Source organism: Rhineura floridana, chromosome 15 (genome assembly GCF_030035675.1).
Source record: "Rhineura floridana isolate rRhiFlo1 chromosome 15, rRhiFlo1.hap2, whole genome shotgun sequence".
NCBI lineage: Eukaryota > Metazoa > Chordata > Lepidosauria > Squamata > Rhineuridae > Rhineura > Rhineura floridana.
Genome location: NC_084494.1, coordinates 5,916,110 through 6,060,288, shown reverse-complemented (window position 1 = coordinate 6,060,288; position 144,179 = coordinate 5,916,110). Strand labels below are relative to the sequence as shown.

General features: G+C 45.0%; 2 protein-coding genes across 2 annotated transcripts; both read right to left on the bottom strand.

Moving 5' to 3' along the window:
- Positions 1-65,762: 65,762 nt before the first annotated feature.
- On the bottom strand, positions 65,763-120,535 carry SPOCD1 (SPOC domain containing 1). The gene is made up of 13 exons (XM_061597335.1): positions 120,509-120,535; positions 114,918-115,022; positions 111,869-111,989; positions 94,435-94,564; positions 93,891-94,050; positions 92,948-93,064; positions 92,144-92,269; positions 91,131-91,248; positions 90,343-90,484; positions 72,337-72,490; positions 70,938-71,027; positions 69,183-69,369; positions 65,763-67,721 (listed from the first exon to the last, which is right to left on the bottom strand). Exons 2-13 carry the CDS (start codon positions 114,966-114,968, stop codon positions 66,943-66,945), a joined length of 2,175 nt encoding a protein of 724 aa, XP_061453319.1. The 5' UTR covers positions 114,969-115,022; positions 120,509-120,535; the 3' UTR covers positions 65,763-66,942.
- Positions 120,536-124,013: 3,478 nt separating this feature from the next.
- LOC133370684 (uncharacterized) lies at positions 124,014-140,264 on the bottom strand. Its single transcript, XM_061597334.1, has 4 exons — positions 140,099-140,264; positions 137,759-138,428; positions 126,692-128,333; positions 124,014-125,784 (listed from the first exon to the last, which is right to left on the bottom strand). Exons 2-4 carry the CDS (start codon positions 138,259-138,261, stop codon positions 125,650-125,652), a joined length of 2,280 nt encoding a protein of 759 aa, XP_061453318.1. The 5' UTR covers positions 138,262-138,428; positions 140,099-140,264; the 3' UTR covers positions 124,014-125,649.
- Positions 140,265-144,179: the final 3,915 nt, after the last annotated feature.

Below are 144,179 nucleotides of genomic sequence, written 5' to 3'. Positions count from 1 at the left end.
AGGGAAAAAAGATGTTTTAGATTTTTGGACTCCATCCCAGCTCAAACCTAAGCAGCAATCACGGCAACTTTTCTCCCTCCCACCAAAGTAATGGCCCTACTCAAACCCGACAGGGGAATGAACAGGTGGATTTTGGAGATCCCATCCATAATCAGCTTTGGTCCATGCTTAGAAATTTGGGAGAAAATATGGATCAATTTCACAAGCAGCCCAGTGAGGTTTTGGAAGAGGCCTTACACAGGAGATTGAAGGTGCAGGCTCCTAATATGGCCCCCTCCACCTCTGCTTCTGTTTCCACCCCCACTGCTCCTATCCAGCTCCGCTCAGAAGAGCAGAGGCAGGCCATATAAGATGTTCACTATCGAACGCAGGGCTCCCCAGTTCCTGCTGCTCCAGTCACAACTGTGTCAATGTGAGCGCCAGCTTTGTGGGGCAAAATGAATGTGGAGGCCACCACTTGGGAACTGGGAACAGTGGCCAGAAAACCAGGCTTGGGTTTTTCAGATGAATCCAGCCTGCAAAAACCAGAGGTCTCTAGTGCAAATTCTATAGCTATGGGGAGAGGCGATTCTCTCCTAACACAGGGTGTCATGGATTACAGTGTAAACCCTTCTTTGGCACAATAGGAAAAGGTTTCTTTAACCAAAGAAGTTAAAACTCCAGAAACGGTTGGAACCAGAAGGACTCCTGTCTTTGAACAAAGTCCTATTAATGTCCTTAAAGAGGAACATACAAAAACATCTTCTGAAAGTGCAGACCCTCGCTTAAATGCTTCAGAGTTGCTTGAAAACACAAGAGATGTGCCCACTTCCATGGAAAGAAATACGGATTTGAATGTTTCCCTTGGGTCTACGACACCACAGTCTCTTGCTAATGAACATCCTTTTCCTAATGAACAATCTCTTGCTGGCAAACAGCCTTTGGATCAAAACAAGACTCAAAGGATAGAGCTTCTAGCTTCAGGAAGAGTCTATCTGGAAGCACAATTGTGTTTGGAATGTTATATGCTGGAGCTACTAACTGTGCTTTGTTTTGCATCTGCAGCAAGAGAAAATGAATTACCCCCTTCCGGGTTCAGTTCCTGCAGTCCTGCTTTGAAAGCGATGCTTGTCGGAGCTCCGATGACCCTTTGCCCCCCATTCCTCCTTCACTAGATTCAAGCCTCGTTTTTAAAAGGGAACTTTTTCTCTCTCCCCCTCCTGCCAAGGAGAGGTCTGGGCATCTGCTAATTTTGTATGTGTGTGTATCTGCATGTGAGTTTCTTGCTGACCCTCCTTCTAATATTTAGAACAATAGGAGGATTCTGCTGTGCGGGAGGACTGCCAAAGAAGAAGATAATATTCCTGGCTATGACACAGAAGCTAAACGTAAACATTTATCCACATTGCCTGCAGGGACGTCCAGCCTGAGCATGTAGACTGGACACAAAAAAGAGACTGAACCCCTTGTTGATTACTATCATAGACTTTGTAAAATTTTGAAGTGTTGTGCTTGCCTTACACCTGATGATCCTACTCTAGCTGGACTAAGCATTTACAGACTGCAGCCCTGCACTGGGGCATCTGAACCACAAAATTGTTAACATGTGAGAGCAATTTTTTCCTCAACAGAAAGCTGATAAGGCATCCCAGACAACGCAGAAGAACAAGTTAAATATTGATCTAATGCTTATGCAAACTAAATCCATGAACATCATTCAAAGTCACCCTATTATTCTGTTGGTACCACTTCTGTCCCGACAACGCTGTGCCTTGCTGAACCTTGCTTCTCTTTTGCCACTGCTTATAGATTGCTTGCTTGCAGTTGAATATTCTTCTAAAGTCTGGGTATGCTGTTTGTTCCCCCTCTGAGGTTCTTGAAGCCTGTTCTCTTCCTTTCTGCTCTGCTCAATCTGCTGAATTTTTCGCCCTGATGCGAGCCTGTCTTTTTGCAATAGGCTGCTCTGTTAATATTTATACTGGTTCCTCTTGTGCCTTTAAAACTGATCACTTTGCTGGTACTGTTTGGAGCCACCGTGCCTATCGCACCAGTGCTGGCACGGCGGTTTCTCATTTCCCTTTGATTCAGTCTTATCTTGCTGCCCTTCTCTCTTCCTCCCCTTCCCTCTCCGACCTCGCTGTTGCTCAGTTTACTGCGCCTGAAGCTGAGCATAATGCATGGCACTCTTCTGGCTGCTTTCTTTTGATAATATGTGGCGTTCCTCTGATGGACGCCCTTTGTTTTTCTCTCTTGCACAGGCTACCCACTCTGTGGAGGGATACAGTTGGAATTGGAAAAAGTATATTTTGCACCCAAAATTACACCTCTTTTGGCTCAGGTGGCAGCCGCCTGATTTTATAAATTTGCCTCACAAACAACACTGTTATCATATCCTGGTTATAATCTGCCACTTTTCAGGATGGATTGAGGCTTACTATACACATAAGGCAGAAGCCATTACAGTAGCAAAGGCGCTGATATAGCATGTCTTACCTTGTTTTGGCTTTCCTATGGAAATAGATTCTGATCAGGGGCCGCACTTTTGTGGCCCAAATAATTCAAAAACTAAGCCAGATGTTGGGCATAGATTGGAAATTACTTACCCCTTATCATGATTCTGGCCTTCCCTGGCCAGAAGTACTGCCTATAGCTCTCATGAATCTTTGATCCTCTCCAAATCGAAAGCATGGTCGAACCCCCTATGAAATACTATTTGGCCACCCCATGAAGATACACCGAATATCTGACCCCTTCGGTTTGGAGTCAGTGGCCGAAGGACAGGAGGATTGGTTAAAATATTTTGTAATTTTGTCTGTTTCTCTTAAGGCTTAAAAGCAAGTGGAAGCTGCCCAGAAGGACCCTGGAGAGGAGCCTAAACACAATCTACAACCGGGGGAGTGGATCCTGATTTGTGAGTTTTGGAGGAAACATTGCCTAGCGCCTCGTTGGAATGGGCCTTTCCAGACACTCCTAGTGACCACAACGGCAATCTGAGTTGCTGAGAAGAAGACGTGGATCCACGCCTCCCACTGCAAATGTGCAGGACCCCCGTCAAGCTCCAGACTGTATGAGTTCCCCAGGTTTACCATTCCACAGCTTCATCTTCGTAAGGACCCCGTGACAGGTCATTGGGAGAAGATTGACAATAAAACCAAAGACTGAGGAAGCCAAATAGACTCCCAAATGTAAGGACGCTCAGGTGTGGTGTCGCTCTTTCGGGCAACCTAAGGCACTGACCTTGGAGCTTGCTGAACGGGCTCAGGTATCTGAACACCCCCTGGAGACATTTGGTCCTTCAGAAACTGCGCTATGGGTACTAGGATTAAATTCCATAGCCCCACAATCATTGAGATATGGATATAGTTGGTTACTTCTCTGTCACACACCCTCAGAAAATTTGGGAGGCAAATTGGGAATCCCATCCCCTGACTATATGCCAACATTTGCATCATAAGCAACAAGGGCTCCTGGATTTCTATGGTATCCCAGCACCCTTTGAGATTTGGAAAACAGGGAATGTTACCAGAATGGTATCCAATGTAATCTCTGCTTAAACAAAGGGAGGAAACCGATGGATAGACCTTGGGGGAACTTCGGCCCCTCATGGGGCTGGCCAATCAAGATACACCCTGAGGATGAGTTTCCCATAGGAGTCACACTAAATGGCGCTAAATAGCTAGGCCAGATTCAGAATCTGAGCTTCAACTTAACTGATGGCCTCCTGAATTATAAGGGTAAAAATAAGGCTATTGGAAATATCACCTCTTGCTCAACGGATACCAAAGCTGTTATATGGACTCATGTGGTTAGCCTTAATGCTAATCAAACTATATATTTCAAAGCTAAGGCAGATACGCTGAACAGTTCCTTTACTAACCTCACCTGTAATCTTACCCAAAGGCAGGTGGTTCCTGATACTATCCTTTCTGCCATGCATCTCAGCTGGCTGTGCCAAAACTCTGAAATTTGGGGCCCCAGTCAAGCCAACATGACCTGGTATTCTGAGGTGAAGGCCAATTGTAAACATTTTACTGTCAATTATACTCAGCTTTATGAAAACCATTTCAAAACCTATGGATTACCACACTTCTCCGATGGATGCAGATACAAAGGTTTTGGAATCCTGCCTTAATTACTGAAGGGATGTATTGGTTGTGTGGAGAGAAAGCCTACAAGGTCCTGCTCCTCGATGCTGGAGGAACTTGTTCAATAGGATGGAGGATGCCTACCCTTCAGGTCATCACAAATATCTGATTGCATCATGCCTCCCAAAATCTAGGGCTCCACCATTACTTTATGTGAGAGACCCATGACACAATAATCAGCACTGAAAATGACACATGGTGGAGAACAGAGCTTGGAAAAGTTACTTTTTTGAACTACAACTCCCATCAGCCCAATCCAGTGGCCATGCTAGCTGGGGCTGATAGGAGCTGTAGTTTAAAAAAGTAACTTTTCCAAGCTCTGGTGGAGAAAGGCCATCTGTGCAATTATTCCTGGAATTGGGATGGGGCATCTTGAGAAGGTTAAAAAAAAAACCACATATTTGCTGTAGTTGAGCAAATTGAAAATGCCACCATATCGGTCTTATTGAATCTCCAGGTGGAAGTAAATTCCCTGGCTCAGGTGGTGGCCCAGAACCGTATAGTTTTGGCCAATTGCCATTTTTCCAAAGAGAAGTCTGTGCCCTTGTTAACACCAGCTGGTACGCCTATATAAATAAATCAGGGCAAGTGGAATTAAACCGGAGCACAATTTGTCAGCAAGTTCAACATCTGCCCAGCATCAGCAGTGATCCAAGTGACATAGACATTTGGGGCTGGCTTTCAGATGTCAACAGTTGGTTAAGAGGATTACTTAAAGGTGTTGGAATTTTAGGGTGTATTGCTTTAATTGCTGGTTTGTTATTGTTGTATAATGAATTGTTTGCCAATTATTTTTGGGACAGTAGGACAAATATTGCAGAAAGGAACTGAGCGAATGGCAAAGGCAGAAGTGAGGAAAATGTATCTGGAGATGGAACAAGCTAAGGCGGATACTGAAAGCACCATCATGGGACTGATGCAGGTGGACGTTTTTTGACGCGTCCAAAGGAGGGACTGAAGTGGAATTTTTCACTTTACTGTCATGATGGGAGTGTGTACTAGCACATAGAGATAAAAGTGGTATGTGGGAAGAGTTATGAACTGTTTCAAATGTCCCGCCTGTATCTAACTGTCTGCAGGGAATTACTGCGCATCCTTTGCAGAGCACGTCACAGCTAAGAATTCTCCTGTTTGCTGTATGGGATCACATGTCATTAAAAGTTACTAGGGTATATAAGACTGTGCTGATGTCTGTCCTGGCAGACATGCTTGTGTGATCGCTGTCTCCTTACATAAGTAATAAAAGCTAGCTTTCTGTCTGGAAGTCTCGTGTGCGCTAATTTCCTCGGAAAGAATCATCTTAAAGGTGATGTTACAAATTTCCACCACAGACCCAGTCTGGTCTGGACTAAAGATCCAAATCGGAATCAGAACATCCACCCAATGACCACCTACCCAATCCAATCCAGAATGTGTCATAAGCAGGAAGGTTGGTTGGTTGGTTGGTTGTACTGCCTTCAAGTCGATCCCGACTTATGGCGACCCTACAAATAGGGTTTTCATGGTAAGCGGTATTCAGAGGGGGTTTACCATTGCCTCCCTCTGAGGCTGAGAGGCAGTGACTGGCCCAAGGACACCCAGTGAGCTTCATGGCTGTGTGGGGATTCGAACCCTGGTCTCCCAGGTCGTAGACCTCATTTAATAGCCCAAGATTATTCAACCTAGGATGCTGCCTTATCCCTAGTGAGACCAGCTATGTATCTAGCTCAGTATTGTCTGACGGGCAGCAACTCTAGGATTTCAGGTAGGGGACCTTCCCAGCCAAGCCCTACCTGGAGATGCTGCCGGGGGTTGAACCTGGGACCTTTGGCATGCCAAGCAGATACTCTGACACTGAGCTATGGCCTTTCCACTTCTCTGCAGGGGAAGGTAACCTTCTCCACCCCAAAAACTGCTAAAGCTATTAGCCAGGCTGAGCTGCTGGAAGATCCTTTGCAGAGCCCAAATACTGCCAGCCTGTGAGTGTGCGAGCAACCCATTTGCCAAGTCTTCTCCTTTTCCCCCCTGATCCTTCTCTCTGTGGGCTTTTCCTGCTGACATGTTGCCAAGTCTGTAAAAAGGAGACGTGAAGTTTCTGGAAGGGATCTGCTTGAGCTGCACCACCACTTCGTCTCTCTGCACCATCCATCTTGACGTCAGTGGGGGGAAATTCTTCTGCCTCCCCCCTCCACCTCCGCCAATGGAAGGGAGGCCTAGACGGAAATGCCAACGCACGCGCCCTGCGCCCCATGCCAGAGTACTTCCTTCCCCCTGCTGATGGCTCAATTATCAGCATTCAGCTGCTGTTTGCCCGCAGATCCCAAAATCAACATCTGCGTGTGTATCCTGGCAAATTAATCATAATTGCTGAAAGCAAGACACATCACACTTGTAACTTTGGTCCTTTAATTAGGATCCCGTAATTGCATACAGCACTCCCTGTAAATCCAATTACTTGAGATTAGACAAGCAACAGCCAGTAGAATAGAAGCCGCCGGAGGATGGGCAAATTGCTGGGTTGGAGGGCTCAGGAGGGCCATTTGGAACCCAAGAGCCCCTCATCAGCATGGGGCCGTGGGCAGCCAGACCCAGACGTGGAGCAGGTCACCTAAACTCAAAGGGCCCTAAAGCCAGGAGATGGAAGCTAGTTAAAGCTTGAGGTCTAGCAGCTTCTCCAGGGCTGAACCAGATGGGCTTTCATGGATTAAGAGCCCTCTTCATCAGATGCATGAAGAGTTTCTACCTCAGGTTGTACAAAAGCTAGAAACTTTTTCAAAATGAAAGCTGGGAATCTGGGGGTTATTATTCATTAGGGAGGTCCCCTTGCAGGTGCCCATGTTCCCAGGTCCAACTTCTGTTAAATGAGGCTTGCTCAGTCCCTCTCCATCGCCTGCTGTTTGAAGTAGTCATCATTCCATATCATGCAACAACATTCTCTCCCCTTGGGGCTATAAAAATTAAATGGCGGGTTTTTCTAAACCTACGTGTTGTTGTTTTGCCACACTGAACAGTCTTTTTTTAATATCCAAGGATGAAAACTGTAATTGTTTTAAATGAGCGCTAGGTAAATTGGAGTACGTTATATGGGAGTTTGGACTATAAAGTCCTCCTGCTGAAATCTCTTGGCAGCATGTTCAAAAGGCTGGTGTGGAGGGTTTGTTTTTATTTAAAGTTATGTTGGGAAATGTGGAATGCTTGCGCTCTTAATTTATGCCATCCGGAGGGTTTATTTTCCGCACTCTCAATTACTTCCCACTAATTTAAACAGAGCAGAGAGATGGAGGCAACTGAACGCTGCACTGAAACATTTTCCTCAGGATTTTCTCTTCAAGACAGTGGCTTGCATCCCAGAATCATGCAGCCATTGAAAAATGTTAAACTGACCTCTTCTGGAGGTTAGATTATTGATACAATTGTTTGGCTGCCCTCCTGATGTTGTCACTTGTTTTCATTTCCGCTCCACTTTCTGTTCTTCACGGAAACAATCAGATTAGCAGTTAGTTCAGGGTGGACAAAGTCTTGCAAGATCTGCACCAGGAGATCTGAGCTGCTGGATCAAAGTGGAGCAATTAGAGGAGCTCTGCAAGATAAATGAGATAAGCTTTGCAAAAGGTGAGCAGCACAGTTCAGATTACAATCCTCAACCAAGCATTTTAATTTAGACTGCATACACACTAACCCCCTTGTAGTGGATAAATGTAGCTTTTCTCAATCCAGAATCATTATGCTTGTCCTTAACATTCTATTTTCAATCTAGGATGATTCTACATCCTGCCATCCACAAGGGTGGGTGTGGTTACTTGAAAACACATTTGAAACCCCTCCCCTTGTTTAGATTAGTCACCCCTTTTCCTGCCTGCACGTGCCCCAGGTGAATGAAGAAGGAAGTGATGGTTGCAATCTTGGGATACACCCACCTACAAAATCACTGGGTGTCCTGGCTCTCAACAAGAGGAGCAGACTCAGGACTTGAAGACTGGGTTTTGCATAAGACTTTATTCCAGAAGTCTGCACAGGGATGAAGCATCAATACATATGAGGCATATCAAGATACAGAACAGATCAGGCATATCAGGCATATCAGAATAGTTTGCATCTAGGCATGGAAACAGCAACCAAGAGATGTTGCAATGACTTTATTTATGCCCAGACCCTCGAAATAAAAAAGAGATGGGCAGGCACTTCACCCTAGAATCATAGAGTTGGAAGGGGCCTATAAGGCCATCAAGTCCAACCCCTTGCTCAATGCAGGAATCCAAGTTAAAGCATACCCGACAGGTGGCTGCCCAGCTGCCTCTTGAATGCCTCCAGGGTTGGAGAGCCCATCACCTCCCTAGGTAATGTTGGCATGTATGAGATTCAACTCCAACTTGGTGGGTTGAGGCCGCATGGGGTTAAAAAGGGTAGCTAGGGAAGAGACCTCTTGGTTGCTAGGCTATACCTGTCCTTTGATCCTTGCCGTCTCTCCCTTTCCTGCTAGACTGATATGCAAAGGATGTTGATCACAGTTCCTTCCCGGTTTCTTCTTCTCTCTCGAGAGGAGAGCAGACATCTTTTCTTTGTCTCTCCCTCTCAACCAGGATGAGGGCAAGTACTGGGACCAGTGCTCGTTGCTCCAGCATAGCTAGTTAGCTAGATATAGAACTCTTTCCTATCAAGCATGTATTTCCAGAATAAAGTAGTTCTTTCTTATTTTAAAGCTTAAAGTCTCTGTCTGACTAATTTGCAGGGAAGGTAGAATCTTAGCAAAGATTCCAACACACACACATAAGCTCGCTCAAAACTCTCCGCTCTTCTACGCAACTCAATAGAATTTTGACAGGTTACGGGCACCAGCCATGCAAAAGGAGATTTGAGCAATTAAAGGAGCTATTGTGTTTGAATCAAGGAAGCTAAATAGAGACCTTCGGAGTTTCATCAGTGAAAAGAGTTAAGTCTTTACTTAGGGATGGCTACCGTGATGGAGCGGCTAGGACTCCACAAACTAGTCCCCGGAGAATGGAACCTGTGGGAATTCCATATGAGGAATCACCTGAGGCAACAGAAGCTGTTGGACAGGATTGGAACCAGGAGAAGGGGCTTCTTGGAAAGTGCAAACAGTTTGGAAGGAGAAAAATGAAATAGTACAGGATCTTATCACTAAATCTGTGAATAATTCGCAGATTCCTTTGATCATGAAATGTAAAACCGCCAAAGAGATGTGGTCTGTGCTGGAATCTAGCCTTCAGCCCAAAGGCCAGGCACATCTGATTGCAATGTTAAGAAGTCTTATTAATTTGCAAATGGGGGTGATTCTTTTGAGGAACATCTTACAAAATTCATGCTGTTAGTCCAAGGGATAGAAGAGGCGGGGACGCAGCTGGACCAAAATGTACAGATCACTTTATTCCTAAACTCCCTTCCAAAGTACATGGAAACTTTTGTACTTGTTTTACAACAGAAAAAGACTCTAAACAAGATTATTTCAGAAGTGAGAGAGCAGTTCTCTCAGAAAGCAGCTACGGAAAAAGATAGTGTCTCCTCTTTCCTAAGTAAACAAACTGGCCAGGCTGCTGACCGACTCCCAGTCAAATGCAGATTTGGGGAACAAAGGTGGCAATCACCAAATTGTAAAGCCAAGCATTGCTTTCTATGCAATTCGGAAAAACACCTTAAAAGTCAATGTGACAAGAGAGAAGGAAAGTTTGAAAAACAAGATAGAGGATTTAAAGGGACAGAAAAGAAAAATGCAAAAGACTTTCAAGTATCCCATGTTGAAAAATGTTATAATGATGCAAATTTCTATGTGGATTCAGGGGCCAGTGCTCATCTAATAAATGAAAATGTAATGTTTTTATTTCATTTCTAGGCCGCCTTTTGGCCAAACAGGCCCCGAGGCGGCTTACACACAAATAAAAATACAAATACAAAATACAAATAAAAACAATACAATTTACCAAAAAAAAAATCAAACTAACACAGTCCTAACATCTCTAAAAAAAACAGGAACAGCAAACCAAAAGCATTCATCTTCCTGGTAAAGGGCAGTCCCCAGAAAAATGTCACTAAGAGCAGGGGTGGGGGGCAAGGCAGGTGGAAATGCTTGCTCCTTGATGGTCCCAGCACAGTCTCATCCCTGCAGCAGCACGACTCAGCCTGCAGCTCCTCCTGATAAGACCCAGGCAGAGGGGTGGGGCAAGGCTTTGTCTGAAGATTTAACCCCATATGAAGGAACAGTTAAACTGGCGGACTCGAGAGTCCTGCCCATAAGAGGGCGGGGAGATGCTAAGCTGATTTGCCAGACTCCAAACGGCACTGAGGAAATTTATCTCAGGAATGCGCTGTGGACCCCAGGGATTTCTAACAACTTAGTGTCTGTTAATGAAGCTACAAACAATGGGTGCTCAGTGTTATTTGAACAAGATTGCTGCACAATTTCTAAAGATGGTGAAATTTTATGCACAGCTACTAAGCGAAAGGGAATGTATGAAGTGGATCAAAACCCACAAGCTAATGTTGTGAAAGAATGCTGTAACAAGTCATGTTTACATATGTGGCATAGAAGATAAGGACATAGAGACATTGCAAAAATAAATACCCTTCAAAAAAATAATTTAGTAAGAGGCATGCAAATTGAACCCTGCCAAGAAAAGGGGAAATGTACTTGCTACAGGGACCAGACCAAGTTTTCCCAAGCACAGTGAAAGGAAGATTAAGCGCCCCCTAGAGTTGATTCACAGCAACATTTGTGAAATGTCAATTCCTTCACATGGTGGAAATTGGTATATTCTTAGTTTTATTGATGATTTTTCAAGATTCACTGTAATATATATGTTGAAGGAGAAGGGGCAAATGCTTCAGAAATTCAAAGAATATATTGCAATGGTGACCACTAAATTTCAGAGAAAACCACAAATTCTACGTTCTGACAACAGGGGGGGAAGTACATGTCACGTGCTACCCAGCAGTTTTTGCTTGAAAATGGGATTGAGCATCAAACCACTGTACCCCACAACCCAGAACAGAACGGAGTCTCGGAGAGAAAATTCAGAACCCTAATTGAGATGGTGAGATCCATGCTGGAAGATGCCAATCTCCCACAGAAACATTGGGGAGAGGCAGTGTATACTGCCACCTATCTACAAAATGGTTTGCCAACAAAGGTGAATGGCAACAAGACTCCATTCGAATTATGGTATGGGCGCATACCCAGTGTGGCTCATTTAAAGGTGTTTGAATCAAAAGTGTATGGTCACATTCCACACCAGAAGAGAACCAAATTGGACAACACTACAAAGGAAGGAATCTTCGTTGGATATTCTTCAAAACAAAAGGGATACAGAATCCTAAATCCCCAAACAGAAAGGATTGAAATCCAAAGAGCTGTCTACTTTGATGAAGGTCAAGGTGCATTCCAACCAGAAGGGGCACCATCCCAAGACCACAACAGTGAAGAAGATAAAGTAGAAATACCATACAGCACTACAGATTACAGCGACATGCCAGCACTGGAGGACAGTGAGGAATCAGAGCAAGAAGGGGAACCTGCACAGCCAGAAGGGGCAGCAGAGAGTCCTGCACCAAGACGCTCTAACCGCACCAACAGAGGTGTACTTCCACTGAGACTGTCCTACCTGGCAAGAGCTGATGAACTTCCAGAGCCTGAGACCTGGAAAGATATTGAAGCTGAAGCTGAGAGGTGGAGGCAGGCAGCCAAGGAAGAACTGGAAGCTCTACACAAGAACAAAACTTGGACACTTACCAAGCTTCCTCAAGGAAGGAAAGCTGTAGGTTGCAAGTGGGTATTCAAGAAAAAGCCAAATGCTGAAGGGAATATTGAGAGATACAAGGCAGACTAGTGGCCAAAGGATACTCTCAAAAGTATGGACAAGACTACTATGAAACCTTTGCTCCTGTAGTCAAACATACAACAATCAGAACTCTACTAAGTGTTGTTGCTAACAAGAAAATGCAGGTGGAACACATGGATATAAAAACAGCGTTCTTGCATGGGGAAATAGAAGAGGAAATTTACATGCAACAACCACCAGGTTTTGAAATACCAGGAAAGGAAACCCTAGTATGCAAACTGCAAAAGAGCATCTATGGACTGAAACAAGCTGCAAGAGCATGGAATGACAAACTGAACCAAATGCTCTTGAAACAAGGCTGTAAAAGAGGCAAAGCAGACCAATGCCTATATAGCAGATTCAAGAACAACAAATGGACATATTTTGATTTATGTAGATGATTTACTACTGGCTTATGAGAATCCACAAGACAAGCAAGAGTTAGTAAATAATCTAAGCAAGGAAGCTGAAGTGAAATGTCTAGGCGACATCACATACTACCTTGGAATACAAATTGAAAGAGAGGACAATGGATCCTTTCTTCTAAACCAAAAACAAAAGATTCAAGACCTACTTGAGAGTCTAGGACTGAAGGATGCACATCCAGCGCCTACACCAATGGAAGTAGGATACTTGAAACCAGACCAGAACAATCAACCCTGGGAAGACAACAAAAGGTGCAGACAAGCTACAGGGAAACTCCTATACATCAGCACAATAACCAGACCAGATGTGGTGGTAGTAGTGGGATACCTTTGCAGAAAAACAAGCTTGCCAACCAAGAAAGACGGAAGCAGTCAAGAGAGTGGCAAGATATCTGAAAGGCACTGCAGACTTGAAACTAAAGCTAACAGCTACTCGAGATCCTAAACTTCTAGGATATGCTGATGCTGACTGGGCTGGAGACACCAAAGATCGTAAGTCAACCAGTGGAAGCTTGTTCTACTATGGGCAGTCACTTATCTGCTGGACAAGTCGAAAGCAAGAGACTGTAGCACATTCATCTACTGAGGCTGAGTACGTATCAGCTGATGAGGCATGCAAGGAAATGCTGTGGCTACTCAAGCTTCTAGGAAACTTGGGCATATCTGAACCAGAGCCTATCAGAATGCTTGAGGACAATCAAGCCTGCATAAGGGGTGCATCATTCTGACCTGCCATTCACCATAAGGCCCCATAGCAGGTTACAATGATGTAAGACACCTCCTTCAAGGCAGATAGTATTTTCTCCTTCTTCCACTGAAGTGTCAATTACTCCCTGGACACACCCAGTCAACCCCCTACAGCTAGCTCTAAGAAGCCAAGATGACAAGGCTCAAGGGGGCAGGTGGTCGACCGCACTTCTTGAAGCAGCTTGTCCACATCTTCAGGTTGCAATAATGGAAACTGATCCAGTACAGGTGGAGCAGACAGTGCACTGGATGCCTCCATTGGACTTCCTCTAATTGTGGCCTTCAACTCTCTCCAAATCTGAGCATTTTGTCCCTACAGTGCCTCCCAAAGTTGTTATAGCAGTGTCGAGACTTTGCATCCTGAAGACGATGTTGGAGAGAGTGGGGAGGGGGATTTGGAGTTCCAGGAGTTGCAGCTGGGGAGCAAAGAGGAGGAGGGTGAGAGAGAGATGTCTACAGTAAGAGACCTTGGGATTCCAACGGCTGGGGACTCATCCCTACCAGTTCTCACGCCTCCCCTCGAGCCGCGGGGAGGGGAGATGGAGGAGTCGGAGGGAAGAGGATACGTAACCCCTCCTCAGCCCAGCAGCCCCAGGAAGAAGCCGGTGTCCAGTTTCCACTCCCCCGGCCCCCCCGCATGGGATAGAGATGTCAGTACTTCGGAAGGAGAGGGACCCAAGGATCCCCCCTCCCCTCGAGCTCGAAGACAGCAGAGGAGAGAGGAGCAGAAAAAGGCGGAGGGAGGGGGATCTCTCCAAAGAAGCGCGAGGCTGCGCGCCCGCCTCCCTCCTTCATAAGTGGTGGGAAGGCGGGAAAACTTTGCTCTGTCAACTTTCTTTCAACGCTGCAGGATTAGATAGTTAGGGAATCTAGTGAGTTAGACTAGAGGTTTGCATGAAGCGCAGTAAATTCAATGTTGAAATTTCCTTAATAAAGAAAGAATTAATCACACCCACGAGTTCGGTTATTGCCTCCCATCCTGGGCACGACAGCTTAACAGAGCCTTCTTCTGGTCCCTCAAGTCCCCAGCAACTTGCCGAGTACAAGATGAATCTGGGAGCTGCAGGAGGGGTCACCCTCGAGTCGCTGCAAGCGGATTTACAGACGCTGCAGATGAACTTCCTAGCTCTGCAAACCGAGAATCAGAACCTGCGGGCCACGACACAGACCCTGCAGGCTGACAACCAAGCCCTGAGGGCGGCGGTCGCCCAGCTCCAGGCAGCGCCTCCCGGTGCTGCTGCAGCTCCAGTCAAGACTCCTGTAGGATTGCCCGCGAGGTATGCAGGGCAGAGTGATCAGTTTGCCACGTTCCTGGCCCAGTGTGAACTTTACATGCAGGTTCGCCGGACGGACTTTCCGACGGACGATGCAAAGGTGGCCTTCGTCATCAGCCTCTTGGAAGGAGAAGCCGCGAAGTGGGCAACCCCCTACCTGATCCGGGCTGACCCGGTACTGGGGGTGTACGCCGGTTTCAAGACCGCCATGGGAGAGATGTTCCAAGACCCCCAGAGGAAGGAGACAGCGGCGAGAAAACTAGGCGCGCTTCGACAGGGGAGAGGATCAGTGGCGAGCTACACCAATGCGTTCAAACTCCTGGCCCAAGAGACTGACTATAATGATCCCACGCACATGTATTTGTACCAAAGTGGATTGAGTCCAGAGATCCTAGATGAACTGGCCCGAATGTCACCCCCAGGCAATCTGAGAGACTTGATCCGTGTGTGCCTGCAGATAGACCACCTGGAGAAAAGACATGAGGCGCCCCGATACCCTGTTCCCATACCAGCGCCCCGAAGCCACATCCCACCAAGCTCGACACCCCCATCCACCAGCGGCGAGGAACCCATGCAGCTGGGGGGGGTTCGACCGCACCTGATGGATGAGGAGAAGGAGAGGCGGAGGCGAGAGAATCTCTGTCTGTATTGCGCTAAACCTGGTCATCTAGCGCGGAATTGTGGGGCGAAGATGGGGAAGCCCGAGCCGTCGGGAAACTAAACAACCCAGCTCTCGACGAGGCCAGAGGGCTGGGGGCCGCTATTAACAAAGGGCCTGCAGTGACACAACCCCCCTCGCGGGGGGTCCTGATATTGCCTGTTCGGATTACGACGCCCAAGGGGCAAAGTTTTAAGACAGAAGCTATGATAGACAGCGGGGCATCCACTTGTTTTATGAATGCGGAGCTAGTGGCCCGCTACGCGATTCCCACCTGGGAGCTGGAAAAGCCTTGAGCTGTGGAGACCATTGACGGAAGACCTTTGAAATCGGGGGGGTGACACGGGCGACTCAAGAATTGGGGATGGAAATCCCAGGGCATTCAGAGACTATTGTGTTTTATGTGTCTCATCTCTCAAGTTTCTCAGTGATCCTGGGGATGCCGTGGTTGGCGAAACATGGACCTCAGATCCATTGGGAGGAAGCGGTGGTGGTGTTTACTTCCCAGTATTGCCACGAGAATTGCCAGCCCTCAACGACAGAAGCCATTCTGGCCAGGGCCGGACAAAGTCCAGAGCAGGTTGGGTTGCCAGACAAGTATAAAGAATTCCAAGACGTGTTCGATGAGAAGGAAGCGGAGAACCTACCCCCGCATCGCCCGTATGACTGCGCCATAGATCTGGTCCCGGGTGCTAGCATCCCGGCAGGGAGAATTTACTCACTCACAGAGCCAGAGAGGGAGGCGCAGCGAGATTTCCTGGAGAAGAACCTGAAGCTTCATTCACGTATCCTTCTTAATTTGTGTTCTATTTCATTTTTGTTGTGCTTTCTGTTGTTTGTTTGTACATGTTTTTGTGACTTTTTACTATGATATATTGTATTTTATCTTGTTTGTTCACCGCTCTGAGAGCTATTCTGCTAAGGGCGGTATATAAATTGAAATAATAAATAAATAAATAAATTCGACCCTCACAGTCACCTGCGGCAGCGCCCTTGCTGTTCATCAAGAAAAAGGAGGAGACCTCCGGCCATACCATGACTACCGCGCATTAAATCAAATCACTATACCGAACAGCTACCCCCTGCCCCTCATTTCTGAGCTGTTGGACCAGTTACGTTCGGCCAAGGTTTTTACCAAGCTGGATCTGAGAGGGGCGTACAACCTGGTGCGAATGAAACAGGGGGACGAATGGAAAAACCACGTTTCTTACATCGCAGGGTCAGTTTGAATACCTAGTGATGCCTTTTGGCCTATCCGTCTCTCCTGGAGTGTTTCAGAAATTCATGAACCAGGTGTTCCAGGACCTTCTAGACTCCTACGTTATCATTTATCTGGATGACATTTTGATCTTTTCAAAAGACCCACAGGATCACGAACGACATGTAAGAACAGTGCTCCAGAGACTGAGGGAGAACAGACTGTACGCGAAGCTCGAGAAGTGTGGCTTTGACCTGACTGCCTTGGATTTCTTAGGATACCGAATCTCCCCGGAGGGGATAGAGATGGACCCAGGAAAAGTGAGCTGTGTGTTGGAATGGAGTCAGCCTAAAACCAAGAAAGATGTCCATCGCTTTTTGGGGTTCGCTAACTATTACCGGAAGTTCATCCCGGGCTTCTCCAAGCTGACAGCCCCCTTGACGGACTGCCTACGGGGAAAGGGGACGTTCCGGTGGACGGAGCAGGCCAAGAAGGCTTTTGAGGAATTAAAGAAGCGTTTCTCTGTTGAGCCGATCCTGAAGTTCACAGACCCCATGTGATGTTCCTGTATTAATGTAAATATGGTAAGTGCTGTTTGTATAGAAGATACATGGTAAGTGGAATGAAAGAGGAGGGGGGAGTAGATGAGCAGTAGAATGCTGGATGATTGGCTGAGCGTTTGAATGGCTGAGAGTTATAAATGGAAGAATGACAGTTGAATCGGGGAGGTGTTTGGGAGGTTGTTTTAGAGGTGGGTTGTTTTGGTGGTGTTTGGAGGTGGGTGTTAGGTGGTGAATGTCAGGAGAGTGTGGGGAAAGAGGGAGTGGGAGTTCTAGTTAATGATAAGTCAAGTATCACAGGAATAGATGAAACCATATGCTTAAGTACCATTAGAAAAGTAATCTTGTTATTTCTGTTATTTAATAAATACTATTTTGGTTTTCCGAAGGCCTGATCCTTGGCTGGGGTTTCACAGACCAGAAGGGAGGGTAAAGTAATTACGAAGGCTGAAGGGCAACAGTAACAAATGGTGGCAGCGGTGAAGACGAGAATAATAACATTACAAGTATCCAGAGCAACCCCGAGTTATATGAGTTATCTACATTGATACAAGGGGGTTGGGAACAGCATAAGCACGCAGTCACAAAAGTAACCGGGTAGAGAGAGACTCAGGCAAAGTCTCTGGGAACATTGGTTATAGGACGTGACTGGTGGTGCTGCCTAGCAGGGGGATCTAGTGAGATCTGTGCTAGAGCGGAGAGAGAAACCATAAAAAAGGACAGTCCAGACTGGTGGAGTCCCTGGTGGTGCCTAGTGAAAGGCAGTAGCCACGAGCAGGTAGGAACCTGACAGGGAGAGCCAGGGAAGGGCGTCACACCCCACACAACCCTATATAGTGGAGAGCGACGCCTCAGACTTTGCAATTGGAGGAATTTTGTTACAACAGAGAGAAGAAGGAGGGGGACTGCGCCCCTGCGCATGCTTTTCAAGGAAGCTAACGGACCCCGAGCGAAATTACACTGTCCTGGAGAAGGAGCTCCTTGCGATTAAGGAAGCCTTCGTCCACTGGAGATAGTACCTGGAAGGGGCTCAACACCAGATTGAGGTTAGATCAGACCATAAGAACCTCGAGAGCTTGAAGTCGACTAGGAAGCTGAATCAGAGACAGATACGGTGGGCACAGTTCTTCTCTAGGTTTAACTTCCGAATTACTTACTACCCCCAAGCCAAGAACCAGCGAGCGGATGCTCTCTCCCGACTGCCGGGGTATTTGGAAGGAAAAGCCCCAGCTACTCACCAATACATCATCCCTCCAGAGAGAGTAGTCGCGGATGCGTGTCAAGAATCCTGGGAAAAAGAACTTAAGGAGGCTCAAGCAAAAGACCCTTACGCGCTACAGTGTCTGGCTGACTTGGATCTACCTGCCAAAAATGAGAGCGGTTTCCATGAAAGCAATGGACTCTTGTGCTACCGATCAGCGAGGTACTCTACCTCTGTTTTAACTGTAGTGGTTTTGGCTTTGTGCTGGGGTGTGGGGGGCTGCGTGGTGTGAGTGTATATATATCTGGTTTGTGTGGGTGTAATTTTGCACCATGTGCCTGGGAGAGAGGACTCATGGCCGAGTGGGAAGATTTGAGGGGGCTGCCATTGGTGTAGTGACGGGTAGAGGGAGATATGGCGTTGTGCGGAGGACTTGCCAGGTGAGGGGAACTCGGCCCAGGCAGTTAACGGCTGTGCCTTGTTCCAGTCCTTCCCACACCCACGGGTTGCTTGGTTGCCATATCAGCCAGCTCTCAGATCTCCGGATGCTGCTTTTAAATGCCAGATCAGTATATAATAAGATCTCCCTCATCCACGATTTAATTGTGGATGAGGCAGCCAATCTGGCATGCATAACCGAGACCTGGGTGGGCGAGCAGGGAGGAGTTAGTCTCTTCCAGCTGTGCCTACCAGGATACTTGGTCCAGCATCATGGTAGACCTGAGGGTCGGGGAGGGGGGTCGCTGTGGTCTATAGGAGTTCTATCTCCCTCTCCAGGCATCCTGTCCATGTGACTACTGGTCTGGAGTCTTTGCACCTTGTGTTGGGTCAGCGGGACAGATTGGGGATTCTGTTGGTGTACCGCCCACCCCGCTGCCCAACAGACTCCCTAACTGAGCTGACAGAGATGGTCTCGGATGTACTGATGAGATCCCCCAGACTCTTGGTGCTGGGGGATGTCAACATTCATGCCGAGACCACCTTATCTGGGGCGGCTCAGGACTTCATGGTCTCCATGACAACCATGGGGCTGTCCCAATAAGTTATTGGCCCAACACATGTGGCAGGGCATACTCTAGATTTGGTTTTCGCAACTGGACATGGAGATGGTGATCTGAAGGTGGGCAGTTTTACATCAGTCCCTTTGTCATGGACAGATCACCGCCTGCTGAGGTTTAGACTTACAGCGACTTTTCCCCTCTGCAAGGGTGGGGGACCTATTAAGATGGTCCGCCCCCAGAGACTAATGAATCCAGATGGTTTTCAAAGGGCTCTGGTGAGTTTTCCGGCTGATAAGGCTGGCGCTCCTGTCGAAACCCTGGTCAAAATGTGGAATACAGAAATGACCCGGGCAGCTGACATGATTCCTCCTGCGCGCCCTCTCCTATGTAGAGCTCATACAGCTCCATGGTATACTCCAGAGCTGAGAGCGATGAAACAATATAGGAGACGGCTTGAGTGCAGATGGAGGCGAACTCCTGATGGCTGCAATCATACACTGGTAAGTGCTTATACTAAACGGTATTTAGGAGCTGTGAGGGTGGCAAAAAAACAATACTTTGCTACCACTATTAAATCATCCATTTGCTGTCCAGCGGAGCTTTTCAGAATTGTTCGAGGGCTATTACACTCTGGCCCTAGGGACACGGTAGAACCGTCTGAGGCCCACTGTAACGAATTTGCTAAGCATTTCCAGAAAAAGATCATTTGCATCCTCCAGGACTTGGACTCCAATGTTATAGCAGTTGAATCACAGGAGGTATCCAGAGCACAGCCTTGTCCTGATTGTTTGGATGAGTTTCAGTTGGTGCAGGTCGAGGACGTTGACAAGGTGCTTGGACAGGTGCGCACGACCACTTCTGCTCTGGACCCTTGCTCCTCATGGCTAATAAAAGCTAGCAGGGATGGAACAGCCGGTTGGGCCAGGGAGGTGATTAATGCCTCACTGCGAGAGGGAGTGGTCCCTGGCTGCCTAAAAGAGGCGGTAGTGAGACCACTTCTGAAAAAATCTTCCCTAGACCCAGAAGATTTTAATAACTATAGACCGGTGGTAAATGTCCCATTCCTGGGCAAGGTTCTGGAACGAGTGGTTGCTAGCCAGCTCCAGACACTCTTGGATGAGACCGATTATCTGGATCCATTTCAGTCGGGTTTCAGGCCTGGTTTTGGCACGGAGACAGCCTTGGTCGCCCTGTATGATGACCTTTGTCGGGAGAAAGACAGGGGGAGTGTGACTCTGTTGATTCTCCTTGACCTCTCAGCGGCTTTTGATACCATCGACCATGGTATCCTTCTGGGGAGACTCGCTGATCTGGGAGTAGGAGGCACTGCTTGGCAGTGGTTCTGCTCCTACTTCGCGGGTCGCCTCCAGAAGGTAGTGCTTGGGGAACATTGTTCGGCACCCTGGGTTCTCCAGTATGGAGTGCCGCAGGGGTCAGTTCTGTCCCCCATGCTTTTTAACATCTACATGAAGCCGTTGGGTACGGTCATCAGGAGCTTTGGAGTGCGTTGCCATCAGTATGCTGATGACACGCAGCTCTATTTCTCCTTTTCATCTTCTTCAGGTGAGGCTGTCAATGTGCTGAACCGTTGCCTAGCTGCGACAATGGACTGGATGAGAGCTAATAAACTGAGGCTTAATCCAGACAAGACTGAGATGCTGCTAGTAGGAGGTTCTTCTGACCAGATGGTGGATGTTCAACCTGTTCTGGATGGGGTCGCACTCCCCCTGAAGGAGCAGGTTCGCAGCCTGGGAGTTGTTCTTGATTCATCCCTGTCACTTGAGGCTCAGGTAGCCTCGGTGGCCCGGAATGCTTTCTACCAACTTCGGTTGGTGGCCCAGCTGCGCCCCTATCTGGACAGGGAAAATCTCACTGCAGTTGTCCATGCTCTGGTAACCTCCAAATTAGATTACTGTAATGCGCTCTACGTGGGGCTGCCTTTGAAGACGGTTCAGAAATTGCAGCTCGTGCAAAATGCAGCGGCCAGACTATTGACACGGACAAGGTGGTCCGAACACATAACACCGATTCTGGCCCGCTTGCATTGGCTGCCTATATGTTTCCGGGCTCGATTCAATGTGCTGGTTTTAACCTATAAAGCCTTACATGGCTTGGGACCACACTACCTGATGGAACACCTCTCCCGATATGAACCTACCCGTACACTGCGCTCAACATTGAAGGCCCTCCTCCAGGTGCCTCCTCAGAGGGAGGCTCGGAGGATGACAACAAGAAAGAGGGCCTTCTCAGTGGTGGCCCCCGAATTGTGGAATGATCTTCCTGACGAGGCACGCCTGGCGCCAACATTACTATCCTTTCGACGCCAGGTTAAAACTTTCCTCTTCTCCCAGGCATTTTAGTATTTTAGTATTTAGTGTTTTAATATGTGTTTTTGTCTGTCTTAAAATGTTTAAAATCTTGAAATTTGGATGTAGTTTTAAAATTGTTTAAATATGTGTTTTAATTGTAGATGGAAGTTTTAGTTTGTACACTGCCCAGAGAGCTTTGGCTATGGGGTGGTATAGAAATTTAATAAAATTAAATAAATAAATAAATAAATAAATAAAATGTGCCTCCTGGAGAGATAAGGACTCGGGTATTGAAGCAGTGCCACGACTCTCCGGCGGCAGGCCACTTTGGCATTTTCAAAACCATCCAAACAGTCTCCCGGGACTTTTGGTGGCCGCAAATGAGGAGAGAGATAGAGAACTACGTTCAGACCTGCCCAGTCTGTTTGAGGACAAAGCACGCGCCTGGGAAACCAGCTGGATTACTTGAACCTTTGCCCACGCCACGGGGCCCCTGGAAAGAACTTTCGATGGACTTTATAACGGACCTCCCTGACTCCCAAGGGATGTCGACCATCCTGATGGTAGTAGACACTCTAACTAAGATGGCTCATTTCCTGCCGTGCGCAGGAATACCGAACGCAGAAGAGACGGCTAAACTGTTCGTGAGAGAGGTATACCGTTTGCACGGATTGCCCGACAGCATAGTTTCGGATCGAGGAACTCAGTTTAGCGCCAGGTTCTGGACAGCTCTGTGGAAGCAGCTAGGCACAGAGCTAAAGATGTCATCCTCGCATCACCCCCAGACTGATGGGCAGACAGAGCGCCTCAATTCTGTCTTGGAAGGGTATTTACGCTGCTATATCTCGTATCAGCAAAATGACTGGAAGTCTTACTTGCACCTAGCTGAGTTCGCCTATAACAACGCCTTGCACACCAGCACACGCCAAACACTCTTCTTCGCAAATTATGGGTTTCACCCCAAGGCCTTCCCTAGCTCCCGTGATACGCTGGTGGTGCCAGCGGCCGAGGATTTCGTCCAGGAATCACAGGCTATGCAACAGCTACTGCGCGCCCAGTTAGACGAGGCCAAGGAGGATTACAAATGTGTAGTGGACCAGCACTGCCAGGAGGGAGCCCCAATCCAAGTAGGAGACCAGGTCTGGCTATCAACTCGGTTCTTGCCCATGCCGGGTAAGTACAGAAAATTACAGGATAGGAGGGTAGGTCCTTTTGAGATGGAGGCGCAAATCAACCCCGTAGTTTACCGGTTGAAATTGCCACCCACGTCCAAGGTGCATCCAGTCTTTCATCGCTCCCTACTCACTAAAGAACACCCCCCGAGACTTCCGGGAAGGGTGACTTCGCTTGTGCCTGCTTTTGAGACGGGCTCCCGCCTCAGAAGAAGCTTTTTCAGATATAAATCAGTCAGAACTTTTTTTTTTTGACTGATGAAATTTCTCCCGGGCAGGGAGAAATGTAGAGATCAACCTCAAAAGCCTGTTTTTGTTGGGAGGACTGGATTTCATTAATTTATGAGAAAAGGTCCAGCCAGCAATGCCGGATGGACTTCTGAACAAGCTCTATCTGATTAATGCGACACATTTATCTTTTCTTCAAAGAGAAAACGGACTAACAGGCAAGCACCCTTCTTTCTATCTTTTTTTTTTTACTTGGTTTAAATTGTTGCAGCAAAAAGAGATTTGTCAAATGAATCAGCTTTAAAGAACTTCTGGGTGAGCTATAACTCTTCTCTGTTATTCACGAAATTAACAGCTTATCTCTGCTTCTATTGCAAAAAGCTGTCCTGGAAGTGCATTCTAAAGATATAAACAGAAGAGGGATTTCTATTCCGAGGAGAAAAAAATAAAAAATATGTACTTTGGAACATTATATTGTCTGGGACTATTCTCTTTTTGGTCTATTTTATTTTGACGAATCTGCTTCTTCACGATGCCACTAACTGTTTTGATGCTGGAAACTAAATTTGTTTTGTATTCTTGAACATAGAGAGATAAGGCAGGCTGCTCTGTTTATACTGTGATGTCATCAAGCCTGGAATATTAACCCAACTGTTGCTGAAATAAGAAGTGGTTCTTCTTTATTTTTGTTTTGTTTTGTTTTCGTGGTTTTAAAAATGGCAATCAAGAAAGTGGCTGAGAATCTGGAAGTAATTATGTTTCAGAAAATAATGGATGAGATTGAGATAACGAAACAAACCCTGCGACAGGGCAGTAAGGAGCTGAAAATTGAACTGAGCAAAATGACACAGGAGCTTAAAGAAATAGGGGATCCTGTGAGAGAGGAGAATGAGATCAGAGAAAAGAAAAAATAAAGGGAAGATACAAGCCCTGGAGATTGGAACAAATGTGGAATTGGAAAAAGATCTGGAGTTTATGGATATTAGAAATAAAATCTACTGTTTGGAATTTAACGTTATCTCTGAAGAAATTAATGAAGATATTAGAGATAAAGTTATCAATGGCTTGGATAATTTTCTGGACTGGAATGACATGATGGAGCTTGATATAGAGAAAATCTATGGAATTAACTGCAGCCATGTGACAATGGAAAAACTCTCAAGAGATGAGCCAGTGCATTTTGTAAAAAAGAAGAACAGAGATATGACTTTACAACAATATTTCAGCAACTTATTCAGAATCGATGGCAAGAAAATATTTGGGATAGAGGAAATTCCCATCAGACTCTTATTATATGACTATGGCTATGACAGCAAGATTATTATGGAATACTGATAATGGAAGATTGGACACTGAAATTACTGGACTTAACAGGACTATTGAAGATGGAAGATGGAATTAATATGGATAATGGAATAATGGCTATTGAAATTATTGGACCTAACAGATTTTGATGAGATGGATTAATCGATATGTTTATTTGGACTATGGTTATGACAATAAGATTATTATTATTATTAACGAGATGGATTAATCGACATGTTTATTTGGAGAAAAATTGATAGATATATTTCTTAAAGAATTGAAACCTCTCTTTGACTTTTTGTGGAAAGAATAAAGTAATGTTTATGAGATTTGATGATTAATTAAGATAACTACTGGAGGAAAGTGATTTTATAATATAATTTAAGAGACAGGATTGTTATATATTGTAGACCTATAACTGATCTGCGACAAATGGGAAGTCAACATTTTATTTTTTTGTTTAATCATTTTTGTTTTGTTTTGTTTTTTGTCTTTGAATGTTTTATGATTTTGTTTTGTTTGTTTTATGAAAATTTGAATAAAAATTATTGTAAAAAATAAAAATAAAGAACACCCCCGAGCCCCCTCAGGCCAGAGGTGCAACCAGGCGCCCCTCTAGCGATAGACGGACAGACTGAGTTCGAAGTGGAAAGTATTTTGGATTCCAGAAAGAGAAGAAATCGGCTGCAGTATCTCATACATTGGGAAAGGTCGTGGGAGAATGCGGAGGACGTCCAACGCCCCAGACTTGGTCCGGGACTTTCACCAGCAGTACCCCCAAAGACCCAGACCTGAGGGGTGGAGGGAGGAAAGCCTTGGGAAGGGGGATACTGTCGGGACTTTGGATCGGGATCCTGAAGACGATGTTGGAGAGAGTGGGGAGGGGGATTTGGAGTTCCAGGAGTTGCAGCTGGGGAGCAAAGAGGAGGAGGGTGAGAGAGAGATGTCTACAGTAAGAGACCTTGGGATTCCAACGGCTGGGGACTCATCCCTACCAGTTCTCACGCCTCCCCTCGAGCCGCGGGGAGGGGAGATGGAGGAGGAGTTGGAGGGAAGAGGATACATAACCCCTCCTCAGCCCAGCAGCCCCAGAAAGAAGCCGGTGTCCAGTTTCCACTCCCCCCCCCCACACGGGATAGAGACGTCAGTACTTCGGAAGGAGAGGGACCTGAGGATCCCCCCTCCCCTCGAGCTCAAAGACGGCAGAGGAGAGAGGAGCAGAAAAAGGTGGAGGGAGGGGGATCTCTCCGAAGAAGCACGAGGCTGCACGCCCGCCTCCCTCCTTCATAAGTGGTGGGGAGGCGGGAAAACTTTGCTCTGTCAACTTTCTTTCAACGCTGCAGGATTAGATAGTTAGGGAATCTAGTGAGTTAGACTAGAGGTTTGCATGAAGCGCAGTAAATTCAATGTTGAAATTTCCTTAATAAAGAAAGAATTAATCACACCCACGAGTTCGGTTATTGCCTCCCATCCTGGGCACGACAAGCAGGCTGCTGAGGATGACAGAGCAAAGCTGTCTTGGTCAAACGACAAAAGCTCGCTCACTATTCAGAAAAGCTCTGCCAAACAGCTACTTGTGGACCTAATGGTGTCTGAGAAGTAAGCTTTCTTCACTGATGACACATGGTAGGTGTGCTGGTGCAACCCATGTTCAGTCAGGTTTGGACCTAAATTTACACCACCTGTGACCTAGCTGCCAGCCCTCCTGTTTCATCGCACAGAGGTCACTAGAGTACCTAGGTGGCCAACATGTTTCATAGTGACAGCAAGAGCACTCAGCACCTATTGTGTCAATGGCTCTGCACATCTCACCATTCCTCAGTGCAATGAGATCCTTGGCAGGAGAGCCAGCAGTGTCAGCCAGAAAATCCCCCAGAGCATTCAGGAATCCATCAGTCACCGGAGACAGACAATCTCAATGGGTCCCCCACCCTTGCAGAGTGGAGTAGCTACATTCAGCCCAAACCTCACCAGTGAATGATCCATCCATAACAACAGACTCACAGTGAACCCTCCAATCACTGGAGTATTACCAATCCACTCTGTGGCAAAGACCAAGATGAAGGTATGCGTGTTGAGCTACTGAAATACCAAGACAGCCCCAGTATTGTCGCAGAAGCCGTGAAGTCCCAAGCCGGTCCATTTGAGAGAGCCTCAGCATGAATATTGAAGTCCCCCAACACCACATCTAAGATTGCCTCCGGCAGCTCGGTTATAGAGGTAGCGCAGCAGGCTGGATGGTACACTAACAGCATCAGGGCCGGCTTCAGGCATGTCGGGGCCCTTGGGCACCAGCCTGCCCCGGGCCCCTTCACTCCCCTTTCATGATCCGCGGCAGGAGCCGCGGATCACAGGACAGGAGCTTCCAAGCCACCCGCCATCCCCCCACTTCGCCTACCTTTCTCTGCTGTTTTTTGCGGCTGCACACACTGCATGCGCAGGGTTGCCATCAATTAAGATGGTGGCTGAGGTTTCCCTAAGGGGTTGAAGCCTCTGCCGCCAACTTGGTTGATGGCATGCACATGCGCGCATTGCTGCCATCAACCAAGATGGCAGCAGAGGCTTCAGCCCCTTACAGAAACCTCGGCTGCCATCTTGATTGATGGCAACCCTGTGCACACTGCAAAAAACAGCAGAGAGAAAGGTAGGTGAAGCTGGGGAATGGTGGGTGGCTCAGAAGCTTCTCCTGTCCTGCTATCCATGGCTCCTGCCACAGATCACGGAAGGGGAGCGGAGGGGCCCTCAGGCCAGTGCCCCACCTGGCTGCCCTTTAGAACTGGCCCTGAACAGCATCCCTGTTCCAACACTACAATCCCTCAAGCTCAGACACACTGCACGTCAGCCTCCTGGTGAGGGAGATGGAATTTTTATGAATGATCGAGACTCCCCCTCCCTGCCCCCCCGACCTGGAATGGTGCTGCACTGAGTACCCCTGAGTAGACATGTCAGGGTTACCATAACCAGCCAGGTCTCAGTTATATATACCAAGTTCACCTCCTCATCCAGGATCAAACCATGGATGATCCATGTTTTATTCTGGGCAACATCACCAAGGGGTAGGCTGACTGGGACCCCCAGATTCTGAAATACAGCAGGTATAGCGAGGAGGGGGGCAAGGGCAAAGTGTATGGGCAGATTCATATTGAAGAAGGGGAATTCTTCAGGTACTTGGGTCCCAAGCTGGCACCAGCATTTAAATTGTGCCCAGAAACACACCAGCAGCCACCAATATAGTTCTTTAAGCACCAGTAAGGTATTAGCCAGCCCCAGTTAGCAGCATCGCAGTTGTGTGTTTGGAACTAGGTGCAGTTTCCAAGCACAGGAAATAGATCCTGCCATTTCTTACGTTTTCATATGACTCTACCAGTCAGTCAGTTTTATTGCCTAGCCGTAGGCCATTGCAACATACAGAATCGCTGATCATTATATAAAACTACAGTTAAAACATTCTTTGGTAAATTTCAAGAGGTGTACAGGGCAAAACTTATCCCCTATGAGTTACTCGACAATTGAGCCAGCTGTGCCGCACGGATCTTATGTGCAGCACAGGCAAAGAGAGCGACCCTGTGTGTAACCGCAGAATCTTTGTCTGCTACAAGGAAGACGATGATATCCTGCACAGACCTCCCCCGTATTAGAAATTCACCCAGAATTCTGGACCTCGGATGTGCATAAAGGGGGCATTCTAATACATAATGCGGGAGGTCCTCAACTGCCTTGGTCCCACAAATGCAAAGTCGCTGGGTCCACGGGGTCTGGATATAACGGCCCGCCAGTACAGCGTTCGGCATTGACTGGAACTGGAGTGCCGTGAAAGCTTGTCTAAGTGTTGGTGTCATGGAATGGGCCAGATAGTTTGCCCTTCAGTGGTCCTTTTTTATAGCCTCAAACCATCTGAAGGGTTTGGAGTTATTGATTGCTAGCCTATCTAACCAGTGACAGTGGGGAAAAATTGCCTCTTTCAGCCTTGTTCTATCATGGATACCAGAGGCAGAAGGTGAAATGTGGTACAAATGGTATATACCAAGGATTTTTTCACCCCACAATTTGTCTCGACACATAATTTCAAAATGAGCTTAGACTGAGAGTTTTGGATTGACTCCCAAAAACTGAGCAATGTGCAATGGATATGAGTGCTGACAGGAGAAGTTCCCATCTCAGCTCGCAACAATGCCGCCGGCGTGCCTATGGGCAAACGCAAAAGTTTTTTAAAAAAGCTGTTCTGGACCACCTCAAGATTGTGTAGAAGGGGACCCTCCAGGCCCCAAACCGGGGCGCCGTACAAGATCTGCGGTAAAACTTTGCTGTTATAAATTTTCATTGCTGGGGGGATGAGATTGCCACCTGTGGACCTGTAAAAGCTCAGGATGGCACCGCATGTTCTAAGAGCAGTAACTTTGGTGTGGTCGATATGTTTTTTCCATGTAAGATTATCCTGGAAATATATGCCTAGGTATTGAAAGGAGCGGCATTGCTCGATTCGTTGGCCATCCATAGACCAAGGAAAATTTCTGTGCCTTTTTCCGAAAACCATGACTTTAGTTTTGGCATGGTTTATCTGTAATTTTTCCTTTAAGCAAAAGGCACTGCATTTCGAAAGTAGTCTCTTTAACCCCATGCGTGTAATAGAAAGCAGGATCATGTCATCTGCGTACAGGAGGACTGAAACCTTCCTGCTCCCAACTGCTGGGGGGGGGAATTCTGGCCCCATCAGTTCAGTGACTATATCATTAAGATAAAAATGAAAAAGGGGCTAACAAGCATCCCTGTTTTACTCCCCTATTTGAGGCGATGGGATCTGAAAGCGAACCCGAGTAACCCACCCTCACTCTTGCTTTGTTATCTGTGTACAATTCCCTAATAAGGAATAGAAGTCGTTTGTCGATGGTTGTGCTAGCTAACTTAGACCAGAGCATTGATCTGTCGATGGAATCAAATGTTGTCGCCAAATCTATAAATGCGGCATAAAAGTGTTTCGTGGGGCCTAGCACGCATTGCCTTGCGATAATGTAAAGAGTTAGGCAATGGTCAGTTGTGCTTTGTCCTTTGCGGAAACCCGCTTGTTCAGGAAAGATGACATTATTGGCTGTCTCCCACTCTTCCAATTTCATTAGGAGAAATTTAGCATATAGTTTGGGGGCGATGTCAAGGAGACTGATAGGGCGATAGTTATTCGGGTCCTGCCTGTCCCCTTTCTTGTATATAGGGACGACGACACTCTGTTTCCAGCCGTCTGGGAAAATGCCAGTGTTGTTCAGTTGTGTGAACAGCCGGGCTAGAATTGGGCCCACCAAGCAGGGAAGTTTTTGAAAAGTTTGGGGGGCAGCATGTCTTCCCCAGGCGCCTTGCCGTCCCTCAGAGTGGATATAAGTATTTTAACCTGCTGTACAGTTACTGGAGGCCAGGCAGGTAAAAACGGCTCCAAAGAGCGGCAGGGAATTACAGTGGCTTCATTTGGGGGCGCATAAAGTTTGGTAAAATGGGCATGCCAAAGATCAGCCAAGATCAAATTAGGACTAAGGGGTCTTGACATTCGCATCCCCCTGGCCACTATTTCCCAGAACAAGCGCTCGTTTTTCCCTATGGCCGCCTGTGCTAGTTGCTGCCATTGAGATCTAGCGTACTGTGCTTTTCTCTTTTTTAGCAAAAGCTTATAAGAGCGCACAGTGGCACTAGATGAGCACACGCGAAGTTATCAGGGTCTCTAATCGCGCATTGTGCGTAATTTGCAAGCTGTTTCCTGAAGCTTTTGCATTCGAGATCAAACCAAGTGGGTCTCGAACGCCACAGAGCCACAGCTTGTATGACTCTAGCAAGCAAGCCAAGCTGTGTGCTACGTAGGAAGTGAAATATAGCATTTTCCTTGTAAGGATCTAGCTGTTGGCACAGCTTTCCTATTTCTGCAAGAAGGTATATTGGCTTGCCATTTCTCCCTCCCCTCCCCTCAATTAGCCTTTCAGCGGGATGTGCCATTTCCCCCTACAATTCTCTGTGCCCCCCTCATCCACCTCCCTTCTGAGCAGTTGACGGCTGTGCTCTGCTAGAGATAATGATTTTGACATTTAAATTTTAAAAAGAGGAAGAGAAGCAGGGGTGCGCCTTCTGCTCATGCAGAATTTGTTTCACATTTCTCTGATGAGACGTGACTGCCATTTGCTGCCTTCAGAAGAGGGGGGAGGAAAGAACCAGGAGGCATTACACTGGTGTGGCCTCCCCTTAACCCCATTGCTCAGACGTGGGGCTCAGGACCAGAGTGCGGAAGCCAGTAAACTGGAATTCAGTCCCAACAAGGCACAGCTGCAGTGTTCCCTCTCTCCTCGAAGGGGCTGCCCTTTCCCTAAAGGAGCAGTTTTGCAGCCTGGGGGTCTCCTGGACACAGCTTTGTCCCTAGGGGCTCAAGTTGCCACTGCAGCAAAGAGTGTTCTTTCTCAGCTGCAGCTGGTTTGCAGCCTTCCTTCGGCTGGTGCCATCCAGATTTGGACTCCAACTCCCTTCCGCCCCAGCCAACACTTCCGCTTTAGGGCGGGACAAATTAGTCCTTATGAAAATTCAAAAGCAATTCAGGGCGTATTTTGCCAAATATGCAAATGTTTTTGCATGCAATTTTGCCTGACATATACATTTTCCCCTAATATAATGCATTTTTGTATGTTGTTTTCACTAATATAAGCATTTTATGCACACCCTCCCCCAATATACACATTTTTGTACAAATATTTTGATAGGGGAACAACACTGCAAAATCCAAAGTAGTGTGAATTTCAAAGGATAGTTGCAAGTAATTCCCATGTTACTTAAAGAAGTGCCAACTAGGCCAGTTCATACAAATGTCTCCGCTATCCCTCAATCGAGGGGGTATCGAGCCTTAGCAACATGTCACAGCTGGATGATTTAGAAGGCTGTTCAAACAGGCCTCTCCACCCTCCCTGTCAACCGTTGCCATAATAGGGAGCTCATGCTATTGATTTAATGGCAACTATTACCTCCAGGAATTGATCTGATGTTTTCATTGGGCTAAACAATTTTTTAACACGCAGGTTCCTTCGAGATGAACTCACCGGAGGAAGCAGCACAGCCAGAGATCACCTTCCTCGCTGAAAGATGATTTATCAGGAACAACGCAAAGACTGGCTGGAGGCATGATAAGACCAAGTCCTTGAATCCTTCCAGCAACCTTCAGGGGTGAGACAAGAGGAACGCTTTCTGAAGGGAACATGGGAGACAAGAAGGTGTACAAGACCTTGCATAGCTGGGCTCTGCAACTGCTGGTAGCCCCATGCTCACCTGTAAGTCCATTTCCTCATTAGCCTGTGGAAGGAAGCTACCCTATACCAAGTCAGGCCATTGGTCCATTCAGCTCAGTGTTGTCTACATTGATTGGCAGCAGCCCTCTCCAGGGTTTCAGGCAGAGAGTGTCTCCCAGCCCTTCTTGGAAATGCAACAGGTTTGAACCTGGGACCTTTTACGTGCAAAGCAGAAGCTTTGTCACTGAACTACAGCCCTTTCTCATTATGCAGATTTTTAAAATAATTTATATTTAAATATGTATTTTAAGTAATATGCATTTTTTCTCCAAATATACAGTTCTAACTGTATTTTGATGCTTTTGGTTTTTCAGCTGAGAACTCCATACGAACATTCAGGAAGTGTGAAAGCTTGGAGGAGGCTAAGTTCCTGTCTACACATTCTTCCAGGATCAGATCAGTTCATATCAGTATATGTTAATTAGGTGAAATTTGCACTAAAATGTGGATGAATTTTCATGAAGATTTTTTGGGGGGGGGAATTGCAAATTGCTGCAGAATTGTGGAGAACCCAATTTAAGATTGGAAACATGAGAAACTGAGAGAACCAAAAGTGAGAGATCTGTCCATCCCGACTTGACAGCAGGGAACTTGGATCGTGCACAGAGAAACATAGAATCGTAGAGTTGGAAGGGGCCTATAAGTCATCGAGACCAACCCCCTGCTCAGTGCAGGAATCCAAATTAAGGCATTTTTGATAAAGAGAGATTTTTTAATGAGCTGTGTTGCTACAACTCAGTTCTGCTCCCCCCCCCGGTGCCTGGGTGGGCACTGCCCCTAAATTCCTCTGAGCTCTGTCCCAGGGCCCTGTCCAGCTGTCAGAGGGTTCACAATCCCCACCCACCTGCCAACAGCTGTTCTTCCCTTGATCTAATGCCCCCCTCCCCAGGATGGGCTCCAACACCCCCCTTGGGGGGGAGAGGAATGTCATCTTGCATCTAGAATCAAACAACGACTTCCTAATCAATGCCCCCTTTAATTACACAATGGTACACACACATAGTTTGTCACCTCTGCACACACCTGGTTTGAAACAGTTGGCCAAATCTAGTTAGGCAAGAAGGCTGAAATGTGTTTGAGAGAGGGGTCTTTGCTTCCCACACTTTCCACATACACATTTCTTGTGATTTGCACTTGACCCTGATCAAACAGGCTTTCCCCAAAATAATACAAAAAGCCTTTAACTGTCACAGGGACAGGAAGGAAGAGACGAGCTCTTACCAGTTTCCCCTGCCCCTTTAATCAAAGTTCATTGCATCACGGAAAAAAAATCACCGTTCATCTGCCTTTAATAGGCTTATTCATTTGCCCACTTAGACCCATGTTTCCTGCTCATTAAAACTCCATTCATAGCAGGGTGCTATTCTGTGAAGCTCGTTTCCTTCAGAGCTTTTATTTCCCCCCCCCATCTGATTCAATTAGATTGTATGGTTGTGTGGCCACATCTATATCCTCTCTCACTCATTGTGCAGACCTTTCTTCCTCATCCCAGTTTACTTGCCATCGCTCGCCCCTCCTAATGCATTTCACTCTCAAAGGCCAATCTGCACGCCCTCTCTGTGCTCACTGGGGTCTGGGGGCCTCTTCTGCAGTGCATGGGAGTCAACAGAATGGTTCTGCACACTCGTCATGCATCCTTCCACAGGTTGGCTGAAGGGTGCCCATGACAACTTCTGCTTGCCGCAGAACTATCCCACTGGCTACAACTAGGGGAGGGGGAGTATCAGCTAGCCATGAAGGGACAGAAGGAGAGGGAGGCCAACTCTCTGGAATCACAGAGATTTGGGGTCAGTGTGCAGTACTAGTTGCCCTCTGTGCCCCCTTCCACCAGATGCACTATTTTAGATTCCAGTATAGGGGCGGTCAGAATGAGAGTCTCAGGAATGACCTGCTCTTGCATACTTTCAAGATGTAATCCCCAGCCTCAAAAACAGTGTATTTTAAGAGTATTTGTTGTGGTTACTTTTTAACACCTCATAATAACTATAGCAGCCTTATCAAAAGACAGCATTCAGTCCCACCCCCTCCCTCATTTTAAGGAGCAAGTTGTATGCCTGTAGAATGCACAGATGGACCCATTTTACAGTTTAGATCAGAGTCAGATTTGGGGGTTTTCCCCACAAATTGCCAGAGCAGGGATCCCTGAGAAATACTCACATAGCCATCTGAAACATGATGGGGTTGAGACAGCCTGGCTTTCCTACCTCCCTGAAGAGCCAAAAGTCCATTGGTGAGGGGAAGGCAAAGACAGTGATCACTCTTATGGAATTGTTAGGGGGCAGCTCTACTCCATGTGGGTGAAGTCTCTTTTTTTAATATGTAACATTGTAATTTAGAAACCATCCTGAGCCTCAGGGGGTGGGTTGCATATCAAGAAATAAAGACCAGCCTGCATTTGAGAGCTCAGCTTCATGTAGCCTCAGCTAGAAAAAGGGAGAGAAATTCAATTCAGTTTGCATTTATAGGAAAACTCACCTGATTCATGTTGAAAGCATTTCAAAACTTGTGAAAGACAATTTAACAAAGAATTGGGCATAAAAATGTGCAAATCTGAGTTTTGGAAATTTCACTTCAGTCAGTGCATTGCCTCGCTGTGTGCTCTGAATCTATTGACCATTAGGGGCAATAGATATAGTTAGCCAGTTGCAAGGGCCCCTGCTTGAAGTCTCTTTTTGTGACTTTCCTCAAGTTTAAGCATGCCTCTGATGGGTTAGACTGATATTCTCGGGGCTATCATCACTTCCAGTTCCTTCTTCTTCCCACAATTCTCTCTCCCTACCTTTTGAATTCAGCTAATGTAGATTATTCCTATGTATGCATACTTTCTTAAAAAGATGGGTTTATTTTGTTTAAGATAAACACTATTGTCTTTCATATTATTTTTATTTCCCCAGTGAACTCTGCCACATAAAGCTACTCCCTTCATAAGGTCATAGGCCCAGACATAGTTGGACATTTATAAAAGGAAAAAGGAAAAGGAGTCTGTGGAGTCTGTAATACAGACAGATTAGATAAGAAAGGATTAGATAAGAAAGAATCTGCTAGGAGGTCTGATGCCATTGAGCTGCTAAATGACTCATACAACAGAAGATGGTCCTTTTGGATGAAAATGCTGCTGAATACTTTGGGATGAGCCTTTGTCCTTGAAGAACCAAGGCCAGAGGTGTCTGGAAAGAAATTTGGAAAGAAACAAGATGAATGGGATGCTGCAAACAGGAAACCCATGGGGCACATATCTCTAGCTGTAAGTGATAATTTAATTTCCCATATTTAAGATAAGCAAACTGCAAGTGAAATGTGGGAAAGGTTGAGGCAGGTTTTTCAACAAAACACAATGAATAAAGTTTCCTTGATACTAAAACTTTTTAGCATCAAGAGGCTTAAAGATCCAAATAATCTATCAGAGTCTATGAGCTCTTTCTTGGGAACAGTAAGAGAATTGGAACAAGAGGAGATAACTTTACCTGAGGCAGCTAAGATTGGCTTTTTGCTCAATACTTTGCCTCCAGAATAAGAAGGAATAATTAATTTACTTCAAGTTAAGGAAAATGTAACTTTGAGTTTTGTCCAGGAATGTTTGCAAGAATTTAATCTAAGAAAACAGATACAAAATGAGGAAACTAAAAGCCAAGCCTACAGACTAACTCAAGGCAAGCATTGTTTCTTTTGTGGAAGTAATCAGCATTCGAAAAGCACTTGCCCTCACCTGAGAAAACCCCTTAGGAGCACATTCCAAAGGAATAAGTCAGCAAGACCAAAAGACAAAGAAGTAAATAAAATATGTACTGCACAAGAAATAATTTGTAGAGTTGACTCAAACCAAGCTCACAACAAGATTTACATAAGACAGTGGGGTAACTTCACATTTCTTCAACAATTTGGATGTTTTCTCAGATATAGATATGGACTGTAAATTCCCAATTTATCTTGCTGATGGACAATGTGTTTATATACAAGGAAAAGGGACAGTTCATTTAAAATGCAAACTGGGTAAAAAGAGCATCAGTGAGGTGTGCATTCCTGAAGCTTACTATGTGCCATCTCTACAGAACAGTTTAATGATTGTAAAAACAGCTACAAAGTGAGGATGCAGAGTTTTGTTTAGGAGAGATCATTGTTTTATGTTCAGAGGCAGAAAACTACTTATGAGAGGACTATTAAGTAATGAAGACCTTTATGAAGTAGACTGTGTGAGACAGCAAGCTAATGCCATTAAAGAATGTCTGCATGGGGTTGCGGTATCGCAGATTTGGCCAAAGAAATGTTAAAAGCATTTCAAAACTTGTGAAAGACAATTTAATTTAGAATTTAGACATAAAAATGTGCAAATCTGAGTTCAAGTGTGTTCATTGTGTTAAAGCAAATGCAATTAGAGTCACCTACAGGCCATCTGCTGAAGTGCAATCAGAAACCCCCCTGGATTTAATCCACAGTAACATCTGTGGACCCTTGCCACATGACACCAGGAAGGAGTGTTTATTTCCTTACTTTTACAGGTGATTTTTCAAGATATGTCTACACTTACCTCCTTAAAGAGAAAAATGAAGTTACAAAAAATTCAAAAGTATGTAGCCAGACTGAGCAATAAATTTGGGAGAAAGCCCAAGACTCTGCACACTGACAATGGTGGTGAATAGATAGGGAAAGATATTGAAGAATACCTAAAGAAACAAGGCATTAAACATGAAAAAACAATTCCTTATACTTCAGAACAAAATGAAGTGTCAGAAAGGAAAAATAGAACACTGTTAGAAATGAAAAGAAGTATGCTTCTCAATGCTGGATTGCAAAACAAATATTGAGGGGAAGTAATCATGACAGCCACTGACTTGCAAAACAGGGTACCTCACTAAAAGGCAGATAAACGACACCATTTGATCTGTGAAATGGAACCAAACCAAGTGTAAGGAATATTAGAGTATTTGGATCTAAGGTGTATGCTTACATTCCCAAAGAAAAGAGAGGCAAACTAGACTGCAGAAGTGAAGAAAGCATATTTGTTGGCTATAGATTGGACTCCAAAGGCTACAGAATACTTGATCCTAACACAGGAACAATCAAGGTGGATAGAGAAAAGTGGATAGAGAAAAGTTCTTCTCCCTCTCTCATAATACTAGAACTCGTGGACATTCAAAGAAGCTGAATGTTGGAAGATTCAGGACAGACAAAAGGAAGTACTTCTTTACTCAGCGCATAGTTAAACTATGGAATTTGCTCCCACAAGATGCAGTAATGGCCACCAGCTCGGATGGCTTTAAAAGAAGATTAGACAAATTCATGGAGGACAGGGCTATCAATGGCTACTAGCCATGATGGCTGTGCTCTGCCCCCCTAGTCAGAGGCAGCATGCTTCTGAAAACCAGTTGCCGGAAGCCTCAGGAGGGGAGAGTGTTCTTGCACTCGGGTCCTGCTTGCGGGCTTCCCCCAGGCACCTGGTTGGCCACTGTGAGAACAGGATGCTGGACTAGATGGGCCACTGGCCTGATCCAGCAGGCTCTTCTTATGTTCTTATGTTCTTAAGGTGCACAGTATTGCGTACTTCAATGAGAGACAAAGACCAAATACCCATAAAACATCAGAAATCAAACTAGGCATCCCAACAGGAAAAGAAACAGCGCAGCAGTAACAGCAAGAAGAGGCTGTGACCTCTGAAACTTCAAGTGAACCCGAGCAAGAAGGAGGTGCAAGAGGTGAGACACTCAAGCAGACCCAACAAAAAGCTGCCACCCAATAGGCTGTCTCTTCTAACCCTCCAATTGGTGAGACATTGAAGGGATGCCAGATACAAAGACAGACAAATGTCTGCAAGCTGCTAGAGAAGAAATAGAATCTCTTCACAAAACAAAACATGGGCTCTTACAGAGCTACCAAAAGGGAGAAAGACCATTGGATGTAAATGGGTTCTTACAACCAAATGAGGTGCAGCAGGGGATATCCAGAGCTATAAAGCTAGGCTAGTTGCTAAGGGATAGTCCCAAAATTATGGTGAAGATTATTATGAAACTTTTGCACCTGTTGTCAAACACACTTCTATAAGGACACTCCTCAGTATTGCCACCTCAGGGAAGATGCAAGTTCAACACCTGGATGTAAAGACAGCCTTCCTATATAGAGACATTGAGAACGATATATATATGCAGCAACCACCAGGGTTTGAAGAACCTGGGAAAGAAGGACTAGTGTGCAAGCTTAAAAAAAATTTATGGCCTGAAGCAAGCTGCTAGGGCCTGAAATGACAAACTAAACCAACTACTACTCAAGGAGGGGTTCATGCAAGGAAAGGCTGATTCCTGTCTATACTCAAGGTTCAAGAATAATAGATGGACATTCTTGACCTATATGGATGATTTGGTCTTATGTCGCCAAGACAAGGAAGATAGTGATGAAATCGTGAGAAATCTTAACAAGAAAATAGAAGTGAAAGAGCTGGGAGATATCTCATACTATCTTGGAATCCAGATGGAAAGGAGAGAAAATGAAAGCTTCTTCATTAACCAGAAACAGAAGATAATGGACCTGATAGAGCATCTTGAGTGACAGCAGCCAATGTAGCAGAAACTCCAATGGAAGTGGGCTTCTTTAAAGACAATGAGACCAAGGAACCACTGTAAGACAACAGTCAATTGGAAAGGTCCTGTACATATCAACTGCAACAAGACCAGACATTGCAACAGCAGTTGGGATACTGTGCAGAAAAGTTAATGCACCAACAAAGAAAGACTGGACTTCAATCCAGAGGACAGGAAGGTATCTAAAGGGAACTGCAGATCTGAAACTGATGCTACCTGCAAACAGTAATCCCAGACTGGTGGGCTATATGGATATAAACTGGGCTGAAGACAGAGAAGACCTAAAGTCCACTAGTGGGAATCTGTTCTGTTATGGAGGAGGAGTCATCAGCTGAACAGTAAGAAACAGCCAGTTGTAGCCCTCTCCTCTACAGAAGACATATCTGAAGCACAAGCATGTCAAGAAGCAACCTGGTTACACAGACAAGTCTTAGATTTGGGACTCAATGAACCAAAGCCAACTAGTAGACAAGAGCTGTATCTTGCTCTCCTAATCAGAAAGGGTGACACCGCAAACAAAGCACATTACCAAGCACCATTGCGTGAGAGATGAGCAACAGAAAGGGTTCATGGAGCTGGAGTACAGCCTGACAGAAGAAATGGTGGCAGATGTTCTTACCAAGCCACTGCTACAGAGCATTGTCAGGATCGTCACGAAGTGATGAGAAGGGGTGTTGGAAGTTTCACTTCCATCAATATATTGTCTCGCTGTGTGCTCTGAATCTATTGACCATTAGGGGCAATAGATATAGTCACTTGAAATTCTCTCCTTGTTACTTTCCTCAAGTTTAAGCATGCCTCTGATTGGTTAGACTGATTCTCAAGGCCATCATCACTTCACGTTCCTCCTCCTCCTTCTAACAATTCTCTCTCTCCCTGCCTTTTGAATTCAGCTAGTGTATATGATTAGGCTTTCCTATCCAGGTGTGCTTTCTTAATAAAATGAGTCTATTTTGTTTAAGATCAACACTACTCTCTTTCATATTCTTTTATATCTCCAGTGAACTCTGCTGCATAAAGCTACTCTCTTCAATTCACACTTTCCAAAACAATTTGCAAACTGAAACACAGCCATCCTTCAAAATCCACACTTTCCAAAATTTTTGAATGCCGTTCTCCAGCCAAGCAACGTCTACCAAAATGCATATTCTAGGGGGAAGTGTACATAAAAATGCATATATTCATGAAAATAGCATACAACTTCCATTCTATATGGGACAATTGTCTTGCAAAAATTTTATACTAGGCATAATTGTATACAAACACATGTATATTAGGAGAGATAGGTTCTAAAATACTGCTGAATACTGAGGACTTTTTTTTTAATAGCCAAACTGACGTGGAGAACTGAACTTAAGAGTGGAAAAAAGAGAGACCAAAATGGGCAAATTTGGACCTGTTCCTACCCCCTCTTCAATGATTAAGTCTACTAATAGCACATATACCAGATGTGAAGAAGAAGCATCAGAGCAGGAGAGTTATGCACGGGAGCCACTGCCCAAAGGATCCAGAGCCGAGCCGCACAATCCTGCGCTGTCCCTGTTGCTGGCCTGCACCACTTTTGTCTGCAAATGTTTGGATCCTCTGCCATACCTAAAACAACAAGAAGCGGCTTCTGCTTGCCCATTCGAAACGAGCCTGTCAGGGAGAGTCTGAATCTCAACTAGTCCTCTCTCTGACATGAAAGCGCAAGCAGCCAACCTCCACCCCTGCATCTGAAGTGATCCTGTCTAGAAACAGAGCCATCCCGAAAGGCTACTGAGTGGTGGTGTTTCTAAGCGAGAAGTGGACAAGAAGCAGAGGATGGAGATTAGCAAATGTGGGCAGTGTGCGGTTGGTGGCCCAAGGGCAGTGGCAGCTGCCGGCTCCACATCAGCGGGGCAATGGAATCCACTCCGAGTTTTCGTCTGAACTTTCAGAGAGCTGTCCATGGTGCTGAAGGTGGAGCGCCATGCCCAATTTTGACTACTGCTCAAGCACCTTGGACAGCTTCTTGAAAGTTCAGGCTAAACCTGGAGCGGATTCCATTGCCCTGATGATGTGGAGCCACCACCGCTGAGAGGAGAATCTGGCTTGAGATTGGGGGAATCCACTGCCAGGGAAGTGGACTGCAGCAGGTGTTTCTCTGCCTCGCCATCCCAAGCCCTTGGAGGCCACAGTCCCCCTCATGCCAGCTGAACCCTGGCTCCAGTAAAAAGAGAGAATTAGTCATCACTCTATTGACTTCCAGCTCACCTGCTCAGTCTCCCCTAATTATACCACTGGTCCCCCAGCCAGCCATTGATTGGAGTTCAATGACAATAAGTGTCGACCACTCAGAAGCCGACCGGGGCACTAATTAAAGGTTGCTATCGATGCTGTGGGCTCTCATCTCGTTCAAGTTCACGGCTGCATGGCTTGGAGTGGTTGGCCTCCTTGGCAGAGAGGCCTCAAGAAACCGCTGTTGAGGGTGCCCTGGCAGAGGTGAGTGTGTTGTGTACTGCCCTGGGAAGAGGCGGTGTGTGCTGTGTGTTTGTGTGTGTGTACATGGGGTGGCCATGCCCACTTTCGACTCCCCCCAGCCCTGGCATGGGCCCCTCAGAGGGTTTGCTGAGAGGCAATGCAACCATCAAGCCACTGCTCCTCCTAGGCCAGACCTGGATGTGAACCTGGACCGTCTGTGTGCAAGGCAGATGGTCTACCAATGAGCTATGGCCCTTCCCACAGTTCTGACCCTCCCCGCAATCCTGTCCTGCTCAAGGAAGCCACCTTTTTATTTTTATTTTACTGCCCTCCCAATTCCTGTTGCCCAACTGGTGGCTGAGCTTCTAGGTAGGCTCCCTTCTCCACCCTCTCCGTGTAAGGATAGAAGACATTTGCTGAGGGGAGCCAAAAACATCTGGCAGGTACCAGGTTGCGGGCAGCTGATAAAAGTAGTTGCTCGATCCCTGGCAACTTCAGCTCAATGGAAGTTCTAATAGCACAGCTCAGCCTTTCCCAACCTGCCACTCCTCAGATGTTTTTGACTATAATTCCAATCAGTCCCAGCCAGTGCATGGGAGATGTAGCCTAAAACATCTGGAGGGCACCAGGTTGGGGAAGGCTAACTTATCCTTCCTGCAAGAGGTATTGGAGAAGCGAGCCTACTGAGAAGCTCAGGCCATCTAAGCTGCCTGCCTGTGGTTACTCAATTGTATGTGAGGAAATCACTCCACATATGTTCAGGGGCAATGCCCAGTGCAGTTAAACCCTTGTGTTCCAGAGCTTACGCTCAACTTAAAATGAGCCAGACTATCAGGCTGACCAGGTGCAAAGAGGCCCCAGTAGGGTCTTTGCCCACATGCAGAGGGAAATCTTTCTGCAAGGCACCAGCTGGTAGGATTTTAAAAGAAACTAAATTCGAGGACTCTCTTTGGATGCCAGGCTGAAAACATTTAACTCTTCTGAAGAGTTTGGAACAGGGAAAGCGTGAGGGGGGGGAGAATTCTGGCTGGTGCACCTTAAAACATTTGTTTTCATGCCCTACATCCAGCATACACATACAGCTCTCTAATTGGTGCTGGACATGCCAGGATGTCACTACTGTCAGGTGGTTTGCTGGAGCTTTGCTGCCCCCTGCTGTTCCATACAGGGGATGTGGCATGGTGTTAGAGACAAGGGCTTCAGTTCAACCGAGCTAGAATGCTACATTAAGTTTATCTTTTTCCTCATCTCTCTCTCTCTCTCTCTCTCTCTCTCTCTCTCACACACACACACACACACACATTTGGATTTGTCATTTCTACTTGGCAAAACAGTTACTGATTATTCCTCCAGAGTTTGCGAGTCTGAATGACATAAGATCCAAATGGCTTCCTATCCAACTCATAGAATCATAGAATAGTAGAGTTGGATGGGGCCTATAAGTCCACCAAGTCCAACCCCCTGCTCAATGCAGAAATCCAAATCAAAGCATTCCCAACAGATGGCTGCCCAGCGGCCTCTTGAATGCCTCCAGTGTCGGATTCATGAAGCCCCATGAAGCACCCGCAAGGAGATTGTTCTGCGCAAGCTCCAATGGATTGTGGCCCAGAAATGGGATCTGTCAGCCTTCCAGTCTACTGCCCTGAATGCCAAGCCCTGAGGATCTCTTGAAGCCACCTCTAGTCCAGGAAAGCTTCTGCTGTAAGATGCCCTTCCTCACCCTGGTGCCCTCTAGATATCGTTGGACTACAGCTCGTACCAGCCCTTGGGTGGGAAAGGCTGCGACTATCTGAAGATCTTTAATGTGTGGCAAGGCTCTTAAGGGGAGGGGTCATGGCACAGTGGCAGAGCATTGCTTTGCATGCACGAGGTCCCAAGTCCAGTTCAGGCTGAGCTGGGAAACACTCCTGCATCTGAAACCCTGGAGAGCCACTGTCAGTCCGTATAGGCAATGCTGAGCTCGATGGACCAATGTAGCCTGAGTCGGTATCAGGCAGCTTCTTCTGCACCCGTGTTCTTCATCTGCCTCCTGGTAGGGTTGCTTCTGTTTACCTGTCTGAATGATGGAGGAAGGAGCGATCAGGAGCAAAGTCCGCTGAAAGGGGAAGGAGCTGAGCCAGATACAAGGGCCTCAAATTAGGCCCCTAATCAGGAACGATGCCTTTCGTCATGCAACCCACACTCCTCCAGTAGTAGCATTAATCAGTGGTAGACATTTCCCTCCATGTCAGCTGCCACCTGCATTAACATAATTAATTATATTAGGGGCCGGTAGATTAGCCAATTATGAATGTGCCGATGTTCTGATATTCCTGTAATTAATTTGTTTTGTTTACAGTGCAGCAACATTTGTCAGGGGTCCCACTGGCCTGTACTGGGAATAAGGCTGAATGTGTCTCCTGGGGACGGAGAACTCTTCCGCGTGCCAGAACTGTCTTTGAAAATTCCATCATTTATTTCCAGGTTGATGCTTTAATGCCCATTTTAAGGAGCCAAGCAAATCCTCTCTTCTGCTCATCTCAGCATCTAGGAAATGTTCCTTCTTAATAAAACTTATCAAGCATCACCAGCAAGAGTTTCTTTGAACCGCCATCTGTGAAATCCATTAGTGCAGGTGAGAGATTTAAGAGCTCTGTGGTTATTTTTTTTTCATTGTGACATGTTTTCAATAATATTTGTCCAGCCATGCCTACACTAAGCGTGAAGATACATATTCAAATTTTCAGAGGGTTGAAGGCAGCTTGAAAGAGGAATCAAATAATACTTTCATTGCTGATCAAACAGATTTTATGGGATTTGTTATTGCTTCAAAAACCTTTCACACCTGTTTGGCCAGATGATTGATGCCTCTCTTAAACTACATTTAATTCTCTGGAAAACTGTTATCTATCTCCAGCCTAAAGCTCAGATTCAAGTTTGGAGACAGACAGTTTTTAAAGGAGTTCAAAGTGGCTTGGGAGTCATGTGCGCATACATTTATTTTGACCCTCTTTTGCCTCTGAGCCTGAACAAATAAGGTTGGCAGGTTTTTGAAACAACACCAAAACAGACTTCATTTGGATTATGGGCTGAAGGACAAAGACAAGGATTCCCTGAGCATTTGGTCTCATTAAGAGTAAATGCACGATTAAACAACTGGCCCTCTGTGAAACGAATGAAGCATCCCAACTCTGCAAGGAGTGTAAAACTGGGTTTCAACATGAAAACAAAACTAGAAAAAAATTATGTGTTAAGTAACTACATTAATCCATACAACTATTAAAAGCTCCAGTGAACAAAACCTCACATTACTTGCTGCTGAGTGATGTAATCAAGGTCAAAAGTTTTGTTCAGCAACCTTCTACCTAGAGTGTCTTCCTTAAGAGAACCAATAAATTTATTACTGAGCAGGTGGCAAAATATCTGAAAGACGTCATGTCCTGCTATGATTATTAGTTCTCATTGCTCATTTTTATATAACTGGTTTTGTTGAGATTGTGATTTTGTATTTTATACTTTGCATTTTATCTTAATGGCTCATTGACCATAAGAAACACCTGAACTGACTCACCCCAACCTGCAAAACCTGTTTAGAAGAGATGAAAGTGGGGTGTGAGTCACCACCAGCAAACCATAATTCAAACCCCCTTTAGACATGTGCTGTGCCGGGGGGGGGGACTACCCCTTGCCTGCAGCGGAAATCAATGGCAATTGGACATATTTGCATACCTGAGAGCATTGGTGTCACTACTAATAGCTGACACTGGGAGTGTTCTAGCTGTGATACAGGCAACAGGAGTGGCCCAGGACCTCAAATGGCTTGCAGTCAAGATTAGATGGCTGAGGTAGCCAAACCATTCAATCAAGCAAAGTGGGTCTCCTGATGCAGTGGTATTTTCTAACATGTGTCAATGAAGCAGCCATGCCCAAGACTAGCATGCAAGCAGGGTCCTTGGTGATGCCACAGTGGAGGCTGGGGCATAGGTCATGCAATGCAGCCAAACATCTTTGAATAGGCATGACAGATGGACAGGAAGGATGGAAGCAGAGACAAGGGGAGGGGTGGGGGGGAATCAGGCCGCTGTCCAGTGGACGGGCAGAGGAGGGAGCAGGAGGTGGAAGCACCAGTGGCGGAGCTGCCCAAGGTGGGGAGAGCACAAAAAGAGGCTATTGGAGCAGAAAGGAGCAACGGGCAGAGGAAGAGGAGGCCCACCTATTGAGCTGTTGGCACTGAGGAGGAGGAAAGGGTTCCTGGTTGCACTGGCTCAGCCTTCCCTGCATTGCACAGGCTCCCTTAAAAATGCCCACATGTCATTGAAGTTCAGGATTCCCTCAGCTGACTGCTTCTCATGTAGCATCCACAGGCGGAGGTAGCAGAGTTGGGGGAAAGTGTTTCGTGATGAACCTCTGCAGTCACTTCCAGATGACCTGTTTATTGAGCAGTCCTTCTGATTGGAGTGCACAAAGTTTGCAGGGAGCTTAGCTGACATCAGCTGTGTATTGAGCATTCCTGCAGACTTGTCTGCAGAGAGATTAGATGACTGTGCATTGAGCAAATGTTACCCACACTTCCTGTCGCTTTTCTTACCACAAGAAGTCCAATTTTGGGGAGGAAGTGGGTTTGATGCACAAGAGCTCCATAACAACTTTAGTTGAGCAACCTGAATTTGCCAGCATGGGATTGAATCCCACCCCAAAATAGCAACAGTCTGGACTGCCTAGGGAGGTGGTGGGGTCGGGGTCCCCTTCGCTGGATGTCTTCAAGCAGAGGCTGGACAGCTATCTGCGGGAGATGCTCTAGCTGTGGATTTCCTGCTGTGAGCAGGGGGTTGGACTCGATGGCCTACAAGGCCCCTTCCAACTCTATGATTCTATGATTCTGTAAAACAACTTGTTATGTGTTTAACAGAAGTAAACCCCGAGGTGCCCTGGTGTGCTCTGTCCATTAGGGGGCAGCAAAGGAATCTGTTTCCAAATCCCCGCAGAGGCAAAAGGTGGGATAATATAACAGTGCACCATTTCCCAGCCAAGTCAGCAATGAACCTCTCCACTTCTTCCTGACAGAGCGCCAATGCAAGCTGTTCTCAGGGAACTTCGGCAGGAACGTAACAATCAGCCTTTGACAACCCAATCAGCTGGGGTTTTGCCTGCCAAAACATTTGGCGGACACCGGATTGGTGGAGGCTGAACTACCTGGCCATCTTCCCCCTCCCTGCTTTAGGCTGTGGGCAGCAGGGGTGTAGTTGTACAAGATCTCAGGGGGTCTTAAACACCTTACTTTTTTGGGAGCAGGGTCCCTATGTCTCCAGCATCCTATGAGACAATTAGCATGAAAGGGGAGTGTGCTCTTCCTTGTCCTTTCCTGCTGATTGGAGCCAATCACAGTAAAAGGAGGTGAGTCAGCTACTGAGAAGACTCTTCTCAGCAGCTGACAATCTCGCCTTTCATGCTTATTGGCTCCTAGGACTGTGTGTGTTGTTATGGAAGGAATTAACAAGGATCTCATTCTCAACCAGCAGCATAAAAGGGGGGGGCGTGGCTGTGACTAACGTGAAGGGATCTTGCACTTCTGAATTTGCCAATACAGTAGTGGTGGGCACAATAAGCCACTTCAAAAGCAGCTAGAATGGTTTTTCTTGGCTGCATTTTAAAGAAACGGTGCCCTCAGCTGACCACACCTCCCTTCCCCATTGCTGCCTTTGGACCTTTCAGGACCGCCCACAGCAAAGCGTTGGACCAGTCACTGTCTCCGCTTGGGCCTGCAGCAAAGTGTTTCTATTGGCCAATCCTGGAAGGCAATCGAGTTGATCTACCAATCAGTTGCGAAATCTGTGTGAAGCCTACTACTACTACTACTACTACTACTACTAATAATAATAATAATAATAATAAAACCTCACGTGCTGATCTGACCAGGTTTTAGAGTAAAAAGGGACAGGGCATGACTGGCATCATGTGCCCCCCTTTCAGAAGAGAGGTGGAGACCCACTGGAATCCACAGGAAGTGCATCTCTACCCTTACATACAATCTCTAGTCTGCTGTTCAACGGCTTAGCTCCTCTGGATGCCATTACTGACTGTGGCTGAGCAGTAGCCTCCCCAAAGCAGGGTCACCTCAGGGAGCGGCCACCTCAGGGAGACCCATCTCATCCTGGCACTGCACACCGGCCTTCCACCATTTCCTGCCCTCCGGATGTTGCTGGACCCCCAGTTCCCATCACCCCTGATCCCTGGCTGTGCTGGCCCAGGGCCTGATGGGAGCTGGGGTTCAGCATCATCTGGATGAGACCAGGTTGGGGAAGCACCAGACTGCCTGCTGTTCATTGTCTCGTTCCAGATGAAAACTTCGCTTTCCCAGACAGCTTTCAGCACTTTCTGGGGTATTATTTTTGACTATTGATCATTGTTTTTCTCTCTGCTCCTCTGTTTCCACCCCTGCCCCATTATTGTTTTTTTAATCAGAGACACTATGTTTGCTTTGCCTTAAAAGCTGTTTGTATTCATTTTACAAAGAAAGGCAGGAGGCCCATTTTTTAAAATACGCAAATGATGTGGGAGTGGGGAGAACAGTTACTCTCTCCTGGCTCCTAAGGGTTATTTTCTGCAAATCCTAAGATACAGGTGAAGGTGGATGCTAAAGAATCCCCTCCCCAAATGGCAAATGCAAAAGAAGACACCTTTGCAAAGAAGCTTAGGCATGTCTCTTGCTGTGCAGGATCTGATGTCCAGTACAAAACGATGGTGAGAGCACACATGGGCTAGAGCAGAGATAGCCAATGTGGTGCCCTCCAGATGTAGCGGACTCCCAACCCTCACTGGCCCCAGGCAGCATGGTCAATGATCAGGGATGATAAGAGTTGTAGCCCAAAGCATCTGGAAGGCCACAAGTTTCCCAGCCCTGCCTTAGTTTGTGAGCCCTGTGGGGAGAGAACTATTAACAATGGGAGGAGGCTCCTGAAAGCCACTCTCAACCCATAGGAGAGAGCAGATGATCACGTACATACATAATAACAGCTTAATAGCACAAGTTCTTCCAAAGTGATCTGATGCATCTGAAATTACTGGCATAGCATAGAAAGGAGACACTTTGCAGAGGCTTCCATGTCAGCATGTCTGGGGGTGGGGATAGCCAGTGTGGTCCCCTCCAGATGTTGCTGGATCTCTGGACAGCATGGCCAACAGACAGGGATGATGGGAGTTGTAGTCTAGAAATGTCTGTAGGGCACCAGGCTGGCTACCCTCATCTCAGAAGACGCCCTTCCTCCCTGGGGACAGAAAAACAGGGAGGAGGGCCTCTTTTAAGATGTTGCGATTGCCACCTGCAGTTTTTTATATGGGCAATAAAAGTTTTTTAAAAAAACATGCAAGCTCTGTTTTAGATGATAAATAGTGGTTTTTTTCACTGGTGAATCTGACAAATAGATTTGGCGCTGCAAGCCTTGTCTTTCACCAACCCTGCCAGGGGTCTCTGCATGCCAAAGGCTTTCCCTAGAGTGGCTGCCATCTGCTCAGTCCCTGGCCTGATCCCTGCTGGGTCTGCAAGCTGCTTCTCTTGCCCTCCAGAAGCTTTTGCTGTACTGAGCCAGCAGGAATGAACTCAAATGTGAAATTGCTGATCTGCTAACTAAAATATGTAACTTGTCCCTTGGGTCCTCCTCCGTGCCTGAGGACTGGAAAGTGGCAAATGTAACACCAATCTTCAAAAAGGGATCCAGAGGGGATCCCGGAAATTACAGGCCACTTAGCTTAACTTCTGTCCCTGGAAAACTGGTAGAAAGTATTATTAAAGCTAGATTAACTAAGCACATAGAAGAACAAGCCTTGCTGAAGCAGAGCCAGCATGGCTTCTGCAAGGGAAAGTCCTGTCTCAGTAACCTATTAGAATTCTTTGAGAGTGTCAACAAGCATATAGATAGAGGTGATCCAGTGGACATAGTGTACTTAGACTTTCAAAAAGCGTTTGACAAGGTACCTCACCAAAGGCTTCTGAGGAAGCTTAGCAGTCATGGAATAAGAGGAGAGGTCCTCTTGTGGATAAGAAATTGGTTAAGAAGCAGAAAGCAGAGAGTAGGAATAAACGGACAGTTCTCCCAATGGAGGGCTGTAGAAAGTGGAGTCCCTCAAGGATCGGTATTGGGACCTGTACTTTTCAACTTGTTCATTAATGACCTAGAATTAGGAGTGAGCAGTGAAGTGGCCAAGTTTGCTGATGACACTAAATTGTTCAGGGTTGTAAAAACAAAAAGGGATTGCGAAGAGCTCCAAAAAGACCTCTCCAAACTGAGTGAATGGGCAGAAAAATGGCAAATGCAATTCAATATAAACAAGTGTAAAATTATGCATATTGGAGCAAAAAATCTGAATTTCACATATACGCTCATGGGGTCTGAACTGGCGGTGACCGACCAGGAGAGAGACCTCGGGGTTGTGGTGGACAGCACGATGAAAATGTCGACCCAGTGTGCGGCAGCTGTGAAAAAGGCAAATTCCATGCTAGCGATAATTAGGAAAGGTATTGAAAATAAAACAGCCGATATCATAATGCCGTTGTATAAATCTATGGTGCGGCCACATTTGGAATACTGTGTACAGTTCTGGTCGCCTCATCTCAAAAAGGATATTATAGAGTTGGAAAAGGTTCAGAAGAGGGCAACCAGAATGATCAAGGGGATGGAGCGACTCCCTTACGAGGAAAGGTTGCAGCATTTGGGGCTTTTTAGTTGAGAGAAAAGGCGGGTCAGAGGAGACATGATAGAAGTGTATAAAATTATGCATGGCATTGAGACAGTGGATAGAGAAAAGTTCTTCTCCCTCTCTCATAATACTAGAACTCGTGGACATTCAAAGAAGCTGAATGTTGGAAGATTCAGGACAGACAAAAGGAAGTACTTCTTTACTCAGCGCATAGTTAAACTATGGAATTTGCTCCCACAAGATGCAGTAATGGCCACCAGCTTGGACGGCTTTAAAAGAAGATTAGACAAATTCATGGAGGACAGGGCTATCAATGGCTACTAGCCATGATGGCTGTGCTCTGCCACCCTAGTCAGAGGCAGCATGCTTCTGAAAACCAGTTGCCGGAAGCCTCAGGAGGGGAGAGTGTTCTTGCACTCGGGTCCTGCTTGCGGGCTTCCCCCAGGCACCTGGTTGGCCACTGTGAGAACAGGATGCTGGACTAGATGGGCCACTGGCCTGATCCAGCAGGCTCTTCTTATGTTCTTATGTTCTTAAACACAGTCAGCTCAGCAGCCCAAGAAGCGGCAGGTAGTGCTTCAGCAGAGAGTTTCCTGGTTATTAGCAGGGCCGCCGCCACCACGATGCCTTGCTTTGCTTACCGTCTCATGACACAGAGCTGGATGCCAGCTGCTCACTGCACAGGGCAGGAGAGAGAAGCTCATACACATTGGGGCCGATCAGAATTCCTCCAACGCTGTCAAGTTATGCAGCTGCTGAACCTTTGGCTGATGCTCCTGGTGGTCGCACACGCCACCTCCTTGCCTTGAAGCAAGGAATCTCCCTTTTCATGCCTGTTGGAAAAGAAAGAAAGATCAGTTACTGGAAATCACATTGCAAGGAAAATACAAATTCGGCTTGTGTTTTAAACAGGCAGGGGGGAGGGAGGAGAAAGGGGGAATAATGCACATGGAGGGAGCACCGCTCCTGTTCCAGGGAAGCTACAAACAATGGCCTAGTTAGGTCATTTTAGACTCTGGACTGAATGTCTTCCCAGGGATTGAGGGGTGGGGGCTCCTTTGGTGGCAATGTATATTATTTCTCTTACTTCTAAATGTAATAAGCCAGCCCTGTGGCATGTGTGTATGGGGGGGGGGGTCTTGCTCATCTGCTGCACCACCAGCCGCAACAAGAAGACAAACGGGGTCAGCACAAGACAATTCTGGGCCTGGAGCCCATTCTTCTTTCTGAATCAATCTCTCCGTTGGGCACAAAGGGTTGTGTAATCAGGGTGATCAAGTCATACCTCATGCTCTATAGAGGTATTATCCCTTTCTCTTATTCCTCTCATGAGTCTTGAAAGGATCTCTGAGTTTGGGGGTAGGTATTATGGGGGGGGTGTTTCTCCCTGACAATGATGCCCAGGCTAATCAAGGCTGTTTGAAGGCTGCAGTCAAGTGTCCTACGGTGAAGACTTTCCTAGTCGCCCAGGCATTTTCGGTTCTAGATCAGGCGTGGGGAGCCTTTGGCCCTCCAGATGTTGCTGAACTACAACTCCCATCAGCCCCAGCAAGCGTAGCCAATGGCCAGAGATGATGGGAGATGCAGCTCAGCAACATCTGGAAGGCCAAAGGCTCCCGACAGCTCTTCTAGGTAATTGTTGGAATTGTGCTTTATTCTGTTTTGTATTGGAGGGTTTATTTTTTAAAAGTCTTGTATGTTATCATCACAGTTATTTGTTGGTTTGAAATTACATTTGTACGTTGTGCAAATTTATTGTGTTCACACTTTTGAATGTCGTCCTGGAGTCCTGTGATGAATGGCAGGTGATAAATATTTTAAATGAATATTTTAAACGACTCCAGCTTTGGGGAGAGAGGCCCTTGAGCATGATGGCAGCGGAGGGGGCTGTTCCTCGCAGCCATAACCCACTCACCCTCTCCCTCCCCACCTCCACGCAGCAGGAGAGGGCAGGTGATGTCTGCTTCTCCTCACTCCCAACGCTTGGAAATGGAAGATGAATGAGGAACAGCAACAGGGGCCAGGAGGCCTGCTGGTCAGTAGTGGGGCTGAGGTGTGAGGGCCTTGACAGCAGCCTAGCAATGCCCACCCCTGAAGATGGTCCAAGGGAGAAAGCCACACAGGCCAGTATGGGAAACAGTGGGGCATAACCTGAACCAGGGGACCAACAGAGCATGTGCAACACTGAAAGGGCTTCTGCCCTATGAACCTGACTCGACCTTGACGCCAGAAGCCCCTGCTCTGTGCCATTCATGGAATAGTAGAAAGGGGCCTGTAAGGCCATCAAGTCCAACCCCCTTCTCAACACAGGTATCCACATTAAAGCATCCCCGAGAGGCAGCTGTCCAGGGTTGGAGAGCCCACCACTTCCCTAAGTCATTGGCTCCATTGACATTCCACTCTAACAGTTAGGAAGTTTTTCCTGATGTTCCGTTAAAATCTGGCTTCCTACAACTTGAGACGATTATTCCATGTGTTGCACTCGGATGATCAAGAAGAACTATGGCCCCAGGCTATGTTCTGAAGGCACACCATCACCTTGCTGAATCTAAGCAAGTCTGGGTCTGCTTAGTGCCTGGATGGGAGACTGCCTGTGAACCACATGTATGCCGCTTTGGGTTCCATAGCGAAACAAAGGTGGGGTATAAATGTAACAAATAAATAATAATAATAGTAAGCGATCCTGGCCCTCCTCTGTGTGGTAACCTTTCATGGACTTGAGTAGTGCTATCATATCTCACTTCAGTCTTCTCTTCTCAAGGCTAAACATGCCCAGTTCTTTCAGTCTCTCCTCAGAGGGCTTTGTTTCCAGTCCCCTGATCATCCTCGTTGCCCTCTTCTGAACCCATTACAGTCCGTCTGCATCCTTCTTAAAGTGTGGTGTCCAGAACTGGATGTAGCACTCAAGATGAGGCCTAACCAGTGCCAAACAGAGGGGACCGAATATTTCACATGAATTGGAAACTGTATTTCTATTAATGCAGCCTAAAATAGCATTTGCCTTTTTTGTAGCCATATCACACTGTTGGCTCACATTCAGCTTGCGATCAACAACGATCCCAAGATCCTTCTCACATATAGTATTGCTGAGCCAAGTATCCCGCATCTTATAACTGTGCGTTTGGTAACTTTGCTCTTATCCCTGTTAAATTTCATTCTGTTGTTTTCAGCCCAATGCTTCAGCCTATCAGGATCTCTTTGAATTTTATTTCTGTCTTCCAAGGTATTAGCTATCCCTCCCAATTTTGTATCATCTGCAAATTTGATAACCATTCGCTGCATCTCCTCGCCCCAGTCATTCATAAAAATGTTGAAGAGCACTGGGCCCAGGACCGAGTCCTGTGGTACCCTGCTCGTTACCTCTCCCACAGTTTGAGAAGGAACCATTGATTTCCTTGGGACAACTATAACTCCCATCAGCCCAAGCTAGCATCCAAAACATCTGCACAGCACCAGGAAGGGGGGAAGGCGACTGCTATATGGAAACTTGACAAAGGGAGACAAGACGGGCAGGGGGCAGGCCGTAGCTCAGCGGTAGAGCATCTACTTTGCATACAGAATTCAGCAACACCTAGAAGGCCAAAGGTTCCCCACGCCTGATACAGAAGGTCCCTCATTCAATCCCCAGTATATCCAGTGAAGGATGGGAACAGCCCACATCTGAAACCTTGGATAGGAGCTGCCAGTCAGTGCAGGCAACACTGACAATTTTTATAGACTAAGTAATGGAGGATAAAGCTGTCAATGGCTACTGGTCTTCATGGCTATGTTCTACCTCAACTGCCAGAGGCAGCATGCCAATGGAGATCAGTGGCTGGGAATCACAAGTTGGGAGTGTGCCCTTGCGCTCAGGTGCTTGCAGAGGGTGCCAGGTTGGCAACAGCTGGTCCAGGGGGTTGCTGCTTCTAACTGTGCCACTGCTATTATTTTACAGTAAGTTTTACATTGTGGGTTTTTTCCCACCTTATGCTTTTAAAATAAATCGTTTCTAGTGGTTGATGTTTACATTTGTATACATTTCACACACTTGTAAGCTACTTTGGATAATAAGCTGTGGGCAAAAACAAGCAAATGGATTTAATTGATCAAATTAGTAAATTAAAAGATCCCAATGCCCTGTTTGCTTGCCAAAGTAGCCCAGCAGGAAACAATGTTTGTTTATTTATTAGGAGCATTTCATGAATGGGAATGGACTGCCTTCAAGTTGATTCTGACTTATGGCAACCCTATGAACAGGGTTTTAATGGTAAACGGTATTCAGAGGGTGTTTACCATTGCCTTCCTCTCAGGCTGAGAGGCAGTGACTGGCCCAAGGTCACCCAGTGAGCTTCATGGCTGCGTGGGGATTCGAACCCTGGTCTCCCAGGTTGCAGTCCAACATCTTAACCACTACACCACACTGGCTCTCAGGAGCATTTCATACAGTTGATTGAAACAGAACAGTCCCTGCCCTCAGACTTACAGTCTAAAAGACACAACACAAAAGGAAAAGGGAATGAGGAGGGGGAAAGGGGGAAAGCAAACTCAGGTGCCAATTCTTAAAGTTAAATAGTAGTTCTTAAAATGACCAGCTGGAATTGAAGGATTCTATTATCCTGGAATGGAGGAATCTCTTAGGCTGCATTTGATCTTCTTAGGTACTAGATGAAAAGTGGAATTGCTTGGATATGTTAATAAAATTTGAGTTCAGGCACACCTGTACCTTGCAATATAATCTGGGATTGATAATTATTCCCAGTAGCAGCAAGTGTAGACTATGGAAAATGGAATGCTGGGTTTCAAGGCTAGTAACAAACAAGTATCATTTTAAAAGAGCAATTATCTCCCTCTTGTAATAGAGATACTCTAATTACCAGACGTGTCTATTGGACAACTGGGGATTGTAAAGTTAGCTTTTAGCAGCAGCTGTTAAAAGACAAATTCTTTTTATCTCTTTATTTAAAATGTCTATCCTGTGCATTTGCCCAAAAGATTCTCAGGATGGCTTAAAAATAAATAATAAAACTACCATTAAACTATCCATAGAATAATAATCACAGTTTATTCTAGTTAAATCCCAGCAATCCATAAACAGTAAAATGATGTGTAGGTCAGCTGAAAGCAAGCCCACCTTTCATTCTGAAGGCTGGAATGAAAATGTCTCCACTGCATTTTGGAAGGCGAGAAGTCTGCCAGAGCGCCCTGGGAATTGATTCCAAAGTGAGGGTTCTGCCAGCACTGACAGAGACCATTTGTCTAATTTTGCACAAGGAAGAGATCTCTCTTAAATATTCCTGTGTAACGGTGGGGGGGGGGGAGAGGACTGTTAAAAGGAAGCACATTCCTAACCCTAATCTCAACCCCTTAGGTGACTAGGACACAGGCCAGCCAGTTAAAAACACAACTTTGGAATTGTACTCAGAAACAAATCAGGAGCCTGGATAGGTGTGTTAGCTGGCTCACCAGCTCAGAGGAATAGCCATACATAGGCCTGGTCTACTCAGGGTACAGACGCTAAATCCAGGGGATGACTTGCCAAGAAGTGCCTTTATTGGTTTAGCACAGCCTTCTCCAACATGGTGCTGGCTGGAGGTGACGGGGGTTGTAGTCCAAAACATCTGGAGGGCATCAGGTTAGGGAAGGCTGCCCTAGTAGATGGGCTTCCCAGGGGAAGTGCAACCCTGTTGCTCCTCTTAGATCTTGCCAACAGCTTCCAATGCCGTTGGCCATGATACCCTTCTGTGCCAACTAGCCAGGATGGTGCTGGGAGGCTCTGCTTTACAGTGGCTCCAGTCCTTCCCATAGGGAAGGTCCCAGAAGGTGGTGCTGCAGCTGCTGGGGGATTCCTGATCCACTCTGCGGCCTTGGTTTATGTGGTGCCACAAAGTTCTGTCTCTTTGACATCTACAGTGCTTCCTTAATTGAGGCAGGGCCATCGCTCAGTGGCGGAGCAGCTGCTTGGCATGCAGAAGGTCCCAGGTTCAATCCCCCAAAAAGACATCTGCAGATAGGGCTGGGAGAGACCCCTCTCTGAAATCCTGGAGAGCCGCTGCCAGTCAGCGTAGATGATACTTGAACTCTTGCAGCTTCTGCCTGCCATGTGGAGCGAGCTACAGGGGGTACTCTGCAGCCAAAGAATCTGTTCTAAGATTCCAGAGTTCACACAGTACCCTTTTAACAGCTGCTCTGTTTTGCAACATCCAAGGTCCTTGACAGCTCCAATTTATTTTAGTTATGCATAACTGATCCACGTGCCTCCAGAACATGACACACACATGTAACAACTGGCCAGGAAAGAAATGGGGGGGGGTGAGGCGTCCTTCCCTGGCTCTCCCTGTCAGGTTCCTACCTGCGCGTGGTTACTGCCTGTCTCTAGGCACCACCAGGGACTCCACCAGTCCGGACCGCACTCTCTTATGGTTTACCTATCCGCTCTAGCACAGATCTCAACAGATCCCCCTGCTAGGCAACCACCAGTAACGTCCCAATACTAGTATTCCCAGAGACTCTGAATACTGGTATTGTTATTCTCTTCACCGCTGCCACCATTTGTTACAGTTCCCCTTCAGCCTTGGTCATTACCTTACCCTCCCTTCTGGTCTGTGAAACCCCAGCCAAGGATCAGGCCTTTGGTAAACCAAATTAAGTATTTATTACAGATAACAAAGCTAAGAAGATTAACAGGATTTCTTCTTAAGGCACATAAGCATATGGTTTTACTCAATACTAATCCGAACTCCACCCCCCTCCTGGTAAACAACTCTCTAAACCCCACCAAGCAATCCACTCTTTCTCTTCTCCCCCCAGATTCCACAATTCACCACCTCACATTCCCCCAGATTTACCTGTCATCCTTTCATTTATACTGTCAGCCATTTTAAACATTCAGCCAATCATCAAGCATTCTATTGCGCATTCACTCCCCCTCCTCTTTCACTACTTACCATGTATACTCTAAACAACCAGCACTTCCCATATATACACTAATATATAGGAACATCACATTTCCCCCCCTTAAACAACAGCAGAGTATTATTCCTGTTCCAGGATTTATACGTCGCGTTAACAAATAAAAGTCTCTATGGGGAAAATGTCTTTCTTTGTTCCTCTGTCTGGTCACGTCACTGCAGTCCCAGCCACTTGCCTGGAAAGTCCATCGGCCAGTACATTGTCCTTGCCTTTGATGAACTGGAAGTCCACTTGATAGTCCTGTAGGGCCCAGGACCACCTCTGCAGCATAGTGTTATGGTTTTTCATTCATCCTTTCTCTCAGCAGGCATCCACAGTCTATATAAAATCCCATTCTCACACACAACTTGATTCCTCAGTTTGTCAGTGAAAGGAATCTGTTGGGCCAGAGCTTGCTCTTTTATTTGATCCAAACTGGTATCCTTATTCAGTTCTTCTCTGAAGGGCTCTGTCTCTTCTCCAGAGACCAGGTGATACAATTTGTCTCCTTCAGCAGGCCTGCTAGTGGTTGCTATGGTGACCTGAGGCTGGTTAACAGATTCCACCCTGTTTGTTTCAGCCCCCCTTAATATGGCTTCTTTTTCTCTGCCAATTTGCTGTCTGGTCACTACATATATTTTCCCCTGTGCCCCCATAACATCTCTTCCCAGTATTACTGGTTCTTGTTGCTGGGCATTAATACCAACTTTATATTGGCCCTTTCGGCCTCTCCATTCCATTTTCACTAGGGCCACAGGCAAACTCTCTGGTTGACCCCTCACTCCTTGGATAGTCACTGTTTCCTGAGGTAATATTTCTTCAGATTTTATTAAATCTGGCCTCAGTAACGTCTGAGCGGCACCAGTGTCAAGTAATGCCCAATAAGTTGCCCCTTGTACACTCACTTCCTCTCTCAGACTTGAATCAAGGTCTGTTACTTCTGTCCAGTTTATCTGGCAAAACTGAACCTTTTTCGCTGTTTCTAAAGCCTTGGGCTCTGTTTTCACTGCCCTTGTCTGAGCAGGATTACTACTGGGGTTGGCAACCTCACATTGAAAACATAGGTGCCCCGGTCTACCACATTTGTAGCATAATTTCTCCTCACTTTTAGGGTACACAGATCCACTCTGGGGTGTCCTGTGCCCTTCAGATTTTAATGGAGGACTCACTCGCTGTGGTACCACATCCCTTCTGCCAGCACTATATGGTCTGGGTTTAAACTCTCTTGATGTTTTCCCCACCCAGCCAGTTCTATTGGAGGCGAAGTGATCCGCCATCTCTGCGGCCTCCTGCACAGATGTAGGGGAACGGTCTTTGACCAGGAGCCTTATTTCTGGTGGTAACTGATGGTATAATTGATCCAGTATCATGAGGCTTTTCACCTCTTCCACTGACTGAGCTTTGGCACTACTCATCCACTTTCCAAATATATCCATCCACTTTGCTCCCAGTTCCACAAAAGACCTCCCTGTCTGTATCTGGCAATTTCTGAAAAGCTTTCTAAAATAATCAGGCCCCAGTCTGAATCTTTTAAACACTGCTTCTTTGAATTCAGCATAGGTGACGGGCTTGTCTGAGGGGAAATATTGGTATACCTCAGCCAATTCCCCTTTAATCAGGTTTGATAAATACTGCATGTATTTATCTTCAGGTAGCCCCCACAACTGAGCTGCTTTTTCAAAGGTGCTGAGGTAAATTTGAGGATCTTGACCAGGCTCATAGACAGCAAAGTCCTTTGGAGTAATTTTTATTTTTGCTCCACCTCTCTCTTTCCTTGTCTCCTCAGAGTGAAATTTCTCTCTATCAAATTTTAACTTTTCTACTTGTAATTCAGCATCCAATGCTCATTGCTTCTCCCTCTCCTCAAACCCCAATCTCATTCTCTCAATTTCCAACTCCCTCTGATTTTCCTTCTCTGCACCTTCCATCCTCAATCTCTCAGCTTCCAACTCCCACTGTTTATCTTTTTCCTCAGCCTCCATCCTCAATCTCTCAGCTTCCAACTCTCTCTGCTTGTCTTTTTCCTCAGCCTCCATCCTCAATCTCTCAGCTTCCAACTCTCTCTGTTTTTCCTTCTCTGCACCTTCCATCCTCAACTTCTCTCTCAAGTACTCTATATAAGCGGGATTGCTTAAATATCCTTCTGGGGTCTCTTCTCTGACAGGTTGTTTTTGCTGGGCAGTTGCAAATCCTATAAGTGCTACCCTCAATTCATCTACCCCTTTACCCTCGTGAGGTAAATTGAATGTTATGCACTTCTCCACCAGCTCCTCTCTTTTCATTTTTATGTATTCAGCCATGGTGTTTGAGTTCACTCACTGTTTGCCACACACTCTTTGCCAGTCACTCTCACAAGAAATCTTGTTTTGTTATTTCTGTTTGCCACACAACTATTAGGGATTGTCTAGTATTCGTATCTCACTGCTACAGCCAACACCACGTGTCTTTGGGACTCTCTTTGGTTCGTATCTGGATTCTCTGTTGTTCGTATCCCACCGCTACTGACACCACATGTGATGCGTCCTTCCCTGGCTCTCCCTGTCAGGTTCCTACCTGCTCGTGGTTACTGCCTGTCACTAGGCACCACCAGGGACTCCACCAGTCCGGACCGCACTCTCTTATGGTTTACCTATCCGCCCTAGCACAGATCTCAACAGATCCCCCTGCTAGGCAACCACCAGTAACGTCCCAATACTAGTATTCCCAGAGACTCTGAATACTGGTATTGTTATTCTCTTCACCGCTGCCACCATTTGTTACAGTTTCCCTTCAGCCTTGGTCATTACCTTACCCTCCCTTCTGGTCTGTGAAACCCCAGCCAAGGATCAGGCCTTTGGTAAACCAAATTAAGTATTTATTACAGATAACAAAGCTAAGAAGATTAACAAGATTTCTTCTTAAGGCACATAAGCATATGGTTTTACTCAATACTAATCCGAACTCCGCCTCCCTCCTGGTAAACAACTCTCTAAACCCCACCAAGCAATCCACTCTTTCTCTTCTCCCCCCAGATTCCACAATTCACCACCTCACATTCCCCCAGATTTACCTGTCATCCTTTCATTTATACTGTCAGCCATTTTAAACATTCAGCCAATCATCAAGCATTCTATTGCCCATTCACTCCCCCTCCTCTTTCACTACTTACCATGTATACTCTAAACAACCAGCACTTACCATATATACACTAATATATAGGAACATCACATTTCCCCCCCTTAAACAACAGCAGAGTATTATTCCTGTTCCAGGATTTATACGTCGCATTAACAAATAAAAGTCTCTATGGGGAAAATGTCTTTCTTTGTTCCTCTGTCTGGTCACGTCACTGCAGTCCCAGCCACTTGCCTGGAAAGTCCATCGGCCAGTACATTGTCCTTGCCTTTGATGAACTGGAAGTCCACTTGATAGTCCTGTAGGGCCCAGGACCACCTCTGCAGCATAGTGTTATGGTTTTTCATTCATCCTTTCTCTCAGCAGGCATCCACAGTCTATATAAAATCCCATTCTCACACACAACTTGATTCCTCAGTTTGTCAGTGAAAGGAATCTGTTGGGCCAGAGCTTGCTCTTTTATTTGATCCAAACTGGTATCCTTATTCAGTTCTTCTCTGAAGGGCTCTGTCTCTTCTCCAGAGACCAGGTGATACAATTTGTCTCCTTCAGCAGGCCTGCTAGTGGTTGCTATGGTGACCTGAGGCTGGTTAACAGATTCCACCCTGTTTGTTTCAGCCCCCCTTAATATGGCTTCTTTTTCTCTGCCAATTTGCTGTCTGGTCACTACATATATTTTCCCCTGTGCCCCCATAACATCTCTTCCCAGTATTACTGGTTCTTGTTGCTGGGCATTAATACCAACTTTATATTGGCCCTTTCGGCCTCTCCATTCCATTTTCACTAGGGCCACAGGCAAACTCTCTGGTTGACCCCTCACTCCTTGGATAGTCACTGTTTCCTGAGGTAATATTTCTTCAGATTTTATTAAATCTGGCCTCAGTAACGTCTGAGCGGCACCAGTGTCAAGTAATGCCCAATAAGTTGCCCCTTGTACACTCACTTCCTCTCTCAGACTTGAATCAAGGTCTGTTACTTCTGTCCAGTTTATCTGGCAAAACTGAACCTTTTTCGCTGCTTCTAAAGCCTTGGGCTCTGTTTTCACTGCCCTTGTCTGAGCAGGATTACTACTGGGGTTGGCAACCTCACATTGAAAACATAGGTGCCCCGGTCTACCACATTTGTAGCATAATTTCTCCTCACTTTTAGGGTACACAGATCCACTCTGGGGTGTCCTGTGCCCTTCAGATTTTAATGGAGGACTCACTCGCTGTGGTACCACATCCCTTCTGCCAGCACTATATGGTCTGGGTTTAAACTCTCTTGATGTTTTCCCCACCCAGCCAGTTCTATTGGAGGCGAAGTGATCCGCCATCTCTGCGGCCTCCTGCACAGATGTAGGGGAACGGTCTTTGACCAGGAGCCTTATTTCTGGTGGTAACTGATGGTATAATTGATCCAGTATCATGAGGCTTTTCACCTCTTCCACTGACTGAGCTTTGGCACTACTCATCCACTTTCCAAATATATCCATCCACTTTGCTCCCAGTTCCACAAAAGACCTCCCTGTCTGTATCTGGCAATTTCTGAAAAGCTTTCTAAAATAATCAGGCCCCAGTCTGAATCTTTTAAACACTGCTTCTTTGAATTCAGCATAGGTGACGGGCTTGTCTGAGGGGAAATATTGGTATACCTCAGCCAATTCCCCTTTAATCAGGTTTGATAAATACTGCATGTATTTATCTTCAGGTAGCCCCCACAACTGAGCTGCTTTTTCAAAGGTGCTGAGGTAAATTTGAGGATCTTGACCAGGCTCATAGACAGCAAAGTCCTTTGGAGTAATTTTTATTTTTGCTCCACCTCTCTCTTTCCTTGTCTCCTCAGAGTGAAATTTCTCTCTATCAAATTTTAACTTTTCTACTTGTAATTCAGCATCCAATGCTCATTGCTTCTCCCTCTCCTCAAACCCCAATCTCATTCTCTCAATTTCCAACTCCCTCTGATTTTCCTTCTCTGCACCTTCCATCCTCAATCTCTCAGCTTCCAACTCCCACTGTTTATCTTTTTCCTCAGCCTCCATCCTCAATCTCTCAGCTTCCAACTCTCTCTGCTTGTCTTTTTCCTCAGCCTCCATCCTCAATCTCTCAGCTTCCAACTCTCTCTGTTTTTCCTTCTCTGCACCTTCCATCCTCAACTTCTCTCTCAAGTACTCTATATAAGCGGGATTGCTTAAATATCCTTCTGGGGTCTCTTCTCTGACAGGTTGTTTTTGCTGGGCAGTTGCAAATCCTATAAGTGCTACCCTCAATTCATCTACCCCTTTACCCTCGTGAGGTAAATTGAATGTTATGCACTTCTCCACCAGCTCCTCTCTTTTCATTTTTATGTATTCAGCCATGGTGTTTGAGTTCACTCACTGTTTGCCACACACTCTTTGCCAGTCACTCTCACAAGAAATCTTGTTTTGTTATTTCTGTTTGCCACACAACTATTAGGGATTGTCTAGTATTCGTATCTCACTGCTACAGCCAACACCACGTGTCTTTGGGACTCTCTTTGGTTCGTATCTGGATTCTCTGTTGTTCGTATCCCACCGCTACTGACACCACATGTGATGCGTCCTTCCCTGGCTCTCCCTGTCAGGTTCCTACCTGCTCGTGGTTACTGCCTGTCACTAGGCACCACCAGGGACTCCACCAGTCCGGACCGCACTCTCTTATGGTTTACCTATCCGCCCTAGCACAGATCTCAACAGATCCCCCTGCTAGGCAACCACCAGTAACGTCCCAATACTAGTATTCCCAGAGACTCTGAATACTGGTATTGTTATTCTCTTCACCGCTGCCACCATTTGTTACAGTTTCCCTTCAGCCTTGGTCATTACCTTACCCTCCCTTCTGGTCTGTGAAACCCCAGCCAAGGATCAGGCCTTTGGTAAACCAAATTAAGTATTTATTACAGATAACAAAGCTAACAAGATTAACAAGATTTCTTCTTAAGGCACATAAGCATATGGTTTTACTCAATACTAATCCGAACTCCGCCTCCCTCCTGGTAAACAACTCTCTAAACCCCACCAAGCAATCCACTCTTTCTCTTCTCCCCCCAGATTCCACAATTCACCACCTCACATTCCCCCAGATTTACCTGTCATCCTTTCATTTATACTGTCAGCCATTTTAAACATTCAGCCAATCATCAAGCATTCTATTGCCCATTCACTCCCCCTCCTCTTTCACTACTTACCATGTATACTCTAAACAACCAGCACTTACCATATATACATTACTATAGGAACATCACAGGGGGAAGCACTGCTCAGTTTTGAAAAAGAAACTACATTCATTAGAAATCAAATTACAGATTGCTGTAATAATAAGCTATTATGGTTGTTGTGGAGCTGTTTTGGTTTTTAAATTACATTCACTGTTCTGCACGCCTTATGATAAAGATAACTCCGTGAAATGGCTTGCTTTTGCAATTAAGGATACCCATGAAGCTTGAAGAGGATAAAGTCTGCCTTTTTATTACCATATAAATAAAGCCATGCTGTAAAATACAGGGTCACTTAAAAAGCAGTTACGTGGCTATATTTAAATATTGTTTCTAGGAACTCAGACATTTGTATTATGAAAAGAGACCTGCCAGTGAAAGATTTGGAGTTTTTTGGTTCACTTTGTGAAATTTACTCTCGCCATACTTACCTCTTTGCACCAACGTCAGCACGAGGCCCTAGCTCTACCTCTTTGTATCATGAGTCAGGTGAAGCTGCACAGATCCTGGACTGACGCTTGAATGCAGTGGTTTGCTGGATGAATGCCAATGCGTTGAAAGTGAATCTCAGCAAGATGGATTGGGCATGGGAATTAGGTAGGTTACCTGTTCTGGATGAAGTTGAACTCCCTCTGAAGCAGGTGTAGGGAACCTCCGGCCCACAGGTCCAATTTGGCTTGGCATGGGTCCCAGTTTGGCTTGTTCCCCATGAGGTACTCAGTCATGCCCCTAATCCCTGCAGGAAGCAGCTTTGTCAGCCCTAAGCTCAGGGTTTGGGAAGCTCTGAGCACTGCGAATTGCTCTGCAGTTTCCAAGCACTCAACATCCACATGGTTGTCGGACGCTTGGGAAGCACTGCATAAGGGACTTGTGGGTGGGACAATCCACCTGTCAATTACCTGACATCATGATGATCTTGGGTGATTGAACATAAGAACATAAGAAGAGCCTGCTGGATCAGGCCAGTGGCCAATCTAGTCCAGCATCCTGTTCTCACAGTGGCCAACCAGGTGCCTGGGGGAAGCCCGCAAGCAGGACCCGAGTGCAAGAACACTCTCCCCTCCTGAGGCTTCCGGCAACTGGTTTTCAGAAGCATGCTGCCTCTGACTAGGGTGGCAGAGCACAGCCATCATGGCTAGTAGCCATTGATAGCCCTGTCCTCCATGAATTTGTCTAATCTCCTTTTAAAGCCGTCCAAGCTGGTGGCCATTACTGTATCTTGTGGAAGCAAATTCCATAGTTTAACTATGCGCTGAGTAAAGAAGTACTTCCTTTTGTCTGTCCTGAATCTTCCAACATTCAGCTTCTTTGAATGTCCACGAGTTCTAGTATTATGAGAGAGGGAGAAGAACTTTTCTCTATCCACTTTCTCAATGCCATGCATAATTTTATACACTTCTATCATGTCTCCTCTGACCCGCCTTTTCTCTAAACTAAAAAGCCCCAAATGCTGCAACCTTTCCTCGTAAGGGAGTCGCTCCATCCCCTTGATCATTCTGGTTGCCCTCTTCTGAACCTTTTCCAACTCTATAATATCCTTTCTGAGATGAGGCGACCAGAACTGTACACAGTATTCCAAATGCGGCCGCACCATAGATTTATACAACGGCATTATGATATCGGCTGTTTTATTTTCAATACCTTTCCTAATTATCCCTAGCATGGAATTTGCCTTTTTCACAGCTGCCGCACACTGGGTTGACATTTTCATCGTGTGGGTTGTCCTGCCCACCTGTCAAAGTTGGCCCTCAGGGTTGGGTACCAAAAAGGTTCCCCACTCCTGCTCGGAAGGAATAGGTGCATAGACTTGGAGTCCTACATAGGAACATAGAAAACTATCGTATGCTGAGTCAGACCATTGGCCCATCTATACTGTCTACACTGACTGGCAGCAACTCTCAAGGGTCTCAGGCTGGGTACTCTCCCAGTCTTACATGAAGATGCCATTGGGGATCGAACCTGGGCCCTTCTGGATGCAAGGCGGATGCTCTTCCACTGAGATACAGCTCTTCCCATGCAGCATTGCTGCTGGAGGGTCAACTGGCTTCCACTTCAAGGAGTGTCTTTTGCCAGCTGTGATTGATTTACCACCTTTCCTGGACAGGGAGAGTCTGGTCACAGTAACCCATGCACTGATACCTTTCAAGGTTGGACTACTACAATGTGCTCTGTGTGGGGCTGCCCTTGAAGCTGGTTTGGACCTTGCAGCTAGTGTAGAATGTAGCGGCTGGTCTGTTATCTGGAAAGACATTTTACACCTATTCTGAAAGAAATGCACTAGCTGCTAATATGCTACTGAGTCAGGTTCCTGGGTTCTTGGGTTGACTTATGAAGCTCTACACAACTTGAAGCCTGGACACACTTATTAAGCCAAGCTTTTGCTGGGTATTAGTGCCTGGGTCAGTCTGTATTTGGTGTTTTATTCTGGTTTTATTTTCCTGCCTTCTTTTGGCATGTTGTTGTAATCTTTTATAAGGTAGGATTTTTTAACTGTAACCCTTTTTGGAATTGCTTCACCAGAAAACAGCAAGTAAGAAATATCTTACTTTAAATAAATTCAAGATAGAATAAATGGTGTGGTTCGTGCTCCATTGTTCTCCTGGCACTTTTTCTCATGAACATCCTGTGGCATCCTAGCCACTCAGACATTGGATTTGTTGGGAGCCAAAGGAGACCAGGAAAGAGGTGACTAGACATTTTCCAGCTGCCTTCACCCTCTGCCCCTTTGTATTAGTCCTGCCCCAAATTCTTTCAGCCTCTGCTTTCCAGTCTTTGGCATCCTGTTCTAGTTGGCTGACTTCTCTCCATTCTTGTCCGCAGGCCTCTGTTACCTCCACATGCAAGTCCATCTGTGGTCCACTAATGTCAGCTTCTTACTCCTCCAATCACCTTTTCAACCCCTGCTCTGGCATATCAAGGAGCACCCGGAAAGGATCGTGGATAGTTTGGAGGAGGGCCCCTTCTCTTTCCAGACTTCCATTGGGAAAAATGTTCCCATGTAACTGTGTTCTACATTTAAAGTTGGAAAAGGACCACCACCAACATGAGCAACTTAGTAAATGGCTCTACAGAAGGGGGCTTTAACCCCCACTCCCTTTCCATGATCTAAGATTAATTGCTTTTGGCTTCTGGGGCTATTTGTTTTGCAGGTGCCTTTCTGTAGTTACTACAGAAGCATTTACTTTCCACTTTTGCATGCCACAAGTTGGATTCTTTGGGTTTATTTTGCAGGAGTGGGGGATGGAAAGACCTGCTGCTGGTAGACAGAAGACTTTGGAATAGTCCTTCCCAATCCTATGGTTCTATTACAGTTTACACCAACATAATGCTATCCACCAATTCTGCAGGATACAGGTTGCTTGGAAAACTAAGTTTTGCAACTTTCCCCAAACCTTGATGAAGCTCCAGGGCTATGTAGAACCTCTTAATACACAATATATCAAGACAAGAAAGCTAAAGAACAATTCCCCTTATAAAAATAAGAAAACTTTTATTGCTATGAACTCTTTAAAACAGCACAAAAATAGAAAATTTTGTCATGTTAGCATCTTGTATTCAGACACCACCCACAATCCCAACCCAACCTTCACCTTATACATCAGTCTTTTTTACTGTTGGGATCATTCTCTCCTACCACACACAACTGCCCTTAAATACAAAAATAGTGGAACACTGCTCACACAGTCCTTTCATCATCAAACACTTTGGTTCAGGAAGTTATTGAGCACCAATTCACACTGCTGTCATGGAGAATGCTTGTTTTTAGGCTGTACTGAAAATGTGCTTGTGGTGAACCTATAAGCTGATTGAGATTTTGCATGCCAGGGCTCAACCCATTTACAGGACCAAACAAGGCACATACATTCATGCTTTAAAACCTAGATCTGCTCTGGTCACCAAGAAACAGGGGAGTTCTGTTAAATGCGTATGAGTAAGAGGGTTCTAAATCTTCCACCACTCAACAGTTTACCTCCACAAGGTCTGTTCCTCAAAGTGACGCCCCCCCCCCTGAAAGCATTTTTTGTTCTTACTATAAAATTCCCCACCTGCTGTTTTCAATGTGGTTGGCAGAGATCTTGGTTCAATATATTGATCTGCGACAGTGGGAATGTAGAGACAACCTTTTAACAAAGTGGCAACTTACTATGATGTGCAAATAATCACTTGGTAAACCGGTCTATGTTGTATTGTCCTAACCAGGGTGAGGATCATTTTGTTCCTCCCCTCACTTCTCCAGATTTCTGGCCAGATACAGAAGTATGGTAAGATTCTCCTTGGCAAGACCATACAGCTGACTAGCTTACCATATTGTGACACACATTTTTAGTAAAACTGGTCATAAGTATTCACCTCTTACTGGCTAGCAAAATTGCCATCTCTGCTCATAATGTCCTATTCACAACAAGCATATTCTGAACCTAAATCAAAGCTTGCCAGATAATAAGGATTGTGTGAGTCATAAACTTAAAAAAAAAAGCAAATATGAAAAAAGATCTTGGTTGCAAAAGTAAAAGCACAGATCCAATATTGGGTCCTCTTTTCCTCTATTTTTTTCCTGAGATAAATTCTAAATTCTAAATTGCAGAAGACAATGGCTTTTGCCTCCAAAGCCACCTTCCCCTTTCTTTGCATTCTGTTTTTAAACAAATGCAGTTTAATCCTCAGTGCCCTTTTATGGTTCTTCGGGTATCTATGCATTTGGCCCCTGGGTCTGGAGATGGGATTGGACATGCTGGATGAGGGATAAAGTTTCCTCAAACAGTGAGTTGGGTTCTCCAGCAACAGATCTGGTGCAAGGAATCTGGAGCAAAGATAAAACCTGTGACATTTCACAAGATGGCACAGCTTCAGTACAAAGCTGTAAGAATGGGGCCTCAAAGATGTTTGCCCCTTGTGCACCATCCACTTCGTGTCGATCTGGGCACGCAGGCTCAGAAGGCAAAAGAAGCTCAAGGGTCTTCCAGATATGTGATGGGTCAGAATCAGTGCAGAACTGCACAGGATCCCCATGCTGATGTGGCTGCACTCCTAAGGTTTCCAGAGTCAAGCTGTCCAACTGTTCTCCTGTCAAAAGGGAATCACTCAGTGTCTGGAGAATATCACCGAAAGGAAATTGGTTGGCTTTGTGAAGCAAAGAGGAAGGATCACTATGACATGTCTCTCCATCAAGCTCTTCATTGAGTACAAAGACAGTATTGACTGCAAGTGGCTCTGGACTTGGAAGGGATGGGCCCTCTTTTCCACAGATAAGCCTATCTATTGGCAATTGTCGTGGTGACCGTGTCAGACGAGGGTCCACTTGTGAACACGAAGAAGGGGAAAAGCACCTGGTTTCAATGCTGTCCTTAAAAGTGATGCTCTTTCCCTTGGTTTTTGGTAAGGGATTGGACCTCGTTTCCAAACTGCCTGTGCATGTTCTCTTGGGCAGGATTAGTCCCAGCAACAAAGAAGGATGGCATGGATCAAGCCCTATGGAAAGAAACAAAGCAAAGAAATAAAAATACATGTTTGTGTAACACTAGTTACAACCCAGAGACAAAACCATGAGAATCTCAGCTGTTTTTAAAGCAAGTGCCTTAGCTCCAAGGAGTATAAAGATAACTATATCAATTTGACTGCAACAGGCACCCTGACAAACTGGGAGTGGGGTGGCAAGCTTTTCCATAATTTAAACTGTTCAGAATTTTAAAGCAGTCTTCAAATCCACTAGCAATCATCTAACCTATGTCTAGAGAAACTGCTTTAGAAAATGAAAACCTTACGTGTGTGTGTGTGTGTGTGTGTGTGTTAGATCAGACACAATCCAATATGATGTCATAGAATAATCCTTGTTATAAAACTTCATTTACATAAAGGAGTCACTCCATCAATTTAGTGCTGTCCACTGCTTTGCCTGCCTGCCTTCATCCCCATGCATCAGTCCTAGGAAACAGCATACTTGGTAAATGGACATATGATTCTCTGGCGTTCAGGATATCACCACTTCCAAAATGTCAACAAAGAAATTTTAATATCTTGTTCCAGCAGGATGATCAAATGCTGTGCTGTCTCAAAACAGGCATGCAAAGGTCACCGCAAAGAACACAATGAAAAAGCCAATGGGGGGAGTCAGGAAAGTGGACTTTTTAAGGATGACCAGTCATTGAAGATTTCTGCAAGAATTTGTTTATTTATTTATTTATTTATTTAATTCAGTTTTTATACCGCCCATAGCAAGGCTCTCTGGGCGGTGTACATTGGATAAAAAAATATATATTTACATTCAATTTAAAAACCACCTGATCATCAAATCAACAATTTAAACATACAACAACATAATAAACCCATATTAAATACAAATCAAAAGTAATTAGAGAAAAAAAGATGAAACATATAACTATTTTTACAACATTAAATACAAATACTAAAATACTAAGAATATTAAAATGCCTGGGCAAATAAATTCTGCTCAGGGCTAGAATAAAGGGCATGGGGGACATACACATATCTGCCTTATACAACAGACATTCAGGATTCATTTTTAAAGCTCTCAGCCCGCATGTTAAGACTTTGAAACTGCGGGAAACTGCATCACTCCAGAAGCTCCAGTATACACACAGGGGTTCCAGTGAGTACATGTAGCTCAACAAAATCAGTAATGCTACACTGACCAATTTCAGGCACACATGGAGCCAGGGCCAACATCAGAAAACACAGACCCTTTCAGTGTATTCCTTATCTACTTCCCATAGCTAGTAATCTCTGGCAGATGATATTTTGCAAAAATAATTAAATATATACTGATTACATACCATCTGTTTTCTACATCCAGAATTCAGATTTGTTTTAAAGTAGTCCTGGGAAACTCATCATTAGCACAAGGCCTTGGCTTTGTTTCCCTGTTCAACTCCACCACCATAAACCTCAAGAAAATTTGTTCCTCGTTCCTACCTGGACCTCCTAATGGGTGGAGTTTAGAAGGCACTGGCTGGTAAGCTGCTAATGGCACCATGAATATCTCCATCTGGTTGCTGTCCACAATGCCGTATCTCTGTTTATTGTTCAGGTAGGAATAGAGCATGTCATAAGGGTTGGAGCCTTTGGACAAGCTGGGGTGGAATCGTATCACACCCGTCTCCTAAACAAACAATGGAAGAAAAAGAGAGAGAAGCCGCTGTTAGGAAGGAGGGAGCTCCTAGGAAAAGGAACATTTTACCTACTGACCTTCTGTTCATCTTAAGCATAAGGGCATTCAGCTCAGGGAGGGGGCCACAACACAGAGCTGCCAGATCAGGAAGGACCCTGCAGAAGAAAAGAGCTTTTCACACTTCCTTTGGAAGAAAGGCCTAAAAGCTCCCTCTTGTCATCTGATGTAGAGTCACTGATGCACCACTGTGGCCTCAATCCACCCTACAGACCAGATCGGGATGAAAGCTTCTTCCAAAAAGGGTGGGGAGAGAGCAGGGAATGGCTCACCAAGGACAGGCCTGGACTGTTTCTAGTTGGGTGAGGTCTCCAAGCTGGAAGGCAGGGTCTGTGGCTGAGTATCTTGCTGGGTTTCCAACTGATGGAAGGCTTTCAGCCCTTCTGTTCCCACATAAATCTTCCCCTTCCTTCCTTCCTTCCTTCCTTCCTTCCTTCCTTCCTTCCTTCCTTCCTTTGTACTTTTGTTTAGCTTTGGGTTTTTGTATGCATTTCTCTTAACCTTTAAGGGGCTGTGAGAAAGCCCAAGGCAGGAAGCTGGCAAGGGGTCTAGCAGAGATCCTACTTTTTAGCCCTACCTACTCGGGCCCAGAGCCTGGTCTTTTCTTGAGCTGAACGGCCTCCTGTCTGCAACTGCAACTCTGCTAGAAACAGAGGGGGAGCTCTGGGTGGTGCTGACATTAGTTTTTTACTGGGAACCAACACCGTAAGGAGACAAAATCTGTGTGATTCTATGCTTTTCTTTCCTTATAAATGCCCCACCCCCACCTCCTTGATGAAACTGAGATACATATATGGGAAAGGCAACAAAAAATTACTAAAATCATTATCTGGCTAACAAATGAAACAATTACTGATGTATATTCATCTATCAGGAGGCCCTAGGTTGCTCAGAGCAGCGGTGTTCACCCTCCAATCTAGCTACAAAGGCTCATACTGTTCTTTGTTTCATGCCATGCATCTCATGATGCAGAATACTCAGGGTTAGTTTAAGACTCACATACATCTTAATACAATGTCATTAAGCTACAGCCCTAAGACAGTTCAGAGAAAAGCTACTGTCCTCAAATGATGGATCCCTGGACCCAAGAACCCAATGGAAATACCAAATGATTCAACCTTCTTGATATTTTGGCCAACATTAATGAAGCCACACCTTAAGCAGCACTGCTGCCTATACTTATCCTGTCAAATAACAACCACATTGCTCCATTCCTGCACAAAAGAACCCAACCACCAGAAAAGCAGAGTCTGGATGAGAGAACTTGCATCAGCATTAACTTCCCTATAAGAATCACAAACATACACCTTTAATTGTGGAAGGAAAAATGTTATACTACATGACATGTTGTTTGGCCCTAATCCCATTCTTTACACAAGAGGAGTCTCAAGTGGCACGGCATTGGATGCTCCTGAAAGGGTCATGGGAAGCTACAAAGTCAGCTTTGGAACCGAATAAGCAACAGAGCTTGATGAAAATAAGGAGCTTTTGGATAAAGATACCTTGCTGCTTGCTGGCCATATGCTGTCTAAATAGGCCCACACATCCTCTGGGAGAATACAGCCCCTTGACCGAAGAAGATGTGGTAAACCCTAGATGAATCACAAGAGCATAAAGGAAGAGCATCAGTGTCACATGAGAGAAATTCATGTCTTTGACTGAATTTGGCTTTCTAACAACCGTACAGCCCTGATCTAGTAAGTGGATCTAGAAAACACATTCTTTCATCAGTCCTTCAAGGGCTGTTTCAAGGGCAGCAGGATTATCCTTATATTGAAGATGGGAGCCGTGGAGGGGTTTCTTGGACTGCTCATGGCAGGAATATGATTTGAACCATGGATTTTCCACCTCCTAGTTTATAGTCTTGGTCAATTCACTATACCAGCTTTCTAAACTATCACAGCAATATCAGAATCCTTAAAACGGTAGTCTCTAGCTTTCACAGTTATGAAGAAGGTGTAAAGTATCTAATAAACCAGGGAAGAGCAGAAAGATACCTTATTTAGGCCTCTCTGGCCATTAAGGAGTAATTATACAGCCACAAGAGTGGCTGTATACTATAGCCAGCATGGGGTTTTCACATCCCACAATGTTACATTGCAAATACCCTCCATGCCATTCTGATGCTTCCCATAAGCTGATTTCAAAACAAAACCTTACAAAACTTATAGTCCTGAACTCAGAAACGCTTGCTTAACAACACTCTCAATTTTCATGGCAATACACAAAACAGGGAGAATAGAGTGTTCAAAGTGTAAAAAGAGAGAGAAAAACCTCAGAGCCCTTTTGGACTTTTTTCTCTGAAAGTTTTCATAATCTGTTGAAATTCATTAAAAATCAGTCATGCTTGGAAGAATTTGGTAACATGTGCCTCTGAGCATATGGTGAATGTTACCAAATTCTTCCAAGCTACACAGGAAGTGGATTGGGCTGTGAAAGACCAACCCAAATTGTGTTTGCATTTTTACATATTTGTAGGGCAGTCCAGTATCTCAGAGAGAAGTTCAGGTCTCCTGTTTCCCTGGTGCATTCACTATAGCTGCCCAATTTCCCTGCTTTTTAAAGTTTGATAGAAATATCTGTGGGCTATAGGTACGTTCTTAAACCGCAAGGTTTTTTGCCTATTAGTGAATCAGCAGTTGCTTGCCCCTCCTCCAGAGCTACTAACAGCATCCATCCTGGAAGCAACCTGGTTTCACTGAAAGTGCACTAAAGGTAACTCAACAGAGCGTATACTGAAATGTATTGTGCAATTAATGGTCAGCAGTTTTACTTTAGCTCTGCAGTAAGGAATGCTGTAATTAAAGAGCAGCAAAGTGGTGGCAAACCTGGTGACAGCCCTTAAATGGATGGAAGGAATTTGGAGGTATAGCTCTGTAACTAATCCAGCCCTGCTCATACCTGAGTAAGATTACAGTTGGAGCCAGACACAGGATATGCTTTTGCCACAAACTGCTTCATGCTGAACATCTGAATGACTCCTTTCCAGATGGCCGAGTTCCTGGACTGCTTCTCCACTCGTCGATGTTTCTTTGGAATGTCAGGTGATATAACACTGGAAGAGATGAGAAAATCTGCAAATTAAATTCTGTTGTTCAAAATCACAGAGTTGGAAGAGATCTTGAAGGTCATTTAGTCCAACCCCCTGCTCGGTGTAGGATCTGCAGTCCAGGATGCAACTATAGCATCCTGCCAGATGGATGCTCAGTCTCTGCTTAAAGACCTCCAGTGAAGGTGAGCCCAACACCTCTCAAGGCAGACACTTCCTCTGCTAAACATCTGTTATAATTAGGAAATTCCTCCTAATGTTTAGCTGAAATCTGCTTCCCTGCAAGTTTCACCACTGGTTATAGTTCAAGTCTATTCCATATTTCAAGTGACAGCCCTTTAGATCAGAAAGTTGGACTTACCATGAAGTGTTCTTTCGGTCAGCGGGAAGTGGAGCATACAGGAAAAAGTTTACTCCCCTTTCAGAAGGCACGGTTAAAAATAACTTTTTTTTTTATTTTTTTGCAGTAGCCAGCCAGAAGAGGAGGGAACCTCCCTCAAGTCCCCAGACTTTGCTTTGATGATAACAGTGAGTCTATAACCAGAAAAACTACCAAGAACAACTTTGCCCAGCAGGGAATCATAACATTAACAGGATTAAGGAGAAACATGTGCAGAAGAGGTGTCATCAGAAGTCCTGACTGTCCTACCAGGGGCAAACACACAAATATGATGCACATGAACCCATGCATCCCACCACATATGGTTCAACTCCAAGGATGGGACTGTATGCTCCACTCTTTGCTGACCAGAAGAACACTTCATGGTAAGTCCAATTTTTTGTTCTCAGTCAACAGAGGAGTGGAACATATAGGAAATGGATGTACAGAACAGCATCCCCTCTGGGAGGGACAAGAACCTTCCATCACAGCCCTAGGACCCTTATATCAAAGTGTGCTTCCCTCCAAGCAAACGTGTCCACTTTGTAGTGCCTGATGAACATGGAGCGGTGAGCCAACATGATGTCCTCCAGGGCAGTGTGGGTGTGTAAAGCCATGACAGCCACCCCTCTAACAGTGAGCTGTGATGCCCAAGGGCAAAGACTGAGACTTGGAGCAGTAGGCCATGGAAATGCACCCCTTGTTGCCCTGTGCTCCCTGTTAGTAGGAGACAAAGAGCGATTCTGTATGACACAGTTCCTTGGTGCATGACAGATACACAAGTAGGGCCCTTTGGATGTCCAAGTTATACTACTTCTGGGTTGGGACAGAAGTTTGGAAGGATGACTTCTTGAGCCCTATGAAAGATGGAATTGACTATCTAGTCTAAGGACCAGATAGATGGATGGAAAATGCACAGTTCTTTTCAGACAAATAGGGCCCCCAGTTCATCCACCCATCTGATTGAGGTGATCATTACACCAAAAAGGTGGTTTTCCATAGACTAGCTCTTTGAGAGATATGGAACATATGTGTTCAAAAAGCTGGGATGCGGGTGCCCTGAGCACAAGGCTAGGTCCCATGTTGGGAATCAATGGATTGTTGGGGGCAACAGAAGTGCGGCCCCTTGTAGAAAATGCTTAACCTGGCAGCAAGTTCTTAAAAGAAGAAGGATGGACTGAGCAGAGCAGTACACTTTGTGTTAGCCAGGAACTCCCTTCCTTCAGATGGCCTGCGACCCAGGGTGGCTGGGGTGGTGCCACACTGGGGCTCTGCTTGCACTTCTGGCAGAAGGGTCCTGGTCCATAGGACCAATGCTGTGGCCATGATTTATTTATTTATTTATTTATTTATTAAATTTATATACTGCCCGACTAGCAATAGCTCTCTGGGCGGTGAACATAAAATAGCATAAAAATACAATGAATAACAAAATAATACTAAAATACAATCATCAATCCAATACAATAAACATTTTAAAAAGTAAATCAGTGTAACTTAAAATGCTTCAGAGAATAGGAAGGTTTTGACCTGGCGCCGGAAGGAGAGCAGAGTCGGCGCCAGGCGTACTTCCTCGGGGAGACTGTTCCATAGTTCGGGGGCCACCACTGAGAAGGCCCTAGATCTTGTCATCACCCTCCAGGCCTCCCTGTGAGTTGGAACCCGGAGGAGGGCCTTCGTAGCAGAACGTAGTGCACGGGCCGGTTCATATCGGAAGAGGCGTTCCGCAAGGTATCATGGTCCCGCACCGTATAAGGCTTTATAGGTTAATACCAACACTGAATCTAGTCCGGAAACATATTGGCAACCAGTGCAAGCTGGCCAGAACAGGTGTTATATGCTCGGACCGCTTGGTCCTTGTCAGCAATCTGGCCGCCGCATTTTGCACTAGTTGTAGCTTCCGAACTGTCTTCAAAGGTAGCCCTACGTAAAGCGCATTACAGTAATCCAAACGTGAGGTTACCAGAGCATGTACCACTGATGTAAGGTCCTCTTTACTCAAATAGGGACGTAGCTGGGCTACCAACCGAAGTTGGTAAAACGCATTCCTAACCACCGAGGCTACTTGAGCCTCAAGTGAGAGGGAAGAGTCTAAAAAGACTCCCAGACTACGAACCCGGTCCTTTAGGGGGAGTGTAACCCCATCCAGGACAGGGTATATATCCACCATCCGATCAGAGAACCCGTCCACCAACAGCATCTCAGTCTTGTCTGGATTGAGCTTCAGTTTGTTAACTCTCATCCAGTCCATTGTCACGGCCAGGCAACGGTTCAGCAAATCGACAGCCTCACCTGAAGAAGATGAAAAGGAGAAGTAGAGCTGCGTGTCATCAGCATACTGATGACAACGCACTCCAAAACTCCTGATGACCTCTCCCAACGGCTTCATGTAGATATTAAAAAGCAGGGGGGACAAAACTGACCCCTGCGGGACTCCATATTGGAGAGCCTGCGGTGTCGAGCAATGTTCCCCAAGCACTACCTTCTGGAGACGACCCGCCAAGTAGGAGCGGAACCACTGCCAAACAGTACCTCCAACTCCCAACTCCGCAAGCCTCTCCAGAAGGATACCATGGTCGATGGTATCAAAAGCCGCTGAGAGATCAAGGAGAATCAACAGAGTTACACTCCCTCTGTCTCTTTCCCGACATAGGTCATCGTACAGGGCGACCAAGGCTGTCTCAGTGCCAAAACCGGGCCTAAAACCCGATTGAAATGGATCTAGATAATCAGTTTCATCCAACAGCGCCTGGAGCTGGCTAGCAACCACCCGTTCCAAGACCTTGCCCAGGAATGGAACATTCGCCACTGGCCTGTAGCTGTTAAAATTGTCTGGGTCCAAGGAAGGCTTTTTCAGGAGTGGTCTCACCACTGCCTCTTTCAGACAGCCCGGGACCACTCCCTCTCGTAAAGAGGCATTTATCACTTCCTTGGCCCAGCTACCTGTTCCATTCCTGCTAGTTTTTATCAGCCAGGAGGGGCAAGGATCCAGTACCGAAGTGGTTGCGCGTACCTCTCCAAGCACCTTGTCCACATCCTCGAGTTGAACCAACTGAAGCTCATCCAACAAAACAGGACAAGACTGTGCTCCGGACATCTCACTAGGATCTACTGCTATAACTTGAGAGTCTAGGTCCTGGCGGATACATGAGATCTTATTCTGGAAGTGATCGGCAAACTGATTACAGCGGGCGTCCGGAGGGTTTGAATGGAGAAGCCCCCGGACAACTCGAAAGAACTCCGCTGGGCGGCAAAGAGATGATTTAATAGTGGCAGCAAAATGATGTTTTTTAGCTGCCTTCACTGCTCCTACATAGAGCTTAGTCGAAGCACTAACCAGCGCATAATTGTATCCGTCGGGAGTTCGTCTCCATTTCCGCTCAAGCCGCCTCCTATCTTGCTTCATCGCTCTCAGCTCCGGAGTATACCATGGAGCTGTATGAGCTCTACACAGGAGAGGGCGTGCAGGAGCGATCGTGTTTACAGCCCGGGTCATCTCCGTATTCCACAGAGCGACCAGGGCTTCAGCAGGAGCGCCAGTCCTATCAGCCGGAAAATCCCCCAGAGCCCTTTGAAAACCTTCAGGATCCATTAGTCTCCGGGGGCGGACCATTTTAATAGGTCCCCCACCCTTGCAGAGGGAAGAGGTTACTGAAAGTCTAAACTTCAGCAAGCAGTGGTCTGTCCATGACAAAGGGAGTGTTGTAAAACTCCCCACATCCAGATCACTTTCCCCATGCTCAGTAGCAAAAACAAGGTCTAGAGTGTGCCCCGATACATGTGTTGGACCACTAACATATTGAGATAGCCCCATGGCTGTCATGGAAGCCATGAAGTCCTGAGCCGCGCCAGACAAAGTGGTCTCGGCATGAATGTTGAAATCCCCCAGTACTATTAGTCTGGGGGACCTCAACAATATATCCGAGACCACTTCCGCCAGCTCAGTTAGGGAAGCCATTGGGCAGCAAGGTGGGCGGTACACCAAAAGGATTCCCAGCCTGTCCCTCTGGCCCAACACAAGGTGCAAACACTCCAGGCCAGTAACTGAATGAACATGGTGCTTGGTGAGTAAGATGGAACTCTTATAGACGACAGCAACCCCACCTCCCCGACCCTCAGATCTACCATAATGCTGAACCAAGTACCCCGGTGGGCACAGCTGAGAGAGACCAACTCCTCCCTGTTCACCCACCCAGGTCTCGGTTATACATGCCAGATCGGCTAAACTATATCGGAAGGACAGGGAAGGACTTATTGGTGGCGGAGTCGCTCTATACGTGAAAGAAGGCATTGAATCCAGCAAGCTCGAAACCCCAAAAGAGGCAGACTCCTCAACAGAATCGTTGTGGGTGGTGATACCATGCCCCAGGAGGGACTTAATACTGGGAACGATCTATCGTCCCCCTGATCAAAATGCTCAGGGAGACCTTGAGATGAGATATGAAATTGAGGAAGCATCCAAACTAGGAAATGTGGTAGTAATGGGTGACTTCAACTACCCGGACATAGACTGGCTGCATATGTGTTCCAGTCATGACAAAGAAGCAAAGTTTCTAGATATTCTAAATGACTATTCCCTAGATCAGTTGGTCATGGAACCGACCAGAGGGACGGCAACCCTGGACTTAATCCTCAGTGGGGACCGGGACCTGGTGCGAGATGTAAGTGTTGTTGAACCGATTGGGAGCAGTGACCACAGTGCTATTAAATTAAACATACATGTAACTGGCCAATTGCCAAGAAAATCCAACATGGTCACATTTGACTTGAAAAGAGGAAACTTCACAAAAATGAGGGGATTGGTAAAAAGAAAGCTGAAAAACAAAGTCCAGAGGGTCACATCACTCGAAAATGCTTGGAAGTTGTTTAAAAACACTATATTAGAAGCTCAACTGGAGTGCATACCGCAGATCAGAAAAGGTACCGCCAGGGCCAAGAAGATGCCAGCATGGTTAACGAGCAAAGTCAAGGAAGCTCTTAGAGGCAAAAAGTCTTCCTTCAGAAAATGGAAGTCTTGTCCAAATGAAGAAAATAAAAAAGAACACAAACTCTGGCAAAAGAAATGCAAGAAGACAATAAGGGATGCTAAAAAAGAATTTGAGGAGCACATTGCTAAGAACATAAAAACCAACAACAAAAAATTCTATAAATACATTCAAAGCAGGAGACCATCTAGGGAGACAATTGGACCCTTGGATGATAAGGGAGTCAAAGGTGTACTAAAGAACGATAAGGAGATTGCAGAGAAGCTAAATGAATTCTTTGCATCTGTCTTCACAGTGGAAGATATAGGGCAGATCCCTGAACCTGAACTAAAATTTGCAGGAAGGGATTCTGAGGAACTAAGACAAATAGTGGTAACGAGAGAGGAAGTTCTAAGCTTAATGGACAATATAAAAACTGACAAATCACCGGGCCCGGATGGCATCCACCCGAGAGTTCTCAAAGAACTCAAAGGTGAAATTGCTGATCTGCTAACTAAAATATGTAACTTGTCCCTCGGGTCCTCCTCCGTGCCTGAGGACTGGAAAGTGGCAAATGTAACACCAATCTTCAAAAAGGGATCCAGAGGGGATCCCGGAAATTACAGGCCACTTAGCTTAACTTCTGTCCCTGGAAAACTGGTAGAAAGTATTATTAAAGCTAGATTAACTAAGCACATAGAAGAACAAGCCTTGCTGAAGCAGAGCCAGCATGGCTTCTGCAAGGGAAAGTCCTGTCTCAGTAACCTATTAGAATTCTTTGAGAGTGTCAACAAGCATATAGATAGAGGTGATCCAGTGGACATAGTGTACTTAGACTTTCAAAAAGCGTTTGACAAGGTACCTCACCAAAGGCTTCTGAGGAAGCTTAGCAGTCATGGAATAAGAGGAGAGGTCCTCTTGTGGATAAGGAATTGGTTAAGAAGCAGAAAGCAGAGAGTAGGAATAAACGGACAGTTCTCCCAATGGAGGGCTGTAGAAAGTGGAGTCCCTCAAGGATCGGTATTGGGACCTGTACTTTTCAACTTGTTCATAAATGACCTAGAATTAGGAGTGAGCAGTGAAGTGGCCAAGTTTGCTGACGACACTAAATTGTTCAGGGTTGTTAAAACAAAAAGGGATTGCGAAGAGCTCCAAAAAGATCTCTCCAAACTGAGTGAATGGGCGGAAAAATGGCAAATGCAATTCAATATAAACAAGTGTAAAATTATGCATATTGGAGCAAAAAATCTTAATTTCACATATACGCTCATGGGGTCTGAACTGGCGGTGACCGACCAGGAGAGAGACCTCGGGGTTGTGGTGGACAGCACGATGAAAATGTCGACCCAGTGTGCGGCAGCTGTGAAAAAGGCAAATTCCATGCTAGCAATAATTAGGAAAGGTATTGAAAATAAAACAGCCGATATCATAATGCCGTTGTATAAATCTATGGTGCGGCCGCATTTGGAATACTGTGTACAGTTCTGGTCGCCTCATCTCAAAAAGGATATTCTAGAGTTGGAAAAGGTTCAGAAGAGGGCAACCAGAATGATCAAGGGGATGGAGCGACTCCCTTACGAGGAAAGGTTGCAGCATTTGGGGCTTTTTAGTTTAGAGAAAAGGCGGGTCAGAGGAGACATGATAGAAGTGTATAAAATTATGCATGGCATTGAGAAAGTGGAGAGAGAAAAGTTCTTCTCCCTCTCTCATAATACTAGAACTCGTGGACATTCAAAGAAGCTGAATGTTGGAAGATTCAGGACAGACAAAAGGAAGTACTTCTTTACTCAGCGCATAGTTAAACTATGGAATTTGCTCCCACAAGATGCAGTAATGGCCACCAGCTTGGATGGCTTTAAAAGAAGATTAGACAAATTCATGGAGGACAGGGCTATCAATGGCTACTAGCCATGATGGCTGTGCTCTGCCACCCTAGTCAGAGGCAGCATGCTTCTGAAAACCAGTTGCCGGAAGCCTCAGGAGGGGAGAGTGTTCTTGCACTCGGGTTCTGCTTGCGGGCTTCCCCCAGGCACCTGGTAGGCCATTGTGAGAACAGGATGCTGGACTAGATGGGCCACTGGCCTGATCCAGCAGGCTCTTCTTATGTTCTTATGTTCTTATGGCTGCCTCATCCACAATCAAATCGTGGACGAGGGAGGTTTTATTATATACCGATCTGGCATTTAATAACAGCAACTGGAGATCTGAGATGATGGAGTTAGTCACAGCAGCCCAGATGGCCAAAGTAGAAACTTTGTAAAATTTCCTAAGAACTGTCTCACTCTTTCTGTTCCCCTGTTCAGACAGGGTTTCCCCACTCTACCCCTTTCTGGGAACCATTGGTTTTGATGTCAAAGGTGCCACTGGATCATCCACTGAAGGAACTTGATCTAGGAGTTCGACCTATGTGTACAGGCTGTCTCTGTTCCCCTTCCGCCTCTGAGGGGGGCAGTTGGGATGGGTTCCACTCTTTGGGGGGAGACTGATTAGCTGCCATTAGGGGTAGGGCAGGTCGGATGCCTTATCTTTAGTAGTGTTTTTATAATTCCTATTCTGGTTTTGTGTTGTTTTTATTAGATTTTGTACATGAACTTGATATATGGAAGGTAATTAATAACTAATAACAATTAGCCCCATTGGAATACCTGTTTATGGCTGTCACACCTTTTTTCTCACACACTCACACACGTGCACACACACGTGCACACACGACAGGGCTGCTGGACAAGGAGGAGGCAGATGCAGGCCAAGTGCAGGAGGGAGAGAAAGATGCTTCCCTGTCCCTTCTGCTCTTAGGGTGCTTGCCTTTTTAAATATATAACAGACTCATTTCTTTTTCCTCCACCACATTCGTTTCCCTCCAGTGCTGCAATGGGCGGGGTGGGAGAGGAGTAACGATGATTAGAAGTGGGCAATGGGCACAATAGGAAGCACAGCCACGGAGTATACTGTTTGCCTAATTGGTTACCTTGGCCTTCCTGGTGTTTACTACATCTGTGTGTGTAGAGGGGGAGAGTGTTCCAGCTACCTCTTACGCCAGGGCTACCCAGGCTGTTACCAGCATCATTTGCTTGGACCTTCCTGCTCTGAAATGGAGGCCCCATTGCTGCATAGATTGTTGGTGCTCAAGAGGCTTGGGCAGATTCCCGGCTTTCTCTCACACAAGGGCACACCTGCCCTTGCCGATTCCTGTTGATGGGGGAGGGGGCAAGAGAGCCTTCCAGCTACCCTATCCCTGGACTCCTTGGAGAAGCACAGGATTTCTCTGATATGCAGTCTCAGATCATAAGGCCCAGGAAACAAACACAAAGAAGGAAAAAATGTTTTCTGCCCCCTTTGCCTAAAGAAATGATGGAAGGGACAGAGATAAAGAAATGACTATCTTTTTAATTTTTGTAAGTGCACCTGTACCCCAATGGAGCATATAGCAGCAAGAATTCAAGCCTGCTCTCTCTTCAAAGGCAGAGTCAAGACTGGAAGGAAATTCTCTCCTCTTCCAGTGGGCTACTGCAAAAAAAACCCCTTTGTTTTAACCATGCCTTATGAAGTGGAGTTAACTCGTTCTTGTATGCTCCAGCAAACTGTATGCTTCCTGTATGCTCAGGCATCCTCCACTGACTAAGAAATTTGACCCAACTTTCTGTTCTCTAAGCTAAATGTATCCAGCTCTTTCAATTGGGAGGTAGGCCAGAGTCAGCTTCTAATTTTCCATGAAAGTTCCTTCCTCTTTTCTAGAAAAGGAAAGCACCAAGTATGCAATCTCCAGCCCAGTAACAAATGAGAATGTATGACTTAAAAGTCATGACCCCGAAAATGGGACGTGGCCTTCTATAATCTTACACCATTCACCTTTAAAACTATTCCTTTGTCAGGGATGTCCACTAATTTGAAATAACTATGCAAGTTGCTGCTTTGCCTCTCCTCACACTTGACCTTAAATTTGTGTTCCTTTTCTGGGTCTGCTAGCAACTGAGGAATGGTTCAGACATAAAAGGCTAGCAGCACTTTTAATCTGCATATTGGCATGGAGCCTCACCTGTATAACTATACTTGAGTCTGTGAGCACTGCAATTACATATTGGAAGTGCTTGTGTACTCACACAACTGCAATGATTCGTATGATTGTGTGTACTGATGTAGAAATGCAGGCTTACATTGATCAGGGGTCTGATTACTTTTGCAAGGCACCGCAGATGTGTGTTTTGTGTAATACCTTCTTTGTATCCATTCTCCCTTCAATGCTTCACACGTTTCCCAGATCACACTATTCACATTACATTAGATACGCTGTTGAGCATACTACACATATATGCCACTCACATTCACACACAATATCTACACTTTCAGCAGGGCCAGCTCCAGGTTTTGGACAGCCTTCGGCCAAGATGTTTACAGAGGGTATCCCTACCTGAGTGAACTCCCTGTTCTTAACTGTTGTTGTCATTACCCATTTGCTTGCCCTGCCTTCTGGGCCCGACCCACACAACCATCAAAAGGGTGAGGTAAATGGCACCTGCTGCTCCTTCTCATTCCTATCATTGCTAGCTATCTCATAGAGGGCAAGTGCAATTGTTGCCTGTTCAAAGAAGGATCAACAGTTAGGGAAGAATCTTTCAAGCTATCAGGACACTCTTGAGGTAGCAGAAGCCACCTTGAGGTAGCTATCCTTGAAGAGAAACTCCAACATGAAACTGCTGAGTTACAATTTATCAAGTTCAATTCCATTCATTTGGGCCTGAATAGAGAAAATTATTTCCTGTCCAACTACAGGTGTTATTTTGCTCAGCAATGCTAAGCTGATTCTGTTATCACCAATTGTTGTGAAGAGTCGTTTTGCTTACTTTGCATACATTTAAGCTCCAATTAAATTGGCACAGTTTGTACTTTTTACATTTCATTACCAGTGAACTCTAGCTTCTGCACTTCTTTTCCATTTACACCTACATACTCACCGAGGAACAGACCATGCATCTGATGAAGTAGACTCTAGTCCACAAAAACCTATGCAATAATATTATAAGTGGCCCAAGAGTGACTTCTGGTTTTGCTGCAAGTACAGATGGGCAACAATTCCACAAAATTTGGGCTTGGTACCAAACTTTCTGCTACTGTGCATATTCGCTAACTTTGTGAACCGATAGCGCATGCTGTGAGTTTCTTCGGCTTCTCACAGCACCATGGAAAAAAACCAAATATATTGTTGTTCCCTTTACCTTCTGTCAAAACTTGCAACAGCTTCCTCCACAAGCGTAAAACACGAAAGCATCCAGAAAGTTGGACAACATGGCTCACCTTCCCCCATTGTACCTGGTGTGTGTGAGTGTGTGTGCGCACGCTCGTTTTCAATTCTCCTGACTGAAAGGCTCTCTCCTCAGTTGTACTTTTTTTACTACAAGAAGAAAGATGGGGTAGTTGTGGGGATGAGAGTGTACAGCTTCGGAAGAGATGTCCTTTAAAAAAAAAACCTAGAGAGAAGTCTCGATTTGGGACGAGGGAGAGAATAAATCAATAAAGGACGAGCAATAAAGAATAAGGAATAAAAGTAGTAGCAAGAGAATCTTCTCTGTCCCATCTGGGAATGAGACATGTCTCCGCCCCCCCTTATCTAATCTTGCTTTCCTTGGACAGAAGAGGAACATCAGGGTCCCAGAGGGAAGGGAGACCATCTTCTCTCCATCCCAAACAAATCGCCGCCTCCTCCTCAGCAAAACATGCCAAAGTGGGCTGAAGAGGGCAAAGAGGCAAGGAAGAGAGCAAGACAGTGTGAGAGAGCAGGAAAGTGAGTGCCTCTCTTCACTGCAAGTTCCCTCCTTGCCCGAACAGAGAAGCTCCCCATCTCTCTCCCTTCAGCCCCACCCTCATATACTTATCTTTCATTTGTGAGCAGGGAAGGAACAATTTGTTCTTACCGTAAACGGTGTTTCTTCATGGATGACAAAAGGTCTCGAAGTGGGTACTGTAGCTCCCCCTACAGCTCAGAGACAGGAAATGCTTCAGCAAATACTCTTGCTCCTCCCCTCTGGCTGAGGCTCAGTTCATTTCTTGGAAAGCTCCGGAAGTCAGCCTCAGGATAAAAACTCAATGATGAAACATAGAACATAAATAAGAGGCACTCCTCCACACAACAAACTTGATAAAAACAAAGTGTGTTAGGAACATGGTCAGCAAACCGACAACAAACCAAACAGAAAAAGTCATGCCACTCAATGACTTGGTCCCTTCCACCAGAAAATACTCAAGGGTGGGCCTTGGAGACCTCTTGTCATCCATGAAGAAACACCGTTTATGGTAAGAACAAACTGTTCCTTCTCTCATGGATGACAGAGGTCTCCAAGTGGGTCAGAGGCAGGCAAGACTTGTTGTAGAACCCTGTGGCCAAATGAAGCCTCCACCGAGGCGTAAAGGTCAATTTTGTAGTGCCTTGTGAAGGTACTAGGAGTGGACCAGGTCATTGCTCCACAAATATCTACTATTGGAGCATTTGTGGAAAAGGCCGCTGATGTGGCCGCGGATCTGGTGGAGTGTGCTGTAATGTGCAAAGGGGAAGGTAAGTGAAGGGCCTCATACACTAATGAGATGCAGGCCCTAATCCAACAAGCTAAAGTTGCAGATGACACTTGTTTTCCCATGGTAGCAGGATGGAAAGACACAAATAGTGATTCAGTTTGCCTAAATGGTTCTGTTCTATTAATATTCCCTTTAGTGTATGCCTGATGTCTAGTGAGTGCCACACCTTCTCTCTGGGGTGAGAAGGGTTAGGACAGAAAGAAGGTAAGATTATTTCCTGTTGTTTGTGGAAAGCTGTGTTTACCTTGGGAACAAAGGTTGGGTTAGTGAGTAGCGCCACTCTGTCTTATGAAAGGTACAAAGGTGTATTGACTGATAGAGCCTGTAGCTCCGACACTCTATGCGCCGTTGTAATAGCCATCAAGAAAACTGTCTTGAATGAGAGAATTCTTAAAGGAACTGATCTCAGCAGGTCAAATGGGGGCTTCTGCAGGGCAGAGAGGACAGAGTGCAGACTCCAGGTTGGAAAGCGGTGATGGACTGGAGGGCTGATAGATGTAGCTCCCTGGAGAAATCTCTTTATTAACAGATGGGAAGCAAGGGAGTTGGAACCCTGCACCTGCAAAATAGATTATAAGGGCAATGCCTGCCTTCAGAGTATTAGGACACATACCCATCTGAAGACTATCTTGCAGGAACAAAAGTACTTCGGCCACCATAGTTGACTCAGGATTACTACCATGTTTATTGCACCACATGGAAAATGCCTTCCATGTCGCCTGGTAACTTCAAATGGTTGCAGGTTGTCTTGCCGCTAAGATGGTATTCATTACTGCTGAGGAAATTCCTGAGATTAGTAGTCGCTTGCACTCAATTTCCATGTGGTCAGCTGAAGCCACTGAGGATTTGGATGGAGAAGAGGACCCTGATGGAGTAGGTCTTGGTGCGACGGGAGATGGAACAGTGATGACATGGCCAGCTGGATTATATCTGAAAACTGGGGACATCTTGGCCAATAGGGAGCTATCAGCACCACTTGGGCCTTCTCTGATGGGATCTTTTTGAGCACCCTGGACAAGAGAGGAGTTGGAGGAATTGTATAATGCTGGCCCCTTGGCCAAGGAACCACCAGAGCATCCAGCTGCTCTGCCCTGTGATTCAGGAAGTGAGAGAAGAAGCGTTGCTTCTGACGGTTTTCCTCAGAAGCAAACAGGTCTACCCTGAATGTGCCAAACCTTGCCTGGAGAGAATGAAACACTTTCCTGTTGAGGGCCAATTCCCCTGGGAACAGTTGCTGATGACTCAACCAGTCCGCTACAACATTCAAGTGACCCTGGATGTATTCTGCCTTGATTGAGGTGGTGTGCTGCTCCGCCCATGACAGCATTGCCATTGCTTCTGTGTGGAGATCCATCGACCGAGTACCCCCTTGTTTGTTCAAATGGGCCTGAGTCATCATGTTGTCGGTGCGTATTAACATGTCCGGATATTTGAGGAAGGGGGAGAAGTGGCGAAGGGCCAGATGTGCTGCTCAAAGTTCCAGCCAGTTGATACTTCTGCATGCCTCTATTGGTGAGCCAACATTATCTGGACATCCTCCTGAGCCTGATGGAGACATTTGGATCAAATCAGGAGGTCGTCCAGATAAGGATGTATATGCAAACCTTGCATCCGAAGACCGGCCACTAATGCCACCATTACTTTGGTAAAGATTCGTGGTGCAGTTGCCAGGCTGAAAGGCAGGGCTTTACATCGATTATGGCCCCTTCGTAATAAAAACGCAGTAGCCACCGGTGTGCTGGGAATATTGGGGTATGTAGATGCTAGTAAGTCCTGGGGCTGAAGGGCCTCCCTTATGGGTGCAAGGGTCTCCATCCTGAACTTCTGTTGACTGACAAAACGGTTGAGGAATTTGAGATTGAGTACCGCACACCACATTTTGTCCTTCTTCCCCACCAAGAAGAAGACTGAGTAGAGCCTGAGAAATATTCCCCCAAAGGAACTTCCTCAATTGCAGAGATATCTAATAAGTGCCGAATCTCACTTGAGACCACTTGCTGCTTCACAGCGGAACTGGAAATGGGTGAAGGAAGGAATCTGGCAGGTGAATACTCTGACAACTCTATCCTGTATCCCTCCTTGACAACCTTCAGCATCCACTTGTCCTTAGTGGTGACTTGCCATTGATGGAAGAACTTGCTTAGTCTTCCTCCCACCGATGGCGGTGGCAGTCAGGATCGTCGCTGGTTCTGGCATTCCTGTCGCCTCTGACTGGAAGAATTCCTGGAGAAAGGAATCTGTTGCGGCTTCTGCTGGAACCTTGGTCTATTCCAAGAGGGACAACCGCTTCTGAAGTCTCTACCTCATCTTGCCAATCTTGAGCCACAAAAGGACTGATAGAACTGAAAGAAGGGAAAGGGACGTCTGTATGGACGCCTATCATCCCTTCTTTGAGATGGCATCATCTTCTTTTTGTCCTTGGTCTCCATAAGGATGTCCTTTAGTGCCGCATCACCAAACAGCTTTGACCCAGAAAAGGGAACCGAAGCTAGGTTAGAGCATGAGGAAGTGTCCACATCCCAGTGGCTCAGCCAAAGGTGTCTACGAGTTACTACTGCTGCTGCCATAGCTCTGCAGGAAAACTGAATTTAGTCCATAGTCGTGTCCGCTATGAATGTCAGAGATCTGGACACCTTTAGCAGAATTTTCCTTACTCTAGAAGGATCCTGAGTAGCATTGTCCAACAGGTCTTCCACCCACAGCAGTGCCGCCCTAGCAAAGACTGAAGCTGCAACAGAGGCACGAACTGACAGGGCATTAGCATCATGAGAGTGTTTAAGGGCTATATTTGATCTTTGCTCCTTTGGATCTTTCCTTTGAGCATCTCCACCCTGGGCAGAAGAGCACGGAAAAGCAGAGCAGAGATTGGACCATCCACTGCCAGAGTCCTCAGCCGCTCCATGACATTGGCATCTAGAACATAAAACTTATTTGCAAAATTGATACCTTTTCTGCACTGAAGTGAAGAACCCCATTCTGATTTCATTATGGCTTTATAAATGGAGCTGGTAATGGAATACATCTACTTGACGTTTATGGAACTGGTAACAATAGTGCACTTTTGGAGACTGGCTGCTGCTGCTGCTGCTGCTGCTGCTGTGTTGGAGATAAATCTAGAGCAGCTACAACTTTGCCAAACAAAGGAGGAAAATAAACATCCATGAATAGTCTTGTTGACACTAACTCATCTAGACCCAAGCCATCACTCCACTCCCTTTCCTCTAACATATTCTCCCCTTCAGCCTCAAGATATGTCACAGGCCACAGGCAATTGCTGTCTAGCCCCTAATATGGAACAGCGCCCCCTAGTGACTGCGAAAGGGCTAAGGGATGACAAAATGTCTTGGTCCTGTGCCCCTGAGTGCCTCTTTAATTGCGGAGGATCTATATCCATATCATTGGGTGGAAGAGGCAGAGATTGCTTTGATGCCCTCCCTTTGCCAACTCAGTAGCCAGATCACCAGTCATGGCGTCCTTAAGCTGCTGGAGCATGGCAGGGGAGAAAAGGTCAGATAGCAGGACCTGGGGGGGTTGTTGCTGCAGCGGTACCTGTGGCGGATGCTGCTGCCCTAAGCACGAGAGGGGGGGTTCACTCCATTGCGGCCCAGCTGGCCTTCTTACAAACTGCCGCGTCAATTTTGCTGCTACTTCCTCATCTGAAGACAGCAGCTCTAGCTGTGTCGCCCTATTTGGCGAAAGATATGGAGGGTCTAGAGTCTGCGGCTGCCGTGCTGCTGGCAGAGCAGCAACGCACAAGCAGCAGATACAGCTGGTGCCGCTCATGCGGATGGTGCTGCCGTGTTACACTGCAAAATGGGGGGGGCTACTGCTCCCCTGTGTGCTGCCATTGTGGGCATTGCCATTTCACAAATACCTAAAATGGCGGGCACTACCACTCTGCCATCCAAAATGGTGCCTGCTGCTGCCTTGAGGTCCAAACTGGTGGGCGCTGCCGCTCTGCTTCTTTCTGGCCACCGCTTCCCTCAACCCCACTGATGACCAGGTTGCCTCCGTGGACTCACCACCTGGGAATATCTCAGAGCCCTGGTGATTCCTCATGGACTTAGTCAAGCTACTGAAACGACAGCTTGATGAAGTTCCCTCGTCAGAGTCATCAACGCCCATATTTGGCATTCGCTGTAAAGTGGCGGGAACCTGCAGCAACTAGATACTGATCACGGCTACTGCCGCGTCCTGCCCAGGTTTTTTAACATGTTTTTCCTTTGCTGGTTGTCCTTTAGGGTTAGCTTTATAAATCACAAAGTAGAAAGGAAGGAAATCCGCAGAAGATGCGAAGTGAGTCTGACAGGCTTTTCTTTTCTTTTTTAAGGTAAGTAAATGGAAAGGAAAGGGAAGAGAAAAGTATAACCTTCGTAAGAGATAGGTATCGCCTTCAGCTGTTAATAAGGAAAGAAAAAACTGAAAGAGGAGGGTTCTTTTTTCTTTTTCTTTTTCTTTTTAAGAAACAACCACCAGAAGACATTACAAGAGGAGGATAGAGAAACATGAGGTAGAGGACAGGGAACAATGTACAAAAATAGGAAAAACACAGAAAAATGAATAGACCTCAGTGAGGGGAAGAACAGAGGAACCAAATAGGATGTACTCCAAGCTGAGACAGGAAACGAACTGAGCCTCAGCAAGAGGGGAGGAGCATAAGTACTTGCTGATGCGTTTCCTGTCTCTGAGCTGTAGAGGGAGCTACAATACCCACTTGGAGACCTCTGTCATCCATGAGAGAAGATCCAGATCCACCTCTCCAGCAACCAACCCCAACACACACACACTATATGTATAGATGTGTGAGGCTGTGGAGGGGCACACAGCCAGCTGGTGTACTCGAGCAGGCAGGAAAGAAGTAATCACTCCTGCCCCATGCCAGCTCTCTCTCTCTCTGCCATCCTCTCCTACACTGAAGCAGGTAGGCAACAAGTAGCCACCCCCTCCTTGCGCTTGGTTTCTCTCCCTTTCTCCTTCTGACACCCACCTCTACACTTGAGTAAAACAGGAGGGAGGGAGTGAAGGAGGGAGCAGGCAGTCCAGAGGAAGACACCACCCACTTTGTTTCTCTCTGTCTCTCTATCTCTCTGTGCCACCAGATCAAAGTGGTTTTCTTACCAGTAAAAGAAGGAGATAGCAGGAAACACACACACATAGAATGGCAGTGCCTGTTAGTTCTGTGGAATGAGAAAGAACCAGCACAGAGAAGAAAACTCTAACCATAGCTGCAAGAGACTAACACAGTTACTCCTTTACAATGAAAGCCATCTGTTCCTATGGATCATATTTTTTTAAACTTCAGAGAAGTTGGAATGTTCAAACTATTTCATATTATCTCAACAACTGCACCAGTAACCAAGGAAAGTTCATTTCTACATACTGACACCAAATATCTGACAGCCCACAATGACAGTTTCAAAAATAGCAGACTGAGTTTATCTCAGGATTTTTTCTTCTTCTTTCAGTTTTATCTGTTGGGGGGGGGGACTGCAAAAATAACATTTTCCTTACAAATCTAGATGTGCTATGCTTTAATTTAATAGCTCATTTTTTCCCCTTCGACCATGGTAAACACCCTAAAAGGCTGTCCAATGTGGGTTTTCTCCTTACTGCTGATTAAAGGGAAAATGGCAATGCAAGTCTGAATTACTGCTGTGTCTAAGAGCAACCATAATGATATCCACCAATGAACAAACCTTCACAAATCTCAGACTAACTTATTTTTTTGTTCAAAAGTTCAGTATAGCTCATTTTTAAAGTGTTTACAGAGCTTGGAAAAGTTACTTTTTTGAACTACAACTCCCATCAGCCCAATCCAGTGGCCATGCTGGCTGGGGCTGATGGGAGTTGTAGTTTAAAAAAGTAACTTTTCCAAGCTCTGGTTATTTATAGGGTTTTTGCCTTCAATTGTAACGTTCTGGGGATTGAGAAGCATGAACTATACATACCTGTCTTCCTGTAGAGGCCTTCCCCCTTCCTCTGAACACACAGAGGTTGGGTGCAAATGTTTGGTTGCATTTGCTTTCTTTTGTAAGAAACGCTTGTATGTAGGTGGCTTAAATCCTCTCTCACTGCCAGCAGTAAACTGTCCTGGAAAGCCAGATGGAACAGTGCTGTTTTTCATATCAACGTTAAAAGATTCTGAATCAGTTTTGCAGAATTCTTGTCCTCAATGGCCATATTTAAATAGTAGGCCCTAGATTTTGCTACTGGCTATCATTTGGATTTTGGGAATGACTTTGACTTTGTGAATGTTTATTATTTCATCAGAGTCAAATTCTAAACCTCAGAGTCTATCTAATTAACAATGGATTGGAAACTAACTCAGCAGTCCAAAAAAGTAAACCTTCTGCTCCAAACTTTCCCATTGTTCCCTGCACCACACCCATTCCAGAAAAGAGTCCATCTCAAGACACTACAATTTTTTTTGCCACTGGATTGTGCCTCAAACGTCACATCCATAACCATGCATTTAAAGCACATGGCTTTCCCTAAAGAATACTGGGAACTGTAATTTGTTAAGGGTGTCGGGAATTGTATCTCTGTGGGTAGTAAACTACAGTTCCCAGGATTCTTTCAAAAAAGCCATGTGCTGTAAATGTATGGCATGGATATAACCAAAGCTTTCTCACTGGAAGTTTTCTGGGGGAGTTTTGCTGCAGAATATTAACAAGTTTGAGTACAAAATTCACAGGTCCTAATAAGCTAAGTTTGTGCCTTGCCCAAGATAACATACCAAAACAGCTAAGATAGTTAGAGTCCTCTGTATGATTCCAGTGATCATCTTCTGGGTCTCTCATAGATACGGTAGGAACCTCAGAACTAGAATTCTCCTCCTTGGGTGACTGTGATCCCTAAAAATAATGCATGATAATAAGTGATCGTGCCCTTAACATTTGGTTTTATTGATTAAAATTGGCCCCACTAGTTAAGCAAGTCAATCTTTAGTCAATTAATCCACTGAGGAAACCAATTAAAAGTCTGCAGCCCTAGTAATAGCAACTGTTGGCTAATTTGTAGCCTCTGGCCAAAATCCAAGGCAGCTATGTGGCTTTCAGATCTTATCCAGAACAGCCCCTGCCCCAAAGCATTACTGAAAACATCATCAATGTAAAGTCAGTAATAAAAAGTCTAAGGAATTGCAGTGTGGTACACAGCATTACCTTTCAGTCCTGCACTTCCAGGATCCCTACCCTGGTTGCGCAGTACCGGCCTATGCAACCTTTTGTTCTTCTGTTAGAGTAAAGGTAAAGGTGTCCCCGCACTTGTAGTGCGAGTCGTTTCCAACTCTTAGGGTGACATCTTGTGTCATTTACTAGGCAGACCGTATATATGTGGTGGGATTGCCAGTTCCTTCCCCGGCCTTTTTTTACCCCCCAGCATATGCCGGGTACTCATAAATTTTAATGACAACTAGGGCAAATGTCCAGGGATAAATTCAGGATATTGCTTTTGCTACAGCTGGTTGAACTCAGGCTGTGGGGCAGTTAAGTTGTTACTTCCACTCCAAACACATTGTACAGACCCTGTGAGTGTTAGAAATTCATCACATGCAGCTTGAATGCCAACATCATGCTGCCCTGGACTCCTACTAGGAGGAAGGGCAGGATATGAATCAAATAAATAAGTAATAAACATCAAGCTAATCAGTTGATCTCAAGCACCGAAATATTTTTCCTTGATCATTAACAGATTTGCAGAGTGTATGCTCACTTGACTGTGCTTGCCGGAACATCATTGCCTACTCACAAATGTTTCTTGGAACATCAAGTCCTCTTCTGCTTCTCTCTGTATCTCTACAATTCCTTTGTGGGTGAATTTTGCAGAGCAACACCTTGGTGCTTCTCGCTCCTCTTTCTCTATTATTTCCAGCACCTGCAAACAGCACAATGATACAGACAAGGCTGCAAATGGGTGTCTTTTAGAGCCTTTTCACATATTATGCTTTTAGGTGTACACTTATGTAATATGCAAATATAGTAAACATATGTTTACCAGTGCAATATTATATATGTAAACTTGTTATGGAACCAGGATTGTCTGTGGCTCATGAAGCATATACAGGCATAGCCCGCTTAACATCGCCTCGCTATAACGTACATGCTCCATACGTCCCCATACTCCGCTTAACGGTCACGCGCTTCGCAATAGCGCACACTTTATTGGCATGACGCCGCTGCCATCTAGTGGTGATTGCGTGCAATACAAGTGAAGACAATTGCTTCACTTAAAGTTTATTTTCGCTTAAAGTATACTCTCCGGTCTCATTGCGAATGTTAAAGCGGGGTATGCCTGTACTCAGTGGCAAGGGCTTGCCACCATTTAATGTGTGAAAGAGCCCTAACATAAGGATACACTTGAAAAGATAAAGCTTCAAGGAAAATACTGAATCCAAAAATTCCATGGCTGCTGGACTTCTATTAAGAAATGGTTTTCTCTAGTAAGACAATTGCCTTCTGATCTAATTTTCCAAGCACAGAGGCTTGGAAACAACTTCTGGGGCCAAGCTGGAAACTGAGTTGCTCTTTTCTTGCAGATAAAAGAAAAACTTACTCGTTTGTTCTCTTTGGCCCTCCACTCTGCTAGTTCCTTGGGTGCCATTTCTAGGGAGCTCATCTGAACTAGTCTCTTGGGGGTGATCTCCCCAAGTATCAGTTGGCGGAAAAGGTGCTGAAACAACAAGTAATACTCATTAAGAAGACTATATTTATCAAAATAATAACAGTTTTATTGATTATCTAAGCAGCCTTTTGCAGGGTCATTTTCTTGTAAGGAGAGTGTACTGGAGACTCATAGTGCCTTTGTTAATAGGAGGAAAACAAACATACAGGAAAGACCAGAAGCCCAATATTCTAAAATTCTGCATATGTCAGTCAGAAATCTTTTAGCAACTCTCTCCAGACACCTCCAAGCTCAGAATGGATCTCCTTCTCTCTGTGTGTCAAATTAATAAAGTTTCTTTCAGACCCAACCAGAAAGCTTGAAATTGCTACAGACCATCAGATTAAAGCACCAAACCACCAACCATCAAGTGCCAGGTGCTACAAAAAGTGAGAGAACCATAGTCAAGAATGTCTAGTAGCAAAGCCAATAAAAATACTCAGTGATTGGACGTATCTTTAAAGAAGGTGGGGAGGATCCAATCCAATTCAGGGTGAACAGGTGAAGAGGGGGATTGGGTGGGCACTGGGCAGGTAGAGAGAAAGCCACCTTCCTTTCCTTTCCTTCTGGAAAGGAAAACATTGATAGAAAAAAACTTATTTTTCAGGAGGGAAAAATTGAAACAGTAAAAGCAGAAAATAGCAGAAAACAAACAAACATGTTGGAACTGTCTTCCTGTTTGATGGAATGCAAACAAACTGGAAACAACATGCAGATCCCAACCCTATTCACCACCATTCACAATCTTTGCTTAATAAGGGAAACACGTTGCCCATTAAAGAAGCCATAAGGCATGTAAAGAGGTGTGTGTGTGTTTTCATTTTGTTTTTCTGACCTGGTTTTCTGTAGATTTTAAATTGAAGAGCAGGCTGCGGTACTTGTTCCTGTAGTTTTGTTCAACACAGCAAAAGAGTTTGAAGATCTCCTTCTCTACTTTCTTAGCTATTTTTGATACAGTGTTTTTCTGCACACGTAAGTCAGGGGAATCATCCAACCTGAAACACAGCAGGCAATAAATATGTTGATTTGCCCAGTCAGTGCATCCACACATGGGCTGATCTGCAAACATCTGTTCTTTAACAAATAAACTGGCCAGTGGGCCATGCCCAGGGTCCACAACTTTTCCATATATCAGATAAGTATATAATGCTAGTGTAGTATAATTGCTAGAGTTTGGGACTGAGGCCAGGGAGTTATTGACCATAGGTTATTGTTAGAACAACATGTATCATGTCTTGTACTCTTTAAAGGAATGGTGGGGTAAAAATAATAATACATAATGTTACAAATATATTTCAGATTACCTTTACCCCCTTACAATTCACACTCAGACATAAAGCTCATTTCCTGTACACACTGGGAAGTACAGGCATCTTTACCTTTTCTGGAGAGCCTCCCTCAAGGCATCCACAACCTTACTACGACTTTGTTCCTGAGACAGGTGAGAACTGAGAACTGGAGCTGGTGTCTTATTAGGTCTCCGAACTCTCTTCTTTGTTCTGCTATCATCTTAGAACAAAGGAAAGAACTTTCAGATAAATTCTATGAAAACCTAGCACCTCTTCATTTTAAGACAGGGGTGGGAAACCTTAGGTCTGGAGACGGAATATGCCCCTCCAGGCCTCCCTAACTGGCCCCCAGAACTCTCTCCAAGCCACACCCAACACTGGGCCTCTGATAATGCCCCTTGCTTACCTAGATGGATAGATGGTAGCCTTCAATACAAAGGTAAAATTTACATTTGTTGCCCCATACACCTTTGCCTTGGGCTCCGCCCATCACTGGCATTTGACTCTTGGAAGGTTGCCCAGAATACAATGTGCCCTTCAGGCTGAAAAACATTTCCTACTTGTTTTAAGGGGTTATGCTTTTCTGAAAAATCAGTGGCTATATTTCTCAGTAGCAGCAGTGAAAGACGCATGCAAAACAGCCAACACATTCTCTTCTCCAAATGAGTACAGTTGAAGAATTTGTTTCAGTTAGGAGCACTGTTCTTCAAGATTGGGTCCCCAGATGTTGTTGGACTACAACTCCCATCATCCTTGGCCATTGACTAAGCTGATTGGAGTTGATGGGAGTTGTAGTCCAACAACATATGGGGACCCAAGCATGAAGAACAGTGAATTAGCGTGTCTTGTTTAAACAGTTACCAATGCAAAGACTGCTCTCTAGTAATCAGCACAGGCTCAAACACCAAAATATATAATTGTACTAGAAAAGATAATTATATAAACAATTTTTTTTTGGAGCAATGGCCCCAGTATTTTGTTGCAGCGCATACAGATTATCTTCCCCCATCGCTGCCCCATGTTATGTCCTGTAAGATTATATAACAAACTCATATTGCTGGTTAAATGTAATTCTACCTCAAGTTAACACCTCCATTGCCCTGAGATGGTCTAAAGTGAACTACATGATGATCATTGACACTTGCTACTGATAAGATGTAATTTTCCCACCCCACCATGCCTGTGCTAGTCTGTTATTAAAGTTCTTTAAAAAGTGAGCACTTCCACGCTTTTAACATTTGAGCATTAATTTATGCAGCCTGTAAAAAGGTAGAAAAAAGTAGCCAGCATGAGCAAGGCTATCAGCCTGTAGTATGGAAGACTTTGCTCTGGAATTGTAAAGCTGCTGTGAAATACTGTCTGTGTACACACAAAACGTTATTCTTGAATCAATAGAGACTGAGTACTTGCTTCTTCTACAACGTCTACACACACAATCTAGATCTATTGCATATTTTTGCCCCTAAAGAGCACTTGTTGAAAAACTGGTTTCATTCTGAAAATAAAAACTCATTGCAGACTAATTCTACATCACCCTGCATAGCAATGTGTCCATTTGAAAATAGACATAATCCATCCGCAATGGAGGATATATCTACATCTGCCCAGTTATGTTGTGGGTGGGTGTAGAGTATACCAAGATTGCAACCACCACTTCCTTCTTCATTCACCTGGGGCATGTGCAGGGAGGAAAAGGCGTGGATAAACTAATCAAGGGGAGTCTCCAAATGCATATCAAATAACCACAGCCACCCACATGGACAGCAGGGTGTAGAATCAATCTAGGTGGAAAGCAGTAAGTGGAGGATAAGCATGAATGATTCCAAATTGAGAAAAACTATTATTTTTTGTGGTATGAATGGGATTATGTGTGTACAGCCACTGTTGCTTACTGTACTTGGAACCACCACAGCAAAAAAGCAAATTTATCAACACTATCTAATTTGCCTAATGTACCCCAGCTGCTGACTTGCAGTATTTTGAAATCAGAACTTGTGTTTATTTCCCCTACAAAGTTCTAACTCCACTTTTAAAACATCATCTGAATGAAAAGTGTAAGGCACAATGTGCCTTGACAGTTGTTCTTCTGGGTATAGCAGGACTTTCAACAGTTTGGTAACCATGATGGGCTTTCATTGGGTTATTGCCAGCACTGTGAGAAAAAGTTCAAGAAAAAAATATCTTGCCCTCTTCACAGTTCCTTCCCCAGGGAAGCCACACTGCCAACAGCTTTCTTTTCACTTGGAAAAGCACAAGAGCTGAAACATTTTAAGTACACAACCCTTAACTGCTACAGACAAGGTGTAATACAAGCAGTTTTTCATTTTCTGTTTTTGTTTTTTTAAAAATGAAAATTCTGCCCTGAGAAAATCTTCTGGGTTGTATTAAACTAAGTACTACTGAGAGTAGGCCCATTAAAATTAATGGCTCTAAGTTAGTCATGTCTATAAACTTCAGTGGATCTACTCTGGGAAGGATTAGCCCTCTGACTCAATGACACCAATAGATGGTTTTATTTATTTTAAAAATGTATATCCCACTGTTTACCATACAAGTCTCAAAGGGGCTTACAATACATACACATTATACATTCACGAGAGTGGTTGTATACTTTAGCCAGCGTGGATTTTTCGCATTCCGCAATGTTACATTGAAAATACCTTCCCCCCCCCCCAATGCCATTCTGGTGCTTCCCATTTCAAAACAAAACCTTACAAAACTTTAGTCCTGAACTCAGAAATGCTTGCTTAACAACCCTCTAAATTTTCATGGAGATACACAAAACAGTCCAAGAGAATAGAGAGTTCAAAGGGTAAAAAGAGAGAGGGGAAAAAACAGACCCGTTAGACTTTTTTCTGTCAGTGTTCTCATAATTTCTTGAAATTAATTAAAAATCAGTCATGTTCACAGAATACCTGTAATTCTATTACAGATCTTGCGCCATACTCTGACCTTCATCTTCTGCAGTTTAAAAGTTAAAAAAATACCTGGCCAATTTTTAATTAATTTAAGAAACTTAGCATTGCAGTCAATGATAAGCCCAAGCATGCTCAGAAAGGATCAACTGTCAGTGTTCTAAAAGCCAGACTCACAGCTGCTTGGCTAATCAGGGGGCCACACCCACACCAGACCTTTATTTCACTTTAGACAGTCATGGCTTCCCCCAAAGAATCCTGGGAAGTGTAGTTTGTGAAGTTAGGAGACTACTATTCCCCTAACAGAACTCCAGTGGCCAGACTGCTTTAACAGTCAGCCGCTCTGATTGAAGCTCTGTGAGGGGAACAGGGCGTCTCCTAGCAACTCTCAGCACCCTTCACAAGCTACACTTCCCAGGATCCTTTGGAAGAAACCATGACTGTCTAAAGTGAAATAAAGCTCTGGTGTGGATGTGGCCAGGGACAGCTTTGGTTTAAATCTGGGTGGGAGGCTATATGTGCCTGTTCTAGAATAAAAAGGTGGGGAAAACACTAAAAAAAATTATACTGTTCACACTGTTTTCCTTTCGGAAAGGAAAGGTGCTTTCCCTCTGCCCAGTGCCCACCCGCCCAATCTCCTCCCCTCCCCCTTCCTCCCTGCCCCTCCCCTAGGTCAGTTTCACCTATCCTAAGCAAGATTACACAGGAGTAAATCCCATTGAACTCAGAAAGCATGCAAATGACCAAACCTGCTCTCCCCTCCTCCTTCCTATCCCCTCCCTCTTGCCCCTTCCCTCCCCCTTTCTTTGCCCCTCCCTCCCCCATCCCCTTCCAATCCTCTGCTTCTCCCCCCTCCCCTCCTCCTCCCCCATGGTCAGTTTTACCTACCTTAAGGATGATTGCACAGGAGTAAACCCCACTGAACTCAATAAGCATGCAAATGATCAAACCTGCCTTTCCCCTCCACCTCCCTCCCATTACCTCCCTTTTGCCCCTTCCCTCCTCCTCCAATCCCCTCCTTCCCCCTCCCTTCTCCCTTCCTCCCCCCCTCTCCCCTTCCCCTTCCCCTCCCCCTCCCCATGGTCAGCTTTACCTATCCTGATTGCACAGGAGTAAATCCCACTGAACTCAGTAAGTTTGCAAATGATCAAACCTGCCCTCCTCCCATCCCCATCCTGTCTGCTTCTATCCCCCTCCTCTCCTCTGCCCTTCCTCCCCTCCCTCCTCTTCCCATACCCATCCCCTGTCATCAGTTTCACCTATCCTAAGCATGATTGCAGGGGAGTAAATCCCCCTGAACTCAATGAGCATGCAAATGATCAATCCATTCTCAGCAAACTTGCACAGTATCCCATTTCTTTCCTCCCGGATTAAAGAGCAAGGAAATTCACTAATAGGAAAAAAAACACCTTGCTGTTTAAAAACGTACCTATAAGCCTACACATATTTCTATCAAACGTTAAAAAGCAGGGAAATTGGACAGCTATAGTGAATGCATCAGGGAAGCAAGAGACCTGACCTCCTCTCTAAGATATTATACTGCTCTACAAATTTGCAAAAATGCAAACACAATTTAGGCTGGTATTTCATAGTCCAATCCACTTTCTGGGTAGCTTGCAAGAATTTGGTAACATGTGCCTCTGAGCACAGGGTGATTTTTTTATTTATTTATTATTTATTATTAAATTTGTTAGTCGCCTATCTGGCTGGTTGTCCAGCCACTCTGGGCACGTACAAGATAAAACAGTATATCAAACAATTAAAATTTAAAAACAGTAGAAAACTAGCCCATCTCAAACGCCCGCCTAAAATGCCAAGTCTTCAGGGTCCTGCGGAAGCTCATTATAGATGGGGCATGGCGTAGGTCACTAGGGAGAGAGTTCCAAAGGGCGGGGGCCACTATTGAGAAGGTCCTCTCTCGAGTCCTCACCAGACTAGCTGTTTTGACTGGTGGGATCCAGAGAAGGCCCTCTGAGGTTGATCTTGTTGAGCGGCATCCCTGTCGATGCTGGAGGCGCTCCTTCAGATAGGCTGGGCCACAACCGTATAGGGTTCTAAAGGTTAAAACCAACACCATGAATTGGGTTCGGTACACAACCGGTAACCAATGCAACTCCTTCAACACAGGAGTGATGTGATCTCTACGGCGGCTGCCGGCAATCAGACGCGCCGCTGCATTCTGTACCAATTGCAACTTCCGAACCGTTTTCAAGGGTAACCCCACATAGAGTGCATTACATGTCAGGCTTAGGTGGGCAACACAGCCATTTCCAGACAGGATGGTAGAAGTTAAAGACACAGTGAAGCCGGTAATTGACAGCACTTGGCAGAAACGCCCAAGGTCAGGCTGCAGCTGTAACTGATAAGTGAAGCAGCGATAAAAAGGCTTCAATGAGCACACAGAGGTGTGGGGGTAATAGGAAAGCATTATAGAGTTGGTTGGTGAGCAAGAGACGGAGCACGGTGTGAAAACAGTAAAGTTTTGTTTTCTTAAAGACTTGGCTGATGGTCTATTATTTCGGTCGGCGACTGGCACTGATAAGCAAGCTAAAACGCTACTGGACTCTACTGGTTATACTGGTAAATTGGTGCTGCACTCTACAAGGGTTATGGGCCCAGTTCCAAACCAGTAACACCCAGTTAAAACCAGTGAGCAAGCTTGTGCTACGCCAGACAACCGAAGGAAGCCGAGCCGGAGAGCTGGTGAGCTGTGGGAGAGCGGCAAAGCAGAGACAGAGAACCGTGTTGCCTGGAAACCAAAGTGATAAGAGGTCTGCAAGAATGACTGGAGTAACTTTGGCTGGCATTCCACTGGAACGTCTCTCTGAACGAAATTACTCATGCTGGCGGCTGCGGATGCAAGCCTATCTAAACAGAGAAGAATTATGGAAAGTAATTGACCAACAACCCCCCTCCCTTCCACCACCTGCTGAATGGCTACGCTTGGATGAAAGAGCGAAGTCATTAATTATCTTGGCTGTTGGAGACTCGCAACTACTGCTTCTAAGAGGTAAAGAGACTGCTAACGAAATGTGGACTGCTTTAAGAGCATATTATGTTCAAGAAACAGCTAGCAGTAGAATAAGTCTTGCGAGAAAACTATACAGAATGCAGCTAACTGACGAAGTAACTATGTCAGAACACTTAATGAACATTACAAGCCTGTTTGTAGAATTACAAGAAAGGGGAGTGGAACACTCTGAAACGCAGCAGATCTATATCACTCTTTCAACACTTAATGACTCTTGGAATCCTGTTATCAGCGCACTTGAAGCGATGCCCGATTCTGGACTTTCGTTTCGATATGTTGCAGACAAACTAAAGCAAGAGTGGGAGAGAAGAAAAGAAACAAAACAAAGGCAAGAGGGACGGAACGAAAGGAGTGAAAGAAAAGACTGAGATAAAGGCTTTTGGGACTAAAGCTTGTTACAACTGCGGCTCCTTGCATCATTTAAGGCGGGACTGTGACTTACTGAGAAGGAGGAGGGATGGAAGAAAACCCTCACACGTGCAGTTGGTGAGTGCAAAGACAAAGAATGGAAAAGACTTTGTTAACAGAGACAATAGTTTGTGGGTCCTGGACTCAGGTTCCACCCATTCACTGATAAAAGATAAAAGTCTATTTAAAACAATGGTGCCAGCTAATGAAGACGTGAGTTTAGCTGATGGCACTAAACAACAGGTGATGGGTAAGGGTACTGTACAGTTATGTGCTTTACAAACAATAATGACAAATGTTTTATTTGTGCCTAATTTAACTAACAACATTCTGTCAGTTTCAAAACTATTGCAAATGGGTTATAGCGTGTTATTTAGTAACAAGAAATGTGAAATAATGAAAAAGGGAAAGGTGTGTTTACAAGGAAGTCTGGTGAAATCATTGTTTTACCTTAGACCAGGCGCCATGAGGCGTGGTGGTACTATACATAAAACAGAAATAAGAAACAGTATAACCACGTCCACACAGACACTCCCGTTAGCGGCCCCAAGGGCTTTTACTGCAAACATAACTGCAATGGATGAGCGTCTGAAGGAGCCCTCTTGCTTTAATGACATAAGAGATTTGCCAGAGCATGAACAGAGCAATTGGTTCTCTGCTATGCAAGAGGAGCTTGAGGCTACAAACAAGAATAACACGTGGACATTAGGTGATTTGCCTCCTGACAGGAAAGCCATCGGGTGCAAGTGGGTCTTTAAAAAGAAAAGAGCTAGCACAGGAAAGGTGCAGCGATACAGGGCACGCCTGGTAGCAAAGGGTTACACGCAGAGATATGGCACTGATTACGATGAGGTATTTGCGCCAGTAATTAAGCATGAATCAATGAGACTGATGTTGCAACTGGCTGCAGTGAGAGGTATGCAAGTGTTCCACTATGACATCAGTCCTGCATTTTTACATGGCACGTTACACGAAGATGTTTATATGGAACAACCCCCAGGATTTGTTATAGAGCCAGGCAAGGTGTGTAAGCTTCATAAGTCGTTGTATGGACTGAAACAAAGTGCCAGATGCTGGAACATTAAAATAGATGAAGTGTTACAATCCGTGGGATTCAAAAAATGTATTGCAGATGCATGTGTATACGTTAAAAACCAGGAAAATAACCAAACGTTTTGTACTGTCTATGTTGATGACATCCTGTACCTGTTCAATAACAATAAGGATGAGGAATTATTTTATGACACCTTGACAAAACACGTGGACACTAAAAGACTGGGTGCAGTTCAGCATTATTTAGGCACTGACATTAAACGGCATGAGGACGGTAGTTTTACTCTAAGCCAAGGAAGTAAAATAGCGCAGCTGTTGGAAGCCTCTGATATGTTAGAATGTAAGGCAGTGAAAACACCAATGACTGTAGGTTTCCAACAGGAAGCAACTGACACACTATACGAGAAGCCTGAACTATATAGACAACTCATTGGAAAATTGCAATATTTAGTGAAGGTCACAAGACCTGACATATGTAATGCTGTTGGGATACTCAGCAGAAGGGTAGAAAGTCCCTCTGAACGTGATTGGCAAGGACTAAAACGGGTGATGAGATACCTGAAAGGCACCAATAACAGGGGTATAAGGCTGACCACACAGAAAACAGATGGCATAGAATGTTACGTTGATGCAGACCATGCAGGAGACCCGTCTAGCCGAAAATCCACATCTGGTATGGTTGTGCTCCTGCATGGATCTGTTATTGACTGGCATAGCAGAAGACAAGCAGTCGTAGCTATTTCAAGCTCTGAAGCAGAATACGTGAGCTTATCCACTGCTTGTAACGAACTTACGTGGTTTGCGCATCTGTTACAGGAAATACACATGGAAATAAAGATCCCGATTAGAGTGTTTGAGGATAATCAGACACGCATCAGAATGGCTATGTCAGAATCACACACAAAGAGAACTAAACACATAAGCGTACGCTATCACCATGTTCGTGAGTGCGTGCAATAGGGATTCATTGGGCTGCAATACTGCAATACAGACCAAATGCTAGCAGATATTATGACAAAGCCTGTGCCTGAAGAAAAGTATCAACGAATGTTGGAATTGCTTAACATGCCTGAAGACTGTACAAATGTAAAAATGTAAAGCAATGTAACTTTGAAAACTGTATACTTGTACACGCAATGGATTGTAACTCACGATGTCTGTCTGGAAGGTGGGGGCTGTCAGGCTTAGGTGGGCAGCACAGCCATTTCCAGACAGGACGGTAGGAGTTAAGGGAAGAGTGAAGCCGGTAATTGACAGCACTTGGCAGAAACGCCCAAGGTCAGGCTGCAGCTGTAACGGATCAGTGAAGCAGCGATAAAAAGGCTTCAATGAGCACACAGAGGTGTGGGGGTAATAGGAAAGCATTATAGAGTTGGTTGGTGAGCAAGAGACGGAGCACGGTGTGAAACCAGTAAAGTTTTGTTTTCTTAAAGACTTGGCTGATGGTCTATTATTTCGGTCGGCGACTGGCACTGATAAGCAAGCTAAAACGCTACTGGACTCTACTGGTTATACTGGTAAATTGGTGCTGCACTCTACATTACAGTAGTCTAGGCGAGTGGTGATCAGGGCATGTACCACCGGTGGGAGCAGATGATTGGGAAGGTAGGGGCATAGCCTCCGTATCAGATGGCGTTGATACAGAGCTGCCCGGCTTACAGCTGAAACTTGAGACTCCATAGACAGCTGGGAGTCAAGAATGACCCCCAGGCTACCGACCTGGTCTTTCAAGGGCAATCGTACCCCGTTAAGCACCAGGTCTATATCTCCCAACCTTCCCTTGTCTCCCACAAACAGCACCTCGGTTTTGTCAGGATTCAGCTTCAGCTTATTCCTTCCCATCCAGCCACTCACTGACTCCAGACACTTGGACAGGGTTTCCACAGCCAACCTTGGTGAAGATTTAAATGAGAGATAGAGCTGCGTGTCATCCGCATACTGATGACATTGCAGCCCAAATCTCCTGATGATTGCTCCCAGCGGCTTTATATAGATGTTAAAAAGCATTGGAGAAAGGATAGAACTCTGTGGCACCCCACAAGTGAGGGGCCAGGGATCTGAAACCTCCTCCTCCAATGCTACTCTTTGGTATCTCCCAGAGAGGAAGGAATGGAACCACTGCAATACAGTGCCCCCAATACCTAACCTCTGCAGGCGGTCCAAGAGGATAGCGTGGTCAACGGTATCAAAAGCCGCTGAGAGATCGAGGAGGACAAGGAAGGTGCCTTCGCCTCTACTCCACGCCCTTCTCATATCATCTACCAAGGCGACCAAGGCTGTTTCAGTCCCATGTCCCAGTCTGAAGCCCGACTGAAATGGATCCAGATAATCCGCTTCTTCCAAGTGTGCTTGCAACTGTTTAGCCACCACCCGCTCAACTGCCTTGCCTAAGAATGGCACATTTGAGACTGGGCGAAAGTTGTTCAAATCTTGAGGGTTCAAGGAGGGCTTTTTTAAGATTGGTTTTATTATCGCTTCCTTGAGCACTGATGGCATTATTCCCTCTTCAAGCGATGCATTTACCATCAGCTTGATCCTCTCTCCCAGTCGATCTTTGCAGCTCATAATGAGCCACGACGGGCAAGGATCCAGTAAGCAGGTGGTCGGCCTTAGAGTTCAAAGCACCTTGTCCACTTCATCAGAAGGAAGAAGCTGGAACCAATCCCACGCCACCGAAGCAACACTGTTCACCTCTGGCTCACTCTCTGTATCCACAGTGTACGGAATATCGCTTTTGATACGATCGATTTTATCCGCGAAGTGTTTAGCAAACTCGTCACAGGAGACCTTATCATGTTCCATCGGTTCCGGAGCAACTGGACCGACCAGGCTCTGGACCGCTTGGAATAGTCTCCTGGGACAGCACTCTGCAGATGCAATAGAGGAAGCATAAAAATCCTTTTTTGTTGCCCTTATTGCCACATGATAGGCTGCAGCAGCAGCTCTAACCAGTGTTCGATCGTCCTCAGAGCGAGACGTCCGCCACCGGCACTCTAGCCATCTCACCTCCCGCCTCAGAATACGTAACCGTGGGGTAAACCACAGCGCCGTCTGAGTTCTATTCAGGGGGAGAGGGCATTTTGGAGCCACTCGGTTTAATGCCCCGGTGATCGCGGCATTCCAGCCCTCCACCAGGGCTTCAGCCGAGTGGCCGTGTGCTTGCTCCAAAGTATCCCCAAGTGCATTCAGGAATCCATCAGGCTCCATCAAACGCCTGGGGCGGACCATCTTAATGGGTCCTCCACCCCCACAGAGGGTTTGCGGCAGTGAAAGGTCCATCCTCACCAGGTAGTGATCTGACCATGACAAGGGGGTGATGGATGTATCCCCAATTTTCAGACCACTCCCCTCTTCTCCTGAGACAAACACAAGGCCGAGTGCATGACCGGCTACATGGGTGGGGCCCACTGAAATAAGGTGCAGCTCCCAGGAAGCCATGGTTTCCAAGAAGTCCCGAGGTGCTCCAGTGAGATTGGTCTCTGAATGCACGTTGAAGTCCCCCAATACCAGAAGGTTTGGGGACTGCACTGTTGGTGTGTGTGGAATTGCGTGTCCGGCACTGTACAGTTGAACAGTGAGACGTTCAAGAAATCCAAGCACAGACAGCGATCTTGGTTTAAGAGTCCTTTACTTTGGACATTAAAGAGAGCAACAAAAAACAGTACAGCTTGCAAGACTTTCTCTTTCCCTCACGGCCTCAGTAACACACTTGCAAGAACTTCTTCCCCCACTGGAACTGCTTCCCCCACACAGGCTGGCAGAGCTGTCCAGCCTTTATCTCCCTTGGTTGCCTTGGCAGCACCAGGTGCTGGCCTTGACAGCTTCGCCAAGGCTCTGCAAGGCTCTGCAAGCAGCTTAACCCCTGCTCTGCCCTTCTTTGCTTTAGTCTTGATGGAAACACACGAGGCAGTCATGCCTATGGGTCAACAGCCCCCACCTTTCCATCAAGGCTACACATGATTCAGCAATACATTTCAACTATAACAGTTACATTTCAGTTTCCAGTAACATTTCACAGATTACATTGTATCATACATTACACGTTTTCTTTTGTTTTATTTACATTTTCAACTTGCAACATTGACCCCTTAAGCTTTATTCATTCACTGAACTTTGGTTGTACACAAGTCAGATACAACGTTTCTGCGTCCATTTCACGTTCAATGTATGCACCTGAGCCGCTGACTATACCCACTGTAAATCTGTCCGGCGGCTTCCCTATGTTAGACCTCTCGGAGCGCCTCAAGGGAACTGGAGCTTCGGCTCCCACTGTACCACCACTATCTGCACTTGTACTTGGCTTGTTCAGGTGATGTGAGATCATCTGCGTTTCTTTTCTTAGTTTTACGTTTGCCCCATATCAATTCATTTAGAGCATCTCTCAGTGGTATCTGAGACTCTTCTGTTTTCACCCCTTGTGTTGGTGCATTGTCTGACCCATTCAGAATAACAGTTTGGTTTTGGTCCCATGGCTTGTCTGAGATTTGTATGCTCCTACTCAGTACAACTTGCTGTGTCTTAGGAACCCAAACCCTGTAATAAGCATTTTGGAAACCCAGCACAAATGCTTCCTGTGCTCTGGGAGCCAGTTTCCCCTGCCTTTTTCCCTTTGGAATACGAACCCAGCACCTAGCCCCGAACCGCTGAATGTGTTGCACCCTCGGCTTTCTTCCTGTTATTTCTCATAGGGTGACATCCCAATGGCACTGTGCAACATCCTGTTTTGTATGTATGTTGCATACAAGATGCACTCTCTCCAAAATGAGCCTGCTAGGCTGGAATCCCCCAACATGGCTCTCCCAGATTCCTGAAGGGTTCTATTGTTCTCTCTGCCACCCCGTTAGAAAACGGAGAAAATGGAGCTGTGAAGTTTTGCTCTATTCCTTTGCTTTCCAAGAATTCATGCAATGCTTTGCCCGTGAATTCCCCCCCCGATTCGAGCGTATACGTTTCACAGTAATGCCATGCTGTGTTTCAATCCTTTTGATAAACAGACGTAGCTTCTGTTCTGCCTCATCTTTTCTTTTCAGTAAATAAACATGACAGAACCTCGTAAAATCATCAACCACGACCATAAAGTATTTAGCACCCCGTCGTGAACTCTGTATTGGCCCTGACAGATCAACATGAATCAGTTGGTAGGGAGCGGTTGTGGTGCATTCCGCCTCTTTATTTATGGGTGCAACTGTAGCCGCTTTACAACAGGCATCACAATCTATCAGTTGCCCACAATCTGTCAGTTTCATGTTTTCACTATATGTAGGGGTTTTCTTAATTGTCTCATAGTTTGTCCTAACCTTCTGTGCCAGTCATGCACACAGCCATTATGTGTCTGGCTCTCTGCACTCAACGCAGCACACCCTGCATGATTGCTCTGTATTATGAACTGTGAATCTGTTAGGCACCCTTGCATGCATACCTCACCCCCTTTCTGCACAATACATTTCTCTTTATCAAATATTACCATATAGCCAATATCCACTAACTTCTTTACAGATAGAATATTGCTAGCTAATTGGGGTACATACAAAACGTTTGTCAGAATACCCAGCTTACTCAATTTCACCGTGCCTCGCGCCAAAACATCTCTCCTGGATCCGTCCGCCAACACCACAGAGTCTTGGACTGCTCTCGACGTGTGAAATAAACTTAGGTCCTTTGCAAGACAATGAGATGCTCCACTGTCACACACCCATTGCATACCAGTGATTTGAGGCTTTTCTGCGCTGACAAAGTTCACACTTGACTGCTTCCAGTCACAGTCTCTGTTTTTCCGCCTGACTGCACAGTTCCTCTGTATATGACCCCGTGCTCCACAAAAATAACAGGTTTTCAGCCTCTGCTGCTCCTTGAAGTCAGACTGCTTGCTTCTGACAGCTTCCTTCGGCTCAGCTCTTTTCTTCTCCTGTCTTCTTTGCCACTCTTGGTTCAGTTTTTCCTCTACAAAGTCCAAATTCAGGCCTCCATCTGGCATAGCCTCCATGGACATCACGAGATTATTCCAGGTTTCATCAAGTGAAGCCAAAACTATATACAACTTCTGAAGATTGCCATGCTCCATCCCTCTGTCCTCCAATTCAGCAAACAAACGTCTGAACTCTGCGAGATGCTCAGTCATGGTGCTTTCCTCCGTTAGACACATCTGGTACAGCTTTCTCGCCAAACAAAGTTTGCTCCCGGCTGTCTGTTGCACATGTACAGTTTGCAACACATCCCACATTCGTTTCGCTGTGGGTTCATCTCTCACGTAGAGCAATTGAGAGTCGGAGAGTGCCAAAGTAATAAAAGCCTGCGCCTTCTCATCCTTACGCATCCAGGCTGCCTGAGGAACTGCTGGTGGGGTGGTGCCAATAACCTCAAACAAGTCTTCTTTAATCAGAAACGCTCTCATCCGTAGCTTCCAGCTGGCATAGTTAGTCTGCATAAGACGTTCCATGGGCATGCCTGCAGACATGTTCACTGCCATTTCCGCTCACCTCTTCCAGGCACAATCAAGCTGCCTTCCTGAGCACTGTCTTGGAGCAGAACAGCCTTTACTGCACTGTAACATGTGCCGGATCTGGGCCCATAACCCTGTTGGTGTGTGTGGAATTGAGTGTCCGGCACTGTACAGTTGAACAGTGAGACGTTCAAGAAATCCAAGCACAGACAGCGATCTTGGTTTAAGAGTCCTTTACTTTGGACATTAAAGAGAGCAACAAAAAACAGTACAGCTTGCAAGACTTTCTCTTTCCCTCACGGCCTCAGTAACACACTTGCAAGAACTTCTTCCCCCACTGGAACTGCTTCCCCCACACAGGCTGGCAGAGCTGTCCAGCCTTTATCTCCCTTGGTTGCCTTGGCAGCACCAGGTGCTGGCCTTGACAGCCTCGCCAAGGCTCTGCAAGACTCTGCAAGCAGCTTAACCCCTGCTCTGCTCTTCTTTGCTTTAGTCTTGATGGAAACACACGAGGCAGTCATGCCTATGGGTCAACATGCACCCGTACATCCGAGACCACCCCCAGCACCTCGGCCAGGGATTCCGTCGTGCAGCGGGGTGGACGGTACACGAGCAGAATCCCTAGACTGCCCTTTGGTCCCAACCTCCAGTACATGCAATCTGCCACCTTGGTCTCATAGAGTGGGGGTCTGGTGAGAAATTTTCTTCTGAAATTCCTTGGTCCTTTCCATTATCCAACGTATGTTTGCAATATTATCTCTGGTACCTGTTCCCTTTCTAAATCCAGCTTGGACATCTGGCATTTCTTGCTCCATATATGGTAAGAGCCTTTGTTCTAGAAACTTGAGCATTACTTTACTTGCATAGGATATTAAAGCAATAGTTTGATAATTACTGCTTTTCCTGGGATCCCCTTTCTTTGGAATTGGAATGTATATTGAATGCTTCCAGTCTGTGGGCCATTGGTTTATTTTCCACATTTGTTGACAGATTTTTGTCAAAATTTGGACAGATTCAGTTTCAGTAACTTGCAGCAACTCTACTGGTATGGCATCTGTTCCTGGTGATTTGTTTCTTCCAAGTATTTTAAGAGCAGCTTCCACCTCACATACTAAAATTTCTGGTTCTTCATCATACGGTTCCTCTATGAATGAATCTGTCATCCTTGCAACTTTTATAGAGTTCTTCAGCGTTTTGCTTTCATCTTCCTTTTATTTTATTTCAGTCAGTCAGTGTGTTCCCCTGTTGATTATTCAACATCCCTACTCTTGGTTTAAATTTCCCTTTAATTTATTTTGCCTATTTTGTTGTTGTTATGTGCCTTCAAGTCGAGTACGACTTATGGCGACCCTATGAATCAGTGACTTCCAAGAGCATCTGTCATCAACCACCCTGTTCAGATCTTATAAGTTCAAGTCTGTGGCTTCCTTTATGGAATTAATCCATCTCTTTTTCTTCCTCTTTTTCTACTCCCTTCTGTTTTTCCCAGCATTACTGTCTTTTCTAGTGAATCATGTCTTCTCATGATGTGTCCAAAGTATGATAACCTCAGTTTCATCATTTTAGCTTCTAGTGACAGTTCTGGTTTAATTTGTTCTAACACCCAATTATTTGTCTTTTTCGCAGTCCATGGTATGCGCAAAGCTCTCCTCCAGCAACACATTTCAAATGAGTTGATTTTTCTCTTATTTGCTTTTTTCACTGTCCAACTTTCACATCCATACATAGAGATCAGGAATACCATGGTCTGAATGATCCTGACTTTGGTGTTCAGTGATACATCTTTGCATTTGAGGACCTTTTCTAGTTGTCTCATAGCTGCCCTCCCCAGTCCTAGCCTTCTTCTGATTTCTTGACTATTGTCTCCATGTTGGTTAATGACCGTGTCGGGGTATTGATGATCCTTGACAAGTTCAATGTCCTCATTGTCAACTTTAAAGTTACATAAATCTTCTGTTACATTAAGGTGTGCATACTAAAGGGGGTTTGCCTATTAGTGAATATAAAAATATTACAACAGCTCATGGACACCAAGAGGGCCCCCATCAGTCTGAAGAGGTCCTGTGATCTATCAAATGTCAATTCAATATTAAACTTATTATTGAAACATTTGGGCTGTGTAGGCCAAGGGGGAACACACAAATCTCTCCACCTAGTGAGTTCTCACTGAGCGGAGAAGGAGCCTTGACATGGGTACCCTTCTCAGAGGCTACCTATTCTTTTCTTATACTATACTAACCACTGATGGCATTATATAAATTATTTATTATTAATGTACTACATTTATATCCCTCATAAGAATGTAATTTACTGGATCAGACCAGCATCCCACTCTGACTGTGGCCAACCAGGTGCTTATGGGAAGCCCACAAGAAGGACCCGAGTCCAACAGCACAGTTTCCCCAGTTGTGATACCCAGCAACTGGTATTCAGAGGCATACTGCCTCCAACAGTGGAGGGAGAACATAAGAAATTGTGGCAAGCAGCCATTGATAGCCTTATCCTCCCTTAATTTGTCTAATTATCTTTTAAAACCATCCAAGTCAATGGCCATCTCTTGTGGGAGCAAATTCTGCTGTGTGAAGAAGTACTTTCTTTTGCATGTCCTGAATCTTCAGCTGACTGGATGGCCCCAAGCTCTACGATTACGAGAAAAGGAGAAAAACTACTATCTCCACACCATGCATAAATTTGTATACTGCCGCTCCTGAGAACCCCCTCACCATTTCTCAAAATAAAAATCCCTCCTTTCCTTCAAGGATCTCAAGATAGCATACATGGTCCCCCTCTCCCATTTTATCCTCACAGCTCTGTGAGGCAGGTTAGGCTGAGAGACAGTGATTTAAGGGGCTGAGTGGGGATTTGAACCTGGGTCTCCCTAGTCCTAGTCCAGCACTCCAATCACTATACCGCACTGATGAATAATCCTTAGCTAGTTACATTGCAGCATCTTGATTTTGAACCAGCACCCAAAAGCCTCTATTGTACACGCTTCGCCATCCCACAAACATTTTTTTTTAAATGTTTCTCCTTTCCAATGGGTCCCATGCAGTTTCCCCTATAGCTTCTTTTTGCTCTCTATGTCCATTAGATCAAAGATCTCTTGGTTCCAGCTGACAGTAAATGTGATGTAGTGCATCTGGAACACAGAGACTTTGGTTCAAATAATCCATGCTCAGGCACAAAGTTTACTGGGTGACCTTGGGCCAGTTGTAATCTCAGTCCAACCCACTTTACAAGGTTGCTGTTATGAGGATAAAATAAGGTAATCTCCATGGACAGAAGAACCTACCTATCAAAAAGAAAAATGTTCAAGCCAGCCACCTACTATAGCAGAGGTGGGCAGACTTCAGGCTTGTGGGATCTATTTTGATTTTTTGCTAGAACTCCAATATCCACCAACCAGAGTGGCTGGAGTCAATTATCTACTGTGTCCTATAAGCCAGACACTGGAATAACCAATATAAATGAGTATAGATCTACATCTGAGTTATGGCAAATCAGGCATTTGAACAAAAACTCTAAAACAGGTCAAAAGCAACCAATCATCATTCAAATACCCAATAAGGGAATTATTGTGTTTTACTTGCAATTCACTGGTCTACTGCAAAGCAGCAAGATGTCTACTGGCAGATCCTGGTCTACCTTTTTCCTACCCCTGAGGATTGAGCAACTTACCTAAATTCAAAGACCTGTGCTGAACCATAGTTGCTGAATACAGCTTCCCTTCATTTTTACTATTTGATGGCAGACTAGCACAGCTGCCATGACTTTTCTTGTGCTGCGGAAATTGCAGTGACTATAGATGGAAGAAAAATGAAACTAAGTTACTGGTTTCTTAGGAACTTTAATCAGAATGAAAGTAACAAAGAGACTTTTTGCTGAGTACCTATAAATGGATTTTTGGTCCACTCATTATGTTAAACTCCCTTTTTCAGAAGAGTAGTATGAGTTCTGCACTAATTAATAAATAATCAGACACAGTATAAATGGTACAAAACTTCTTATTCTCTACCGATCTCAACAGGGCATCTTCTGTCTATGGCGGGGGTTGCCAACCCAGCTTCTGTGGGCACTATAGTACCCACAAAGGCCTTTCTTACCGTCCTCAAGGTAACCAGGACCATCTGTCAATAACATTGTTGGATTTGGAAGACTCCATCTACTTCAATTGGTTTGGAAGGCCTTTTGAGGGGAGAAGCAGCAGGGGCCCTGCTTGCCTTGTGGCCCATCCTGTTAACTTGGCTATTAGCTGCCTATCAGCCATATGTAGGTGGTGCTGAGCACTTGCTTCCTGACCTTGGGGGGGGTGAGAGTGCGGGAATGTATGCACTGTCTCTGTGTATGAGAGACGGGGGAGAGGTATGTCTGTAGGTGTGATCTGTGAGTTCACTTGACTGTCCTGATTGTCAAGGGGTGGTGGAGGAGGAAGCCATGGGGATCAACCTGTTTCCTTAATGGTTAGTTGCCCGCCAGCTATATGAAACTGGCACTTTCTTTGCCATGTGGAAGGGCTTTCCCGATTGTGGCGAGGAGGGAAAGGAAAGAGCAATAGGGATCATCCCAGTTGCTTGACTATTTGTTGTCTGCCAGCCATGTGCAGCTGGCAGAGGGCACTTGCTTCCTGCCTGGGGAGTAGGGCTGTTGCTCCATATGGCATCCGTGTGTGCATGAGAGAAACTGAGTAATGTATGCCTTGTCTGTGTGTGCACATATGAGAGAAAGAGAGAGGGGTGTCTGCATTTGTGGTCTCTGTGTGTGTTCACTTGACCTGAATTGGGGGCGGAGTGATGGGGATTGTCCCATTTGCTTAATTGTTTGTTGCCAACCAGCCACATGCACTTGACAATGAGCACTTCCTTCCGGATTGTCGGGGGGGGGTTGCTCAATATGATGTTTGTGCATGTGCACAAGTGAGAAATGGAATATTATATGTGTGCTGCACCTGTGAGAGAGAGAGGAGGATGTATGTCTGTATATGTGGTGTGCATGTGTGAGAGAGAGAGAGCGTGCAGGGGGGTAGAGAGGTACATAGGTATATGTGATCTGTTGTGAGAGAAGGAGGGAGTGAGAGGTTGTCTCTGTGTCTGTTTGAGAAAGAGGAGGGATACAGTATATGAGTCTGTGTTATGTGTTTATGTGTATGGGAGAGGGGGAGGTGTTTGCGTGATCGGAGTGTATGTATCATCTATGAGGGCGAGAGCTGCACTTGGACAAAGAGGGGGGGCAGAAATATAAGTGTGTGGTGTGCGTGTGAGATATGATGTGTCTCTGCGGTTGGTATGTGTATGGTGATTGCATGTGTGTGCTGAGTGTGCGTTTGTGTGAGAAAGTGTAGAGCAGCCACCTTACATATTTTTTCCTAGAACTAGGGAATGCTTTTTGTTGTTTTAAGACAGCAACAGCATTATTGGGGGGGGGGAAGAGACCAATAATGTGATCTCAACAATCAGGATCAACAATACATAACTGACTTCCCACAGTAAGCATGATGTTGTCCAAGGGGAAGGAAGGAGTAGTAAGCAACACCCCATGGCAGCCATTTTGTGTTATGCTGTCCCTCCCCCAGGGAAGCCATTTTGTGACTGGCACTCATGGAGCTTTATTAAAATTCCAAAAGTGCCCACTGGCACGAAAAATTTGGTGATCCCTGATCTATGGGTTATGCAGATGATGTGGGAGAATTGTAACACCAAGAGACATATTGTTTAACAATAGCATAAGAATGGATAACGTTTACAAATGGAAAAAAGGGATAAGGGTCCCTGAACAGAGATGTGAAGGCCTGGAAAAAAAACAGAACCCCCCCCTAATTTGGGGGGGGGAACGCTTCAGGGGGAAAAGTTTTTTTCTTAATTTTTCCAGCTTTTTTTCAGGCCTTCACATCTCCATCCCTGCATAGTTGATGTGTTGAGTAGAGTTTGGAAGGTCTTACATGGTTAAATTGATGCTTTTGGTATGATTCTGCAAAGGAAGACACAGGTCAAGCAGGAGAAAGAATTATGATAAAAATTGAAACCTGGTAACAAATGTTTAGAAGACAGAATATACCCATGGTACTATTAACCTTCTAGATCAGGGATGAGGAACCTTTTTGGCTCCAGGGGCCAATCAACATGCCTGAATAGGCTTGTGTTATGCAACCTGAGACTGCTGGCCTCAAGTCCTTAAAATGTATTAATATAAGGCCTTAAAATTCATGTCTAAAAAGAATGCAGACTTTACATCACATATTCATACCTTTTTCAGTAGCAAGGAGAGCTAGAAAGGAAGCTTAAAAGAGGATGTTTTGTTACGTCACATATTTGCTTTGCTGGACTCTTGACACTCTTCAGTATGACAATTCACTTGACACCAAAGGCAAGATTAAAAAAATGTAACAGTGAATAAATGGGCAAGTGAAACAGATGTTCTCTTTGGCCAGCAAAGCTCAATGCTGGCTGAGAGGCATCAGTCACACTGCCTCTGCAGCCCCACTGGCACCAGAGACGAGTTCACCTGTGCTCTTCCCACAAATTAATAACCTCTTGACAATCACTACTAGGCAGAAAGAGGCCTGAATCTTATTGCAAGGCCCTCTCCAATCATCATCCATTCTAAAGAACCTTCTACAGCTTTGGTAACCTGAACTGCTGATAGCTGCTAATCATTCTACTCAGTTATTTTTTATCATATTGCAATGTAAGAGGAAAATATTTTTTGCTGAATGGGCTCTGGTTACATGCACCTTATCATCTGAAGAATCCTCCAGTTCTTTGAGCTTCCCCAAACTGAACATTTCATGGTTATCATTGAGAGTTCCAAGGAGTTTGACTGTTGACCCAGACAATTCCTGAAAGAGGAGGCAAAACACAATTTTAGAACAAAATGAAATAGAAAATGGTTTTAAGTCTGGGTGAGGGGAGAGTGGGAACTGTCATAAATTTCTCCATGAGACTGTGATCCACACTTGGCAGACAAAACTGTTGCCATGCCAGTCCAAAAATATGAGTTCACACATGAGGCCAAAGGCAATTCTTGATTCATTTTGGTTTGTGATGTAGATATAATAAACTGATCATAGTGTTCATTTCCATTACAAATACCTGTTCTACTTTCTCTTTCGCCATTAATTTAACAGCAGGATACAACAGAGGCTCAAAGACTTTAACCCTTATGTAAGAAAACATCCTAATAGTGGACTTGCCTTTTTTGTATTTGTAACACACACATAAAATCTACAATGGGCAGAATGTACATTCCATTTAAAGTGACTCTCTACACTTCATTAATATTTACTCACACAATTGTTTTTTTAAAATTATGGACAGCACCTTTTTATCTTACTATATTTTTCTAAGTGTCACACTACCAGCGAAAGCTTCTGCACAGGTGCACGCCTGTACAGAAGTGTTCACAAGTAACTTGATGCTTGGAGGCAAGGCAGCAGCAGGTGAGGCCCCTGGCGGCGTCGATAGTGCACCTGGTTGTGGCAAGGCAAGGTGCAAGGCAGCAGCAGTGGTACAGGAGATGCCTGGTGGTGGTGGTAGCGTGTGGTTGAGCAAGCGAGAGGGGCAGAGGCAGTTGTGCTTGCTAGGCCTGGCCCTTGGTGGGTGTGGAGGGAGGCCCGTGGGGAGGAGACAGGCTGATTACACATGGGGAGAGGGAGGGGGAGTGATGATCTGTGGGGGGAGGTAGAGGGGGGTATGCTGGTGATCCGTGGGGGGAGGGGGTGCACTGGTGACCCATGGGGTAGGGAGGAAGCACTGGTGACCCATGAGGGGAGGGAGGGGAGTGCTGGTGACCTATGGGGAGGGGCGAGTGAAGCAGGTAGAGACAGAGCCCCTAGTAAGTAACATATTTGGTGTTGTCATTGTAGTAAAAAGAGAGGTTGACAAAAGTTGAAGTGTTATGTACAAATATATTTTTACTTAACTAATATATAGCACAATCCTATTCAGAAGTCTGCTGTATTCATTGGGACTTACTCCCCCACTGTCTGCAACCTAACAAAAATTTAGATGATCGTATTGTTTTTTACCAATTAATGAATAAGTGTGTCCTTCACTAAGAGTTTCACAAATTAAAATCTGAAACCCACTGATTAATCACCTAATCCTGCAATCCAAAACCCCTTTGCACTGGGCGAGATTGGATTAGGAAGAGGTGTTACTTGGCAGGTTCAGAGCTCCCTATTCCATTTGCCAAATGGGTGAACTGGTGCAAGTGCTGCCAACAGGATCCTCCCACCCCTATGGTCACCTGAAGAAAGCCCCAAAAAGGGCATTCCAGGGATGGAATGAGTCGGCCCAGGTTCTGCTATATCTCAAGGCAGCCCAACTGTCATCACGTGACAGTATCAGGCCAATTGGTCCCAGGTTATGGTCTGAAGGCACATAAGGCCAGCTCCCTGCTGAAGCTAAGCAGGGTCAGGTCTGGTCAGTGCCTGGATGGGAGACCGCCTGGGAACTGGAACTATATGTAAGCCGCCTTGGGTTTCAATCGTGAAAAGCGGGGTATAAATGTAATAAATAGTAATAATTGCTACACCAGCTCCAGGCTGCCCCTCTGCCTACTGCCTCAGCTGGCATGAGCAGCAACGCTTAGAGGAGGCGGTGGCCTTGCCACTCTGTTAAGTTCTACACTTGCCGGGCAGGGTTTAGGTTGCATTCTAACACCTTGATTAATTTGCAAGCTAAACCAAATGGCAAAGATACAGACTTTCACTGGATTAATCTTGATCTGCATATACCTAAGAATCAATTACCTTCTGACTTCATCTGACCAAATGTATTAAATGTAACAGACACTTACATACGCTTTTGCCCAAGATTGATAAAAATCAATGTTTTTTTTAAAATTAAAAGATGGATTTTTTAAATTTAAATTGCATTTTTTAAATTTAAATCCTATTTCAAAATTTTCTTATAACAATCAGTAAAAAAAAAGAGCCTAGGTCAAATATATCATCATGAATATTAATTATAAGACTTCTAATTATATTTCAAGAATATGTTAACAGCAGTTTATAGATGGGAGATTCTCTGATCAGTCCTATTCTGCAGGTGTTGTACATGAAGTGCACGCTCTCACTACTGGAGACCACTGAAATGGTAATCCAGCTCTTAACAGTAGTAGCCTCTTCTGCAGGTATAAAGATATTTTTTTATTGATTTGGACTAATTCATTCTACAGAAATAAGTTGGGAACTGAACAAGCAGAAAAGGTTGCATTTTTCCCAGACAATCAAGAAGGAAGACAAAGGTGAAGAAGACTGACCACCCAGTATTTTTTGCTTCTCATGACTTGCTTGAAATTGCCTAAATTTTATTTTTAAAACTATACATTTATCTAAGCACTGAAATAGTTAAAACATCCAAAAATCCATATATGTGTTTTGTAATGTTGTTGTTTGTTGAAGATGAAAACTAACCAGAAGAATAAACAATTTTATTAGTACAATTCAAAGGCCTGTTTGGTGATAATGATTCTGGCACATCATGACAAAAATATGATTAATTGAACAGTTGGAGCTGGTTCATCTCCTGAATGACTTCACAAATTCATTCTGCTTTAGAACTAAAATGATCAAATTATCATCCAATTTTTTGATGACAACCTGAAAACAATTCAGAATTGCTTAGTGTATACCTACCTTCTAATGAAACCTACATCTCTGAATATGTATTAAAGTTATATTTAACTAATGTACTTCTACTAAAAATGATTAAATAGAATCTTCTTTTAGTGATTTAAATCATTAAAATTAAGTCCTTCAAGAGAAGTGACTGAAATCAATCCTGCTTTTGCCAATGAATTTGGTCTGAAAAATACTATTATGTTCCTGATCGATGTGTTATATCAATATAAAGCCACATCAGCTGTAGATCTTCTAAATCTTTTGGAATAGCTAAGTGACAAGCCCAACAAGAATGTCAATCTGCTGCTAGAACAAACTTTTTAGAACATGACAGAGCAGATGGATGCACGACTTCTTGAACTTGAGAATAAAGGAAATGTAAACATTGGGTTGTAAGATGTTAATTCTCATCAGAGTAGACCCACTGAAATTAATGGACATGACTCAGGTCTTAGCTGGATCCAACCAATTGGTTGCTTCCACCCTCGTTTTGTCCAGAATTGCCATCCTTTGTTCACTCACTTTTAACATTTTGTTTTCAACCTGCTGCATACCAGTGTTTTCTGTGTTGTCCTCCTGTCTTTTCAAACCTAATTTGTGATTATTTTGAAAATTTCAAAACACATCTGCAGCACTAGCTTGTGACAAAGTTCTATTAAGGCTTTTCAGAAATTTATGCCTTTAATTAAAAGCATCTTGCTTGCATCTTCTGCTCTTCTCCACAGGAAGGCAGACATTGCAAGTGTTTAATTAATGTTGGTAGGTACCTTTGCTGAATGGAACTTATATAAACATGATGGAAGGATCTTGGTTATATGGACAGATGTTGCTGGATAAAACAGAGCTATATTAAGTGTTGTGTGGAACTACCATGCAAATTCCACTTATGGAAAAGCAACACCTCAACAGCACTAGGGTGTAAGTGCTAAATGCAACTGCAGTCAGTGCCTGCCCATCCCACATGAAACCACTTATGATTTCAGAAGTGCAGACCATCTCAAGTTTTCAACTCGCATTTCTGCTTCAGAAAGGCAGGAATAAAAAGTGCAGAGAAAGTCCAGCTAAAAGATTTCAACAAGCAGCACGGCTGGGAAACACCTCTGTCCAAGATCCTAGAGACTGGTTTCAGTGCAGGGAGACATACTATCAGTTACAAATACTGACTCTACTGCTACAAAACCCACATACAGAAAGAGATAATTAGAAAAAGAAGACAGATTAAGCAGACAAGGAGTATGATATCTCAACAGCCCAGAGACCAATCTCAAGGAAGTAGTGAGCCCACTAGAGGGATCTGAGCCTCCTGTGGTGGAATACGGACATTTATCATTATAATAATTAGGATTTTTATCCCTCATTTCACTTCGTAATTACTGAGCTGATCCTCTTGAAAAGTCTCTGTATGTTCTTGCTTCTCTCTACCTTCCATCTGGCTGTTGGCAGGGCAAAGCAAACAGTCTAAAAGGAAAAAGTGCTTTCACCTCCTCTCTCTTCCATGTCTCTCAGCTGTGAAAGATAACTTAGGAAATATTTGTATTTTATGCGAGAGACAATACACATAGCAATAATTAGTATGTTAGTGGTTATATTAATGTTTATGGTTAAAACTACATTGATTGACTAAATGATGGTAGTTCAATGGGATCAAAATGTGTACCTACCTACATAAAATGGAACCTTCGAAGCATTATAATAGTACAAAGTACTGTATTCGTTTATTGAATTTAATGGGACTCCTCAAGTGCTTTGAGGATGTGAGCTTTACTTTGCTAATTGGACAAAGGTAGTTAATAGCTTTTTTTCTATATTGGAAGGGGAATGCACTGTGATTACAGGGCAACTTCCCCAATTTCACTCTGAAGTAAATGGGTTTCCTCCCATGAATCACTCCCAGATCTAAACATGTATGACTGCAAACCAGTTCAGATGTTATGAATCAGCTCTGAAATATGTGAGTATCACCTTACATGAGTGGTCTAGTACTTATGTGAATAGCACAATGGGATAAATGTATTGATGGAAGACAGTGGATATATCAGTGTGGAAATCCATGCTCACAGGAGAGCAGCATCTTCCATGAGTAAGTTTATCCACTATTACACTGTTCATGCAAGTGTATGTCATGCATGTGAGCAGATATTCTCTGGTATCAGAAAATATTCAAAACATACAAGCTGGCTATCATATAGACCAGCGATTCCGAACATGGGCAGTAGCGCCCCGCTGGGGAGTGTTACAGCCTTTCAGGGGGGCATTGGCGTCACTACAAACTTTAGGGGGGCGTTTGGGTTCATTAGGGAGGCGTTGACATTTTGCAGTCTGAAGTTGAAGCATTTAAGTTTGCCGTCCACAGATAAGAGTAGAAAGAAGGGCGGAAGCACAGCGTCATTCTTTGCCCCACACTAACCTACCACAGCTAAAGTACTGAAACATAAGGAGGATGTAGCCAATCCAATCCAGGCTTACTTAACTGTACCTGAAGCTGGTTATTTTGCCAGTAACATCGATGGTGGCTATAGATATGTTTGGGGGAATGCAGGCAAGGGTTGCATGCAGGAGTTCTTGAGCTGTAAGGGAAAGGCCCCATGATCTGCTTATACCCCCAGAGACAAAAAAAGGGAGACTGTAGGCTCGGTCTGGTAAGTAACCTACAGATTTCTTTGAGCATGGTGGAAAAAATGAGGGGGTTCTATTATTACCTTACAGTGTTGATTTTGCCCTGTTCTTTGAGGTAGGTTTCTCTCCTACGTTCTGATTCGCCCTAATTTAAATATCCTCATACCCTCACTCCTTCTATGAGGATTTAATGAGAAGCCAGGATAAGAAGGCATTTCAAAGCTGAGAAGGCTGTGTTCTTTCGGAGGGCCGGGGTGAGGAGAAGTATGTTTATCTGCTTTGCAGCTGCTTTCAAAATGTCTCGCCTTCTCAAGACATGTAAGCTGGAGGCTAGAACTACAGAGCTGTGAACTCATCAACATATGAGGGAGTCTGAGTCAGATGGCAAGACCCTGCAGGAGCGGCATGCGCCTTTGCTGTAGGAAGTTTTTGCAGTCTCTTGCCGCTGCAGATGCTTGCAAATCTTGCAACTCGCACACCTCCCTCTGCCTTCCTCCCAGGCTTGGTAACACCAAGTCTAAGAAGTCGTTACTGTGTCTGACTGACAAGGCGTTATTTGCCCAGGCTGTTCTAATTCTGTCTGTATCATTGTGCCCTGTTTGTGACAGTGAAGAGAAGTTAAGGGAAGAATAGGAAGCACTGGCATATACTTAATCTGAGGGGGGCGTTGGGCACAAAAAGATTTTGCAAAGGGGCATTGGGTTGAAAAAGTTTGGGTAACACTGATATACACTTATCTACAATATAGTCACAGATATGCCAGCATATTGAGGTTGCATTGCAAGTAACTATTCAGGGCTGGTGCAGATTAACCCGAGTGTGTGACAGGCAGCTGCTTTATGTCTGTAGGTACAGCATACCCAAAGGACAGAGCAGCAGCAGGCTGTTCTGCAGACCATCACAAACCCACATTAAGGAGTTATAGTGGTACTGTGCAAACTATCCCATTCTGGAATCTGAAGCTAGTTTGCAAAATTATCAAATTTTAAGTGGCCACAAGTTCACAGAGTTGTACAAAACCAAATGGCTACGTAGTTCAAAACACTATAATGAGACAGAATTTAACCCCCCTCTTCAGATCATTGACCCTGTGATCTATGTTACCGGTTTAGGTATGAATGTGACTTAGGGGAATATGACTGTTCACGTCAAACATGATGACCTCACAATCTTTTCTTCACTGTATTTCAAGATAACACTGGAGACTGCCTTATACTGAGGCAGAATATTGGTCCAGTATTGTCTACAATGACTGGCAGTGATTCTCCAGGGCTTTAGCAGTGGTCATTCCCAGCCCCACCTGGAGACACCAGGGATTAAACATGGATCTTCTGCATGCAAGCCATATGATCTACTAATAAGCTGCAGTCCTTCTGATATAACATGCCCAAGAGCTAACAACTTAGACTGCAATCCTAACCCCAATTACTCCCAGTTTAATGGGACTTACTGCTGGTTAGGATTGCAATATTAATTACAATTTACATTCTACAGCTGGCCAGTTTTAACATGGAACCCAGCATCTGTGCTAGCTATTTAGTACTTATTCATAGTGGAGAACTCATCAGGAACAGCTTCTTCCCATCACAGTGCTGCTGTGGTGGTGAAGAAAGCCTTGGCCAAAATTAATAATAATAATAATAATAAATTTAATTTCTTCGTCGCCTATCTGGCCGATGGCCATTCTAGGCAACTTACAAATTTGTTAGAATACAATTGATAAAATATAATAATACAATATAAAAACAATACATCTGCAGCAACAATATTAAAACTGGGCAGGAGGCATTACAGTTATAACAATTAACCCTCCCCGGATACCCCGAAGGCCTGCTGAAAGAGCCAGGTCTTTAAGGCTTTCCGAAACACATTTAGGGAAGAGGCGTGCCGGAGATCTTGTGGGAGGGAGTTCCAAAGAGTGGGGGCCGCCACTGAGAATGCTCTCTCTCTTGTACCCGCCAATCTGGCTGTTTTTGTTGGCGGGATTGAGAGAAGGCCCTGTGCGGCCGATCTTGTCGGGCGGCATAATTGGTGGCGTTGAAGGCGCTCCGTGAGATAAACTGGGCCGAAACCGTGTAGGGATTTAAAGGTCAATACCAACACCTTGAATTGGGCTCGGAAAACAACTGGTAGCCAGTGTAGGTCGAACAACACTGGTGTGATGTGATCTCGGCGGCGACTATTCGTAAGTAGTCGAGCCGCCGCATTTTGTATCAGTTGTAATTTCCGGACCGTTTTCAAGGGTAACCCCACGTAGAGCGCATTACAGTAGTCCAAACGAGAGGTGACCAGGGCGTGTACCACTAGTGGGAGCTGGTGAACAGGAAGGTAGGGTTGCAGCCTTCGTATGAGGTGTAGTTGGTACCAGGCTGCCCGGCTCACTGCCGAAATCTGAGCCTCCATGGACAGCCTGGAATCAAGTACAACCCCAAGGCTGCGGACCTGGTCCTTTAGGGGTAGACTCACCCCGTTGAACTTCAGGTCAATGTCACCCAACCTTCTCTTGTCCCCCACAAGTAGTACCTCGGTCTTATCAGGGTTCAACTTCAGCTTGTTCCTTCCCATCCATCTACTCACGGATTCCAGGCACTTGGACAAGGTCTCCACAGCCAACTCTGGTGAAGATTTAAACGAGAGATAGAGCTGAGTGTCATCCGCATATTGATGACACTGCAGCCCAAATCTCCTGATGATTGCCCCCAGCGGCTTCATATAGATGTTAAATAGCATGGGAGAGAGGATAGAGCCCTGTGGCACACCACAATTGAGAGGCCAAGGGTCTGATACCTCCTCCCCCAACGCTACCTGTTGGTACCTGTCGGAGAGAAAGGAATGGAACCACTGTAATACAGTGCCTCCAATTCCCAATCCCTCCAGGCGAAGCAGAAGGATACTGTGGTCGACAGTATCAAAAGCCGCTGAGAGATCGAGGAGGACAAGAAAGGTGGATTCTCCCCTATCTAATGCCCTCCTCAAATCATCTACCAGAGCGACCAAGGCTGTTTCAGTTCCGTGACCAGTCCTGAAACCCGATTGGTATGGATCCAAATAATCCGTTTCATCCAAGTGTGCTGACAACTGGTTGGCCACCACTCGCTCAATGACCTTGCCCAGAAATGGTAGATTCGAAATTGGGCGGAAGTTATCGAATACTTGGGGATCCAAGGAGGGCTTCTTTAAGATGGGCTTTACAATTGCCTCCTTGAAGGCTGATGGCATCACACCCTCTTTCAAGGATGCCTTTACCACCGCTTTGATCCCCTCGCCCAATTTCTCTCTGCAGCTCACAAGGAGCCACGAAGGGCAAGAATCAGTAAGACAAGTGGTTGGCTTCACAGATGAAAGCACCTTGTCCACTTCCTCAGAAGGGAGAAGCCGAAACCGATCCCAATTTACCGGCATGCAACTGGCCAACTCTGGTTCATCCACTGTGTCCACGGCGCACGGGATCGAGCTCCGTAAGTGTTCGATTTTATCGGCGAAGTGTTTTGCTAATAAGTCACAGGAGGCCTTTGACTGTTCCAAGGGTTCCTGAGCAACTGGACCGACCAGGCTTCGGACCACCTGGAACAGCCTCCTGGGACAGCACTCCGCAGACACAATAGAGGCAGCAAAGAAAGCCTTCTTTCCTACCTTTATTGCCACTTGGTAGGCAGCTACTGCTGCTCTAACCTGTGTCCGGACATCTTCGGAGCGGGATTTCCGCCACCGGCGCTCTAGTCGTCTCACCTCCTGTCTCAGACTACGCAACCACGGTGTATACTATGGTGCTAGCTGAGTTCTATTCAGGGGGAGAGGACGTTTCGGAGCCACCCGGTCTAATGCCCTGATGATCCCCACGTTCCACTCCTTCACCAGGGTTTCGACCAGGCGACCTTCAGCAGGTTCCAATTCCCCAAGCACAGTCAGGAATCCATCCGGATCCATCAGGCGTCTGGGGCGGACCATTTTAATAGGTCCTTCACCCCTGCGGAGGGGGCATGGCAACGAGAAGTCCATATTTACCAGGTAGTGGGCTGACCATGACACAGGAGTGGCAAGAATCACTCCCAACTTCAGACCACTTCTCTCCTCTCCCAGGACAAATACTAGGTCGAGAGCATGACCGGCTACATGGGTGGGCCCAGTATTACTTAGGTACAGTTCCCAGGAAGCCATGGTTTCCAGGAAATCCCGAGGGGCTCCTATGAGAGCGGCCTCGGCATGCAAGTTAAAGTCACCCAGAACTAACAGCTCTGGGGACAATGCCCGTACAGCCGAGACCATCTCTAGCACCTCGGCCAGGGAATCTGCCGTGCAGCGGGGTGGGCGGTACACCAGCAAGATCCCTAAACTGCCCTCTGTTCATGATCTCACAAATACTGTAATGTGAGAGAGAAGATCATAAAACCTACAGTAGAGGTCCAATTTTACACTGAAATTAGGCCCATGTAGTCCATGGGGTGTTCGTGTAATTGTTGCAATGCATATGTATGGCTATTTTTATGTAGACTTGCCTTTAAGAGGTTAAGATTTGCAAGTGAGAGCTTATAATGTTGTTTTTCTCAACTTTAAGCACCTGCAAGAAGTTCGGCTTGTTAGAGATTGGGTCAAGTAACGGTCAATAAGTACCGAACCTACACCCATCTGTCTTATCTAAGAGGCTGATGGGGAGGGAAAGGACCATTTGATGTACAGTAGCCTTGAAGGTGGTCTAGATAGCTCTAATGAGCTGCACGTGTCAAGGAACAGTAGCGCATGTGCCAAGAACAGGGTGGCATAGACAGGTCAAGAGGACCTGTTTACACCAGAACAGTGTCCTCGCACGTAGACAGGGTAATCCATCAAGTGCCTTGACATCCTAGATCAAGAGACTGTGATACTTCAAAGATAGTAAAGTAGCATAAACTCTATTAATCATAGAATGGCTTTGATGCTTAGGTTGATATAGCATAATCAATTATGTACCCTGTCAAGATGTGATGATTTGATGTAAGATAGCGGCTAACAATGTATTCCGTCACCACTGTGCCTTGCCAAGATTTTCCTTATAAAAGGAGCCCGCACAGCCAGCTCGAGGTTCAGACTTCAACGTCTCTGCAAGGGACCTTGACAGTCTGTTCCACTCGGTAGATATGCCAATAAACGTCTCCTTTGTGAGTAAACCTTGAACCTGTCTCATTGATTCCTTGGTACCAACCCTAAATTTGAAGCAGCCCAGGGCCCGGGCAATACAGCTCATTACTTAAACCTTGCCAAATTTTCCTATACCTAAATCAGATCCATAAAGCAATGAAGATGGTAAGAAGGAAGAAAGAGAACATACGTAAAGGACAATTTGTACACCGTGAGATTGATGTGGCTGCAGGCTTTCTTCCTCCTTGGACAGAAAGAGAACACACCAATTATAAGCCAACTTTTCAAATTAGTCCCATCTGCTTTTAGTTGGCTGATTAAAAAAAACATCTAACAGATCACCTCCCACCACCATTTGGCATCAAAATCAACAAAGAACACCTTTCCAACTATTCCATCTGTGCACCAAGTCCAGACAATTATAAAAGTGTGTTAAAGTGTTCTCATAGGCTGCCCCTCAAATGCAGATTTGCCTCCCTGATTAGAAACTTCAGATGTGCTGGAAGAATGTTCTGTTGGAGTCTGTTTTTTACTGGCCAATGCTAAGCATGGCAGGAGAGAAATGTTTACTCTGATAGGATTGGCTGAGGTCTCTTTTTTAAGTACCAAATATTTCAACATGTTATAAATAGTCTTGAAGTTCTGAGAAAGGATAAAATAACAAACCCCAATTTAAAATATCCAAATATTCAGGTTCTCTACTTCACAAAGATTCTTAACCCAGGTTTGAAGCGGATTAGTAAACTCTGGTTAAGCAGGAAGCCAGGCTATTTTGGTTTTCTACTTTTAGATTGATTATTTTAATTCTCCTTCTGGGAGGAAAGGCAGGATATAAATTAAATTAATAAATGAATGATACATGTTTATCATGTTTGGCAGCCACTTTGAGCCACTATTTGGGATGGAAAGGAAAGGTATAGATACTAAAATAAATGGCTAACCTAGACATTACTTAACTGCTACTAAGGCAGGGCAGGAAGAATTCATGGTGAAAAGCATACAGAACAGGGAAAGGGAATATGCTATCCTAATTAGCTTACTCTTTATTTTATTTATTATATTTATATCCTGCCTATCCTCCCATAACCGCAGTTAAGAATCTTCAATTATGTTTGCACCAGTCTACAGTGCACATTCTACTATAACCATACCCAAACAGGACTTTTTTCTTTGGCTGGTTGAGGACTGACACTTTCTTCTGCATTGCTTGTTTCTCCATCAAAGACCTCTTGGTGATCACCTGCCATTGTTCTTTTTTCAATCTCACTGGGCTTGATAACTGCAATGTCATTTGAAAATGGCTGACAACCTGATTTGCTCTCTGACTGTGGAAAGCAGATACCATGATTTAAAAGGACTTCTCCATACTCCAGTTCTTTGAACTTTTTTTCTTCATCTGTGCCACACACAGAAACATCCTCATTTATGACTTCTTCAATTTCCAGAAGAAACCAGCAACTATCCACATTCTTATTCCTAGACATGGTATTGCTTTGGTTTATAGTTTCCTGTTTTTCTACATCCACCTGTTCTCTGAGGACTTCTTCAGGAAATGCATTTATAGAATATGGAACTATTCTTTTTTCTATGAACATCTCATTTCTGGTTATACTAGGAATCGCATCATTCAAGTCTAACTTAAGATTGTCCCCTGAAAGTGATGAAACAAAGACAGAATCAAATTCACAGTTTGCCTGACACATGTCTCTGTCATTACCAGTTGTATCAGGCAAAGTAGAAGCAGCACCCATGTTTCTGGATATTTTGGAGAACTTGGTTTCACTAGACAAAGTTTCAGATGAACAAGAAGGGTAAATTTTGTCAGCCTGCAAAATTTCTGTATGAGAGTTAGCTATCAGCTTTTGAGTAGTATTATCGGTAGATGTTCCTCCTGAAATTCTAGAAGACAATGTTTCCAAATCTTGATACTCTTCTATTTTGTGACATGAACCTTCCCTCTCTGCCTTTTTAACGAACTTGTTCCCACATTCATATTTCATAAACATTTCAGTTGGTTCAAGAAATGTAGTCTTTAGCTTCTGTGTCTCAGAAATCATAACAGAATCTAAACTCTCTTTTCTTTTTTCAATTTCTTTTTCATTAAAATGGATAATGGAATTTTCACGGTATGATTCCATAAAAGAAAACCTTGCAAAAATACCCTCATCACAAAGGGTAGAGATATCTAAAGAGTTAGCTCTCCTTTCAGTTTTAATGTCATGACCATTATTTGTTTCCCCAGGGACTGACTCTCCAGAATGTAGTACTTTTGTAGAGCTGTTGAACTCCAAGCCGCTTTCCAACTTGTTCACTTTTTCATTTTCTAGCTGTCCCTCAGCATTTTGTATTTGGGGGGGTTTCCTTCGCTTTTTAATACAGCTTTTATCCAACAAGTCATACAGGGAAACTTTCAATTTCTTTAAAATACCAACTTTCCTTTTGTTTTGCGTTTTCTGGAGCAATTGCTTTAGATTTGGATGTATTAAACAATATTCATGCTTTTCTTTTCTTTTCTGGTTGATGTCTTTCAAAACCACGTAAGGTGTTACATTTGACTTTATACTATTCACGTTGCTTGGGCAAGATTCTGACAAACCTCCAGAGTCTAAAGTACTGCATGAGAAATCCTCTTCAGATGCTATGGATTCCTTTTCTGAGACCTTCTTCACAATGTCTTCCACAGTAAAAACTAATTGTTTCTCACGTTGTTCATTCCCTGAAAGGTGGTCACTGCAACATGTTGTTTTTGCTGCCTTGTCTGCAACCTGCCCATTCAGTGAAATGCTGCGAACACTGTTTTAAGAAAGAAGAAAAAGTTTTCATTCTGGTAATGATGTATAAGGCATATTACCACTTAGCTATGGCTGCTATTGCTATTTAACTTGTTGTTTCCACACATCTATCTACCAGCACTAATGACCAATGTCACAGCACCAGACACACGGCTTTAAACATAGCTGTGCCCCAATCACGCGCAAAATGGGAGGTGCAATTTCAGGTTGTTTTGGTTTTCTGTTTTTAACCATTTTAATTTATATATTTTTATCATGATTGATAATCACTCATGATACTTTATCCTGTTTGGGATGGAAAGGCAAGATATAGATACAGAAATAAAGTTAAAGAGCAAAAAGAGGGCACATTGCCAAACCTTCCCCACCACCACATACACCACCTGGTTCACTGGCAGCATCAGAGAATGGATGGAGGAAAATTACTCTAGGGTGGACTCCAGCAGAAAAAAAGTGATATGGTGAAGGGAAGATTCAGCATCTCCCTCTCACCTGCACTTTCTGTTAGAAGACACAACTGTCACTTTTACTTTAGTTTATTACTTTCACCCCACTTTTCTACATGATGTATCTAAAGAGGCTTACAAATACAAAATACATTCACTAAAAGGCAAAAAAATTGCTCTTCCATTTCTGACGCACCACCCTGTAGTTTTAAAAAATATTCACTAATAGGCAAAAAACCTTGTGGTTTAAGAACGTACCTATAGCCAACAGATATTTCTATCAAACTTTAAAAAGCAGGGAAATTGGACAGCTATAGTGAATGCACCAGGGAAGAAGACCTGATCTCCTCTCTAAGATATTGTACTGCCCTACAAATTTGTAAAAATGCAAACACAATTGGGATTGGTCTTTCACAGCCCAATCCACTTCCTGTGTAGCTTGGAAGAAGTTGGCAACAAGTGCCCCTGAGCATATGGTGAGTGGTGGCAACACCTGCCATCTCCAAAGATGGAGAATTATGTTTCTGTATGTTTGTTGGTGTTCTTGTTCTTATGTGCCTTCAAGTCGATTATAACTTATGGCGACCCTATGAATCAGTGACTTCCAAGAGCATCTGTCATCAACCACCCTGTTCAGATCTTGTAAGTTCAGGTCTGTGGCTTCCTTTATGGAATCAATCCATCTCTTCCTTGGCCTTCCTCTTTTTCTACTGTTTTTCCCAGAATTATGGTCTTTTCTAGTGAATCATGTCTTCTCATGATGTGTCCAAAGGATGATAACCTCAGTTTCATCATTCTGGCTTCTAGTGACAATTCTGGTTTAATTTGTTCTAACACCCAATTATGTGTCTTTTTTGCAGTCCATGGTATCCGCAAAGCTCTTCTCCAACACCACATTTCAAATGAGTTGATTTTTCTCTTATCCGCTTTTTTCACTGTCCAACTTTCACATCCATACATAGAGATCGGAAATACCATGGTCTGAATGATCCTGACTTTGGTGTTCAGTGATACATCTTTACATCTGAGGACCTTTTCTAGTTCTCTCACAGCTGCCCTCCCTGTCCTAGCCTTCTTCTGATTTCTTCACTGTTGTCTCCATTTTGGTTAATGACTGTGCCGAGGTATTGATAATCCTTGACAAGTTCAATGTCATTGTCAGCTTTAAAGTTACATAAATCTTCTGTTGTCATTACTTTAGTCTTTTTGACGCTCAGCTGTAGTCCTGCTGTTGTGCTTTCCTCTTTAACTTTCTTCAGCATTCGTTTCAAATCATTACTGGTTTCTGCTAAGAGTATGGTATTGTCTGCATATCTTAAATTATTGATATTTCTCCCTCCAATTTTCACACCTCCTTCATCTTGGTCCAATCCCACTTTCCGTATGGTATGTTCTGTGTACAGATTAAACAAATAGGGTGATAAAATACACCCGTCTTACACACTTTCCAATTGGTTTCCCCATATCCTGTCCTTACAGTAGCCTCTTGTGCAGAGTATAGGTTGCGCATCAGGACAATCAGATGCTGTGGTACCCCGATTTCTTTTAAAGCATTCCATAGTTTTCATGATCTACACCAGGGTGGCCACTCCGTGGCTCTCCAGATGCTGCTGGACTACAGCTCCTATCATCCCTGACCATAAGCTGTGTTTGCTGAGACTGATGGGAGCTGTAGTTCAGCAGCATCTGGAGAGCCACGGAGTGGCCACCCCTGATCTACAGTCAAAGGCATTGCTGTAATCTATAAAGCACAGGGTGATTTCCTTCTGAAATTCCTTGGTCCGTTCCATTATCCAACGTATGTTTGCAATATGATCTCTGGTGCCTCTTCCCTTTCAAAATCCAGCTTGGACATCTGGCACTTCTCACTCCATATATGGTAACACCCTTTGTCATAGAATCTTCAGCATTACTTTACTTGCAGGGGATATTAAGGCAATAGTTCGGTAATTACTGCATTCCCTGGGATCCCGTCTTTGGAATTGGGATGTACAGTAGGGCCCCGCTTTTCGACGTTCCACTTCTCGGCATTCCGCTAATATGGCAGTTTTCAATTATATCCATGTTCATTATGTTTGGCACTTGTTCCACTTTTTCTGCGTTTTTCAGCATGATGTGCTCATCAGCTGAGTCCAAGAAGGGCGTTGGCAGTGGCAAACTCCAGAGGCAGCAGCAGCCCTTTCTTTTTTTGGGGGGGTGTACATGCTGAGCCCCCTTCCTGGGGGAGGAAGGAGCAGCATGCAAGCCCGGTGGGAGGGAAGCCTCCGGGTCCTGTGGCAAAGGGGCTCGGCGAGGGGTGGATAGCCCCAACTGGGAGAGGACCAGCAGCACAGCTGTCGAGGCCAGTCTTGTGCACCTGTGGCCAGTGAGGCTCCCCTCCAAGCGGTGGAAGCCGGAGTGAATGCAACCCCCCCCCATGATCAAATGGAGCACCCTTCCTGGTCCGTTTGCCTTATTGCCAAACGGCTGCTAAAGGCCCTGGGGCGAGTGCGCCTCTCCCACCCACCCCTCCCAGGTCAGCACAAGAGAGGTCAGGGAGGATTGGGCCCTTCCTAGGGAGGTGTCAGCCTTGGGCCCACAGGAGGGAGCCACTTTGGAAGCTCCTTGAGCAGGAGCTGGGTGTTGCCACAAGCTACTTTTGGATCCCGTATCCATCAGCACAATCCTAACCATGCCTACTCGGAAGTAAGACCTGGTGACTCCAACGGGGCTTACTCCCTCAGCCAGCGGGGTTAAGATTGCAGCTGATCCACGCTCGGCGCTGTGGGTATCTTTTGCACAGCAAAGGCTCTTCTCTCCTGGGGGGCCAGAGCAACTTCGAGGAGGCAAACCGTAGCTGGGGGGCTTCTTCGTCCCCCCATTTTTATTTTATAAAAAAAGAATTTAGATCTATTACATTTTTCTCCTCCCCCAATTTTTTTGCTAGCTACAAGGTGACTTCTGTCTCTCCTCCTCAACACCCCCCCACTGCTGCGCAGTTAGGGAAAGACTGCTGCAGGGATGCACCGGAGCCTGGGCTGCGTGGGGGTGATGCCTTGGCAGCTGCACCACCTCCCTTGACCCTCCATGCACCCCCTTATTGCCTGTACCCCGGACCGCTCCCATCGCCCCACCCTTGGTACACCACTGGGCTTCAGGCACCATTTTATTGTCGGTGATCCACTTTTCAGCAATTTTTGCTTTTCGGCGGGGGTCTGGAACCTAACCCACCGTATGATTGGGGCCCTACTGTATATTGAACCCTTCCAGTCTGTGGGCTGCTGTTTAGTTTTTTGTATTTGTTGACAAATTTTTGTCAACATTTGGACAGATTCAGTCTCAGTAGCTTGTAGCAACTCTATTGGTATACCACCTGTGACTTGTTTCTTGCAAGTATTTTAAGAGCAGCTTTCACCTCATATTCTAAAATTACTGGTTCTTCATCATACAGTTCCTCCATGAATGAATCTGTCATCCTGGCATCTCTTTTATAGAGTTCTTCAGTGTATTGCTTCCATCTTCCTTTTATTTCATCTCCGTCAGTCAGTGTGTTCCCCTGTTGATTATTCAACAACCCTACCCTTGGTTTAAATTTCCCTTTCATTTCTCTAATCTTTTGGAATAGGGCTCTTGTTCTTCCCTTTTTGTTGTCCTCTTCTATTTCTATACAATAACTATTGTAATAGTTCTCTTTGTCCCTACATACTATATTTTTGCATTTAGGGTTCTGACCATGTTTCTATCTCCTTTTGCTGTTGCTTTCCTTCTCTTCTTTAACCATTTTAAGAGTTTCTTCAGTTATCCATTGAGGTCTTTCTCTCTTTTTAACTAGAGGCATTGTCTTTTTGCATTCTTCCCTGATGTCTCTGACTTCACTCCATAGTTCTTCTGGTTCTCTGTCAACTCCTGCTGGGAGGAAGGGCACGATATAAATAAAATAATAAATAAATAAATAAATAAGTTTAAAGCCTCAAACCTGTTCCTTATTTGATCTTTATATTCTTCTGGGATGTTATTTAAATTGTATTGTGGCATTATGATTGCTTTGTTGTTCTTCTTTAGCTTTACTCTGATTTTCGATATGACCAGTTCATGATCTGTGCCGAAGTCTGCTCCTGGTCTTGTTTTCGCAGAAAGTATGGAACTTCTCCATCTTCTACCAATTATATAATCAATTTGATTCCTATATGGATCATTTGATGATGTCCACATGTAGAGTCGTCTTTTTGGTTGCTCAAAAATGTGTTCGCAAGAAACAAATTATTGGCTTCACAGAATTCATTGTCTTTCTCCTGCTTCATTTCTGTCTCCTAAGCCCCATTTGCCACAATTCCTAGTTCTTCTCTGTTCCCTACTTTTGCATTCCAGTCCCCCATGATTATCAGCACATTTTGTTTTGGCGTGTGATCAATTTCTTCCTGTACTTCTATGTAAAATCTCTCCAATTCCTCTTCTGCATTTGCCATTGGAGCATAGACTTGGATGATGGTTAACAGGTTTCCCATTTAATCTCATTCACATCACTTGCTCAGACCATATATTGTAGCTCCTAATTGCTTATACTACATCACTTCTCACTATTAAAGCAACCCCATTTCTTAATTTCTCATTTCCTGCATAAAATATTTTGTAGTTGCCTGATTGAAAATGTCCCATTCCCATCCTTTTTAATACACTGACGCCAAGTATTGTAATGTTCCATTCCTTGCTTGACAATTTCTTTCCCTGGCTCATGCTTCTCACATTCCATGTTCCTATTGTGTGCGTCATACAACTTCGGACTCTCCTTTTGCATCTGTGCACATCAGCCTCTGGGCTTCCTTTCAGCTTTGACCCAGCTGCGTCATTAGTCACAGTGCTACTTGTACATGTCCTTTGTTCTTCCCGTTGCTCAGCAACTGCCTTCTGACCTGGGGGTCTCATCTTCCAGCACTATCTCGTGATGCATTTTGGATACTCTGTTCTTACTTTGCTTCTTTCCTGTGTTACTATTGTATCTACAGAGAATCTAGCCTGGAAAATTATATTTTTCTCATTATTCACCCTAGAAATCTGTGTCAAATTTATTTTTATTAATTTCAAAGCCTTTTTATTGATGGTGAAGACAGCCTTTTGTGTTTCAAACTGGAGGTTATGTTCTATTTCTCTTTGGGGTGCATTAACAATTGAATCTGAAACTGCAGTTTGATGTAAAATCAGATGGATTACAGTATGTTGCTACTTAAGCAAAGACTCTAGCCATTGGAAAAAACAAACTTTGCCCTGCTCAAGATGCATGTGTTCAGTCTGTTATGTTTAAACCACTTCACTTAAGGAAAGGTGGGCATGGTCAATTAAAAACATAGAGCACACCAAGAATTTTGCTAGAATATATTTCACCTACGTTTTATCTTGCGCAAAATGAGACACTCCTCGTGTCCATTAGAAATTATTCTGCAGATTAGTCAGTGCCATTATTCCACAATTGTTTTTGGAGGGTTTTTTTAGTGTTGTGAAGTGTAGTTGTAATTCACATACTCACAGAAACAGAAGCAAAAGGAAATGATTTACTATAGGAAATTTCACTAAAGTTGCAAAGTAAATCAAACATATTTAAAGTGACTATCTGAACTATATCAACTGTCTTAATATTGTTGCTTCCTCCCTGCTAAAACAAGATCAGCACAGCACATGTCTTGTGTCTGTTATTTGGGCTGATTGCAGGTGTTGCCACCACTCACCATATGCTCAGAGGCACATGTTACCAAATTCTTCCAAGCTACACAGGAGTGGATTGGACTGTGAAAGACCAACCCAAATTGTGTTTGAAAGAAGAAATGAAATCCTTTATTTGCATTAGCTACAAGCCATTGCAATTAAAATGTATTCAGTAAAAACAATAGAGAGCAAATAAATATACAACTTAATCAGATTTCCTGCTAAGATTCTAACATTTCTATAGGATACCAATCAGTAGAACTAGTGTATCCACGGTCCCACATAAGAGAGATGGATAAATAAAGCTAGCAATAAAAAAGAATTATATCAGGATAAAACTCAAGGAACCATTGTAGATCTTATTCTGATGGCACCTGCTAAAAATTTTGCAGACATTTCTGTCACCCTCCGTTCTTGATCTGCAAGAAGAAAAACCACATAAAAGTTGGTTGGATGCCCTGGAAAAGATGACAACAGTGGAATAATTAGGTCATTCCTCAAATCTCGATAAAAAGAGCAGAATAGCAACCCAACTGACCAACCGAAATTGGTCATTTTTACAAATTTACAAATTTGTAGGGCAATACAATATCTCAGAGAGGAGGTCAGTACTCCTGCTTCCCTGGTGCGTTCTCTATAGCTGCCTAATTTCCCTGCTTTTTAAAGTTTGATAGAAATATTTATAGGCTTATAGGTACATTTTTAAACAGCAAGGGGTTTTTTTTCCCTATTAGTGAATTTCTTTGCTCTTTAATCCAGGAGGTAAGAAATGGGATCCTGTGCAAGTTTGCTGAAAATGTATTGATCATTTGCATGTTCATTGAGTTCAGAGGGATTTACTCTGCTGCAATCATGCTTAAGATAGGTGAAACTGACCACAGGGGATGAGCGGGGTGGAGGAGCGGGGTGTTCTATTTTAATTGTATATTTTCATATGTTTTTTACCTATTTGTAGTTTTTATTTGTAAGCCGCCCTGAGTTCCAGTTTTGGAAAAAGGGCGGGGTAAAAATAAAGATTGATTGATTGAGGAAGGGCAGGGGTAGGGGAGAAGGGGGCAGGTTTGATCATTTGCATGTTTATTGCGTTTAGTGGGATTTACTCCTATGCAATCATGGTTAGGATAGGTAAAAATGACCATGGGGGAGGTGGAGAAGAGGGAGGGCTGGAGTGGGCAGGGGAGGAGGAAGAAGGAAGAGGGGAGGGGAGGAAGAAGGGAGGCGAGGTGAAGGAGGGGAAAGGCAAGTCTGATAATTTGCATGCTTATTGAGTTCAATGGGATTTACTCCTGTGTAATCATGGTTAGGATAGGTAAAACTGACTATGGAGGAGGAGGAGGGGGAGAGAAGAGGGAAGGAAGAGGAGAGGGGAGTGGAAGGTGGGAGAGGGGCAATGAAGGGAATGGAAGGGGGGGCAAAGGAAGGGGGAAGAAAAGGGGCAAAAGGGAGGTGATGGGAGGAAGGTGGAGGGGAGGGCAGGTTTGATCATTTCCATGCTTATTGAATTCAATGGGATTTACTCTTGTGCAATCATGCTTAAGATAGGTAAAACTGATCATGGGGAGGATGAGGGGAGGAGAAGGAAGGAGGGGGTTGGGAGGGTGGGGAGGGAGGGAGGGGGAGAAGGCAGGGGGAGGGAAAGGGCAAGAGGAAGGGGATAGGAGGGAAGAGGAGGGGAAGGCAGGTTTGATCATTTGCATGCTTTTTGAGTTCAGTGGGATTTACTCCTGTGCAATCATGCTTAGGATAGGTGAAACTGACCTGGGGGAGGGGCAGAGGGGATGAGGAGGGCAGGAAGGGGGAGGAGATTTGGTGGGTAAGCATTGGGCAGAGGGAAAGCCCCTTTCCTTTCCAAAAGGAAAGCACTGTGAACAGTATCACTGTTTTTCAGCATTTTCCCGATGATTTTATTCTACAGCAGGTACATGTAGCCTCCCACCCAAATGTAAAATAAAGCGTCCCTGGCCACATCCACACCAGACATTTATTTCACTTTAGACAATCATGGCTTCTCTCAAAAAATCCTGGGAAGTGTAGTTTGTGGAGCAACTCACAGAGCTTCAGCCAGAGCGGCTGACTGTTAAACTACCCTAGCCACTGGGGTTGTCAGGGGAACAGGAGTCTCCTCTCAGCACCCTTTACAAACTACACTTCCCAGGATTCCTTGGGGGAAGCCATGCCTGCCTAAAGTGAAAAAAAGGTCTGGCATGGATGTGGCCGATTAGGTAAGCCCAGCACCTGTGAGTATGGCTTTTAGCACACTGACCGTTGGTTCTTACTGAGCATGCCCAAGCTTATCATTGACTGCAATGCTAAAGTTCTTAAATTAATTAAAAATCGGCTAGGCATTTTTTTAACTTTTAAACTGCAGAAGATGAAGGTCAGAGTATGGGGCAAGATCAGTATTAGGATTACAGGTACTCTGTGAACATGGCTGATTTTTAATTAATTTCAACAAATTATGAGAACACTGACAGAAAAAAGTCCAAAAGGGGTCTGTGTTTTTTTTTCTTTCTCCCTTACACTTTGAACTCTCAATTCTCTTTGTTTTGTATATTGACATGAAAATTTAGAGGGTTGTTAAGCAAGTGTTTCTGAGTTCAGGACTATTAAGTTTTGTAAGGTTTTGTTTTGAAACGAGCTTATGGGAAGCATCAGAATGGCATGGGGGGATATTTTCAATTTAACATTGTGGAATACGAAAAATCCATGCTGATTCTCATAGCTGTATAATTTCAAAATAAAAATAAAGGGGTGTATCCAACTAAGCTAAACTCAGAGTAGACTCAGTGAAATCAATGGACTAGTTAGTCATTAATTTTAGTGGGTCTACTCTGAGTAGGACTAATTTTGGATACAACCTAAAATCAACAGTGCAATCCGGGACATGTCTACTCTGCAATTCCCCTGCTCTGCTTATGACAGACACCTTGTGGCTTGCATTGTGTACAGAGGGTTAAATGGAACAACTGCTTCTGGGAAAAGTGTTTGAGCTAAATAATTTTTCATTTCATTTCATTACAATTCCATGATTGCGGACATTATTGATAATATGATGTTCTTTGTCAGTTTTAGGGGCCACAATGTGACACAGGGGAAGAATAAATGTTTGATGTCGGATGTTAGAATAAGAAGTATCAAGTAGGTGACATGTATCTTTGCTAAACGTTAGGTAAGTTTGACAAATAACTTGCAGATGATTTAAAACTGGGAAGTGTCTAGAAACCAGAGTAATGAAGAAGGTATGAAAAGTGTACAGTAGTTAAGATCTCAAGCGCTTTAAGGAGTAGAAATATTTGGCTTTAACCTGAATACTTCTTCCTGGTTGCATTTTGCATCAGAAGCAACTGGAGGACTTGAGCAAACACTCTTCTCCCAAGAATCCAAAAGGTGTCCAGAAAAACCAGCTTGAGTAATACAACCTTTCACTTTGGTTTTGCCAAATGTTTTTTCAGCAACATTCAAAACTCCCAGTCTTCTTTCTTGTAATATGCATGCTTTATCAGCAGTGTGATCCTCTGAGCAGCTTCCTCTGTTATGAAATGTCTCATGTTCCCCTGCTATCTCAACTCCCGGGGCTTTCAGAATGCCATTTTGTTGTTTAATATCGTTTTTCTCTAAGATGCCATTAAGATCTGTTAGATTCAGAAGGCACTCTTGATTTGAGACTCCTCCACTTCCCTTGTCACCATTGTTAAGAGTTTCAAAAGTCTTTTCCATTATGGTGATCTCTTTCATAACTTTTGCTTCTCTGGGCTTTCCATTTTTGAAAGAACTATCAAAGTCCTGTGTCATCTCAGTTGCATCCATATTTTCACCAGTAATACTTAGAATAAGTTCCAAGTGTTCACTTAGGTCGTTTAGCTGTGTTGACCTCCATTCCCTCTTGTTCTTTTTATCACTGTGCTTGTCCTTAACTTTACTGAGTTAGACCACGTCCTTATTGACAGTTATGGCCAGGTCCAACATCTAAAGAACTATTTAAAAGAGAGAGAGAAACAAAGCACATATTATGGCAGTGGACAGATACATTGATCTGGTTTACATGACACGGTAAGGCGAACTATACCAAGATCACATGAACATGCAGCCTACCGGAGATAAGCTCGCAGCTGCTTTTTACTGCTGTCCTTAGCTAAGCCAAGCTCTCTCCTCACTAGCCAAAGTTTGTTCTTGACTACAGCTCATGGTTACTGAGTAAAGAGCTTAACCACAAATCCTGGTTCAGATGACACACTAACCCAAATCTTGGCTTAGTTCAGTGCAGCATGAGAGCAAAAAGGGCTGGGGAGGAGCAAAGTGGTTGCAAGCTCCTTTCCAGAAGCCCACATGTTCACACAGTCTCAGTATGCCATAGTTTGACTTACCATGCAATGTGAACCAGATCATTCATTATCACACAAAAAGGGCAAGTACAACTATTATTTATTTTCAGCATGTATACATCCTTCCAACAAATATTCAGAAAGTGCAATCAAAATAAAAGAATAAAAGTACCACATTCCTCTAATTAACTATTTATGCAGTGCTGTGCAGGGCTTTTTTATGGTACCCACCAGAACAGAGTACCAGCACTTTTGTTTTGGCTGCCCATGGCAACCATTGGGTGTTGGCACATAGCTCTTTTATCAAGAGTACCAGCGCCTCTAGTTGTATTTTACTGTTTTATGCCATGTCTCTATATTATGTTTAATTTTATGCTGTTTTACTTTATACCACTTTGGCATTTTTAATGTTAAATAGTCTACTACAGGTTTAACCAAAACGTACATTTAAAAAACAAACTGCTCTTCCTACCATATGGTTTGTAAAAGCCATGCATGTACTGAATGCACCCCCTTCCTATTAACAGACATGCCCAGCACACCAATAGGTGTTCTCTCTTCCAGATATTGACGCGATCACCTAGGGATAATACTGGTTGAGGATCATGTCATTTGGAGGGCCATCTACACCTTTATGAGCATACGCATTAATATGACCACCACACACTCTGTCCCATCACCTAGAGTTATCAGGCTGGCAGGTACTAAGGGCAGAACTGTATCAGTAATAGCCCTACACCTTTGGAACTTCCTCTGCAAGGAGATATGCATGGCCTCATCGCTGGTCTTTTTTTTTAAACCAACAACGGCACATTTATTCAAGTCTATGGTTAGCAGAATTGAGCTGTAGGGGGGACAAAAATCTTAAGCTACTTCTACTGCGTTATTGGATCAAGAATGTTCTTGGGTTTCAGAGTCTTGTAACCCGCCTTGCAAGGGCAACATGCCCTGAAAGCCAAGATTTAAAGTATTTTAGATTCAAAAAATTACCCCAGACTGAATTTCCTATGCCAGTAAAATAATGTCAGAAGTTTCTTAATTTATTCCGGCCCTGGCCACTCCCAGAGGCTGGCCAGCCTTGGTTCAAGGGAACAGAAAGAGGAGTACCATATAACCCCAAAACCCTTGTTGAACAGCCCCCTGACCCCCTTCTAGAGCGATTCTAGAACGGAATCCGCGTGGCAAGCAGCAGTCACGCCCACTTTCCGCCTATCCCTCCGGTCTCCTCGCTTCAACGCTCCCATACGGAGTAAGAGGAAGAAAGAGAAGGGGGGGGGAGAGTAAAAAGCGCGCGCTTCTCCTTTAACGGCTCCCCCACCAACCTCTTTCTCGAGCGCCGTTTCCCGCCTCCTCCTCCTCCTGCGCGTCCTCGTGCTCGGCGATCCACTTGCGCCGGCGCGTCACGTGACAGCAGCGCGAGGGGAGAAAGAGGGGAATTGAAAGAAAAACAAAAAACCAACTCCGCCACGTGACTTAGGATCGAGCAGGAAACCAACGGACTCTTCTTTCTCCACGTCGCGCGTCACAAAGATAAGGGGGCGGGGCTTCTTGTTAAAAGCTAAGAAAGGCCGTTGGGGCTCGGATGGTGGGCGGAGTCTGTCTGTCCGAGCTGGGTCGGCTGGCAGAACTCTCAGGAGAATGGGACCCTTCATCGAGGAGGGTTCCTTCAGTTTGATTTGGCGCCATTGTGACACCAGAGGATGGATAGCTCTCTAGCCATGTGCAGAATACTTCACCCACACACACAGCGCTTTGTATTTTGATATTTTGAATGTTCGTTGTGAGCCACTTCGGGCACAGCATGCTGTAAAAAGGTGGCATATAAATTGATTGATCGAGTTTATTTATCTCAAGGAAGGAACCCGTTGAATAAACAAAATAGTCATAAACGACAAATTGTACTGATTCTCTTCCTCTCACCACCCCTCACAAACAGGCTTTTAAAAGAATAAGGCTGCAATCTAATACACACTTACATGGGAGTAAGTCCCATTGAACCCGATGGAGCTTACTTCTGAGTAGACATATTGGAGTGCAGCCTAGGTCACTATAAAGGCAAGGATGTCCCAGTTTGGGTGCCTGATCTTGCTTGTTTTTCTCTTCCCTTGTCCATTTTTTCACTTTTTATGTCATTTCTTCTCAAGTGTAAGCCTGAAATCTTTTTTTGTTAAACTTGGCTACAGCACTTTAAAATGTTTGGTCGGTGCTTTATGACATGGAAATGGACTGCCTTCAAGTCGATCCTGAGTTATGGCTACCCTATGAATAAGATTTTCATGGTAAGCAGTATTCAGAGGGGGTTTCCCATTGCCTCCCTCTGAGGCTTAGTGCCTGCTCAGCTTGCCACAGCTCCACAAGCCAGCCCTTCCTTGTCCGCAACTGCCAGCTGGAGGGCAACTGGCCTTCTTGGGAATATGCTGCTTGCCCACAGCTGCACAGGTGGCAGGGCATGTAACCCCTGAGCCACTCACTGTGGGGGTGATCTTTAGCTGGCCCTTGACACCCAGAAGACACGAGCGGGGATTTGAACTCACAGACTCTGGACTCCCAGCCAGGATGTCCTCCCCACTGTGCTATACCAGCTGTGATCAGTGCTTTATACATAATAATAAATCCATAATAGAAGTATGTACATGAGGATAGTGCAGGTTCTGAGATTATAGGAAGCTGTAGAGAATGGATGATTGGAGCTGGGAAGGTTTATTTTGTGTGTGTGGGAAAGAAGCAGAGTGGAGGATGGCTGGAAGAAAGGGAAGATGTGAGGTATTGTGAAAAGTTTTTGTAGTGGGGAACAGAACCGGGGTCATGAAAGGCAGGGTCTACCTATGTGGAGGGGCTGACTAGGGTTTGCCTTCCTTTTTAGCAATAACACAGTCAGGTTTGATTCAAAATACCTCATTTTCATGATTGAACTTCTGGGTATATGGAGGACAGCTAGCTTGCTGTTCCACTTCAGTAATTTGCCTATATTAATGGCACAGTACCCTTTTGCATTACAGTAAAATAGAGGGCAACTGAGCAGTTCTCATAGTACTTTGCGCTACCTGCAGCAGGGTTGTTGCGAGTCCAGACAGGCCTGGCACCAGAGGGTGGCCAGGTTGGGCCCTGGCTGAGGGCCACTGTGGCCCAGAGAGGCCCCTGAAGGTCACCTCCTTAGGGTTGGAGGGTGACACTTCCATTTCGTTATCTGCAGCAGCATCGGGTCCTGCAACTCAACACTGGCACAGATCGCAGAGCAGGAGCTACCAGCCATCCCCCCCATACAGGCAGCAGAGGCTTCAATAAGCCCACCTACCCACCCCACCTTCATCTTCCATCAGTGTGTATGCCATGCACGCTGCGAGCACATGCCTACCATCACCCAAGATGGCAGCAAGGGATTCGCTAAGAGCTTGGCACCACCGCCACCGTCTTGGTTGATGGCAGGGGTGCACACATCATGTACACGGATGAGAAGGGTTGGGGGTGTGTGCAGACAGGCTTATTAGCCCCGTGCTGCCTGTATTGGAAGGGGATGTTGGGCTATGGTGCTGCAGGCCCAGGGCAGCCTGGTGCCAATGGCTTAGACATGCCTGGCGCCAGCCTTGAAGACAAACAGAAAACAATGGTCTAATCCACACCCCGCGTGTGGATTAGCAAACTTGATGCAGAGGCTGAGAATTTTCTACAAGCCAAGAAAGGTTAGGGTTACTGAATTTATCTATTTCTTCCCACAACAAAAAGTCCCAAAGCAATTTAGGAGCATAAAACACAATGCTAAAAATCATTTCAAAAACATCCAGTAATTGGTGCTGCACAACTGCCCTGGAATACAAACATCTTTAATCAATGTTGTGGTGTCAGGCAAAGTAGAGCTTTCCCTAGACTGGGGGGTGGGGGTGGGGGCTGTTCTCTCATCACTACCCTCCAGCTGCAGAGAACCTCAGATGCTGATTTCAGAATTCAGGCAAGTTCATATGGGAAAGGCTGTACCTTCAGGTATATAAGCCGTATAAGGCTTTAGAGCACTTTTGAGTTGACCTGGAAACAAATTGGCATCCAGTGCAGTACGGCCAGAAACAGTGTTATACATTCATGCCTTGACCCAGCTAACAATCTCGCTGCGTTCTGCTCTAGCTATAGGTTCTAAACCACCTCCAAAGACGTCCAGCTCATTGCAGTAGCCTAACCTGTAAGTCAGCAGATCAGTTCCTTAAAAGACTTGCATACCAGGTGCTATAAGCCACTGTTGAAGCAGTGACACATCATTTTTAAAAAGTCACAGGGTTTTAAACTGCTAGGTGGGGAAGGCAGTTATGTACCACCATAAACCCCAATAGGTCAGGGCCAGAAAACATTTCCTGCAGGCCACACCTGAGTAAAGAACATGTAACTGAGCTGCCACTATCCGGCTGGAACCTGTTTGAGGGGTGAAGTCCCACTTCTTTTCATGTAATTGTGTTTTCGAATGTGGATTTAAATCCAGTTCGTTATGAGCCGCAATCTAACGCTCCTGCTAATCAACAATACTCTCAGCAAGTTACAGGCTATCAGGCTTATCAGAGGAGGGAAGAAATACAGAAGTGTATAGCTGCTATGGTTTGTTTTCAACATTGGGTATATGGCATACCAATTAAGGCAAAGAAATGAAAGTATGGATTTTAAAAATGATACCTATAGATTGGGGGCATGATGGGAAACAAAATACATTTGCTGCTGGTTTGCAACATGCAAGACGAGTTTTCCACATCTCCCTTTAAGGTTGCTGTATCTGGATGAACACTATCAGGCTGCGTGGGTTCACTCATACAAGCTCAGCAACTGAGTAAGCTTGCAGATACCACCCTCTCAATCCTTATAGGAGATCCGGTCGCACTTATTGATTGGTGGTATTCTGAGCACAGAGAAAGAGCTTCATCTGCCTATATATGTTTGTATTAAACAACAAAGGTGGAAGGAGCCACTTTCTCAAAGTTCAACTTCCAGCTGTTTTCAAAAAGCAGCCAATATTTACTGAGGTAGCAATTTGAGACCAAGGCAGAGTTGATATTAATCTAGTGTAAAACCAAGGTTTCCTGGATACGCTGCAGAGAGCCTTGGGGCTGTGTACTCCCTTCCATGTTTTGTTTTGCAAACCAGATGAGACCAGAAGCATTTGCTTCTATTTTTAAACACGCTAGGGTTCCCCATGACAGCTACACTCAAGGAACTGCACATGGCTTAAATTATAGTCATTGAGAACAAACTAGGATCCAAAAGCAGATACTTCCAATTTCCTCCTTTAGTGAATCTACAAGATTCATCACTGCTCATTCACATGGCAAGATATAATGGTTTTTGATTATGCCAGAGCCAGGCCCAAGTGTAACTAGTGAAGGGCCAGGTCTTGTACTGTATTGAAAATGAAGTGTCAGCCAAGGACTT

Coding starts and splice junctions, on each gene's coding strand:
- SPOCD1 (XM_061597335.1), bottom strand. CDS start 114,968: ATGTTCAGTTTGGGGAAGCTCAAAGAACTGGAGGATTCTTCAGATGAT. Junction 111,990..114,917: donor AGGATTCTTCAGATGATAAG/GTGCATGTAACC, acceptor TTCCATCTATAG/TCACTGCAATTTCCGCAGCA. Junction 67,722..69,182: donor CCACCCATTAGGAGGTCCAG/GTAGGAACGAGG, acceptor TTCTTTCCATAG/GGCTTGATCCATGCCATCCT.
- LOC133370684 (XM_061597334.1), bottom strand. CDS start 138,261: ATGGATGCAACTGAGATGACACAGGACTTTGATAGTTCTTTCAAAAAT. Junction 128,334..137,758: donor AACCAGGAAGAAGTATTCAG/GTTAAAGCCAAA, acceptor TTCTTAAAACAG/TGTTCGCAGCATTTCACTGA. Junction 125,785..126,691: donor AAGAAAAAAGTCCTGTTTGG/GTATGGTTATAG, acceptor TTTCTGTCCAAG/GAGGAAGAAAGCCTGCAGCC.